The 116,484-nt window shown below is 42.7% G+C and overlaps 3 protein-coding genes and 1 non-coding gene across 11 annotated transcripts; 3 read left to right on the top strand and 1 right to left on the bottom strand.

The window, feature by feature from the left end:
* Positions 1 to 266: 266 nt before the first annotated feature.
* Positions 267 to 41,567, top strand: greb1l (GREB1 like retinoic acid receptor coactivator). Of its 3 annotated transcripts, none has more exons than XM_018676320.2 (34): positions 267 to 456; positions 18,527 to 18,638; positions 21,970 to 22,129; positions 22,589 to 22,762; positions 22,989 to 23,165; positions 23,371 to 23,547; positions 23,688 to 23,810; positions 24,984 to 25,106; positions 26,325 to 26,462; positions 26,552 to 26,677; positions 27,175 to 27,312; positions 27,839 to 28,024; positions 28,236 to 28,535; positions 28,662 to 28,790; positions 29,281 to 29,415; positions 29,980 to 30,180; positions 30,271 to 30,451; positions 31,084 to 31,273; positions 32,215 to 32,348; positions 32,556 to 32,898; positions 33,163 to 33,278; positions 33,592 to 33,824; positions 33,960 to 34,522; positions 34,760 to 34,865; positions 34,980 to 35,117; positions 35,262 to 35,401; positions 35,597 to 35,758; positions 35,945 to 36,149; positions 37,021 to 37,183; positions 37,340 to 37,567; positions 37,657 to 37,798; positions 37,917 to 38,117; positions 38,774 to 38,912; positions 39,030 to 41,567. In XM_018676320.2, exons 3-34 carry the CDS (start codon positions 21,973 to 21,975, stop codon positions 39,191 to 39,193), a joined length of 5,832 nt encoding a protein of 1,943 aa, XP_018531836.1. In that variant the 5' UTR covers positions 267 to 456; positions 18,527 to 18,638; positions 21,970 to 21,972; the 3' UTR covers positions 39,194 to 41,567. The 3 variants fall into 3 exon arrangements, with proteins under 3 accessions (XP_018531836.1, XP_018531835.1, XP_018531834.1); XM_018676319.2 differs by having other exon boundaries at positions 32,212 to 32,348; XM_018676318.2 differs by lacking the exon at positions 267 to 456 and adding an exon at positions 15,414 to 15,790 and having other exon boundaries at positions 32,212 to 32,348.
* Positions 41,568 to 43,889: 2,322 nt separating this feature from the next.
* abhd3 (abhydrolase domain containing 3, phospholipase) lies at positions 43,890 to 55,713 on the bottom strand. Its single transcript, XM_018676316.1, has 9 exons — positions 55,439 to 55,713; positions 54,120 to 54,283; positions 51,917 to 52,099; positions 50,534 to 50,579; positions 47,426 to 47,538; positions 47,030 to 47,203; positions 46,535 to 46,583; positions 46,271 to 46,436; positions 43,890 to 46,100 (listed from the first exon to the last, which is right to left on the bottom strand). Exons 1-9 carry the CDS (start codon positions 55,598 to 55,600, stop codon positions 45,919 to 45,921), a joined length of 1,239 nt encoding a protein of 412 aa, XP_018531832.1. The 5' UTR covers positions 55,601 to 55,713; the 3' UTR covers positions 43,890 to 45,918.
* Positions 48,515 to 48,587, top strand: trnar-ccu (transfer RNA arginine (anticodon CCU)). The gene has a single exon. It is a non-coding gene; the product is annotated as a tRNA-Arg (tRNA).
* Positions 55,714 to 57,493: 1,780 nt separating the features above from the next.
* mib1 (MIB E3 ubiquitin protein ligase 1) lies at positions 57,494 to 110,081 on the top strand. Of its 6 annotated transcripts, none has more exons than XM_018676313.2 (22): positions 57,494 to 58,398; positions 59,493 to 59,664; positions 62,375 to 62,504; positions 65,998 to 66,102; positions 67,158 to 67,224; positions 67,785 to 67,989; positions 68,502 to 68,685; positions 70,020 to 70,164; positions 70,287 to 70,420; positions 71,314 to 71,421; positions 71,617 to 71,814; positions 72,070 to 72,221; positions 99,227 to 99,359; positions 100,431 to 100,517; positions 101,038 to 101,196; positions 102,889 to 103,070; positions 103,644 to 103,833; positions 103,949 to 104,027; positions 104,160 to 104,246; positions 105,841 to 105,909; positions 106,662 to 106,762; positions 107,669 to 110,081. In XM_018676313.2, exons 1-22 carry the CDS (start codon positions 58,170 to 58,172, stop codon positions 107,807 to 107,809), a joined length of 3,057 nt encoding a protein of 1,018 aa, XP_018531829.1. In that variant the 5' UTR covers positions 57,494 to 58,169; the 3' UTR covers positions 107,810 to 110,081. The 6 variants fall into 6 exon arrangements, with proteins under 6 accessions (XP_018531829.1, XP_018531828.1, XP_018531826.1 ...); XM_018676312.2 differs by having other exon boundaries at positions 105,838 to 105,909; XM_018676310.2 differs by having other exon boundaries at positions 104,160 to 104,297; positions 105,838 to 105,909.
* The last annotated feature ends 6,403 nt before the right edge of the window (positions 110,082 to 116,484 follow it).

Below are 116,484 nucleotides of genomic sequence, written 5' to 3'. Positions count from 1 at the left end.
TTATCTGCTGTCCCATGAAACTGCGAGGAGGCCTAGTTGTCAGACCAGACGTTTTTAAAACAAAGAGGACAATACTATAAACTGGCTATAACGTCTGACTCTCTGTTCTCATTGCGGCACTTTTAAACTCCATTTTGTTTATTCGGCTTACCCGGTTCACTGCAGTTAGTTCACTGGCATAGCTAGTTTTGTTCTCGCCTGTGTGTTTTTGTCTTTCCTGAACCAAACGGTACGTACAGTAATTTCCTGACGTCACTTGGCGGCTCACTCAACGTGCACAGATCAGCTGTAGCGGAGCAGGGGAGCGACCAGAGCGGCAGCGGCAGCAGCGGCAGCGGAGGCATCGGCGGTGGTGTTGGTGTAGCGGGGTTTGGTGTAGCCGGGGACGCGAATTTTAACCCAGACACCCGATTCTACGTAGACATGGCCGTGTAACGCGTTACCGTGCGGATAAAGGTAGGCATGCACGGGCGGGGCGGGGCGGGGGGAGGTCTACGTTTCTGTACATTCACGTTCAACACCTGTTCAGTATATTACACGTCATATCAAAAAACATTCATTATTGGTTGGTAACGCTCTGCGGGTGATGGTCGCACCGCAGCCTGTAGCTCCGTCAGCGAGGCTAAAACAGATGCTTAAAGTTTGTTTCAGCGCAGCACAAGCTGGCTCTTAACTCCTTTCCTCTTTTTTTCTTACCTTTTATCTCAAATTGACGTTGACATTTTAAAAAATTGGCAATGTAAGCACGGCGCAAGGAAATTAGTAGGTAATTCATTCATAAATAGAAGTTATAAGTTTGTAAATCAGTTTTATATCTGTTTTTCTTATTGTGTTTGCTCCTTTACATTTTACACTAACAAGCCTTGCTTAATGTTGTGGCTGTCAGTGATGCTCGGCTGAAAATGTCTTTAATTAGTCCTTTAATTAACATGTTTTGCAGTGTGAATGTGTGCATATGAATGTGAGCCTTTCCTGTGGCAGAGAAAAAAAAACATCTGGTGATACTTCAATCCAGATGAGCAGTCAGTTCATTTATCTAATGGGTATTTAAGTAGTTGGGCATCAGGCTGTCCTGCCTTTTACACAATTATTTCATTCCTTAAAACGTCACTCCTGCTGATTTATCATGGTTAACAAAGTCATTTATCTGGAACTGGGCCATTAATTTACATGTTTGTCTGCTGAATACTGTTACAGTTGCCTAAGGCTCTGTGTTGAAACATGCTTCAGCAGCTTAGATAAAGTCATATCAGATAAGCTTGGCTGGGAGATGTCTTTGGTGGTTTGTCATTGTAATTACAGGCAAACCAGTCTGTCTTGACTTGAGTCTAATCTTGCCATTCCTCATGTTCGGTGTCACAAAGGTTGCATTGCTGGTGCCTCCACTACCCCGGACCTCCAAAATGCACATTACAAGATCCTGCAAGCTACAGCAGAGCAGAGATGTTAACTTTACCAGAATCAAGAATCAGAGATGCCCTTGTGATAAGGCAGCTTAATTTCCAGTCATGCTGCACTTTAATCTCTCTTCTTGTCCAGTCACTTATAATTTACATTTTCAGCTTTAAAATTTGCAGCTCCAGAATTTATACATGATTAAAAATACTGCTTAAGATCCTGATTGTTGCCATTGACTGTATTGTCGTTCTATCTGGCAGTAATGGCTGTAAAAAAGTAGGTATTCTACTAAAGACAAACATCCATTGAAGTCAGAGAGATAGTACAGTATCATGTGAGCACACACACTGTACTGAGCAGCTTGCAGAGGGAATTTGCTGGGTGGCCTGTCTTGCCCAGGACACGCGCAACCCTGTCACAGAGGGCAAGGGCTGGAGGGGTCAGGGGGGCTTTGAACGCTGACCATCTGGCCCTTGGGGGGCTGGTTTCCTCACTGGTCGCCTTTGTTCCTGAGCGAACAATTGGGACTTAATCTGGGGAGGAGATAAGTAAGTAAGTAAGGCCCCCGTGACACCACTCCTGCGCTCTGACAGGTTTCTCTCTTTAGCCTTGAAGTAGACGTCTCATTCTCCCATGGTGCTTTGGGGAAGCCCTTGAGGCTTAGTGCTGGTTTGCGTGACTGCAGCATCTTAACTTTTTTTTAACTTTACAAACAGGAGTGATACATTTGACCTGGAAATTCTGCAAATGAGTTTGATGTAGTTTTGAAAACTGAAAATTGTGCCTCAAATATTCAGACCGCCATTATTCCCCTTTTCACAACAAGTTTACTGTACGTTTCCAATATTCAAAATGTCAGGCTGTATGTCATTGATGAGTAATAAACACACGCAGACTCTACAAGTGTACCTTTAGCAATTGAAATGAACTAAAATGAGATATACTTAAAGTTAATCATGATTCCCATTCACCCTCCAAAGATGACCTATTTAAAATAATAACACATCCCTTTAGCTTGCTCAAAATACTGTTGTGTCAACCTTTTATCTTGTTATGATAATGGCTCCCTCTCTATTTTTTGCCCCAGCTCTCATTCACGGTTGTTTTATTGTGCAGAGGACCTGCTGTGAGGCAAAGAGGTTTTCCAAAAAATGCAGCATGACATTTCTTGCGTCAAAAGCTTGACCAACCTGTGGATAGATGAGTATTTCGCATCCATTTGTACATAAAGCAATTGTCACCAGGGTAACAGATTGGTTTATTTTCTCTCATTCTTCCCTCAGTATCATTTGGAGTGAGTCAGGGCTCCGCTTATGCTGTTTAGGCCGTGCGTTAGCTCAGTTGTCCACTCAATATTTCTCTCTGTATTTTCTGGGGGGAAAAACAAAAGATGCATGTACATTTGAAAGCTGATATTTTTCTAATTATTGCTCTCTGTTATGACAAGCCGGTGTGTGATGGGTCACTCAGATCTGTATGCAGTCATAACAAAATGGTGTACATGGCAATTGATTATCAATCCAGTCAGCAACGCAGAGGTTTCAGTTTCTGCTTTGGCCTCAGGCAGCTCCAGAAACATGTCATTTTTTTAATATTGATCTGCGAGGGCGAAATCTTTCACATGTAACACCCTCACAGATCATTCGCATTTTAGATCACAAAAACATCACCGGGGACCAGTCAGCAGCGCAGGCAGATGCTTCTCTTGATCCCTTTCAGAGGGGCTTTTCTGATCCTGATTGCAGATGGTGTGAGGGACAAAATCCAGACTAGAGAGATCAGCACTTTTGTTTCGCACTTTTTGACAGGGAACCAGAAAAACAGGTGGTCCTCAAAACAGCCGTCATTCATCAAACTGCTGAGGCAGGAGTCAGGACCCTCTTCAAAAATTTGCCTTATGCCCCATGTTTATGTTGAGATGGAGAGATGATGGCATCAATAAAACACACTCCGTGATCTGAGCATAGCTGATCAAATAAATAAAAACCAGTGGTTGAGAAAGTATTCAGATATTTTAAAATATAGCACCACAAAATATGTAAATATTCCCCATTACAAGTATAAGTCCTGTACTCAAATTCTTACTTAAGTAAAACTACATTATCAGCAAAATGTTCTTAACGTATCTAAGACAGTGTCTTCATAATGGAAAAGTAGCATTTTGATGTTGTACCTCGCAGGGGTGAAGCTGATTGTGACTGGTTTATATATTACTGGGTAGTTTCATCTGCAACATCAACACAACACATGCATCACATCGTTCTATATAAATCATATATTTTGTGTGTAAGATATTAATCAGTAAAGTAACTGTGTCAAGCTGTCAGATGAATGTAGAGCAGTAAAAAAAAACATTTCCCCATAAAATGATGTGGAGTATAAGAAGCATTAAATGGAAAAACTCAAGCTGTACTTCAGCATGGGACTTGAGTGAATGCACTTAGTTACATCCAACCACTGTTAGTAGACATATAAAGCTGGATTAAATCATATGTTTATGCCAGATACAAATAACTCACATAGAAATCATGGATTCATTTCAGTACTTTTTAAAACGATTCACAGAAACATCTTTATTGCCTTAACATTAAATCTGTCCAGTGTCAGTTAGAAGCATTCGATTAAGTGCTGTAGGCTGCTTAGAACCAGAATTGAATGGATGGAGTTAATTAAAACAGTGAGGTCATATCAGATTGTGTCATAATGCTCTTTCTCAGTTGAGCATTAGAACCAAAGTGCATATCAGTGCTGATCTGCAGAGCCAAATGTGTTCCGCATGGATGCTAGTAAACTTTTAACCTGTCCTCTTTATAGAGGGTCAGGAATGCCAGAGACACTGTGTTCACTGGTAGTATCTGAGTCTAAATAAAAGGGAGGGAAAGTATACACAGACCGTAATAGCACTGTCAAGGTTGGATGTTTTTCTTATTGTTGCAGGAAAACAGATCCAGCTGACTTAGTTTCTATTACTGAAAAGCAGAGGTTTAATAGTTTGCTGTAATCAAGCGTATATCTTAAGCCACCCATTCATCCCTGATCTGATTATTAGATTTATTTAATGTCTCGCTTCAAAGCATCAAAGTATCTTAGAAGGTGGTCGTCCTCTCTCCTGCCTGGCCTTGTAAGTGACCAAATCTCTCTTCAAAAATGCAGCATGAAAGAGGAGGGAGGGAAAGCAGATAAGGTCTGGAGAGGAGTAGGGGAGGCTGAGGAGGGGAAGAGATGGGAGAAGAGGTTAAAACAGATGTGGGAGTAATGAAGAGCGAGGTGAGGCAGCTGGATGCAGGCAGCAAGTGAGATTTTTTTTTTTTTTTTCAAATCCAGACCTCACACTTATAGCTGGCTGGTTCAAGACGATGCACATACATAAGGGTGGCGTGTTCACAGGGTGGAGAGAAAAGTGAGCCGAACCGTACGTACTGTATGAAGGTGTATAACACAGTCGACAATTGGATCATTAAAGCCAATCTAACAAAGGCCCGCACCCCTCCCCCGGCTGAAAGGAGATGTCAAAGGTCTGTGACCTCTTCCATTTATGTGCATTGATCCCTCCTGTGGGGGTGGGGCTTCTTCCTCAAAGCCCTCCACCATCAGCTGTTATATCTTAGTTTCACCTGCAGGAAGCAGAAACGATTATTTCATTTATTTGTCATCTTTCATTTTATCTATTTTATTTAATATTAGGTGTTTAAAATTAATTACAAATTAATTAATTTCAAAAGCTAACACATTTGCATCTAAGGTCCATTCAACCCCGTTCTTGTTGTATTTGCTGAGATGTTGCACATTTTCTAATCATCGTGATAACCCTGTGGAGTTACATCAGTACATTAATTAACTATTTAACTTCATTCTGGGACCAATCACTCTCGGTCAAATGTCTGACCATGAATTTGTGCTGTTGTTGGGTGTGAGCCTGCTTCATGCCTCAGTGTGTTTATGGCCTGCTCAGGAGTGAGAGGGGAATAGGAGAGGTAGTTCACATGACTTTTCTCTGAGCTAAAAAGTACCTCAGTCTCTCACACCCCTATATGCTATACGTAGGAGTACAGTCAGAAAGACTGGTCTGAACATCCTGCTCTTTGTTGCAAGGGGGGGATGGCTCCTTATGCTAATTGTGTGTGTGTGTGTGTGTGTGTGTGTGTGTGTGTGTGTGTGTGTGTGTCTGTCTGCGTGTGTGTACATTTATGTATGAGTGGAACATGACCCTAGTGGATGGCACTTCCTGTTATCCTGTTTGTTATCTCTGATTCTGACATGCAGGACAGGTTCTTATCTGTCACCGCTGGATCTCCTGGTTGACCAGCCGACTGACTCCATGAACCCAGTCCCTGGTTTATTTTAACCCTCTCTCTCTCTCTCTATATATATATATATATAACATTAATGATACTTTTTACTATTCCTACAACTCGCGATGGCACTCTTATAGAGCATCTAGTAAAAGCATCTAAATATAAAGCTAAAACAAACATAATATGTTAAAAGCTACAAATTGGTCCTTCCATTGCCCTCTTCTTCTCTGCAACCCCACGCCCAGATCAAAGTTGAAATAGCTCCCCGACAGAAATGGATGGAACTTATCTGAACGTGCCCCCAAGTCGTTCGTCAAGAAGCGTGTCCGCAGCAAAGTCAAAGGGTCACCATGAAACGCTTAGTTCATTTGTTTGTGTGTGTGGGTGCGGGGGAAGTGTTGGCATGTCAAGGTGAAGGAGGTCTTTTGTTCCTTGAGTTGAACTCTTTTCATTTCTGTCCGTAATAAACAAATGAGGTTAAAAAACCCACGACACCTGAGTGGCCTTGCATCTCGCATCACATCGCAAGAGGACTGTGGCATGAAGTGCTTGTCTCATGTCTACAGCGTTCCTCCCATTTTAGGCTCCATTACACCGACGTGAGCTCATGAGCAGCACGGTATGCATGCGGCCCTGTGGAGAGCACTTAGTAATAATATATCCTCATTCTTGCCATTGAAACCTGGAAAGCATCCAGCTGAGAATCCCTTCTTGCATAGCACTGTTATGGAACAGTGTGTTCTCACAGGGTGTTCCGCTGTATTCCCTCCCCTGTGCACAGATGCCAACTCCAGTGGAACAGTACCTGCAGCCAGAAATTACTGTTTGCAGCTTACGTGTTCTTTTTAAAGAGTACAGTGTGTGCTGTGTCACAGGCTAGATCATAATACAATACTCTTAAGGAAAGTTAAAGGTTTAAGGTTGAATTTCTTTGTTTTGGTCTTTGTAATAAGTGTCAGGTTGTTTTTATTAACATGGCAGTTAGACACAACTGTGATCATTTTCTACATTTATTATCTTACTATGATTGCTTTTTAACACCGTGCCACCTGCAACCGTGCCACTAAACATTTTCAGAGCTGCTCTGCTTTTCATTACAGTAGTTGATGATTACACAAGTCTATACACTCTTGAATCATTTTTTAGTCATGTAAACTGTGCCTTTTGATTGGTTATCCTTTATAAGACTGAAATAATGTAATAGCTTAATAACAGCTCTGAAAATCAAATATTTTTTAAGTCATTTATGAAAAAAAATTGATAGGTTTCAGCTATTTTTTAGCTCCTTCCAGCTTGAGGATACAGTGAGGATCTCTCTGTTATCTTTGGGTTTTGGCCAGATAGCAAAACAAAACAAGACATTTTTCACTACTTCCATACATCTCATAGACTAAAAGATTCACTGATTCATCATAACAATTGACAGATTAAAAGATAATCAACTAAAAAACATTTGTTGCAACTGTGTGTAGGTCATAAGGCAGTTTTTTAGCAGCTACAAAAAGTTTAAAGAAACATCCTGCAGTGTTGTGTTTTTGGTATTGTCGCTGTGAATGGCAGGACGTGTGATAACAACAGCTGGAAACACTCAGGCTTGTAGCCAGATTTCCACAGCAGCATCATTGCCTTTGCCCACATATATTGTCCCACACCTCCCTACCCACTCACACACTCACTCACAAATATACAAATACTGTCACAATCCAACCACTCACCCTCTCACTCACTCTCTCTCCCTCTCTCTTCAAATTGAAACACAAGGTCACTGTGTGTTGATGTTGCCAGGGTTTGTGGGGGAGAGGGCTGTCTGTAGCAGAAGGCCTTTCCATAGGCTGTCACAGCTTGTCCAAGGCTACGGTGACCAAGACCCAGCCCTCTGCTGCAAGGACTCAACGTTCCTCTGTGGCAGGGGAGGTCATTCTCTGTGTGTGTGTGTCTAACTCTTTCTTTTCATCCTCTCTACATGCACATTTCCAATTCGAGAACAACCAGAAAATACAGGCAGCAAATAGAGAGGCAGTCCCTGCCTTATAAAACGTTGTCTAGACAAAGAGGAGGAAAAAACTCAATAAATGAGTGACAAAGGGGGATGCCTCCATACAGGTGACAAGGCCTTCAAAGTGATCAGATCTCAACCTGACTGAATAGAGAGAGGTTTTGTATCAACATGTGAAAAAAACACCAAGTGAGTAGAGGAATGGTGTCCATTCTTTCAGAAGATTGCCAGAGACCTAATACCAAAATAACTTAAAATAATGCTAATTGACTGGCATTAAGTCAGTGCTCAGAGCATTGAAGCTGTTCTGGGGGCTGATGGTGGTCCAACACTTTGCTAAGACATTTAGTGTCAGATTTTCCTTTGATTTGTCACTTGTCTGTATGTTGCTATCTGCTTTGTCCAATGTTTTCTTGACTATAGCAAAACTTTTTTCTTTAACAAGAAAAAAAGCTAAATACTTGAGCACATATTTCTCTCTCTCTCTCTTCACGACGATAAATGCAGCAGTGACAAGTTAGGAATGCTTAAACTACACTTGGCTACGCTTGTAGTATGATAATCCACTTGGGCTGTGTTCTTGCTGTTTTTGTCTCCTTTTTGCACAACAAATGCTCCCTTAGTTACTGTGGAGAAAAACAAACAGCTGCCCTTAAAATTGTGAGTTTTTTTACAGACTAAACAAAGGAGATATAAAGTGCTCATTACTGAGTTTTAGAGATTCTTATAGGTGGGATTTATTACCTTTGGACAGAGCCAGTCCAACTGTTTCCCCATTTCCAGCCTTTTTGCTAAGCTAAGATAACTGACTGCTGACTATTGCCTTATATTGAAGGGATAGATATGCGAGTGGGATATATATTCTGATCTAATGTGTGTCAAATGAACTGTTCTTTTAAGTTGACCTTACTCATTTAAGTTGTAGAATAATTAGAATATTTTAGCTGCAATGGGTGTGACAGCAGAGTTGGGAGAAACTGTAACTGTGACACACAATGTGACACGTAGAAACCTCTTGAAATATATTATTTCAATATACATTTATAAATATTAAATGGCCCTTTTATCCATTAGCTCCACCTGTAGACTAAATTAGAAAACATGGAAGAAGAGAAAGAAGGAATGCATTTGAAATCAAAATATTTTTCACATCTTTTCATTCAAAATTTCTATCACTTTGCTCCTGAGTGCCTTATTTACCACCACTTTTTCCTGGCAGACCATATTGTCCAAAGCTCCCTGTCACATCTGCCAGTTGGTAAAGTATCAATCTCTCAGAGAGATCAGGGTAGGATGAAGTGGCACCAGGTCTGAATAGGTTTACTGTCACTTTTTCTCATCAGCAAGGTTTGTGTGTGGGGTCAAGCCCTCAACAAAGGATGGCCCCAGCTTCTATTGTCCCATTAAGACAAAAAGAGTCCTGCTGATGCCGTGGCTCTTGCTGCGGTAAGGAGGGCTGATGGGATTTAAGTGTGGGCCCTGTCACCGCGGGCAACCTGGTGCTTATTAATCGGGAGGGTGGGGGGTAATGGAGGAGATGCAGCAAGAGATTGAGAGGGCCCAACGGGGGTAGGGATGCAGCAGTGCCGCCTGGGGTCAGGAAGAGGGGCATGATGGATACAGCTGATCGCCCGCTAAGGAAGTTTAGAGGGAAAGGGGAGGAGGCTCCTTCGTCAGGACATTAAGAAGCCTCTTTGTCACGGTGTCACTCAAATAGATTCAAGGTGGCCGGGACTTTTTTTCAGGGAGGAAAAGAAAGGAGAAGTCCTATTGTGAAAGGTGGATCTCTCTCTGGACGCCTGATAAACACAACAGACCTCTTTCTTATGTCCTCTCCATGAGCACTCAGTACTTCTGCATGGCTAAATTAGGTTAGTGTGTCAGCGGTGTGAACTTTCCAGGGAGGAAGGAGTGGAGTGGATCGCCTGCCTTTTGTATCAGTGCCTTTCATCTGTATTCCATTATTTAGAAAAAACACTTAAAGCATCTAAAATATTTAGCAAAGTTCCTTAGACACAGACAATGGACGTCTTTATCTTCAACTTGCCTTCACCATTTAGAGTATGATGAGTAGAGCAGAGTAGGGTTACGACTACAGACTGCTTTCATTATCAATTAATGTACTCATTACTTTCTCAATTGATTAATTAATCATAAGTTGTCCCAAACCCAAACATGTTCAGTTTACTGTCATGTAAGACAAAGCAAAGCAGTGCATCCACAACAGTGGAGAGCTGGTTTTGTTTTGCATATATTCTTTTGAAAAGGCTTAAAAAATGAATTGATTATCAAAATAAAATTTATATCCATCAGTTAATCTCGTAATTTATAACAGCTGTAGAGCAGGTTATTACACCTAAAAGTACCAGAGGAGTATCAGAAACCATCAGATATCGAACTTTTGCATTAAAGCCTTAGTCACATTCATAAATATTTCAATTTTTTTTATTTGAATAATAATTCTGTTCATTGTACAGTATTTTTTATTTAAGAAAAGTTCATTTTCAACTACATACAAGCATACAAGTCAGCACATACAGAGAGTATAGTGTCCATAAATAAATGAAATAGTTCATTAATATTTGCTTGAGTTTAAATTGAGAGGAATTACAGTTTCCACAATTATTAGTCCTGAGTTTATTTGTTGTTACCATGTGATAAACACCCACACTTATGACACATGATGATACCTGAGCCAGTTCCATTCACTGATGAAGACCTTAAAATACACAAGGCTAATACAGAAAAAGACAATAAGTGCATCTTTAGTTGAGATTTTTTTGTCACACATACTGTATGTTTTGGTGTTGTTACCAAAACTCAGGTGTTTTGGCACCGATACTGAAAAAGGTCAAACAATAGTAAGTGAGGCTAACATTATTAAAGAGTTACGTAACACAGTGATCATCTCATCATTAGTTTCTCATCCCACCTCAGACCTGTGGTGTGGAGGCTCCTGGAAGCAGAAAACCTGACCCCTTTGCCAGCTTGTGTCATCTGATAAGAGCCAATGTTTTGATAGCGCCGGTCCTCTCAACATGATCCACGGCTCTCCTTTTACACCCCATAACAAATAGGGCTGTCTAAACAACACTTTATGACCAGAACAAGGCCTGGTCAACCATCATCAAAGATCTACTCTGGGATGAGCCATTAGGTGTGGACCAGATGTTAGAAGAAGCTGTTGTGATGGTGGAGGATCATTTTCAGGGTTAGAGTAAGATACAATAATCGACCTGCTAAATAAAGTGATTCATTTGTTTATAATAAGTTTTATTTTTTGTTTTAAATATTTTTTCATATCAGATCAGGGATGATTTTTGCATTTGCAGAATAAAAATATAAAAATGTAGAGACTCTTGTTGCTGCTCTAGTCTTGCTCCTCTTGCCCTTTACCATTGACCGTTGTTTGACCGCTATCGGTGACAGCTTTACTGTATGAAATAGAACTCACTGTTGTCTTATTCAATATGGCTTCCCTGAATAAGTCCATAAATGCATTAGGGTCCTGTGTCTCTCCCTGTTGTTCCGATTTGGGTGAACTGGTATTCAACCCGGCAGCGTTGTAAAATGCAGATTGGGTTGACTGACAGGCCTTCCGTTTTTATTACGCAGCCATGAACGCCATTGTAAACTGTCACTCGTCCTTCACTTCATCGGGGGGATAACAGCCGTGGGAGCAGATCTCTGTGAATGTGTGGTCACATTATGAAACGATGATGCTGTTTGAGCTTTGAAACTGTGGGTTGTGTGATTTATTTATGGTAGAGGCCCAAAGTAAAAACAATATTTTGCAGTTTCTTGACCTTTTCTTTAGTATAACATTCATTAACAATAACCATAATAACACACAACCTTTTGCTATCAGCCACGTCCAGTTGCATTGTTTTGATCAGTCATGTCAGAAACCGATGGGAAAGCATTGTTTTCTATACAGTTGTAACTTTTAGACTTTTCTGCCTTTAATGGAACTGGATGTCAAAACTGGTGGAGCCAATGAGATTAGACTGCTTCCATAGATCAATAAAAAGCTTTAGAAAATTACTTTAATGATTAATTGTCTCTTAAATCAGTTGCTGATCATTTTTATAGAAGAGAGAGCCACATTTTAGCTCTCAATTTAGAGCTACATTTTTTGAGCAATATGCTGAAATATTAGTCACTGTATTTGTCATTTTGTTGTAAACAAGTAGCTAACAGTGTCATTCAAGACTTGGCTAATTTAACAAGTTTAGTTTTTCATTTGTGCTGCATCAGTTATCTGTTCTGTAGGCCTTTGCCATTAAATGATGCCGGCCTTTGTCTGTGGCCGACATTTAGTTTAAGGTTAAATGCCTTGCCCTTAAACTCATCTGCTGGGCCAAAGTGTGTGGCAAGGTCACCACTCCAATCAACCTAGTGTTAACACAAAGGCTACTTGTCCCCTAATGGATTAGCCTCTACGCTCCCTCAGTGAGTCACTACACCCACCCTCCAGCCCCTCGCGGGCCTTCCCAGCCCCGCTGCCCTTTCACACGCACCCCCTGGCCCCTAATTTTGAAATGAGTTTTATAACTGGACAGTAAACTTCCAGTGGCTTAATGATGATGGCTTCTTCATCTGCCCAAATGCTCCTTTTGTCCGCCCCTCCTTAGGCCCTGGACCCTGCCCCCGTTCCCTCTGGTCACACCAGGCCTTAAACCCTGGTTCACCCCACTTTATAGTTCCACAGATAATCCCCTAGAACACACACACACACACACACACACACAAATACACACATATTTGCACGTGCATGCACACACACACACATACACACACCCTCAGGCTATTATCTCCACTGAGCCCTGCTCAGTCTCCTTCTCCCTCTCTTTCTCTCTGTTGCTGCCGACTTCAGCAATGGCATTCAGCTGGAATGTTTGACTTTGTTTGTGTGGCCTACTGGAAAGCCACGAATGACCTTAGCTCATCTGCTATCCTCACTAGCGCCGATTTGCACTTCAGGGCCCAGCAGGTAGTCCTGAGGAGGGCAGGGGGGGGGGCGGGGTCCTCGAAGAAGGTTGTGGGGCTTTTATAAGGAAATTAGAGCTGTGGACTGCCACCCGGATAGTAAACAACAGTGCGAGTCCTCACACCCTTGGCGTCGGGTTGCCCACATGAAGCGAGCAGAAAAAGGGACTCCTGTTGCGGGAATTTTCACATGGTGGCTGTTTCGTTTTCTTGTTTTGTTTTTTGACAGTTGAGCCGCGGGATTGTTTTCTTATTATAAGAGTCAGACGTGCTAATTAGCACCTCGACCATTGTACTTCCTCCCCACCTGATACTCATCTCTCATCTCCCAGTTTGTCAGTTGAACCTGATCTGTAGGTGACTTTTCATTTTGCCAGCAACATCAGAGCCTCAACCTGTCATGTTATGCAATATATGGAAGCCATCCATATGTGTTAGGTTAGATAGGTCAGTTAGGTCAGTTCATTAGTGTCGGAGCAGCAGCAGTTTAGGTAGATGATTCCTACCATAGCTCACTCCAAGCTGCTCCAAACAACAGTCATGTGTTCGGCAGCTGCTGAGTCAGCTAAGACAAAGCTGTGGCATTCCTCTGGGAATCCTAAAGGAGGAAGAACCCCCTCCCCTCTGAATTTGAGAGCACAAAATCTGGTCATGTGACGCATCTTTCCTCAGGTGGTGGTGGCAGAGGATACTTCCCCTTTGTCAAGGATTTTTAGCAGGAGCTCAATGCAGCGGTGAAGGATGGGCCTTGGGGGGGGGGCAAGCATTCAATCCACAGTCTTTTGTTTTTTTTTGCACAGTGTCTTTTGAGGCCAAAGAAAATGCTGGGTTTACTCATTATCCCCGCTTTAAATGGGCTATTTAAAACAGGCCATGTCAAAGTCAGGGGCTTAGGCATAAATCACACTGACAGCTCTTTTCCCCCAGTTGAACTTGTGGCTTGTATCAGATGGATCACACAGTAGAGATTTTACTTTTGTTACACCTGATAACTAACAGTTAATTTACAACATTTCCACTGCTTAAAATGTCAAATCTAATCTGATGCACTGCTGGAGACTTGCCCATACGTCCCGTGTGTGGTCTAAATTAGCAATAGCTGGACAAATTTCACAGTCAAACTCAAGCCCAATGTTTAGACAAATGTGGCTGATTGAGAGAAATGAGTGCATGAAAGCGCTGTAAGGACTAATGGGGGGCCCCGATTGGCTCGCGTGGTGGTTTACAGCAGCCATCACACTGACTGCGCCCTAATATAACCATTGGAAAGGAGGTGAGAAGAGCTGTACACGACTTGATTAAAACAACTGTTGACTGTGTCTGTGGTAATGAACTGGAACATCAGTCACACGGCCCAGTGAAGCAAGACACCTGGGCCTGTAAAAGGGAGATGTTGATAATGAGAGTATCTATGGCAACAGGAATAAAATAGCTGATACAAATGAGTTTATTACTTGTGCTTATTATTTTGTGTTTTAACTTAAATGTCACACAAAAACCAAATTAAATTAATTCTGCATTAGCATTTTTCTTATAAGACTTAATGATGCCAATCAACTTATCCTTTGGGAAATATTGGCAATAACGAGAGACTTGTGACCCTTTTATCAAGTAGATGTGAGTTTACTCAGACCTACTGTTGACCTGACAAATTCTTGCTGACTTTACTTGACATTAATTAGTTTGCAGAAGAACGGACACAGCAGGTTAAAGGTGCTGTGGGCTACAAGTCTGTTGTTTAGGGTTTGTTTAGGGTTAGGCCACAGTGAATGAAAAAGACACTGTATTAAAAACATGAAACTGCAGTCTAAATAATGTCCTGATAGTCTGCAGTTAGACTTGACAATCTGACAGCTGGTTGGGTTTCCCTTTCACTGCCAGGAAGTTGTCAAGTGTGTTTACAGTTTTTCAGCAAACCGGAATAGAAAAAAAAGGTTAAAAAATGATGTTTCGCAAAAGTAGTTGCTGAAAACTTTTTTGCTTAGTGGCAGAATCTATGAGGAAACTTGACTTAAGGGTAAAAGGTGATGTCCTACATTTCAGTGTAAACTTAGGTAAATCTGACTGTGTTTGTTTCCCAACCATGATGTGACGCATACCTAACTTCATGTACAGTACAGTTGGAGTTGAACTCTTATTTCCTCAAAACGAGTTCCCTCTTCTCTTGGCAACTTCATGATAAGGTACTAGCATTGATCACAGAGCTATAATGACATATAATCCCCAACATCTGCCAGCGCCTGTTGATTTGTGGTGCATTTCCGTTTATTTATTTTGACCAGATGAGCCGCTGGTATTTATAGCGGGAGTAAAACCCCAGTGTGGGGTCAATCCCGGGCAAGGCTACCAAGACAAAATGCTCAAGCTGACCTGAGACAGATTCTCCTGTCTCTGAATTGGCCCCCAATAAAAAAAAAAAAAAAAAAAAAAAAGTTGAATGTGGTGAGTGTGAGAGCGAAAGTTTAAAGATTTCCTCCCTTTTTTTCAAATACCTCCACACCATGCAGAATGGCCCCCACGGCAGATGTTTTGGCGTGCTGGGGGTCACGCGTGGCAGGGCGCCCTGGCTGCGTGGCAGCAGGGAGATGCGGGTCCAACACCCCCACCCCACCCTTCTTTGTTTTTCCCCCCACGGCTCTGCAGGCCTCCAAGAGCATCTGTCACCACGGGGGGTCAGCAGGGCTAAGATGAATGAGCCCCTGGTGGATTCCCTCCCTCCTTGGCAAATGGCACAGGACAGAGGAGGGCATGGGGGACTTGGGGGAGGGGTCTGTGTGTATGTGTGTGTGTGTTTGGTGTGTGTTTGTTTGAATGTGAGTGAGTGATAGAGAGAGAGAGCGAGGGCGAGAGAAAGAGAGAGAGAGAGGGAGGGTTTCTGCTGTACTGAGGGAAACAGTGAGATTCCCATTTCTCTCTATAGAGGGTCATGACAAAGGTGACTTGAGACCAGAGAAGAGTGAAACTCCATATGCTGCCTGGATATTGACAAATTCCAAAAGGATTTACTATCTCACATGGACTATATTTGAAAAAAGCTGCCTTCACATTTGGGATTTACTGCATTTGATTTGGATTTTTAGGGGTTCATCCACTGGTCGAGGAGTCATGGAAGGTACAGGAGATCTTTTTTTTTTTAAACCACTTCCTGTGTGTCACATGTGGGCCCAATGTAGCATTAATGAGATGGGCTTTTAGCACCTAATTTAGAGAACATGGAGAGATGTTTGTCTTTTTTTACCCTCATTTCTTATCCCCCCCTCCACAAACCATCCCCCTTTCTCTCATGTCTGACGGGCAGTGTCTTTTCACCGCAGCTTTTCTAATGTTAAGAGTGCGCTGAGCTCTTTCCCGCATTTCAGCCATTGGTATGGACTTTTACATGTGGAAGCATAACAATGAGGTGAAAACGACTGAGATATTTATCAGATTCCCATTAACATCTTATCTGCTGTTACGCCGCAGGCTGAACGCTGGTTTTAATTGAAGTAAATCCTGGATTAAGTCTTCTTTTTTTACTTACCTGTAGTGTCTTAATTAACCCATTTTAAACAAAAATCAAGTGCCAAGTTTAACTGTATGGATGGTATCAGCTGCCGAAAACATTTCTTTGGCTTTGACATGAAGCATCGGCTGGTTCAGAATGTGATCAAACCAGTAAGCATAGGAGGTAAATTTAATCCTACCTCTCTCCCCTCTGTTGTTAACACTAATGTTATTATGCAGCTGAAAGAGAAACAAAAGGGCTAGAGAGCACGAAAAGACAGAGCTACAAGTAAAGTAAGCTCAGTAGTATAGAGTTAAATTTCTGATTATTATTTTGAGTTAAATTCACAACATTTCACTTTACTCAAACCAAAATTGTGGCCATTTGCACTAAGCAAGCAATTTACAGAATATGAACATTCATGCAAGTTTTACTTCTTTACTTTTACGTGTGTCATTGTTAGTGAGTTAAACTGACTGTGAAATCTAGGCAATAATATCAATACAGACAGCACAGATGGCAGTAGACAAAAAAATATAGTTACAAAATTCATGGGACAATCTAAAAATAGATATTTCTTAACTGTGTTATCACAATCTGAGCAGTGCTGTCAATTTTCTGCCATCAAACCAAACTTTTAAATACATTTTTGCAGTATATATATCACATGTGGCCATACGATTGAATGGTTTACATAAGATGGGCGTGGGTGTCCATGCACATGTAGCTGCACTTGCATTACAGAGTTTATGTAAGAAGCATGTTTGTCTTTGAACCATGTCTGGCTTTGAGTAAAGGAACTAAAAGCAGCACGTCAGCCCTAAACACCTCAAACCCTTCAAATGTCATTACTGGAGAACCAGGACCTTATTAAGCGCCTCAGCCCGGGGCTCATGTTTGGTGTCTAGATTTACGGCTCCTTCGTCTTCATCTCACGAGCCATCTGCGTCTCCTTCTGTGTCGTCTACCCTACACAACTAGTCTGATAAGCATCAAAATATTTCAAGACTCTGCTCTCTGGGTAATTAGCAGAGTGTGAACCTCTGGTGGAGATTTGTATCTTTTGTGGGAACACCCAGTGGAAGGTAAAGCATGAACTTGTGTTATGATACTCAAGCTGGAACAGTATGTTTCATGAGATCAATTCTAGGTTGACTTCTGATATAATTAGTTTTCTATCTTAAATAAAACTTGCAGTAAGCAGTTCAGTTGTCCAGGAAGTTAAGCGCCACAGGTTTCTGTCTTGACTCATTGACGTTTTTAACTCTTTAGTTTGATTGGCTGGCTAATCATTGACAAAATAAGTTCCAGTCAGTAAATGCAAGTTGAACCAGCATTGTGTACACTTGCCATTTGGAGGACTTGGACCCCAGACCAGCCTCCCTCTTACAGAATAGCAGCACACAGTGAGAAGTGATGACTGGGTAGATTGTAACAGTGAGTGTTTCGAAGGGAACTTTGCTTCTGTTATATCAGAGACTGAGTAGCTAAACAATACTTTGTCAAAGGGTCAAAGTAACTGACAGAGAGTTGACTTTGTGTTTGTGCGTGTGTGTGTGTGTGTGTGTGTGTGTGTGTGGTGAGTGCAGCCACAAACTAAAACACCCAATTGTGTTTTTATGAAAATAGCCCCAGGGCCATGGTATCACATATCGCCTTTTAGCCTTGTAACAGTGAATACATATGTCATGGTCTGAGTCACTCTTAACGTTTGAGAGGCCATAAGTGCACCCATTCATTTTGTGAATGGGCATGTTCTTTGGACTATGGTGACCTGTAGTACCAGATTAACTGTAGCATACATGCTTCAGAAAACACTTCATGTTTTTTTACTTTCCATACTATGGTACATTCCCACCACAAAAATCTATATATTACTGAATCATCTAATCTACTTTCCTTGATACAAGTGAAAACTGAAACTTCTGATGGATGCAATTTTGTCATAAAACTAAAAAAAAAAGTCTATTCAGGACAAATTGTAATTTTCCTGAGATATACTTCAGCAATCTGCTTTAATCTGTTGGTTTCTTTTCAGGAAATGACTCGATGAGGCTGATTTCTAGAAAATTCTTAAAATATGAAAATGCAGTGGGAACACATACGTTTGATAGACTTGTTTTTTGGAAAAATAAGTACTGAAAACAAATTCAGACACTAAATGTTAAGATTAATGTTTTTTTAGATTTTAGCCATAAATTTGGTGCTTTTAATTTGAATTTTTTACCTGAACCTGTAATACTCAGACCCCAGTAAGCTACAGCATATCTTTTAGGGAGGAATGAAGTGTTTCATTTGTGTCTCACTGTATGATTGACAGTGACGGTCTGTGAGCTAATCAGAGATCTCCCTGCTCTCCCCCAGGTCTCGAAGCACTCGGTGAAATGTCTCTGCTGAAAGTTTCTGCAGAGTGGTGGTGACCCAGCATGTAGCAGAGGTGAACAAGTCCCTTCACGCCTGGGAACAATCTGACAACGTAAGTTACCTTGTTTTTTGTTGTTGTTTTTTTTTTTTTACATGCGCTGGTCGTGTGTTATCTGCTAAGCAACTCAGCTGTTACCTCAGCACGTCTGTGTTCTCATATTTTCTCTGTCTTGCTCCTCTCAAATCCACCGAGCGGAGATTAGTCTAGCCTGTTCTGACCCAGGGTTGTATTCATGCAATCTGTTGATGCCACCCACGAGGTGAGGAATGGCCTTGACTGACCATCTGACTGGCTGAGAGACAGTCCCCACTCGCTGACGTGAAAACCCCCCACCTTCCCGCCCGCTTTTCAGCCATTAGTCTTTGAACATTAAACTGCCTCTCCCCGGTCGAATCCACTCATGTTTGACCATCTATCAAGCAAGACTGCAAGCTGCTGACTCACCTGAAATAACCCCCCCTCCCACCCCTTTCTGCCACTACTACTGACCTTAGCAACCACCTCCATCCCACCCTAGAAACATCCGTTAAGTGACCTCTACCACAATCACGCTCTGTTTCAAGTTGTGCAGGTGATAAAAGGTCATTCTCTGTGTTCACCTCCGGCCTGTGCGAGGTTAATGACAAACCTGTCCTCAGAGGCTATAGGGTCAGCTGGCCAAAGAGCCCTCCGGAGCCTCCTTTGACTCCAACAATCAAACAGGCAACGGCAGCTTAATAAACGCCCTCGGGCTCATTTTCTTTTTCTTTTTTTTAACCCCCTCTGTCATTGTTTTCTCTATGCAGCCACCTTCTTCCATCAGTTAAGCGAGAAATACTGTAGCTTCTGTTAAGCTTCTTATCTCTTTGACAGCACAGTCAGGCACTGTTAATCTTGTCTTTTGTCTGTGTTGGTCAGATTCCTCCCCAGGAAGGTTGTTAGGTAAACACAGGGTCTGGAACCTGTCCAGGCGTGGGCAAAATGAGAGCTGGGAGAAAGAAAGGCAACTCCAGCTTGATTCCCACCCTGCCCATTATTGACAAAATAAAAAAGGTTTGGGGCAAAAGACACTGTTTATCTAGAAGATAATAGAAAATAACAGTACAACTAACATAGAGATGATTTAATTGTGGCAAAGTCTATTTCTTATCCTTAAACTGGATTTGTACAAACACCCACCTCCCTGTACCTGATTTACATAAATGAAGACGTGGTACTTTCACATTACAACTCAAAGACTTTGACTTTTTGAATTTTTTATTTTTTATTTTAGAGATTAGTTAATTGATCAACAGTTTAAAACCCTTTTCAAACATAAATCCCAAATATTGACTTGTTCCAGCTCTGAGGCTTTGCTCCTGCTTGACAGTAAAGTGAATGTTTTTTTGATTTTAGACTGTTGGTTGAGCAAAATAGTACATTTATAGACCCCAGCGTGGGATCTTGGACTGACATTTTTCACTACTTCCTGATATTTTATGGATAAAATGATTAATTTGAAGATTAACCCAACTAATTAACACATGCCTGAGTTTTCATTCAAACCTATGTTAAGTGTTTAATAGCTTCAATTAGCTCAGTTTTGTATACTGTGTTTTTATTTGGTAGAATAAGCTGCAGCTGTATCTTGCACTCAGCCCATCATTTACCTTTGCCCCAAAACAAAACCAATACTGTATTTAAAGGTTGTCTCAGTATTAACACATGCACATTTACAATCCAGGGCTAATGCTGTGTTGAGAAAACACAACAGCTGTGAAAAGCCAGACTGAGGGTAGTTCAGTCATTACCAAACTCTGCACTCAAGTTTAGGCCACTTATATAACTGAATGTAGTCAAAGCTAAAAAGTATTACAAAAGCTATGAGGGATTCATGTCAGGGCCTGAACGAGGAGTTTGAGCTTTACTCCGAACAGCTGAAGTCTGCAACCAGGCCTCCACTTGGCTGTTGAAGTGTTTGTGAACCACAACACCAGTCTGCGCCAGTCAAATGTAGTCCAAGGACAAACATCAGGATGAACTTATGTGTCACAAAAGCAGCCAAAACCTCCCTTTGTTTTCTTTATCAACTTTTCATCCCACACAGTTTGAACACTCTTGATGAATGGCTTGGTATTAAAAACAGATCGAGTGACATGTTTTGACAACCTTAAAAAAATGGGAGTTTGATTAGTGAGGGAGATGCTGTAATGAATGGACACAATGATGTAGTGTAGCCATTGGTCAGTATTTTTATTTTTTTTGAGTGCTTTCTGTCTGTCCTATTCCCTCTCTCTTTCTCTTGCTTTCTTCTTTGAGACCTCACGCTTTAACCCTCTGTCCAGCTGCCACCTGCCACCAGAGAGCCAGCCAACCCCACACGGGCCCACACGGCCGACCCCAGCAGATGTCCCGCAGTGGACGCTGGGGTGGAGGGGGCACAGGGGTGGGGGGCAGAGCAGGCAGAGTGACAGAAGGAGAAAGAGTCAAAAAAAGATTGGAAAAAGCCATTGGCCTTGGCCATTATGTTTGGGCTGACACAGAAATCATGTATGCGTGCATGTGTGTGTGTGTGTGTGTGTCACAATTATTTATTATGGAATAAGACAAAAGAGTACACACTAAAGGGCTGCAGCCGATGATTATTCTCTTTATTGATCGATCTGATCATTTTTCTTGATTATCTGTTTTGTTAAATGTCAGAAAATAGTGAAAAATGCCTTTTACAGTTTCCCAAAACACAAGGTGGTGCATTCAGGGTGCTTCTTTTGTCCAACCAGCAGCCCAAAACTCGTAAGATATTCAGCTGATTATCATAGATCAAAGCGAAGCATCAAATTTCAGAAGCTGAAACAAGCAAAGTTTTAGCATTTTATCAGCTCTGCACATTTGTAATGTTTATTAGACACCACAAGAAGGGTTTGGGTTTCTTTTTCTTTTTTCTTTTGGGTTAACATAGGACAGATTAGCATTTTGTGATCTACCAAAGCCATTTACAGTGTAAAACCTCTCCTCGCTGTGATTGTTGTTCCTTTTCATGAAGTATAAAACTGGATTATTTTAGAAGTACAGCACAGTCTGATGATGCAAAACACTTTAGTCTGGTGCTTCGACAGTTAAAGAATTAAATCTCACACTGAACTGTAAGACCATTCTTATGGAGGCATCTACGCTCAACGAATGCAGTAGAAATCGAATAGATAGTTTGCATCATGCAGCAGCTGATGTCTCATTTTAAATAACAACCTAACTGACCAACACACTTACCCTAACAAGGACACAGCCGTGCTGCTTTCCTTTGAAATACAAATGCATTTGTGTGAGACTCCAGTCTGTAGAGCTTGCCGCTCTTATGTAAGGAGCTAATCAATGAGTAGAGATGAACAGTGTCGTGACTGTGCATCTTTTCTCTTTTCTCCCACAGATAATGGGGAATTCATATGCTGGGCAGCTGAAGTCTGCTCGTTTTGAAGAGGTTCTTCACAACTCTATTGAGGCTTCGCTGCGCTCGAGCAGCGGAGACCCGCAGCCCATCTTCACACAGCTCTACCTAGAGCCAGAGCCGTATCCTGGTAACATGGAAGGTAGGATACCTCAAAGCCAAGAGCACAGCAGGTTTTAAATTGCATTTGGATTATAGGAAAGAACTCTCTTTTCTTTACAGAAGCTTTAAAACAGTTTAGTCTCAGGTTTACTAAAACTTAAAATGTCACCTTTTGTTGTCTGAAAGGCTGCAGTGACAGTAAATGATCGAAATTTGGTTTTCGTGAAATTTCCCGAAGTTGAGTCATGTTGTTTGCAGCAAATTTCAGTACTTCATTTTAAAGGTCTGTATTTCTTAATAACTTCCCAGAGGTTTACTGAAAAAAATGTATTTGGTACTAATGGTAAGCTCCACTAAACCCACATAAATAATAATAAAGTTGTTCAGTATGAAATTTACTAGATAATTGGTTGGAATTTCCAAAACTGTAAAAGATATTGCTCCCTATCACTGTAATCCAGCTCTAGTGAAAAATAATGTGATTTATACTCTCAATCAGACATCAAGCCAAAAGCTGACCTCCATGGTGGGGAGCCACCAGGCCACGAGCTCTCTAACGGCCACTCCTCCAACGATCTGGAGGAGCTGGACGACGATGACGACTCAGACAGCAGCAGCCCTCCACTTCCCTACCTACAGGCACCTGCACCAGACGGCTGCTGCACATTGGACGGTAACGCCCCCACTGCTACCCCACCTGCAGGCCTTCTTTGAGACTGTAAAACCTCAGCATGTATACAGTGAAAGACAAAAACTATTAAGCTTGTTGTTAAGATTTAATGATTATAAAAGATGTTGATGTTTTGTTTTTGTTTTTGTTTTTTTACATAATAGATGATCTGATAGCTAGACCAGTCTATTTCTTCAAATATCACATCTGCTTCTCCCTCCTCTCTCAGGGTTCTGTCAGGCCGGCAAGGACCTCCGCCTGGTCTCCATAGCAACAGAGCCCATCGAAGTCCCAGCAGGCTTCGAGCTGGTGGGTGCCAAGTCCCCCAGCATCCCCGAGCACATCCTGGTGTGTGCAGTGGACCGCCGCTTTTTGCCTGACGAGAATGGGAAAAATGCACTTTTAGGTCAGTCTGTCCCCCAGGTCTGAGATGAGAGTGATGGAGACAGCAGATATCTTTCATTTCTATCAGATAGCATCATTTTAAAGTTGCTGGTAGAGTGAATATATTTTGTTCTTAGCTTGTGCTGGTCATACAATGGACTGTGCTATAAATTTGTAAAAAAAAAAAAAATAATGCAATTATTTTGTTTTTATTATGTCACCTCCAGGTTTTTCAGGAAACTGTGTGGGCTGTGGTGAAAAGGGTTTCAGATACTTCACTGAGTTTTCAAACCACATCAACCTGAAGCTGTCCACACAGCCCAAGAAGCAGAAGCACTTAAAATACTACCTGGTGAAGAATTCTCAGGGTGCTCTGTGCAAAGGACCCCTCATCTGCTGGAAAGGTAAAAAAAAAAAAAAAATTTAATTCATGAACATTACACTTTTGCCCTGCAGTGCACCCATTTATTCTCTGGTGATGACCTTCCTGGATTTTACACACTGTATGTCATGATTTTTGTCGATCCTCTCCGTGCCTTCTCAGACTGTAAAACCCGTCAGTTCTCCAGCAACGCGTCAACCTCCAAACCCAGCTCATCCTCCTCTCACAGCAGCAAAGAAAATGGAGGCACCAGCGGACACAGCTCCTCTCCCTTTTCCCTCTCAGGTGAGACTGTGCACAACACTGACGCACCTAGTGACATTTAGCTATAAAGTTCAAGCTGACATGAAGTTACTAATATGTAAAAAAAAACAAAAAACACACACACACACACACACACACAATTTAAATAGTAAAAAAGAAAAATAACTCATACTCTCTGCATTCTCTCTCAAATGACAATCTATATATATATATATATATATATATCATACCAAAAACAGTGATTGCAGCTTTTGGTATATGCTGACAGGTTTATGTTGTTGCCATAGAGACAGGTTGTGGTGGCTAAGCCCTGAAATGTATGAGGTGAGCACGGTCTGATGCTTCTGCTGTGTGTGAATCAGGTGGACAGACAGGGGCCCTTGTTGGTTGGGTTTCATCCCATTCTGTTGCAGTTATACATATATTTTGGTATTTCAATGGAAATTTAACAGTACCAAATAACCTTTTACGTACATGTTCACTATGTGTATTACTATTATTATCAGTAGCAGTAATATTTTCAGACTAAAAGTAAAGTAGAGCAGTATAATTCTTTTACAGAAAACAACCTCTTTCTTTTATGTAAGAGGGCTTGCTGAGTGAAAGTTCAGCAGCAGAGTAATGTAATATAAGCCTGGGTCATTTGTTGAGGTGAAGTAATTGCTGAATGTCATATGCCTACAAGAAAGATTCTGCCTCTCTTCAAGGAGATGTTGTTCTCCTCTGACCTGTCACAACAAGAGCGCCTGTTCCCTCTTTGATTGAAAAAAGCTCCTGGGCTTATGGTATTGATTTGTTCTGAACCTGGAAGCTGCCTGTCAGCAGAGATCTCGTACATTAATGTGTTAGACAGCTGAGTCGCGGTGCTCGTCGCTGTTGCTGGTGAAGACTCTTGCCCAAAATCTCCTGACTGCGAATGATTAATGAAAAAGGAGAGTTATGGTCTGTTTGTATTGTGCAATGGACATTGGATACAAACACAGAGGTGTCTGTTAGCATTTGATATTTTGTTTGATACTAGCATGAAGTCCAAAGGTAACTATAGACCAATCAGAGGAATGGAGGGTGTTAAGGCTTTAGGTTTGAGATATTCATCCAGTCTCTGTAAAGGAAATACCAATCACCAGGCAGGGAGTGGGTAAGTGTTTTATATATATTTTTTTCACAACATCATATCTCTGTTTTCATATTTAGATTCTCCGCCGACCAGAACGACACAAGCATCCTCTGTCTTTTTCGGGAGTCAGGACCTCAGCAGAGACTGCAGTTTCCTCAAACCTCTGGCTTCCACACCTGGAAACAAGACTCTACCAATAGGTGAAGCTCTTTTTCAGCACACCTATAGCTTTTGCATGATTTGATCAGTGAACTATTGTTTATTGTCAATTTAATTTCATTCTGCATTATATTACATGATATAAAGAACAAACATAAGAACAGAAATTTTAGTCACGCTCCCACATTCTTTGTTGTATTCAGGCTTTGACACTGGTATTTGCAAGGCTTTAGATGCAGATAAGCCTTTGCCTTCATGTGAGTGACACTTCAGTGGCCTTGCCCTTTTGCTGAGAGGGGTTGCTTAGCTACAGGTTTTTTGTTTTTTGTTTTTTTTTTTTAAACGTGGTTCAGCATAAGGTGGAGTCATGGCTGACCATACAGCCAAGATTAACCTCTGCTATGGCCCGCTTAGATACACATACACACACAAACAAACAAACACACACATGTACACACACGTACACACAAACACATGGGTGTGTGTGTGCACTTATATTTACACAGCAATCAATACTGGAGGAAGGAATGCTGTAATGACTTTTTAAGGCCCTGCTATCTATTAGCCCCTTTACAAGGTTGTGTTGATATTGACAGACAAAGGCTACACATACCAATCAATGTTTTAGTGTATTGCATACACATTGAATATGAGATTGGAAAAAGTCAATTCACATTCATGTATAGAAAATCAATAAGCCACTGTTAGTACTGACTCATTTTTATGCATTGCTCTGTCAAACAGTTACAGTTGTGAGACTATTTTATGTGTACATTTTCTTAATGTATTTATTAATGTGTTAGCCACTACTATTTTTTAGCTACATTAGTGGCATGGCTCTGGGGAAGGCAATGATGGGATGTCGGTCGATCCATCACTTGACTAAAATATCTCAACAACCACTAGATAGATTACCATGAGTTTGCTTACAGACATTCATGGTCCCCAGAGCATGTACCCATGTAACCACTGTTTCTAATGAATTTTCCTCTAGCGCCACCACCAGGTCAAAATTTAATTTGTCCAAAACTTTGGTTTATGACTAAATTCTTGCAAAGCTAATGACATTCCCAGCCAGCAGCCTCAGCTGTACTTTGTGTGTAGTGCTAATTGCCAATTGTTGGCATTTTGTATTTGTTAGCATTTAGCTCAAAGCTATGTCCCATCTTTTAGTCATGATTGCCCAGACATTATATACATATACTGCAAATGGTTAAATGTGCAGTCTTAATTGTCTCTATAAACATGTGTGTTTCCAGTACCCACGGCTCTGAGGGTGAACGGGCCGACTAACGGTCTGGGTGTTGACGGGCGTCCTCCCTTGCTGAGCCCCTCCCAGGTTTCCTTAGGACCTCAGAGTCAGGGGTATCGCACAGCTGACTTAGGAGACAGTCCAGGTAAGCCCCTTCCTCATCCCTCTGAAACACACATTCATTACTCATTCATTATATTTTCTATTTTGACGTCGTTCTCTGTGTCTTCTCAGTATCTTCCGCCATGAACTCGGGCCCTCCAAAGAAGCGCCACCGGAGCTGGCATCCCACGTCGCTGGTGCCCATCCCACCAACAGCCGTCCCTGTTCCAGCCATCCGACCCATCGTTTGTTCCCCAGGTCAGTTCCTGAACCCCATCGGGATGGCTCTAATATGTTCTGCATGAGTCAGTGTGAGCAGGGTTGTAAATTATGTATCTTTTTTTAGCTAATTTCACTGTGTGCACATATGTGTGTGTGGTGTGTTTCTGAAGCATAGACTGTGTTGTTTATAACTCCACCCCCACCCCTCCACTCCGTCTGGTTTGGGGACGAGTATGTCACATCCCTGACGTTCTCTGGTTGTCAGGGATGATTCACCAAGCATCTCCATGGAGATAGAGACAGAGAGTTTGTAGCAGGACTGATTTTAAAAATTGCATGATTGAAGAAGATTTCTGTCACATCATGTAAAATGTGGTTATACTGTATACGCTACCATTATATCTAATAAATTGTCAGGCCTATTTTTTTTCTTAGTGCATCAGCCACAAATGCTAATGCAGTGTTTTCAGCAGCAGCTCAGCTGTACGTGACCAATCCTGATATTGACATGTCGTTCCTTTATTTCCCTCCAGGTTCTGTGTTAGGAGTCTCCCCTCCTCAGCCCCCGGTCGCTGGGGTCATTCAGCCCCAACCTGTCGCAGTCGGGGAGACGGTCATCGTCCCTGACAACCTGCTTAACTCTTCAGGTGTTCGCCCTGTCATCCTCATCGGTACGAGCTTCGTTTCAGTGATCTGCTCTGTCTTGACCCTGCAAATTAAGCGTCATCTGTCATTTTCAGAATACATTTTCAAAGCAAATTAAGCCACTTTTTATACACATGTCCCACATCATATCACTGTGATGTTTCAACCAAAAAGGTTAGTTCAACTCTATTTCAGGTAATGAAAAGGGAGACGGTGGAGCTGTGATGGGTCTATCCTGCAGTGTATCCCTACATTCAGCTTGTCACAGTCAGGCATACCTAACATTAAGAGCAGCATTAAAAGAAACTGTTTTATTTAAAACAAAACAAAAAAAAATTCTCCTTATAGTTTGACTTTTGACCTTTTCTATGGGATGGATTCCCACTGTATTTCCTATACAGCTTCATCACTCCTAAATGGAGACTAACAGCTGAACTGGTTATATTTGTATTTTTAAAAAGTGTCTTAAAAGAAGATTTTTACTGTAACTAGTTTTATATGTTATATGTTCTATATGTTTCAGTTTTGTCTAATGGGGACTTTTCTTTTCAGGGCATGGCACTTTACCTTATTTCTATGGGAATGTTGGGGATATAGTGGTGAGCCCCCTGCTGGTCAGCTGCTATAAGAGCAGCCAGCTGACAGAGAAAACCCTGGAGACTTTGGGCCTCAACAGAAATCAACTGCTGAGTGTGGAGACAATGATTTTGCTCACTTTGCAGTATCTAGCACGTTTAGGTAAGCAGCAAACACAATCTGTCACAAACAAATCTCTCTCTACTTCCTGAATTTTTGCATGTTAGCTGCTATCAGACAAACAGGGTAAAGGGGTGGATGACCGTGAGGTGCTGGTGTCTTATTTAAACACAGAAACTGAGGTGAACTGATGTGCATTTTTTCAGGAAATCAGTGCTTTGGGTTTTTATATTTCTTGTTTTTTTCCCTGCAGGCTCTGAGCAGATCCCACTGAGGGAGGAGCTGGAGCAGATTGTTTTGAAGGCCATGCTGTGCTGTCCTGGGGGTCCCGCCATCTCCCCGTCCCAGCTGCCCTGGTTGGCTCGGCTGGAAGCCAGCGTCTCCGGGGGCAGCGTTCAAGTCGTGGTCACCCATAACTCTTTGGGAGAGGGCATTTCTGAGTCACTACGTTCTCTTAGTGAGGGTCCTCACCACCAGCAGTGCCTGCCCACCTACGTGGTCATCATATGTGCCTCTAAAATGAGCAGCAACGAGTTCTGCGTGCTTGTCCTGGGTGAGTTTTGCAGCCTGGCTGCCCCCATTATAGGATTATTTAAGATCCATAGTTGCCTTATTATCTTGACTAAACTGTGCTCTGTTGGAATGTAGAATTTGCAATAATCAAATCTGTTGAACACAGGAAAGTACCAAGCACGGGCCTTAGCTGAGGGCATGCTGACAACTAACGAGTTTCTGAAGGAAATCAGCTACGAGCTCATCACAGGGAAAGTCAGCGTGTTGGCATCTCACTTCAAAACCACCTCACTAGGTGAGTTCTGCATCTATAACACATGTGCTCTTTGCTTTGCATGTTGTCTGATGAAGGAAATAAGGTGAATTACATTGAAAAAAATTAAAACCTGAAGTTGTCATTGTATGTTTTGATTTTATACTGTGAATCAATGTGTAAGAATATGGCATCATTATACCTCTTTAAAGTTGTAGATATTTAAATTACTGAGCAAATTATATGAGAGGTGCACTAGTATGACCAAGAATATCTGTAACTTCTTTACTGCATGATCACAAATCAATGATATTGATCTGTAAATTCAATGGATTATAGAGCTGCTGTGTTTGTAAATGTCTGAGTATTTTGTAGAGTAGTACAGAGATCAAACTAGAACACATACATGTGGAGTCACATGATCATGGTCGTGTGAATTTAAAATATATTAAAGGGAATATTTGGGTGCGGCTGTTAGCTTGTATCCCTGGCTCTGTGTCTTTGTGTGACTATGGTAACTGTTTGTTTTCAGGGGACAATCTGGACAAGCAGCTGGTGCGATACCAGCGGCGGAGGAAGGGACAGGTCATCCAGCCTTTTCAGGGAGATGTCACCGACCACATCCACTCCCAGGAGGCTGCCAGCATGTCACCGCCTTCAGAGAGAGGTTAGACCGCTCTCCACCGTACTCACTGTGCAAACTGAACTGCTTGGCTCATTAGCCAGTGGCAGTTTATTTCTTTTCTTTTTTTTACCGATTGAAACAATCAATATAAATTTGACATGTAATTACGTCACTCAATCCATATTTAGAGTTTTTCTGTAAATATATCTTAATGTGTGTGTGGAGAAAAAGTATGAGGCAAACACTAGGGAAAACATCAAGGAAACAAAATGGTGCTCAATATGTTGCTGACCACTTTAGTGATCACGCTAAAGTCCAGATTTTACTATCACCTGGTACATGTGGATCTAAATTCCAGACCAAACCCATAGTCCTGTTTCACTGTGGAAATTGACTGATTCTAGAGTAGATTTTAACTGTAACTGTGTAAGAGTCTCTCAGTCTGTAAACTACAATAATTTATTGCAATGTTTGTCATTGAGAGTCAAATTCTCCACATTTTAAATATCTGTATAACTTGAGGTAAATCTTATTTTGTTGTGCATTAAATTGACAACTGTATTAATGCTATAAACTTTATTTTTTCCCGTCTATCTTTTCCTGTAGGAGATCTCTTAAGTAAAGTATTCCAGATCTATCCTACCCAGCTGAGCGTGGCCCGCAGCCTTCTCTCTCAAGTCTGCTCCATTGCTGACTCAGGGACCCAGAACCTGGACTTGGGGCGCTTCTGTAAAGTGGACTTTCTTGTTTTGGTCCCGCCCTCTCACATTCTGGTACACCAGACAGCACAGCGCATCCGACAATCAGGTTTGTCTCAGCAACTGCAACTTCACAAATGAAGATTTGAGGATGAATTTTCTCATCATCGTTCTTCATTCCTTTGTTTTTTTTTTTCAGGAGTGCTCGTGGACCTGGGGATCGAAGATGCCTCCTCAGCCCACCAGAAATCGGACAAGTACGTGGTGCGTCTTGACGGAGACGTTCACGCCAAGATGGAGGCCTTCATGAGGAAAGTTAAACAGAACCCCTACACCCTGTTTGTCCTCATTCACGACAACTCCCACGTCGACCTCACGAGGTACGCAGGCTCCAGAAAACACAGGAAGTCACACTTGAAGATTGTGAGAACAGACCATGTTTTGCTCTGTTGATAATCTGAGTCTGTGTGAAAATATGAGTTGTTGGGGCTGCCAATGTAGCCTTGTCCTTTTTATGCTCTGATTAAAGTGCGAGGAGGAGAACAGCTGCAAACAAGTGAAAACAAATACAGAAAAATCTTTAACCTTGAATTTTGGGAAAATTTCAGCCATATCATTGATATTTCTTGTTTTTGTTTTTTATTCTTTTCCTGGAATTTGTGTTGATTCATTTTGACATTTGTGAGGGTATTTTTTCGTCTTTTCAAACATTCAAAGATATTGCTGCTCATGCCAAGATGTTCTGTTTATTCCAAGCAAACTGCTGTTTTCCCTGCCATAAAATAGGTCACTTCCTGTTTTTCATTGCATTTTTCTCGGGAATGACCTACAACACACTGGATAGTTAGAGGAGCAAATGCAAAAGCTTCCATGAACCATGTCCTCAATCGAGCTGTTATTTGTACAATATTATCAACAGCTGTGGTACCTAAAATATCCATTACAGCTTTCAAACACTTTGCCCCACTCTCTCTCTCTCTCTCTCTCTCTCCCTCCCCCTCTCCCTCTCCAGTGCTCTGTCCGGTTCTGTGTGCCACGGGGAGCTGCAGGGTCTGGCTGACCGGGTGGTGAACTGCCAGGAAGTCCTAGATGCCATGAACCTGTTGGTCCTGCAGGTCAGCTGCTTCCCGTACACGCTGCAGACCCGCCAGTCCCGTATCAGCATCCATAACGAAGTCCACTGGCCTTCCAACAAGAGTCTGGTAATTATTTTCTTTCTCTTTTTTTCAACTGTAAAGAGGTATGGTTGTAGTAAAAGTCATAAAGGGATATTTTGACATAAAATTACAATTTTATTGCGACAAACATGTAGAGGCTAGTTTGTAACTGTAGTGGTCTAGCTGCTCCACCTGGTGGATGTGAATGCATGTACATCAATAGGACAGGGGGGCTGGATCTGCACTATTGCTTGTCATCATAAATGAGATATTTTCATGGATATTTCTGCTCATAATCCATCTTTTGCACCATAACTGTATGGTGTTATTGAATCTTTAAAAAGACATTAGACATGGTTTTAATTCATTGTACATTAAATTGCAGTTCGTTTACATTAAATGCATACATTACATTGTCAACACTGATCATTATTGAAAATATTTTCAAATACACACATTTCATTTATACAGCCATTTCAGAGCAACAGAAGACTGTTTTTTATATGTTATTTATTATCATTATTACACCGACCAGACTTACAGTATCACTACAAAACACTGTGGTATTATACAATTCATAAATCTAAGGGGTCATGAGACAATCAGCAGAAAGAAGACTGCTGCACAGAATTAGGTTTATTTCTTCTAATCTTTGCTTTTTTTCTCTTGTAAATTACTGAAAAATACTAGTTCTCCTTCAAGCCTATAAATGACTCAAATAATTACTTTGACTTACTTACTTTTGTTGACCAGCTCATAACACGTAAACATATCCAGCTGTTGAAGATGGGCTGCAGGTTATCACTGCCAGTGTAATTTTAAAGGCTCACAAGCCAAAAATGTTTGCAAGCACTGATTTTGAGGGCAAATTATATTGATATTTTTTTAAAGTTAAAATTCTGGACAGTTAAGAAAATATGCCATGTTCTCACTGGATGCAGTACTTTACTGAGAGCACTCAGTCATGTATAATTTTCCTCCAGCAGGGGGAGCAGTCTCCCAATGATTTACTCTACTTTGGCCTGAGGGACTACAGCAGCTCCCTGCAGTGGGGCGTGGCCAGCCCTATCCTGCGTTGTGATGATGCATTTGAGAAGATGGTCCACACTCTGCTGGAAAGGTCAGTATGGGGTGAAATCAGTGCAACAGAGGGCTGTTGTCATCCAGCATTAAATCTTTTACGCAGTTTGTCTTTTGTCAAATAGCCCTGAGTGAAAACTTGAAGAGTTTCAATCATTGTCAGAAACTTAAATGTGTCAAAATTGTTGCTGTAACATAATCACCTGAAAAGCTCACAAAAAAAAAAAAATCCTTTTTGTCATCCCAGGCATCCACACCTACACAGCATGGTCATCCGCAGCTACCTGCTGATTCAGCAGTACACAGAGGCCATGATGGCCCTGACCTCTTCTCCGTCTCTGAGGGACCACATAACCCCGGAGACTCTGGCCATGGTGGAGGACCTGATCAACGCCCCGAGCAGAGAGGGCTCCCAGGGCCGGGGCCACATGCTGCTGGTCCGTGTCCCCTCCCTGCAGCTAGCCATGCTGGCCCGGGAACGACTGGAGGACGTGAGGGACAAGCTGGGCCTCCAGCTGTGCTTCGCTGTGCTGCTGGGGAGTCCTGCCTCTGAACTCAACCTGCCCAGGAACTTCACCAGTCGCCTCAGGGTGAGACCACACGAGTCATTTTTTAAGTGTGTTTTCTACTGAAATTTTAAATATTCATACAAAGCGACACCGGCTTACTCCAGATTTCGGGGTTTGAATGAAACTGGGTTTTAGCTTAAGATGAGGATTTTTTTTAAAATACTTAATTGTGTTAAATAATAATTTATCAGTGTCAGCTGAGCATTCATTATTGGCCTAGTTTGAAATGGCACATAATGTTTACTTGAACAGTAAACATTATGCAATAACTGTGTTTTCCCCAAGGCATGGCGAGGGTGCGAGAATGAAGACTGGGTGCCGCACACCTATGAGGATCTGGAGGGGCTGCCCTGCATCGTCATCCTCACAGGGAAAGACCCTCTTGGAGAGACTTTCCCCAGGTAGGCTCATGCTTCACAGTACCCTGCTACTCATAAAACACGACAGCATATCAGATTCTCTCACGGAGAATGTAGCACAATTCCCTTTAGCTCATCTATAATTGCTTTTGGTGTGCTGTTGCCTCGTCTTTTGTTTATCCAAGTGTTGTTTTACACGTCTACGTTCACACAGTGTTTGTTATCTTCTCCACAAGAAAGGTCCTGTTACTTTTTGTGCTGCACAGTGTGTCAGTCCTGTGTCATATATCGGCGTTGTGTTAATATCATTAAATTAAAGATCCATGACGTCTTCTTCACACTTGTGCTCTTCTAGGTCTCTGAAATACAGTGACCTGCGTCTGATAGACTCCAGCTACCTGACTCGTACAGCCCTGGAGCAAGAGGTGGGTCTGGCCTGCACCTACGTGTCCATGGGTGTTGTCCAGGAGCCCAAGAAGGCCGTGGCCCCACGGGAATCAGATGGAGAGAAAGCCACCACCAGCTTGAACGATGGAGACGAGCTGGAAAGACCTCAGAGCAACGGCAGCGCCGCAACCAGAGCTTCTGGTGCGTCCCTAATCTCAGTGATCTGTCAGGAAGTTGGACTCTAAGAGTCACTCCATTTTGAATTGTATTCAACTGGGAAATATGCTAGAGGGTTTTTTTTAAATATCTTTCACATTTTACTTTGTCTTGACTCAGGTTCTTTGGCAGAGAACGGAGTCAGCTCATCTGACGTTGCAGACTCTTTCCAGAAGCCCTCCACTTCCTCCTGCCCCCCTGACGGTGCCACCATGTCAGACGTGGGCACAGCGACAGGGTTCAAGCAAGAGTGCGATTCCCTGGGAAGCCAGTTCTCTGTCAACCCCTCCAAAACCTCCAAGGCCCCTCCCTCTCTTTACTCCAGTTCCTCCTCCTCCTCCCCCTCCCCGTCCTCCTCCTCCACCCAGAGGCCCAGCCAGTCCACACAGTGCGGCCGGGACCCCAAGCCCACCCGAGTGTCACCACGGACGGTCATTTTGTCTCGGGCGGCATACAACCTGCTGGCGGGGGAGTCGGGGAGCCAGCTGAGCTCCTTCTCCCTGCTGCCACACGCAGATGTGGCGTGGAGCAGCCCGCTGAGGCCCCTCATCACTCACAACCTGCAGGGGGCAGAGCAGAGCACATACTACCGCCAGTGGACCGTCGCCAGGCAGCATCACGCCGATTACGAGGCTCCACCTGTGCCACATCCACGACGCTTGTTACTCAGTGGACCCCCACAGGTAAAAAACACATACTACTCCACCTGCATCATGTCACTGATCAAATCATATAACCTCAAACATGAGAACGTCTAACAGAATAGATGTTAGAATATCTAACTATACTCATGAAAAACGAATGCTTTTATTTTGAAATAAAGCCCCTGATTTGCTACATATGGGCAGTTATAGGTAATTACTTGTGTATAGCTGAGTGTAAGTGTCATTGCAGTGTTAAAGGGATGATTTTTTGTCTAGGTGGGGAAAACGGGTGCCTACCTGCAGTTTCTCCGCATCCTGTTTCGAATGCTCATCAGACTGTTGGAGGTGGATGTGTATGATGAGGAAGAGGAAGAGGAGGAAGGTGAGGATCAGCAGGACTTCCTGTTTAATTTAATTTGGCATCACATGTTGATAAATATATCAGATGGTGGAAAACTAATGGAAATGGAAAGTAATGTTCTCATCCTATTTTCAGACACATCAGAGGTTACAACTCCAGTAAATAGCCAGTGGCCTGACATTGAGGAAATTCGAAAGCTGCCCTTTGACCCCTACCCCCGAGACCCTAAGTTCAACAAGGCCAGCCCTGTTTTCTCTGACAAGAGCTTAAAAGGTCAGCAGAAATACGCAAACATCAAACAGCAGCACTCTCACAGTTAAACATTTTAATCTGTCATTGCAAACACAACATGGATGTTGATTTAATCTGAACTTAAACACTCATGAACATGTTTGATTTTTATGTTTGTACCTGCAGATTTTAAGCAGGAAGGAGGGAGCCAAACACCAGCCAAACGAGAGACCAAGTCAATACGCCTGAGCAGGTTTGCCGCCCACAACGTCTTTCATCACTGTGAACAGTGTCACCACTACTGTGAAGCAGGCCCCGCCTCGCAGGTGAGTGCGGCATGCAGGCTTAAATGAAACATCAGCTTATAAATGTGTGTACGCATATATATCCTGACCTGTCAAAATACATTGACACTTGAAAGCTTTTTACTCTTTAGGGCTATATCTAATGCTGATCTCTCTGTGTTAATAATGCATATATATGTATATTTGTGTGTGTGTGTGTGTGTGTGTGTGTTGTAGTTGTCGGAGTGCACCTTTCATGCTTTCACCTTCTGCTCGTCCATGCTGGGGGAGGAGGTCCAGCTCCAGTTCGTCATTCCTAAATCCAAGGAGCAGCACTTTGTCTTCAGCCAGCAGGGCAGCCACCTGGAGAGCATGCGTCTGCCGCTGGTCTCCAGCAAGGTTAGTTTACCTCTGTATATACGAGTAAGCACACAGATGTTAAAGTGAGTAGGTAAGCATCTATGTAAAGAGAGGACTGGCTTGTACGTAAAATTCTAAACTGAGGCATCTATCAGAAGTGAATCCTCTGACTCATTCTCTGGCCCTTATCTCAGCTGAGTCACATTTATACTTTTGTGTCTCCAGGATCCTGACCTGTTGAAGAGTCCAATCTTCACCCCGACCACAGGACACCAAGAGCACGGCCTGCTCAACATTTTCCATGCCATGGAGGGCGCCACTCATCTGCACGTCCTTGTGGTTAAGCAATTTGAGCTGCCCCACTACAGGAAGTACTGGCCCAACCACATCCTGCTCGTGCTGCCGGCTATGTTCAACAACGCTGGAGTCGGTGAGCAACCTGCTGGCTTAACTGAACTGAGATCTGTGTAGAAATTCATGGGCTTCCTTCTACTACAAACAAACTTTTTGAAATTGTATAATTAAAGTAGAATAGATGTATGTCAACTTCCAGCACTGTGGATCAAACACAGTAAACTGGATCTTCCTTAATGTTTGACTCTTTTTTTAAAGGTGGACTTGAATAAAGTCACTCATAAAAACATTGCTCCACAGTGCTACTAGTGGTCAAAAACTCCACTGTGTACCTTTAAGCCTACGCCACCTTGCAGCTTATCGCTCTGCTGATAATGAGTGATTTATTACAGTGATCGTGCACAGTCATACATTTACAGTCAGTCACGTTTTACACTGTGTTTACAGTGGGCAAAAGGTTCAGTGTTGTCTTAACCAACTGGAGAGAGCAGTCACGTATGAAAACATCCATAGCGCCATAGTCTGATTTGTAAGTAAGCCAATCAGGTGTGTGGCCTGTCTGAAGTGGGTGGGACCGCTCTCAGATAGGCAGCAGCGGGGGATCACTTAGTTTATCTGACCTTTGTTCTTTGTCTCGCTGTGACCCTCAGTGTCAACATGGCCACATAAAATATATCTGGTCAGAATAGACCCAATACACTCTGTACTGTATCTTCAAACATTAATGCTCAGTACCTCACAGCTCTGACCTGCAGCCTTTTCTGAACTGATGTGAGTTCAACTTGTGACATTTGTAGTGCATGCACGCACTTTGCAAAACTAAGTTTCAGCTTTGAAATTTGTTTTGAGTGCTTATCACCTGCTGCAGTGCTGTGTTTTGGTCGAGATATAACCCTTTTGAGGATGTATCAATGAAAAGCTGACACGTGCACTCCTGTCTGTTTAAGGTGCCGCTCGCTTCATGATCAAAGAGCTGTCGTACCACAACCTGGAGCTGGAGAGGAACCGACTGGAGGAGCAAGGCGTCAAGAGGCAAGACGTGTGGCCTTTCATCGTCATGATGGACGACTCCTGCGTGCTGTGGAACGTCCACCAGCCGGCGGATGGCAGGTAGGAACTGTTTGTGATTTGTCAAATTTGCAGAAAGATGAGTTTAGTGTTCTAATTATTCCCGTCCTGTTAAAAAACTACAGAAAAGTTATGATCATGTTCCCCAAATATTTAATAAATGGCTAAAGTTCTCATGTTTGCATCTCTGTCTCTCAGTGAAACATCAGATGGAGGTTCAACCTTCACCAACGTGTCCCTGAAGACGGTGCTGCAGCATATGGAGGCCACACCGAAGATCTCCCTGTACGCCATGTGCGGCACTCGCAAGTGGAGCAGTAGCCTGGCTCGCAACCCTCCCAGCCAACGTTTCAGCAGGTGTCATCTCCACGACTTTGTCATGCTCAATGTGGACCTGACGCAGAACGTTCAGTATGACCTCAATCGGTAAGTTGGAATTGGATTATGTTAGTCGTGCGAATAAAGTAGCGACGTGCGCAGCGTCTTGATGTTTTCGGCGTTGGTGTTTTATGCAGGTACAGCTGTGAGGAGGTGGACTTTAATCTAAGGGTGAACAGCAGTGGGCTGCTGCTGTGTCGCTTCAACTACTTCAGCCTGATGAAGAAACACATTCCAGATGGGGGAAACAAAGACTTCCAGGTCAAGCCTAAACTCATGGTAGGTGTCATGTTCGTACAGCCTAGGTCCATCCCTCAGTGAGTTTTCAGACAATTTATTTCCCCTTCTAATAGTGTAAAACACAATCTAATGCTGAACTACTTTCCTCCCTCTCCAGGAAATAGAAAACCACGCGCCGATCAGCCCGTCCCAGTATGTTTGTGCCCCAGACAGCGAGCAGACCCTCCTAGATGCCCCGGCCCAGTTCCTGCTGGAAAGGTTCCTGCAGAGCTGCAGCCACAGACTGTTTCCAAAGGCTGTTCAAAACAGAAACAACCCAGTTCTGTCCATCGACAGCTACCTCAACATCAGCCCGGAGGTAAGAGCTCCCAGGAGGTTGCAGCTGAGAGCAAGAGAGACGACTATTAGCATCATCCCTTCAACTAAAAACCCACAGGAAAGACTTAACAGCCAGGCTATTGTGAAAAACCTCTTCTGGGTTAGAAGCCACGTGCTGGATTTCAAGGGAATCACTGAAGTGTTAACTGTTACAAAACAAAGTGAAACCTGCTGACTGAGTTTATTTCAAATGTCCTCATAAGCCCAAAGTTTGTTGAATTTTCTTAACCCACAGACAAGCATGTTGCATGATTTCACCATCTGTTTTTGTTTGAGGACATCCTGACCTGCATTCATGCACATGTGCAAACAATGAATGCCAACAATGCATATTTGTACTGTGCAGTTGTGCAGATTCGGTGCTAACAGGCCCGCACACTCTGCACAGCTTCATTATCTGCATACCTAGACACATTTATTGCGTTTGTGCTTTTTTCCCTGTAATGGAAATAAATCATAATGAGAAGTCGCACACAAACACACAACTTATACATTTGCTCGTAATGATGTCCCCAGCAGCTCCCCCACAGGGATTATTAAGGTTTCATAAGGATTGATTCATTAATTTGAACCTAAAATATATGCGCTTTGTGTTTCCTTTAGTAAAGGTTTATGTTGTTTTATCTTTTGTCACAGATTTCTGTGTGCTATATCAACTCTCGTCCACACTCCACCAACCTGAGCCATCAGGGCCTGGTGTTCAGCGGCCTGCTGCTTTACCTCTGTGACTCCTTTGTCGTCTCTGGACTCCTCAAGAAATTCCGTTTCCTCAAAGGTAACCTATTATGCGATCACAGCTAATGTTATTTTATCAATGAAGTGGCTCTAGTTAGGCCCGCTACACAGACATAGACGAGTATTGTAGTTTTGATCTCCACTTCCTGATCCACAGGCGCCACCCTCTGCGTGATCTGCCAGGACCGAAGTTCCCTGCGCCAGACCATCGTCCGGCTGGAGCTGGAGGACGAGTGGCAGTTCCGGCTCCGCGACGAGTTCCAGACAGCGAACTGCAGCGAGGACCGGCCCCTCTACTTTCTGACCGGCCGCCACGTTTGAACCCCATAACTGTCTCGGGTCAGCTGCTCCGCTGCAGAAGTACAATCAGAAACGAGGGGTCGATCTCATTTCAAAGCAGTCAGCGGTCCCACATTCCCATCCCTCTGGGAGGTCAGAGGGGATACGCTGGAGCACAAGAACCTGAAGTTGCTTGTAGCTGGGCCTGTCTCCACTTGAGCTTGTGTTCTACTGAAAAAGGCTTTGCTGTGGTGAAAAAGAAAAGCACAGCTGAAACTGAACTTTATTTGTTTTGTTGTTGTATTTGGCAAAAATGGACGCTCTCTGATCGATAATGTGACTATTTGAAGATTGTATGTGTACATGGACTGTGACTACGTGTTTTATCTCAGGGTTTTTAAAAAGGGGAGATCCAAGGGTTGTCGCTTAAAGGGGTAAAGCTTTTTCTCCCTGTTCACCATGTATTTTTGGCATTAACTTATGTTGGCACCAAAGATATCCTCAGCTGCACCTTGCCTTTCCCCCCTCCCCTTCGCTTTCCTCGCCCCTCGCTCTGTCTCTCAAAACTCCACAGCGCTCATCAGCTATAAAAACTCGGGTCGTTATGTCAAAGAAATATAAACACAGAAGTCTGCCTGCATTGGATTTCTATCGTCTTGAGTATCACATTCCACTGTAACACCAGTGGGATTCACAAACAATAAACGTCTGTTTGAGCCAGCACGTTTAAACTGCAAATGGAAACTCCTTTTCTCTTGTGCCTCTGAAATATTTATGTGGCATTGATAATCCTTCTGACAAGGAGCTGTGGTAGAGCGAGCTTGGCAGTAGTTTCCAAATGACTTTTGTGTGAATTCACCCAAAGAACACTGTAAGAAAAGTTGTGTCCTTTCACAAAAGCAGGACAGTAATGTTCTGTTACGGCTATGAAGCGGGTCTGTTCTCCAAAACAGACTTAGATGACTTGCCGCAGGGTTTTATTTTTACAACTCATCTGCTAATGTGTAATGCCAGTCACATGGTGCAACATGGAAAGTATATTCAAAATGACATGTATTTTTGCATTAAGGCGTTTACTGACTTAGATACTGGGTATTTTAAGCATAATCACATTAAGTCAGTAAATGCAACATCATAATATATTCACTGCCAAATATCCTGCTACTGACTGTGCCTAGCATTTCATCTCTTGTTGTAATGAGGCTGATTGTAGATTGATGATCTTGGCTATCATCCACATACCTTAAACTTGCCCCCCTCACCCCACCCCAAAACAAAGGGTAATCAAAGAAAAGGGGTACACACTGTCAAAAGCAACTGACCAGGTAAATATATATATATATATCTATATATATAGATATATATAGACATATATATATATATAGATATAGATATATATACTTGAAAGTGGAATGTTTTTTATATTTTTCTGCACAGGGTTGTCCAAAGAATATGCCTTAAGTGACATTTTCACACAGTCACTGCTCAAGTCACGCATTTTTCGGACCAATGAGAATGAAGAAACCATTTAACTGTGAGGAGAAGAAGTGTTCGTCTGAGTGAAGCAAGATGAAATAATTGGGATTCGGACTACTGTACTGTTTAAAGCTTTGTTTACATTATTAATATATTGTATCATCCCCTTAACCACTGAGGGTTACTGATGTTTTTTTTTAAAGTCTTGTGTAACTTTTGCCAGTATATTTTGGTCATAATGGCTTTACTGCATTTTATGTTATGTTGCAAAGGCAAGAAGAATCTACCTAGATGTGTCCTTAACCATATGTCTGTATCCCTTCCTGTTCTTGTGTTGGATTTTTATTGAAAATGAAAATCAGGTCCATGAGGGATTCTTATTTATTTGACAAGCATTTTGGACTGATAATCATATTGAAGTGTAATATTTGATTGCATGCTGAGCTCACCTGAACCAAGGGAGTGTGTCCTCTACAAAACCATCCAATGAAGGCTTTGCACAAGACCCAAACGAATGATTCTTAGATTTACTGAATGTCACTGAGGGGTAGGAAATGTGAACTTGCACTATACAAGTTGCCAGCAGAGGAAAAAAAATCCACATAAGCAAAACAATTAAATTAAGTTCCCCAATCCCCCAGAATTGCTCCAGTTATACGACTGGTGATCAAAGTTTTTTTTTTTTTTTTTTTTTTTGTCCAACTCCAATGGTCCATAGAATGTGTCTTTCTTTTTAATAATTTAACACTTAATATGCAACTTGCTCTCACAATCTTCACTGAAATGTGTTTGATAACCATGTACAGCCCATTGGTAGTCTTGGTGTCTGGGTGATCTACCTCATGTTTACATTGTGGTTGTGGGCTGTGAACATATGACATTAGAGCCATGTGATTGTTGTTGAAAATTTATGAATGTAATAAAATGACTGCTAAACTCATATGTGTGTTATTTTTTTATGCTTGAATCTTTCTGTGGTTTTCACCTGGAAATCTGCAAACAAAACATGTACACAACAGTACAATTACAGTACTCAGTACTCAGATGTTAATATACATTCAAACATCCAGGTATTCCATATTTAACACCAGGCTTTCACAAACTGAAGCTGTGTGTACAAAGATTATTCAAACTCACAGAAATGTATTTGAAATACCAGTGGAAATCTATGACCCATAATCCAAAGATACCAAATCTGGTCTTGAATTTTGGGGACATGATGCACAAGACATCCAGGATAATTCCGCTTGATCGAATAGTGCAACTACAAAACAAAAGTAATGATCAAATGAATCTAGAAAACTCCAGAAAACATGAGTATAGATTGTTTTCGAGGTCGGCCCACGTCCTCTGACATGGTGGATGGTTAAAGGAGTACTCCAGTGATTTAGAACAGATTTTAAAATGTACGGCCAGAAAGTGAAGCAGCAGACAAAGACATTATACAACTGTTTTCACAGGCCGAGTTGTGCTTCATGTGATTAGTAAAATGAACTTCATGTATATAATTGGTGGCGTGCCCCTTTTAACTCCAATTTTTGGCATTATTTTAGAGTCCCTCCCATGTATCTGCTCAGTACTTTATAGAGCGGCGCAAGTGCATTAATACAAAACTTAAGCAGTGTTGTTGAAATGCATCTGCAGCCCCCGTCTCCGGCCTGTGATTAATAATCCTCTCACTCTCTACTCTGCATGCAATCCCAGATCTTTTTTATTCTGCTAAAGAGTAAATCCCAGGCCCTTGCTCATTTCCTAAGCACCATCTGTCCTCTCCCCTCAACACCTCTGTGACCGTGCGGCGACCGAACATACACAACAACCCTTATCTCCATCAAGAGCAGAGATGGCTTCATAATAGATGCCCGGGATCTTCTCCGGCTTCATTGTTGAGGGCGCGGGGGGCATTGCCGGTCCGGGGACAGTCCTATTTCAGCTCCTGCACGAGGTAATATTAGAGCACACTTTCCATCAACCTACAGCCCCTGTGTGATATAACACAAGGCTATTTTCAGCCAGCTGCAGTCAGGGTAGGATAAGGAAGAGAGGGTAAAGAGGTTGGCATGCTGATTCTTCCACCTCATAATTGCTCTTTGGTTGTGACATATTGTGCACGAAGCTCAGGGGAGGTTTGTCTCTAAAGAAGCTCAATGTCCCAAAGTAATTCATTTGTCCAATACTTACAAAGAGGGCAAATGGTTAACTGACTGTTTTACTGACTACAATATGTACAGATCGGCCTTCTTTGGCTTCTCTTAATTGTGCTGTGATTTTACTTGTGGTGCACGGTTTTCTAGATTGATTTCATCATTTGATTTGTGCTTTTAGCTGAAATATCAGCAAATGCTTTGAAAGAAAAAGAGAAAACGTCTCCTGATAATTCCCTCTGACCGATTTTTTCCAGTTATTGAGTCCTCGGGCAATGTAGTGCTTAATCTTAAACTACTTTCAAACACACGATTAAACATATCACTGATAGTATTGTGAATCATTTTCTTTTACATCATCATTACACATAAAAGTTTGCTTACTGATCTATTAAATATTTCACTGCACATTCTCATATCAGCAACATTTCAGAACAGGATTCCTGCAACATAATATCAATTTTCATAGATGGTAACCAAGAGTAAATCATTCATCCCTCTTGGCAGTGTACTCTAATTACTCTCTGGCTTCCATAAACCATCTAGCTAAAACCAAAGCTCATCTGTCTGTGTGCTTATTGGGAGGGGGTGGGGGGTGGGGGTGGGGTGAAGGTAAGTGGAGTGCCGGGGGATTACAGTTTGCCTTTGGTGGATCACATCCACTACTGCGGCGATGCATATCCTATCAGCGGCTAAGCCTGTGAGTGTGGAGTGAGTCAATTCCAGGGACCAAAACTCAATACTGATGTGAGAGGAGAGGAGAGAGGGAGAGGGAGAGTGTGACCCTGCAGACACACCGGTCACGCAGTAAGCCAGCTCCAGTGGTGGACTGTCAAATGTCTTGCCTTTGGGGGGGGTGGGTGAGTTGGGAGCCTGTGACCAAGGGTAAGGTCCTACATGAGCTGAGCACCTCATGTGACTGACCGTGCAACCTGGACATTATCAGCATTTAGCCACAGATGTAAATTCCCAGAAAGAAAGAAAGAAAAAGAAAGAAGGAAAGAGAGAGAGAGAAAGAACTGCTGACAAAAGCCTGCAGTACACAGTCAGTCAAGCAATCCAATATACTCTATTGAGAAAATGCATTACAAGCAGAAGCACTGGAGACAGCAGACAAATGGACCTAGACTCTGTTTAATAATTTATTAAATACAGCATATTACACTCATGTTGATAATGTGCATATACTAGTACTTTTACTATAGAGACACTTCTTTAATTTAAAATCTTATTGCTGCACGTTAAACAGAATGTTTCTTTTTTATATTTTTTTATGTAGTATACAAAATGAAATGCAGCATCCTATGAAAAAAAAAAACACAAACATGTCCTTTGTGCTACAGATTACGAAGTGATGTTAAGGTTCAGGACATGATGACGCCGATGAGACACATGCTACTCAATGGACACTTGGCAGAACAAACAGACACCAAAATTCCACAGGAACAGGAAGTCAAAATCCCTCATGCAGTGCATTACTGAAAAAGCCTGGCCGCCAGTCAGGTCTGCCTCGTTTCATCGATGCCAACTCAAACACGGTAGCCAGCCGCTTGATCATTGTTGGCGAAACAAAAACAACAAAAACAAAGACTGACGGCCAGGTTCCATTAATGGTACTATGCATCTTATAAAGCAGCATCCACCACTTTGAACAGCCAACATACAGTATACGCTCTCTGTCTTTCTATGTGCATTACTCCATTCACATTACTGTATCTAGCACCCACAGACTTACTAACAGAATTAACCACCAACATCTTCACATAGAAAACCTCATGGAATTCACATACTCCTCTGTTCAGCCTTTGGGATATACTTTCATATATCGAATGAAATGAAGTGCGTTGCATTAAGGAATTAGAGGCATGATAGTTTCAACTAAAATAGTGCAATTTCACATTCCTTGTCATTAATGAATTATTCTCCATATTATACATTTGTAGAACTATTTGGTGTACGTAAAAAGGTAGAATGTGTGAAAATAAAAGTGCATGCAGAAGGTTAAGGAAAGAAATAGTTCCAATATTTTAGGAAATACACTTATACGCTTTCTTACCAAGAGTAAAAGTTAAATATGAAGTGGCTGGTCATCTGAGCTTAGCTTAGCATAAAGATGGAAGCGATTAAAAACAACTAGTGTGGCTCTGTCTGAAAAAACCTACCTACAAGCTCTGGCAGGAAGTTTTTTTACTTTTGGACAAAGCCAGACTAGCTGTTTCCCCCTGCTTCCTGCTTTATGCTAAGCTAAGCTAATGGACTTCAGCTGACAGACATGAAAGTTGTATCAATCTTCTCGTCTAACAAGCGTATTTCCCAAAATGTTGAACTATTCCTTTTAAAGAAAAGAAACTATTGTATGTCAACTGATAAGTAACATCAACCTTTAAATGTGTAAAATAAAACTGAAGGAGAATGATTGACAAAACAATATAATACAGGAAGGAAAGAAGTATGAGTAAATAAAGAAAATCCCTGAGGGCTAAAATCCTACTGATATATGTACTAAAGGACGCTTCATGAATAAAGATGATTGGATTCTCATGTGCAGTACTTGTGTTAACTTCAAAAGAAAATAATTGCACAAGGTAAACGAAGATTTTTTTTTTAGCTAGCTAATGCAACTAAACCAGATGGGCACAGATTCAGCTTTTCAACGGTGACATGAATAGCTATGCTTGTTTTGTTTTTTTTAATAAGCATACCATTGAGAGCATGATTACATACAATGACTTGTTAACTATGGAATAAATAAATGAATGCAACACATTCAATAAGATGTGCCCTTCAGATGAGAAAGAATCATTTCTTTTTTTTGCTTGTGGAGGAAGAATGGGACGGAAGGATGGAGGGCAAAGATAAAAGAAGGTCAATAGAAGGAAGGAAAAAGGCAGAATAGGATTAGGTAGAGAGGGAGGGAATGAACGACGGATGGAATGCAGAAAGGAGGGATGGAGGGCAAGGATGAAAGAGGGGAAAAAGGTCAAAGGAAGGGACGACGGAACGTAGGAATGAGTTAGAAATGGAAGGAATAAAGGATGGAATGCAGCGTGGGAAGATGGACGACAAAGATGAAAGAAAAAAAAGAAGAAAGGGAAAAGGACAGAGAGAGGAAGTAAAACTAGAGGAACACTTAATTAAGTTCTCTTATCAGGAGAGGTCTTGGAGTCGGCTGCCTTGCTCGATGACCGCCTTTGCAAACTGCTTAAAGACCCGGTCCATGTAAGTGCTCTGTCGAGGCCACAGACCCTCGAGGAAGCCAATATGGCCGCCGTGACAGGTAATAAGCAAGGCCAGGTTGGGATTCTGCTTCACTGCCTCCACTGGAATGGCTGCAAAGGAAACAAAAACACTGAGGTCCTTTTCTCCTACTTTAGGAATAGGACACATATTTGTATAATTTGCTTTGCATAAAATAAAGAAACTCTTTATAAGGAGGGCTTGATAGCGAGGTCTGGATTTTACAAGACGTCGTATTTTGTGGAACACGGCTAGGACTCACCATGAGACGGAGAGAAGACATCGTCAGCGGCGTTGAGACACAGCATTGGCACCTGTACAGATTTCAGCCTGTGGACAGGACTGGCATCACGGTAGTAGTCGTCATTGGTGGGATAACCAAACATTATGGAGGTGAACCTCTCGTCAAACTCTCGGATGGTCCTCGCCTGTAGGAGCCACCCCCCGAGTAATATGATTAACGTCTGGCCATCTCATTTAATTAGATTAGCATTTTCAGCCAAGTGTCACTGAAAATAATCCCCACCTTCATGACATGATCGATGTCGTAACACTTTTCAAGCACGGGCCTGTGTCTGGAGGGGAGATTAAAAATAAAACTGTCACCCGCTGCTGTTAGGTGAAATGATTTGCATTCGAAAATGTCCCTCAAAAATGCTGACAAGGTTGTAACAAGCTAATGAAACAACAATCAAGCTCAACTTTCAAAGTAGTACTATAACAAAGGCGTTACGGTGCATTTCTATAATGCCCATGTTAATACACAGATTGAAATATACTGAGAGTATCATAACCGTCTACATGTCACCAGGCTTTTTAAATTTGCTTTTTCACCAGCTAACAAATAGAAAATACGACAGCAGTCAAGAATTATTTCCTAAAACTGTAAAAATTAAACATTACATCAGCATGTAAAAAAATAAACACGTAAAACCCAGCTATTAAAGCTCATGCAGTGTTTAGCCTGCAGCACTAGCAGTGAGTTAGCGGCCGTGTTAATCCCGCTCTGGCCCCGGCTGACCTGTGCACAGAGGCTTGTAGGCAGCTGGTGAGGTAGGAGTTGAAGAGGAAACGGTCCAAGGGTTTTTCCAGCGAGGCGGTGCATTCAAATACGTCCCAGCCTGCTGAGAAGACTACAACACCCTTCAGGCAGGTTTCCCGGCCCTTGCGCCCCAAATAATTGGCCAGCATCATCCTGAGTGGGTGAGAGGAAAGGTGATCTATTTTGCCTCTCTTGCACTTCTGGTATTATTTGGCATAAACCAAATCACAGCCGATGTACAGTAGTAAATGTGAATGAGTTCCATGTCGTTTCAAGTACTATTTCTGTGTATTACTCATTACACCTTTAAGATTTGTTAGCATCATTGCTTGTACTAATCTGTCCAGTTAGAAGGTTAGTGAGTGGCTTCATTACCCTCCCATGGACACCCCAGCAGCCATGATTGGAGCAGCTTCATTGGTCCTCTGGATGTGCTCAATAACAGTCTCCAGATCCTCTGTGTTGGCTGCGCAGTAGGTCCTTGGGGTCTGAGTGGGATATGAAGACAATACAGTTACTCTTTTCCTCCTGTTTCTCTGTCTGGAAATACTTGGTGTAGGTGAGGGGTGGTGCCTGGGTAGACTGAAACATCATCAACACACCCACCTACTCGCTGTGAATTCTCCGGACAGTGACCAGCTCTATTCATGCATCGACTCAATTGGACATTACACAGACCTTGCACTAGAGTGCTGGCAGGATAATGTCTATGTAATGTTTGGTCCAGCTGATTCAGACATTTGTGATCTCACATAAAGCCCCTCTGGCTAATGACTAGGTAAGTTCAGGGCTGCAGTGCATGTGTGATAGCACTTATACAATAGCTAAAGACAAACACACACACATGGACACAAAGAGCTTACAGACTATTATGTAACAGACACAGTCTCTCTGGGCTACATGCAGACCTTTGTTATTTACAATGAGAGATAACAGCAAAGGAAGTGGATCTATACACTTTATCACTATTACACTGCACATGTACCATTCTCAGCTTATAGTATTTTGCCATCTTTAGAGAAGGTCAATTTTCATGATCTGCTGGTGCAAGTAAAACAAATCAATATGATACATAAGGAAAATCAAACTCGAACTGAGATGATTAGCGGACCAATCGATTACTTGATGAACAGCAAATAAAACAAACTATTTGATTATCAGTTCATCATTTTAAAGTCAAAAATGCTTAACATTAACTGGTTGTAGTTTTACAAATATGAATATTTGATGTCTGTCTTGGTCTTATGTATAAGCAGTATGTGGACCGAACAATTAGTCTGCAGTGTAGGTTGCAGTGGACATCACCAGGCATGGACTGAACTCTTTCACGGCTCTCTGATTTTACTTCAAACAAAGGCTGCCATCCCGGTCCATAGAAAATGAACATAAAAAGGATTATAGTGTCAGTGTTACCACCACTGAACACTGCCTTGTGTACAGTATATCCCCTGTGGCTCTCCAGCAGCCCCAGTGGCCTAATGGATAAGGCACTGGCCTCCTAAGCCAGGGATTGTGGGTTCGAGTCCCATCTGGGGTGTGTAGCAGAGTGGCGCAGCGGAAGCGTGCTGGGCCCATAACCCAGAGGTCGATGGATCGAAACCATCCTCTGCTAACTCAGCAGTTTTAAAAAGGAAACTGAGCATCTCATTTTGGACTGTTGGTCGGACAAGACATTTAAAGATGTCGCCTAAGGTTTCAGGAAACTCTAATAGGCATTTTTCACTTTTTTTTGACAGATTATTGCCTAAGAAATCAATTGATTAATCTGCAAACATCCAAACTACAAGATAAATATGTTTGGAAACAGATATGAAACATCAATTCACTATATCCCCCTTAAAATGCAAACGGGAATTATGCTATTGCTAATTTCTGTTATTATGTCTAAGCTGTGTCATAGGAGTGAAGCATCTCTCCATACCCTGGACTGTACAAGTGAGTCACTCTATAAATGTGTATTGGTGTAAACTTTATTTTTAACCTCCATTTTTTACAAGCCAAGAGACAGTGAAATCTTCCTCAAATGTGGCAAAGGTGCCACTTTCCATGTTATTACTGTTTATTCGGGTATTTCTAGCTGGGATAAGAACACTGTTTTTAAAGGAAAATCCCTTTCAGTTTGAAACCATTTGTCAGGCAGAGCAGGTCGCTTAGCATTATAAAACAAATCAGCTCTAAATTGAGGGAGCCCAAATTCTCAGGATGCTGCTGACTCTTCAAGGCTCTTCATTAAGATTCAAGCAGAAACTCAGGCAAAGTAAATTCCTGTTTTTCTACTCTCTTACAGGGACCTGCACAAGTGTTGGACTTTGCAGTAAAACAGGAGAACTTAAACAAAAAATAAAAATCCAATAGTTTGCGGGAATATTAGAGCAGACTTATGACCTCTGCACCGCAAAGCCACTCCACAGGAAAGCGTAATGTAATAGGCTTTTTACGAGATCAAGAAATAGGGCACTAGCACTTAGGACAGCTTTTGAGGCAGGGGGCATCTCTCACACAGCGGGTCATTCTAAAGCGCTGGCCTATTTAAACAATAGAGGATATTCACACTAACTGGACACAGAGAAAACACTCACAGGAGTGTAGAATTGGTAGATCATTTGCATAGAATATAATTCCCCACTGAAATGAGGGGGAAAATTCCCTTCTTACCACCACCTTGATACAGTGCCAAGGTTACAGTGTCCAGTGCTTTTTTTTTTTTTTTTTTTAAATCTGAGTACAGCTGAGCAAACTAAACTCTGGATATGACCTAGAATACAGGTTTAAATCACACAGAATGACACTGGACACGTTGCTTGAGTGTCACATTTATATATATATTTTTTTTTTTGCAGCTGAGACAGAATAAGACAAAGACAGCAGCAGGACACAGCTCAGCCAGTGATTCAGATTTACACCCACTAAGAGGAACATTAGATTGATTGTGGGCAATCCCTGCCTGCAATGAAACACCATTTGTGCTTCGGATGAGCTCTCTGTATGGTGGTGATGGTATGATTAGATCAGGGCGATACAGCCGTCCATAAAGAACGTGCCTCTGTTCTGCAGGCGCAGACGTGCAGACAGTGAAGGGGTAGACATAAAACACAGTGGGCATTCGCTAAGCGCTATCAGAGCTCTGGGCCCATTTTGTTGGCTAAATATACCCGGGTGTAAGAGGACAGATTAAGCCAGGTGTCAGAACAGCACGTGCTCGACGGGGTCATATTTCTGTGGATAGGCATTAAAATACAGTATCTGCCTGCAACTTAATCCCTGCTGTGCAACAACATTGTCTGTGCAGCGTCTGCTTAGACTCCCTGTGGGCTCGGCGACACGTGTGCAACAGACATGCTCTGGGCCGGCTGAAGGAAAGAAAAGGACAACTCCACTGGGAAGCTGTCGTACTGTCAAATGGGAAAAGCATCTGTCCTTAACAGTCCTTTTCATCCCTGTAAACATGTTGTCTTTCTCAATATGAACACGTTAGATTCTTACCAGCAGTGTTTCCCCAGAAACCCCTCTGTTGTTGAATACCACGCATCTGAAATACACAAAACATATACTCTTTTAAATTAGTACAGTCTCATAAATGACTCTTTTAATCACTTCATAACTGAAATAAGATGAAACAACAAGTCAGTGAATCAACTGTTTGATCAACAAAATATTAATCACAATATTTTTGGCAACTTATGTATCATTTAAAAACTTTTTATGTATAAATGGCAAAAAGAATCGCTTGTTTCAGCCTCTCAAATGTAGATTATCTCTTTTTTTTAATCATCTGTGACTGTGAACTAAATGTCTTTGAGTTTTGAGCTGTTGATCAGACAAAACAACACATATGAGGATGTCACCTTGGGCTCTGGGAACATGTGATCAGCATTTTTATTTGTTTTTTATTTTGAAAATAACTGTTAGTCACAACTCTAATCTGGTAGGCTTATGCTTGTTTTTCTCTTGTCGCTACAAGTTATCTATTTCTATGTTCAAAGGAACACAGTGGCCCAAATTACTTTAAACAAATGTGTCTTACTTAAAAAAAAAAACAGAAGTGAGAATATGATGAGATGTGCAGAGAGGCACAGCTGTGTGAGGACCATTCTGTTTGTGTTGTAGATGCAAAGGCATCAGCATCCCCTCCTCAGCCCACATCTCTCACAAGTCATCTATTATCTGGCCGAGTCAGACTCGCTGCTTCTATCTGTTTAACTCAGCAAGCAGGGTGGGGCTAGATTGAGCGAGAGGAGGGGGAAGGCAGAGGTGGTGGCAATGGTGGCGGGTGCTTAAACACACACTGCAGCATAGACTCGGAAGCTGGTCTGGGGCTAAGCTGCAAAGCTTGTACCAGGATAAGCTGTAATTCATTAAGCTACACAGACAGGGGTGAGGGGTGGAAGATGCTGAGTTTGCCTGCTCCCTTCCCATGCCTTCCCAAATCTGGGTGAAAGAATGAGTGCAGAGAATACAGAAAGGACCTATTGGACTGGGAGAAGAGTGTGTGTGTGTGTCTGCCTCCCTCTGCAACTCTTCAAGCTTGTGCTACGTTTGGCTATTTACAAAAGCAGCTCTTGACACAGAGCTGTCTACTTTATTTGTGCACTTCACCTGAAAAACCCCCAAGCCCCTCTCGCTCCTGCGTCCCTTACATAAAAGTTACAAAATCACCACAAAAAAGTGGATGTTGGGGCTTTAGGTTTAAGTCAATACAGCCATGACTGCGGAGGCATTTTGAGTTTGATTGGATAAGAAATCTGCATTCTAGATAAATGGTAAATTAGAACATACAGCACACAGAGCGTCAGTTCTGTGATTCAGTGCCCTGAATGCGTGCTCAGCGCTGGACCTCAGCCAGGGTATCCAGCCAAGACCACCCACCTATAGCCCAGATCCCGGCTCTGTTGGACCATGTGCAGGATGTAGGACTCTCGGCTGGTACCGGTCAGACCGGGGAGAAGGAGGACTGTGGGCCTGGTGGCGGGGTCGGGATGAGAGAGGCTGTCGTCGTTGTCAAACCAATCCAAAGAGATCTGTCCTCCATCTGCTGCCTTAATAAGCTCACTGCAGAGACGAGTGGGACACGCAGCTCAGCAACGTGGGTCTTTCTGAACATTACCTTCTGCCTGTGTCTCTATGTATTTGTCTCATTCAAATGGGTGCACACACTCAAGCACACACACAGGAAAATACTGACAAGAAGTACTAAAATCAATATTAGATTTGGGTTTAAATGCATATCTGCTCACTGAATGGCCATTAAAATGGACACAATACTCTAGTTCCATTCTCTACTAAATTAATACATTCTGTTCAGTTCTAGGTTAATTGTATCATTGTATCCATCACACACACACTGCCCAAGGGGAACTGGATATGTGAGTAGAACGCTCACTAACAGCTGCCTCATTTCCCTTGTGATTATCTTGTCAGTGTGCTTTGCAACGCACAGCAAGTTAAGATGAGGAGGAGGGCACTGCACCAGTGAGTTCTTATGGTCAATCAATTTCTGGGCTGTACAACCCTAGCCTGGCAGATGAGGTCATTCATTTCCAGTGCCAGCGCATCTTAAAACCTGCACTGCACACAAACACACGCAGCAGCAGTGCCGTGAGCCAACTTGGCCGGGGCCGGCAGTAAAGACATCAGCATGAAATTACAGAACCGCCATGAAATATGCACCTGGGGGCCTAGCCCTTTAAAGTCAGGGAGGGCCAATCCTGAGTGTCCAGCGCGCAAAGTGGGAGGGGACCTACTGCCAAGTCCTCCGCTTGGGACAATGAGTGAAATTTCACCCACGCAGCGTACGACAAATAGGACAGTTTTCACAGTGTCCGTCCTTGGGTCAACCTTGGGTAACTTCATTATGGGGGAGGGGGACGTCCTGTTGTCCCAGGAGGAAATGTGATAATAACTTTGGCGAATGTGACCATTGGTTTTACCACATTAGATAACAGAGTTGGAGTGGGATGGATGCAGTCGCTGTGCATTGTGGGAATATTTATATCCTTAAGTCAGGGAATAGTTGACAATCAAAGACATAGGCAGCAGTGTGAATGTCCTTGGGACAAAGAAATTACGTTGGGACTAATAATTTAACCAACGAATTGAAAACTGCCACAAAAACAACAACAAGAAACTCTTATGCATAATCAATAACCATGATCAAAGGGGCCAACTTTTGAAAAACATCTAAATCCCAATTAACAGATCAAGAACAAATTACCAATACTGAAAATAAACAGCAGAGTCTTAATTGATTTTAAATTTATTCATTTTAATTTTTATGTTAAGGTTGTGGTTTGGATTTTTATGTGAAGGGTGAACAGAGCAAAAACTACACATCACATAGTACGTGTACAATTTATACTGTATACATACACATACACCTAGCCGAAAAGCACAGGAAATTAGGGAATGTCCGTGCACACAAAACAAATTATGTGAGAATGTAATAAGAATAAATAAGTAGTAAATAGTAATAATGAAAAATAAGGCTCTTTTAATTGATTTTAATCTCCTTTATGTGCAGGGGGCAAGGAATGCAATGCCAATTAATCTTCAACAGAATGTACATTATCGAGCAGCAGGCAGGGCGGCCCAAGCCTGCGTCGTGGCACAAAAGGTCTCTTTCTTCTCTGAGCTTTTTGAGTCTTGCCTAAGAACAAAACTGGGATTTGTTTCCAGTTGTGAAACTGGAAAAGAGAGAAATCAGGAAACAAACAATGGCAGTTTCTCAGTGACCAAGCTAGTTTAAGAGGTTTCTTAATAAAGCTTTGCACAGCGGGCATGGAAAAAAAATGTTTTCCCTGGCAGTTAATTTCTCTGGTATGCCAGAACAAGACAGCTGTCGTATTAAATACAATTTTACTGTACTATGCCAAAGGTGAACTCCCTGACTTGCATACTTCACACTTATCTCTCACTGGATATGACCTCTTTGACTTAAACTGTTTTATGAGCTCAGATGCACTTTTGAACCAGGTGAAGCCCGTCTGCTGACGAAGAGAAGCATATTTTCAGTTTGGGATTAAAGAAACTTGTGTGATGGATAATCAGTACGTCAGTCATGGTGAGGACTTACTTTCTGTAAACCACCCCAGGTTTGGCTGTGACAAAGGGTCTCAGCAGAGTCTGGATGCGGCTCTCCCAGCACCAAAAGGTGGGGTAGTAGGTCTCTGACACCACCGGACATTGCTCCCTCAGAAACTGGTAGAACTTCTTACCCCCTGAGATGAGCTGTGGCTTCTGCAAAATACAAGCGGGTCAAGTGTGAATCAAAAAGTACCTTGGGGAATACTTACTGTGACATTATTAAATATGACAACAGATCCATTACCATTTTGCAGCTCTAAGCCATGTTTTGTTACATCTTATATGTAATACGTCTAAATATTACTTGTTGCATTATTCCTTCTAAACTTAAAATCAAGTCTACTGATGCATATATCTAAACATACAAAATAACACTTAACATTGAGGATATTAAATGGTTAAAATGTGAGCATCCAACTCTAATAGAAAGCAGGACTGAGAACAGTCTCCTAACCACAGAGTGTAAAGCACATGAGACAAACACAGCACATCTGCATCACTCTGCATTTTAGGCCTTTATTACACTTGGACAAACTGATAATAAACGCTTGACATGAATTAGTTTTGCATTATTAAAATGAGTACCCATCCGCACGTTGTATATATATTTAATAGTATATATTGGTTGCTTAATTTTTACTATTTGGTACTTATTTTTGTTTTAAGTCAGTCCATTGGAGAAGATGTTGGCCTTACTGGAAATGTAGCATGCAATTCATCTCACTGGAGTTTAAGCAGATTAACGTGTAGCATTTTAACTTATATTTTTGCTGTATTAATATCTTGTAAATGCTGGACTCAAACTCTTATTCAACAGGTACGGAGTAATTATGTAATATCAACATTTCAGGTCTCTCCTCGCCGTCCAATACATGACAGCAACTAACCAGCATCACATAAAACCGTCTACCGGCATTTCTAGCTAACGTACAGTAACGTTAGCCTAGCTTAGCCGATGCCGACGTCCAATTGGTGTAATATAGTTACATAAGCGCTGCACATGGATGTAGAAAATATTCATCTCAGGTGTAGATGCTGATTAAAATGCGAGTCCCTGTCGCCCGAGCTCCGTCCCACATGTGCAGGCGTGTAACGTTAGCCCGACCCGTTGGACAGATGCAACCGGATCGAAACCTCCATCAGCCAAATGTACCGGTCGACTATCATCATCACTCGCGTGGCTGTGATGATGCTCACACTGTGATAAAGCACGCGCACACATCTTGTTTTTTTTTTTTTTACTCAACGTAAAATGCATAAAGGAAGCCGCTCAGGTCACAAGAAATGTCTAATGTCAATGTTACTCACCTTCGCTACTGAAATCAAATAGTAGCAGGTGTACGCTGCGCTAAAGCCCAGCACCAGAGACAGTCCTACTCCCGAACCGAACAGTCCAACTTTCACTTGATTTTCCAGATAATATGACAGGTCCCTTGTCAAAATATTGAAACTAAAGTCCAGCGAGATCATTGCAAGGTCCCTGTTTTCTCCCCCGTACTGCAAGGACAGCGGCCAGCTCGGGTTGAAATTCAGCTGTGTCTGCCTGCGAGCCCACTGTGAAGGAGACAGTCAAGGGGACCTGATGTAGGGAGGGAGAGGGGGGGATATATAACCGTACCGGCGAGCGGTGGCGCTCTTTGACCAACTATCAGTGGAGCTGCGCAGAGTCGCCCCCTGCAGTCAACAGAGGTGATGCATGAGAGCCTGGTCCCCACAGTGCGTTCAGTAGGATATGCTGTAGCTCAGCCAAAAGATAAGTGAGTGGTAAATTAAAAAGGTATTTGAAAAGACAAGCATGAGAGTCACTGAACAACGTTAGCTTCTGAAAAAAAAGGTCATGGCTTTACTGCAGTGGTAGTTCACTCCACAGTAAAACTGCATTAACAACCAGGCAACCGTCCCAGAGGGCTACAGACCCACAGGGGGCTTCGGGCTTCACAGTGTGGCAATTAGTTTAGTGGTAATTTAATTAACTGCAATTTTGTTTACGGTATACTGTGTGCAGTGCACCACTAACGCACATTACAAACCGAAAGAATAGGAGCTTTAATGCTCCATTACTACTTTTTTTTTTTACAGTTCATATCGTGCTAAAATTGTACATTTCACCAAATAAAGTTCTACTAAATACCCACACAATGCACAGAGAATAATAATAATAATAAAAAAGAGAGTGGTTAATAATGGTCCACAGGGATTTTTTGCCATGGGGCCCTATAGTGGGTTATTGTGATGCTGGTCCACCAGAGGTTTATGTAATTTGATTTTAAAAGTGGTCTACCTTAGACATGTTCTAGTGTTTCAGATTAAAGCATGTGCAGTATCTGTATATGTCTAGAGTCTGGAGTGTGATATGACCTGAAAATCACTTAAATGGAGTAAACCTTTGCATTGTGAGGTCAAGGTTAATATAATGTTGTACATCTTAGGTTGATACTGATTACAAGTGGCCTTGTCCTCTGGACTATGGAGTCACTGGCTGTAAAGTAATAATGTGCTTCAAATCATTGTAACATCCTTAGAGTATTTGTTAATGTGCTCAGCAGTCATCATTCACTAATGCCTCTGTATCCTTAGATTTACCACTGCAAAAATTACAGACTTCAACTTAGCAAATAGTTAATTATGATCAATTAAGAAATAATAAAAACATATGAACTGATAATTCAATATGTAAATTAATAACTATAATCGACAAAAAAAAATTCCACTTACTAACACCAGCTGGTGGCCTTTAACACATTCATGCTACTGCGACTTATTCTGTCTGGGTTGGTCTCCCTCATTTAGTTAATGTCAGTTGCCATCAGCTGCAGTGTCACCACTATAAATCCAGTGTACAGTATACACTGGAGACAATACAGTATATCTAGAATGTATCCCTACACATAAGTATAAACACACTTACATGTACAGTATGTCTATATCTAGGTTACATTTTCCTTTCGACTTATAACTGTTGTTGAATATCTCTTTATTAATTAGTTAACCAATGCTGGTTTGTAAATGTACTTTCTATGCACTTTCTATGTAAATGATTTCTAGTTTTTTATTTTATTCCACAAAATCTACTGTGCTGTGGAATCTGGCTAAAACACGAGTTACTTAATCCTGTTTATTTAATTCGTTCATGTTTGTGGGTCTACTTGTCTGCAAATTATAACTTAATAATAATAATTTATAATGGGTGAGTTTAAATTACTTTGCTGATTGGAAAATCCCTCGCTAGAAAACGGCATATTCACAAATATGTTTCCGTACTTTGATGATATTTGTTTATTTGTTTTTCACCACCACAGTGAACTGGGAACGGTCTCAGATGCGCACGCGCATTATGGCCCGAACTTGTGCTTGTTTTCGAAGCCTCGCGTCTTCGGGCTTTGTCGTCTACCTCCGTGGCTAGTTGTTGCTCGTCTGAGGTCTGAGCGATGATTGACAATAATGGCGACGCGTTCATTCTGAGTTGACTCCAGGGAACCATCTCTGGCTGACAAAGGGAATATATTGGATGGATCGTCAGTGCCATACACAGCAACACTAAGGATCAACAATCAAAAAAAGGACTACATTTCCCTCAACGAGAAGGACTTGCTAGCCAGGAGAGGTTTATCTTGCTAGCATTGCGATAGCTAGCAACTCGGTTCGCTAGCTTGCTAAGTTGAAGAGGTGGTATTCTTGTGTGTGGAGTGGAGGAGAGGGACAGGGGGTTTGCTGAGTACTGAGATTTGTCTTAGCTGGCAATGTGGCTTTTTAATAGGCTTTTGTAGTAATTAGTTTCTTATTCTCAGAGGCAACACTGGCTCACAGTTAACGTTAGCTTGTGGGAGTAGTTTAGTAGTCCAGTAGCCTTCTTAGGTAGCTAACTTAGCTACTTAGCTAGCTGGCTAGCTTTGTGGATTGTTCCAGTCTCTTTCCTGTTAGGACTTGCTCCCACTTGGCGTCTGGAGACTGTCCACCAGCGCACCGATAGCTGGCTAGCAGAGACTGCTAGCTCGCTAACTTGTAAGATTTGCTGGGGCATTGCGAGACCTTTTTGTAAATGACCACCGGCAGGAATAACCGGGCGATGATGGAAGGAGTTGGAGCGAGAGTGGTCCGAGGACCCGACTGGAAGTGGGGGAAGCAGGATGGTGGAGAGGGACATGTTGGCACCGTCAGGAGTTTTGAAAGTCCAGAAGAGGTGGTTGTCGTCTGGGATAATGGGACCGCTGCTAACTACCGTTGCTCTGGAGCATACGATGTGAGGATATTAGACAGTGCACCAACAGGTAACCTAACATCAGCTGATTTTGTTTGTTTATCACTTTCAGATTTGTTTAAAACAAGCATCTTTCCGTGCACGAGTTACGTACAACACACAAGATACTGGTCCGGATTTTGTTGGCTTCATTTTGGGGGCTTCGGTGGGTATAGTGAGATTGATTAGAAAAACAGACAATGAGATATAACTGTTGGTGTAATTAAAAGATGACAGAAGTGATAGTAACCCTCTGCCATTTAAAATAATTGTTCTGTTAACTAAACTTTTAGTGTATAAAATTCTTGGAGGCCGTAGATAAGTTGTGACCGGTTCATTGTGTGTGATTAACCCAAACTATTTATTCTTGACTGTGTCAGTTTGCATAGGATCAAGATCAAGTATTTTTATACGTACTACCTGAACAGATATGTGTCCCAGACAGCTCTGTGTGCAATATATGCAAATAAGCTCTGTGAGACATAGAAGATATGCACGTTCAGAGTCAAGAATATGACAACATAACCCGTTTCTCCGAATTGCGTAGCCGGAGGAAAAACATTTTTCTTGCTCACATATAAGAATGTTAGTAGATTGTACTCCGTTTGTGTAATCATAAACAGAAATGTTTAAGAACTACTTGCTCAACCATCCTTTAGTTTGATCTCTCTCAGTGGTAGTAGCAGCTTTACAAGCCCATACAATTACACCTTTCAGAACCTTTCTCACTGACAGGCTTCGTTCACTTCTTTACATGTCCACTTGATGATGCAGGCATAAAATGAGGAGCAACTGAATTTGTGTTTCTGAACTATCCGTAGTATTTTGGAAAGGGAGCGAGTGGTCGTAAAGCCAGAGTTAGTCTTAAAGTGCTTACATGAACAGGTGTAGGATTTCCAGAGAATTAATATCACCCTCCCAAAAGATACAGAGAATATGAACAAGTTTACACACATAGATAGACATATACACAGAGTTCTGATTGCTTATAGATCAAGTGTAATCTTTTTGCACAGATTGTATACATATTGTTAATCACAAAATATTAAATAGTTACTCCAGTAGTTGTACAATCACACAATGCAACCCTGATTAATTAACTTTGACTGATACCCCCCACCCTAGGCATCAAGCATGATGGAACCATGTGTGACACCTGCCGTCAACAGCCCATCATTGGTATTCGCTGGAAATGTGCTGAGTGCACCAATTACGACCTCTGCACAACCTGTTACCATGGAGACAAGCATCACCTGAGACACCGGTTCTACAGGATCACCACCCCAGGCAGTGAGAGGTTAGTTAACCAGACAATGTTTGCTATTATCACGCTTCACCATACACTCACCAATGATGAAATAGATACATGGTAGCCAGGTAATCCATGTGCTTCACTGTGATTGGTCAGCCTACCCATTTACTCCCATAGTTTAGCTTTATGCTTCTTTATGTGTGTGTGTGACATTTGATAAGTCTTTTGTGCACCCTGCCTCTCAGGCAGACAGAATCTATCTCTCTGCTCCTAGCCTTCAGTTGCCAGGCAACAACTCAGCCTCGTTTTAACATCCAGTCAGACCTTTTTAAAATTTTTATTAATGCAGTGCTTCCCATTTATAGAATTTATTTGAGCAGAGTCCCACGATTTTTTGTTTTGTTTTTGTATTTATGTCTTCAGAGGGCTGCGTGACTATGAAACGTAAAGTGCAGCTTGTTTTAAAAAGTCTCTTTTGCAGCTGACGTTCACAGTTCAGAACGTAGACTCTGCAGAGAACACTGTAGTTGCATATGATAAACAGAGATAATGAAAACTTTTCAATATATGACCATGTAAGACAACTTCCTGTTGATCAGGTGTAGTAGGACCGAATGAAGTTCATAATTATACTATTAACACTTTTCCACGTACTGCTCAGTGTTTCCACTTCAGTCAGTTGCAGCAATTCCTTGTGCTTATTACAGCTTTATTTATTACTATTTGCCTGAAGCCACTCTGTCATTTAAAGGGCATTGTCACAACAGAAGTCCCATTGTTTTTTCTTTTGCTCTTTATTTGCTGGTGGAAGCTCACATAGATGTGTAAAAGTACTACTGAAGTTCAGCCCTTCCTACATGTAACCAACAGTAAATGCATTTCAGTGTGTAGGTGTTACTGGGAAGGCAGTGGTAGGTTTACTGTAAGTATGCAGTGTGTTTCTGGTTATTTGCAGAAGCTTGTACAGTTTGGGCAAGCTTCAAACAGGGGTATCAAGGGATCTGTACACTGCACAATTGAAACTGAATTTGTTAAACATAGGTGTATGTGATGTGTGTCTTCCCTCAGGTCTTATGGTAAAGAAATAACCCAGATTAAACTTAATTCCTCAGCAGTTATTCACAGATCATTTTATTTGCACAAGTCATCTCATTTTGTCTTTAAGCTATTACCAAACTTTCAAATTAAAGTAAAAAAACTTAAATAAATAAAAAAAAGACTTTCTCCCCCCTCACCACACCTGAAAGAATTTCGAGTGGAAATGATGTCTCAGGTGTGGTGTGTGGAAAGTGGAAACATTGCTACCAATTATTGCCTGTACAGACAAGATCGAGTCAAATTGTTGAAGGCAGCTTTAGTCTGTGCATTCAGAGATGCTGTACACACAGATAAGGTAGCTAAAGTTTTGTAGGAAAGTGGAGCAATTAAAACAACAATCACTTCTTTGATTTAAAGAAGTCAGTTCTATTATTTAGGCTATACATGCTCACTTAATTCCACAACTTGCATTTCATTGCGTTGTCCCGTAGACAGACAGTACTGTGATGACACTTCATCCATTTCAGGCCTATTTCACCCAAACACCATATTTTAGTAAATGAACACATGGCCCAACAGCTGGCAGCCTTTTCAACTGAGTACGACTTCATTTCCCCCGAGACAGACATTACATAATACACAATGGGTGCTGGAGGTCTCCCCAGCTTGCACCGCTCCGACAGTGTGGTGGGGTGTTTTGTTACACCACATTAGATTCTTTCACTAACTCCCGAAGAGGGAGTGGTTGGAAGCCACAAGCTGTTTGCGCTGGTTAGACCTAACACTGCCCAGCTGCCGCGTCTACCACCACAGCTCACATTGTTGTTCCATGGTTAGAGCTCAGCTGGATGTTTTATTTGCTATTACCTTTTTCATTAGTCAGGCTTGTCGCTATGATAGAGTTTAGACTGCAGCTCATAGCGTTACAGCCAACGACTGCTTAACCAGTTGCTTTTCATTTGTGATAATTGGTTAGCATGGATGGAACTTGGAAGGAACTGTCAGTAGGGTGTGAATAGCAGTGCTACTGTTACAAATTATTGTTATTCGTAATGTTACAACATGACACCTGCCACTCAATGACATACAATTGCTTTTAACTGCATTACACTGGCCTTCCAAAATTCATTTTGACCTTTTGGAAAGCTCACTTTTGTGCTCTGGCCACTGTGAAGTGGCGTGTTTGTGATCTCAAAGAACTGAAAAGAAAGGACAGTAATGAGTGTGTTGCTCGCACCTCTGACAAATGTTTTTAGTTTGATTTGTTTTCCTATCATCAAACATCACTTGCCCAATGCTGAGACAGTTCTAATGATTGTCAGGGACTGTGTGGTTCAGACAGCAGATTAGATGCTGGTAATTCCCAGTGCTCACAGTAAGATTTTTCATCTGTAGCTGTGTCTCATTTGCTGAAAGTAATTTACACCATGACTTCAGAGCAGCAGGCGCACAGGGGAAGGGCAGTTAGGGACACAAGGAAGCAGGAGGGAGGGGTGACAAGATGATTATTTTTAATTTGTTTAATTTAACAAATATTGTGGTGCAGGCACTGGCATCCTCCCTGCAATTGCTAGTAGTTGAAAAAACAATGAATTGATCCATGTAAACAGAGCCCCTGTAAACACCTGCTGTTGAGTACTTTGTCTGACACTGGCGTGTGAGTGATTAAAGTTTATGAAAATAATTGTCCTTGTGTTTCAACTTTTTATCTGAGCAGAGTACTGCTGGAGTCGCGTCGCAAGTCAAAGAAAATCACAGCCAGAGGGATCTTCACTGGTGGCCGGGTGGTGAGAGGAGTGGACTGGCAGTGGGAGGACCAGGATGGAGGCAACGGGAGAAGAGGAAAGGTAGGGTGGCAGCCAGAAAAGTGGAGCCTGTAACACCATTCCACTCGATTTATTTGCTCCTCATGCCCAAACCTGCAGTTGTGGCCTGGAGATATGTACAATACTGTGATGTCGAAATGCTCAGCAGCAAGCGCTGTCCTGTTCAACTATAATGGCAAGAAGATGTGGACTTAAATATGTGAATGGATAGTCTTTTTTTCCAAAATAATTCAAATAGTCCCAGTTACTTAGCCTTTAGGATACGAGGAATCCAGCTGTGTTAAGTCAAAGTGAATAGTGCTTGATGCAAAGATCAATTGTGCTAAGAAGAAAAAAAATGTCTCCCCAATAAATCCTATTTCCCAAGTGAGCTGTAAACATGCACATAGATTTCTAAATTTTGCTGAACGAACAACTCTGCTAAAAGGTGGCGGTTAAAAATACAGCCAAACTTGTCTCAACTTTATTTCTCCGCTGCACACTTAAGTGGATAATAAATCCCTGGAGGTAAGGCAGTCTTGGTGAGCCTGCCAGAGGCAATCAGAACCGTGTGTGCCACTGAAGGGAACATGACCACCCGTGAGGGTTGGGTATAAGTAAAACAAAAAACAAGGATCCATTGCCCTAAACAGTCTCAGGGAGGAAAAAACAAACTTGCATCCCAGGATATGATTTGATTTGAAATGTGCAGATGCCTCAACCAAAACAGGAAGGGGACTGCCTGACTCAACATGTTTGTAGTGTGGACATATAAAAGGCAAAAGAGTCCACCCCCATAAAACCCAATCAGGTGCACTGCACTATGATGTAGTTGACTTTAATATGCCCCTGAAATTATCAGGAAAATTTTTATAATTCTGGAAAATTATATGTATTTCTCTGTAATCCATTGTATTGTCAATTTAATAATTATATATCACTCAAATGTAGCTGGAATGGAGGTTTAAATAGTAATTAATTTAAAATGTATTCTTTCATAGTGGTTCACTCCAGCAAACACCTCAGCATAAAGTTCTAGTGTTGTTTTCTGTATGTGGAAAAAAGATGTAACAGCTATTGCAAATGATCACAAGGATTCCATATGTCAGGCCCAGCGTTTTGGAAAATTATCAAAATGCGATTACTAAATTTGTACAAAAGTGAGAAAAGGAACTAGTCCAACGTGTCACTGAAAAACCTTTATTCCTTCGTTTCATTCCTCTGATTTCCATTCATCTCTACTGAGGCTATAAACAGATTTCCTTGCTGCAGGTTATTCCAGGCTTAAATACATCATTAGAAAGTAATACATTGTCTGATGAGGTTGCATTTGTTTAGCACACTCTATTTAGATTTATACTGTAACTATGCTGTAAAGTGCTTGTATTTTGACTCTGGTCCAGACCCTTGAGTATTCAATTTAAGAGTCCCTCCAGGCAATTTAAGACTTCATTTTGCTGTGTTATTTAATGGCATATCTCATTACTGTTTTATGATGCTGTAAGCAATATGCTCTCCAGAAAACCACTATTACATGTCCTGCAGCTCAGATGTTCCGTTAGTTTAGCATGAATATTACCTCCTAAGGCCCATTAATCAATTACCTCTGGAAGGGGCCAGAAAATAATTTAACGATTTGATTTCTGTATTTACTTAAGGCACAGCTTTTAATTAAAGAATTCATTTACTCCACTACAGTTCTTCTCTTGACACTTTCTCAATGTTATGAAAGTGTTGCGCTGCTCGTGATGGAGAGGGAGTTGTCTAATGTGAAAATCCCAACCTTATCTTCCAAATTTGAATAGATTTTGCCGTCCCCCATTCATGGCTCATTGCTTATTTATGTCTTCAGCCTACAGTGCCCTTCAAAAGTTTTTAGAAAAAAAGCTGTGAGCTGGCTCTAACTACAGAAGTCAGGTATAACAGCATTAGTGAGAATGTAGCACAAGTAACTCCAGAAAAAGAAGAATTTTGAATTTTGTGTTTGTTTGGGTGGGGGTGGGGGGTTGAACAATTTAATGTACATGTCCAACCCATCATAAAAAGGCTAGGGAGAATAAAAACACAGAGGCTTCCTCAGCTTTCTCTCCTTGGATGAGTTAGGTATAGCTTTTTATTTACTTAAATGTGAAGGTTTTGTTTTTTGTATCTCTGGAGGAAGAAGTTTCATGACGTTATTCAATCATATCTGAGTTTCCATGACGACAGGAGCATTTTCTAAATTGTCTTCTAAAAGGGCTAGAGCAGTTGCAAATTTTGTAATAAATGAATAAATAGATAAATAAAAATGAATAAATAAATAAGGAAGCCCAGTCCTGTGTTGGCAAAAAATGGAGTGACTGGTGGTATATATGTTGGAGATAGTCTTCTAATTGGCATGATGATGAGGAGAAGATGCTCAGCAGCCTGACCTGAGCATATCGCAGAACTATTACTACAGTTTGTATTAACCCCTTTTATCTGAATTTTTTAATATTAGGAACTTCCTGAATACATCAAAGATGATGTTGCTGGCCAGTTTTGGATACCCCGATTCTTGTTAATTAGTCTCCAGGGTAAAAAACTGCATCTAATTCCCTTTCAGTAGGCAAGAAGAGGCCTCTGAAACCTTAATCAGAGAAAACTCTAGTACCATTTTTGGATAGAATATAATGTGTCAAAGGTTCCTTGTTCTGATAAGTAATGTCTCCCAAAGGCTCTGCTGTCTGCAGTCTGGCTAAACTTGGCTTGTCTGTGTCTTGTTCCTTGTCTTTTTTTTGCAAACAAACACAGTAATGGTTGCAGAAGTTTAATTAAAACATTCTTGGAGATTGCACAAGTATTCCCAATCGGTAGGGGAAAAAAGTAAAACAATAAAAGCTTTAGTATCGACTGTGAAAATGCAATGTGGGGAGAATTAAACTCTAGGTAACCCCAGGAGTCAAAACTTAATCAAATTTGTTCTTGATAAGTCCAACTCTTAATATTTCTTAGCATTTATGGTACAACATATAGAGCATATGACAATACAGTTTATAGATTTACTATACTAACTTGCCGCTGACTTTTGTTCTCTTCTGTTGCATGCACAATCCATCATCATGTTGGAAAAAACTGGAATAAAACCCAATGCTCTGGTTCCCTTTATGTGGCCAGAAGCTGACATTGGATGCTTCAGCTAGAACCCAAGTTCAACTTTTGTATTAGCAGACATCTCCTCATCTGGCCAGGCACCGAATGCTTACGTGACTCCAGGGTTGTTGTTCTGTAGTTCAACCTTCACTCCGACCTTCTATTTGAAGGCAGCCAGTGCAGGATAAAATATGATTTCCAACAGGGATCAATAAAGTATCAGATTTGCTATCATTATGAGGTTGAAAAATGAAATACGCGGAGAAAATGATCCCTTTCTGTTCAATATTTTATTTTCACATACAGTATGCCAAAAACCTTTTAGTTTCATGTAATGTAAATGTGATGTCAAGCTCAAAACATTATGCGGCATCCTTTTTTTGTGTGTTTTCCTCATCTCATCCCTCCTCCTCCTCCTCCACAGGTGACAGAGATCCAGGACTGGAGTGCAGCCAGCCCTCACAGCGCTGCCTACGTACTGTGGGACAATGGGGCCAAGAACCTGTACAGAGTTGGCTTTGAGGGAATGGTGAGCAAACTTCCAGTCTGACCCTCACGCTCAGTCACTCACTCGCACACACGCAGAGTCTCACAAAAGATCAGCTGTCAGGTGGCTTTTGTGTTTGACCGCGGGGCTGAGGCTCTTTCTTTTGCTGCCAGGCCTTTGTGAGAGCCACGCAGCCAGCATGAGTAAGGCGCCATTGTACAGGCAGCTGGAAGGGGAAGGTATCTGCATGATAAAGGCAATCTGCTCCTTTCTGTTTTTTTTAGGGGGAGAGAGTGAACATGGAGGTCAACTTTAGAGGAGGGGGATGTTGTCTTGGGGTTGTTGCGGGCGCAGCTACACACGCGTCTCAAATGAAAAGCGTCTTCCTTATTGGTGGAGACTGCCCTTGCCTTTTTATGAAAGAGGCCAATCGGGGTTCTTGGTTGCATAACAGATTTGTCCTTTGTTATTCTAATAGGTTGAAAGGAAGGTAGATGGCATATGCCTCTGGATTAAATAAATCATGGATTAGACCCCCCATCTTGACTGTTTTATTTTGGTTTTGTTTCTTATTAAGATAGTAGGCAAATCTCACAAACAAATGCAAAGAGATTCCTGCTTCTTGTGTTTTAAATGCAGCCTGAGAGGTCAACACCTTTTCCTTTTTGTAATGTCTGTTTTGTGTACAAAGCATTGTAAGATCAAATATGTTCTGCTGGCTGGATACAACAGGATAGACTCAAGTCATTTAATTTGTTGAGACTTGTTGTACGCAGGACTTTAGTTTTCCATCAGTTCAGCGGGACGTTTGCTCTGCCTCACGTTCATCTCTGCCCTCTAACTCTGCCACAGTGGCTGCACATCTGAGTCATCACAAATGATATGATGCTCTCTCTCTGTAGCAGTGTAGTGTTTCATTGTCCTGCCTTACCCTCAGGGCACTGATATTGTTGGTATTCTAGACCAACTACACTGTCGCTGCAGCTTCAAGTGTGTAAATCCTCAGTTTCATTATTCATGATCGCGCCCCTCCTCTAATGGAATCACCCCGGGTAATTATCTAACCCCTTCCTTTTTTTTTTTTCCTCCCCTCTCAGTCGGATCTGAAATGCGTCCAGGATGCCAAAGGAGGCTCGTTTTACAGAGACCACTGTCCTGTTTTAGGTAAGTAAGCCAGCGATCTGTGTCCACCGTCATTATTGCACCAATTCTCTCACCTACCGTTCTGGTGCAGTGAATTCAAGGGCATTAGGGGAGTTTCACTTGTAGTTGAGCTCAGCTGGCCACTAGATGGCAGCACTACCCAGTCACCTGGCTGCCTAAACCAGTTACAGGCTCAGGTCATGCAGTTACAGGATTCCAAGAATTCCAGGAATGAATTCTCCCTCTGGATTCAGCACTGCAGTGGAAGTGTCTCATTAGGTTTGACTGTGTCATTATTCATACATGGCAGCACTTTTAATGTGTAGTCCATGTAGTAATGTTTTATATGTGTTTTACCACCACATATACTTGAAAAGATTTGTAGTATCGTTTCTTTTTATAGACGTGAATACAGATGTGTGTATTTATCAAAATTGTATTTTCCTATTTGTCTCAATACATCACTTTAAGATCACTTGCAGACTCTTAAATCTTGATGTGCGTAAGTAGCACAGTTTTAAACACATTTGTACTAATGCAGTTTTATTACTAATAGACTTATCTTCACCTTTGTCCTCCAGGTGAGCAGAATGGCAATAGAAATCCTGGTGGTCTACAGATTGGAGACCTGGTCAACATTGACTTAGACCTAGAGATTGTCCAGTCCCTCCAACACGGCCACGGTGGGTGGACCGACGGCATGTTCGAGACCCTCACCACCACCGGCACAGTATGCGGCATCGATGAGGATCACGACATTGTGGTTCAGTACCCCAGCGGGAACAGGTGAGTCCGTAGGTGGGCAGGCTCACATTTATTGCCTCCCAGTGACTTGAGACCAATGAAATGGCTTCATCTCTTCAGCATAGTTTTCCATGCATCAAATTTTATATATCCCTTTTCACCTCAGCTCAGTCACAAGCCGCAACACACTTCTCAGTGCATCTTCACCATAAGATGTAATTATAGTTTGCAACACTTAAGAGGAGAGACTCTCTAAAATTTGTGGTCCATTTGTGGTAAAATATTTTCAGTCTGCAAATTTTCAGTCTGTTATTAGTATTCATAAAATGTTATCTCACCACAATGTCTGACATTTATCATAGTTGGATTTTAAAAACTGTGTTTTTATTCTACATTTTTTAAATCTTAACCCTGACCCAGTTAATCATAACATGCAAATCCTCAGATATTCTATATTACTGCTACAAATCTATACTTGGTCAAGTACCGCATTTTATAAATTGCGAGTCGATTAGTCTGTGTTGCTTTAATGCATTCATTCCCGTAATTCTCAGATGGACCTTCAATCCAGCGGTGCTGACAAAGGCCAACGTAGTGCGCAGCGGTGAAGTTGCAGCCGGGGCAGAGGGAGGCAGTTCCCAGTTCCTGGTGGGAGACCTGGTCCAGATTTGCTATGACATTGACCGCATCAAGCTGCTTCAGAGAGGACATGGAGAGTGGGCTGAGGCCATGCTGCCTGTAAGAGTTTGAAGTACATTCACGCTGATTTGTGCAAATGTAACCACAACGGGCTGTATTTATTTAAATGGCAGTTTGATCCTACATAAATGTATAAATTGTTCAGTAACCCTATGATTGATGTTCAAAAAATGTAGGTAGAATAATATTAGAAATGTGTTTATAGATTCTTTTCATTTATCAAGGTTGTATAATGTCAAATGAAACTAACCGCTGGACTGTAGCTGTAAAATTGTGAGTAACAAAACATCATCAAATCTAAACTGCACTCCAGTAGATAATTTCATTTAAACCTGCTGAGAGAAATCTGTTTAATGTTTGGTACCTGGAAATCTGAGAAAATCAGAACTGTTAATGTGCCAGGCTGTTTTTTTTAAATCAGAATTTTGACTTGGACTTCATCACAGGCACAACATTTGTATGCAGGAACCCTCTATAAATTAGGCTCAATTCATCTAACTGTCTGTGTAATTTTCTGTTGTTCCCCTCACTCTTGGCAGCGCCAGTCCCTCTCTCTGTAAAGAAATGTTGCCGTATTATTAACATGCAGAGACACATTTTCACTCCTCAAATCAGTCTCTGGCCATTTTGCTGCCAATTCTTTTTATTTCATTTATTTATCCTTTTTTTCTGTCTCAACAAGACGTTATTCTTCCCTTATTATGAAGTTTATTCATTGCTGCCCAGCACGCCTTAGGTTATGTAACGGCAGTCTACTCCAATATGCCACTTGTCCCTGCCAAACTGGCCCCCCTCAGCAGCTAATGAGCCTTAAAACCCTGAGATGGGTTGTAGCTTTGATCACTAACCACGGCTGTTTGCCGCCCGCTGCTGCTTCTACTGCAGCAGTCCCCGTTATTGATGGCATCCTCCAGGACAGCCCCAGACCCAGCTTGACAGACTCAAAGTGCCTCTTCCTCATACAGCCAGGGTCGTGATGATATGATTCAAAATTGGAAAGCATTTTTGCGCTGTCCTCTCTGTATTGCCTGTATAGATGAGGAATAGTCTAGCAAGTAGAAGGGTCTTTTTTCCTTTATATCCATCTTCTTTCCTGTGCAAGTGAATGCCCTCTGAATAATGAAAACACAGCTTTAATCTGTAATATTTTGTTTTTTTCTGTCAGCTTTTATTTTTGCAATGAGCTTTGTTTCTGCTCCGTGCAGGGCAATTTCTTTGTTGAGCTAGTATTTTCTCTTATCCTCCCACCTTTTTTTTTTGCTCTTTCTCACAATCTTTTCCCTCTGCCATTTACAGACACTGTTACACAAAACATAGCCCAAAGACAACAAGCCTCCATACACTAATGAGTTTGTCGCGACATTTATCAACAGACTTTAGGCAAGGTGGGGCGTGTGCAGCAGATCTACTCCGACAGTGACCTGAAGGTCGAGGTCTGTGGAACTTCTTGGACGTACAATCCTGCTGCTGTCACCAAGATCGCCCCCTCTGGCTCTGCTGTCAGCAACGCCTCTGGAGGTATGTATGAAAATACACTACTGACACAGAGAGTGTCATCTCAGTTCTCTGTCCTCACTGCTCCTGCTTTTCTGACACCTGCACGCAAACACTTTCTGATGTTTTCCCCTTGTTCGGGCCAGAGCGTCTGTCTCAGTTGCTGAAGAAACTGTTTGAGACACAAGAGTCTGGAGACATCAACGAGGAGCTGGTCAAGGCAGCAGCCAACGGTGACCTGGCCAAGGTGGAGGACATTCTTAAGAGACCAGATGTGGACGTAAGTGCCCCCTACGTTTTAGTATTGGTATTAGTATTTTAGTGCTGGATGTCTAGATGAGTTTTTGATAGGTAACAAATGATTTTGCCATTTGCCATTAAACACACACACAGAAGATCTGAGTACATTGATAAGTTGAGCTGGAATACCACTGGTTGTGCTCTGCTCTGCTCTTGGTATATTGAGGAGGCTGGGAGTCTCGTAGGAAAGGGTTCTGAGATCCTCCCACTCCTGCACCTCTCTCAATCTGAAAAGCATTAAGGCTGGGCCCAGAGGAGGCACCAAGGGCCATTGGTGTGCACTGCAGCACAGACCCAATTCACTCACAGAATCAAGTGGCGATCCACAAACTCCACACGGTCACAGACTGTGTTCTGACACATGCCATAGGCCACAGGGAAAACACCCGTTTGCCACGGGACAGAAGTCTGTGCCTTGTACAGGCTATAAGAACTGGTTACGCCAAGTCTGCAATACTGTCCTCACTCAGAGAGCAAGAGAGAGTGAATGAGTGTGTGTGTGTGTGTGTGTGTGTGTGTCAGTGGTGAAGGCTGGCCAGATGCCCTACTGCCTTTCAGTGGAATTATTTGCTTAAAGCTGAGCACACTGAGCCTGGCCAAGTGATCCGCCTGCCAGGACAAGAGATGTCTCGAGACTCCCAAAGGAGTGCACATTAATATTTATGCTCTGAGTTTTTGCAGTGCTGCAGTTGGTGATGAAACATGCACACGCAGCCGTGCATGCACATCCACATGTACAAACGCTTAAACACACCCTCGCCAATCTCTTAGCCCCTCAGGTGATCGGCTAATTCGGCAGACGCAGATCTAAACATGAAACATGACATCGGCACGCACACCATATTCTCACTCTGACTCTTGATGTGTTTGCAGGTGAACGGACAGTGTGCTGGACACACTGCTATGCAGGCAGCCAGTCAGAATGGTCACGTGGATGTCCTAAAACTGCTGCTTAAACACAATGTGGACTTGGAGGCTGAGGTTGGTATAATTAAAAAAAAGTATATATTTCTCCTTTCTTATGCATGGTCTTCCTAATCTTCCTAAAAATAAGAGATGCATGCAAGAGATACATGTGTCTCTTATTTTAGTGAATGTCGCACAATATGGCAAAAGGTGAAAATCCAGTCACAAACACAACACTGAGTCATTATGCGGGTGTGTTACTTTACTCAGGACAAAGATGGAGATCGGGCGGTGCACCACGCAGCCTTTGGTGATGAAGGCTCTGTCATTGAGGTGCTGCAGAGAGGCGGAGCTGACTTGAACGCAAGGAACAAGCGAAGGCAGACTCCGTTGCACATAGCTGTCAACAAAGGCCACCTGCAGGTGGTCAAAACCCTGCTGGACTTTGGCTGCCACCCCAGCCTCCAGGTATCTGCCACTACATCTTATTTACCTACAGAGAAATGCTTTGTGACACAAATTGGGACATTTCAGGACAGTAATACAGAAATAAGTATTCATAAAAGCACTGTCAAAGATGAGTCTCTTCAGTCTACATTGATTGTCAGTTTAGGCTTGACTGCTACTGTTTGTATAATATAGTAGTAGAGAAGTCATTTTAGGCAGGGATTGAATCACAGATAAGTCAGAGAGAAGTAAGTGACACAAGTTTTTTCCATCCAGGATTCAGAGGGTGACACACCCCTGCATGATGCCATAAGCAAGAAGAGAGACGACATGCTGTCAGTGCTGCTGGAAGCCGGTGCTGACGTCACCATCACCAACAATAACGGGTTCAACGCCTTGCATCACGCTGCCCTGCGAGGAAACCCCAGGTACGAGACACTTTACTTCCCGCTCGCTGCCACCAGCTGTCACACTTACTCAGCATCTACGAGGGACCAGCGCATGTTTAAGTGGAATCTGTGGAAACTGTGTCCTTGGGATCCCAATAAATGCCTCCTGAATGCTTTCAGTGAAGCCTTTACATTAGATACAGACATGCTGAATCATGAAATCTTGCCTTTAAAGCTGTGACCATTTCCATTATCCCTGCGCTAAATTCATAGATAATGAGTAAGCTGGGAAAAATAATTCTAATCTTGAATGATTCAGCATTGATGCAGAAAACACCTTATTTGGAATTCAGAAACTGAGTTGCACTGAGAATCTCACCACCCTGAATCAAAATCAAATTGGAGTTACTTAGAGATTCTCATCCATTATAATGAATAGGCACCAGACAAACTGTGCTAGGTTGCATATGTGGCAGTCATTCCATAAATATTTTCAGCACTCATCTTGGTTGGCTGATTTAGACTTGAATGTTTTAACTAATACATTCTTTGCTGTTGAATATTCACTGCTGCACAACTGAAACAGCTTTGACGTTAGAAAAAAGGGAATGTCAGAGTATTATTATATTTGTCAAAACTAGAACCACCAGGGTTTATATTCTGCTTCTTAACATCTAAAGGACAGAGGCTGTGGCAGAAGCACTAATCTGCTACTACTAATCCATTACTTAATCATCCTCAGTTGGAATGAAAGATGTGGGCTCACCACCTGCAGGTCTAAACTAGGAGACAGACTAAGTTCAGTCACTGACACAAACAGAAATAGAAAAAGCATTGCATTTCAGAATGTGTGTTTATTTCTTTAATAGTTGTAAAGATCAGTTTGCAGCCACTGGTTTTTATTGCATAGGCTAATGTGTTCTAAGAAGAATGTTCAGAACCTATAGATCAAACTGACAGATTAATCATTTTTTCAGCATTACCCAAATATGTTATGTAGAACATTAACGCAGCTTTGTGTGTCGCCTTTTCTTAAAATTCTCCTTTTGAACAAAAGTTTAAAACAGTTTCTTCCACTGATTCCACTTAAATTTAAAAGTAGTTTGAAGCTGTGAAAACTGAAATAGCTTTAATTCCACTACCTCACCGATCACATTTTATTCAGCTACAAGCTTTACTTTGGTGTCTCAATTTAGTTTGACAGTGATTGAAGTCTGACGCAGGCCTATAGGCTTCATCCATCTCCCCAACAGATGGTATGGTCTCAGACTGACATTAAACTACCTTTGAGGCCCTGAAAGCATCTGTCTTATGTTGCCTTTTTTTTATTAGTGTAGCTAATAGCCCTTGAAGTTCATTTGTTATTTCTTCTTACTGTTATGCTCGTCCGTTACTGTGTGTTGTGAGCGGAGGCTGGCCTGAAGCGGCAGGCCCGTGCTGCAGCAGCAGCAGCAGCAGCAGCAGCAGCAGCAGCACGCCTTGTCCTTGGCCATTGCTATTTCTGGCTGCAGCAGATTGCTGCTCCGCTCTTTGGCTGTTTTAGTCTTGTCTCTCAACCATGAGCATACTATAGATGGCATAGAGAGACGGCTGTCTGTATCAGGTTGATCATCTAGGGTCTCGTAAGGTGATGGACATTGACGTTACAGGGTCAGTGGTATAGACTGGAGCAATTTCTAGAAAAAAGTTAACAGCTGCTTTCCCTTGCCGAACGTTTTTTGGGTGTGTATGTGCATGTTTGCACATGAGCGTGGTTGTCCCGGGCTAAATGTCATTCCCCTTCACTGGCATTCATTCCCTTGGCATGAGGACAAATGGAATTGAGGTCAGAGGACTCTGGAACACCTGCCACCTGCCACAAGCCCGGCCAGACCCAGCCCTCCACCTCTGGCACACTGCAGAATAGATTGTTTAAAGCCGGGGCCTGTTTCCTGTGTGGTACACGGATCAAGTCATTTGCAGATTGACTTAGACATAAAAAATAACACACAGAAACACAAAATATTGCTTATCAAGGCTAAAATCAGCTGTCAATGGATAAATCTCCACTGAAATTTATTGGCAAATAGATTTAAGTAACAAACCGATTGTGGGTCATGATGATTGTATTTATAACAGTAATTATTTAGGGCAAATTACATAGCACTTTAAAGAAATATAATGCTTTACAAAAAGATAAAATCAGAAAGGATATATAACAGATGGGAATATGGTATAAAATGAACAAATGACGACAAAGTCTGTACAGCAACAAATGTGCAGAAAGACACAGAATATAAAATAACTAAAGTTACAATAAGATGCAAAACTAGTTTGTCTGATCCCCTTTGGCAGGTCGTTCCAGAGTTGATGATCCCTGAAATTTTGTAATTGAATCTAATTACACAGATGTAGGTCTATCTGATTAAAATCCATGTTAAATCTTTTTCAAATTATACCCATTAAATGACATAAATAAATAAAAATCACACTCAGAAAACACACACACTCAAAAAAAGCCATATGGTCAGCAGTCCCAGTCTGACTTTGTAGTCCGAGAGGGAAAAAAATATTACAAGGCTACTGTGTTGTCTTTTATTACACGGCTTTTAAACTTTAATGAATAATAGTGAATCTATTTAGGGAAGGTCACAAACTGGCAGAGTTTAAACAAAATTGTTTGCATTATAAATATTAAAATGCAATGGGTGTGTAATGTGTAAACCAGGATTCAGAATATAAAAGAGTGGGAAGCAGGTCCACTGTACGACTCATTGATTTAGGGGCGAAAAGTGCTGGAGTACAGTATTTTCTGTATCAGGGCCCCGTGTCGTGTTGTGTTGTGTGTGTGTCGCTTGCTTCAGTCCGTACTCTGTCCCCTTGCCTTCACAGAAACGAAGATATATGTCGCCTTCTCCAGTCTGCCCATTTACTTTTATTTCACGCTCGAGCTCCTGCAATATCGGGGAGACAGTCCACAAGTCCTAAAGCCCTCGAAAATCTCTCCCTAGGTTGAAGTGAAAGTACCTTGTCTGGTGTGTTTTTAGTGGAGAAGCAGTTGTTTCGATTGAGTGCTTAGAGAAATTCCCACCATAGAATCATATTTCTAAAAAAAGTACCCCTGATGACTGTCATGAGGAAGTGCTTGGAGTTAGAAACTAATCAGAAGCCCCTCAGATGAAGGATATGATATGAAGCCTCTCTGGTTAATGACTGATGTTACTATTGCTTACTGATAGTAACTTTAAGAATCAGGCTTGCTCTGTCTCGTGTTTAGATTGAGCACTAGCACAGAATGTTCTGGCATTCGGGGCTTAAACAAGTCTAATCTATAATTTCTCATCAACATTATAACAACACAACCTCCTGAAAAACACCAAAAAAATCCCCCCACTTTGTGTACTTCAATGCTTTCTCTTTGCAAGTGATGTAAGTTATCAACGTCAAGTGCTAGCTTTTGGGTTCCAGCAGAGAGTGCGTCCGAGTCCCCCGGTGTGTCTGTGTGTAATGTGTGTTATGTGCCTGGGTGTTTTAAGAGCGAGGTGGGGTCTTCCAGCGGTGGAGAGAAGATTGAGGAAGACACATAGGAAGAAGCCTGTGGGTGACAGATGAATCTTTCAACTCGGAGTCCCAAATACTGAGACAAATCAACTCTACCAACAGGGGTGCGGCAGGAACCAGGGAGTTTCACTATATTTCACCTCGTTCATTACTCACACACACACAGATCCACACCCACTACAGAGTGTAAAGGCATTCCCTCATAAATTAGACCTAGTTGTTAAGTTTTACAATTGCTAGTAAATTGAAAGTGGCTGGTATAACCAGCAGTAACGTGCTCTGGAAAGGATTTTCTCGGACATCCGTGCTGTGTGTTTTTCCTGTGTGTGTGTGTGTGTGTGTGTGTGTGTGTTTACCGCAGCCCTGGCCTGCAAGGAGAGCCTGGCTCGTCTCTGTGTCTTTCCCTCGGGCTGCTCGAAGCCAGTAGCTGCTACAATACTGTAAACAATACGATTAATAGCCCATGACTCATAAACGGGCTCCAAACAAGCCCTGCAGCAGCGGTCTATACCCTTTTACGTGTCACCTCCTTGTAATATTTGCCCTCCTCCCTCTCTCATAGAGCTCAGCTTTCTTTGTAATATGGCAACATACAGGCAAACCCTCATATGCTAATCGCCTCACCTGAGGAGACGGAGGGCTCAGCAAACGTTCACACTGTGCTCCGAAATGCAGAGAACTATTCCCAATATAATATCAGAATTAATAGGCAGCACCGTAATGGCAGTGCTGTAACAAGGAACACATTTAGATAGAAAATAGCATTGTGGATCCATAGAGATAAATCTGCAAAAAATGGGTCAAATGTTTGCATTTCTAGGTGCTTGCTGCTATATTCACATGTTCTTCATGGCTGCCATTGATTAAATTAGGAGTATTTCACCCTCTCTCTTGCTCATTTCAGACAAGGCTAATCAAGTCAGACTACCGTGATTGAGTAAGCTAGTGCTTCTTATATTATCCAAATAGATTTCATGGTTATTGGACCAATGTAAAACACTTTAAATTCAAAAGAAATGGAGAATACAAAGCAGTTTACAATGACTTCAATAGTCAAATTTCCATATGTTATACCCACATCCTCAGATTTATTTGAATAATTAGAGAAATTACAGCTCATGAATGGATTTTGGAACAGATAGTTCAGGAGCTGTGGTTGTGGTTATGTTGTGTGTTTTCTGGGTTTGAGAACAAGTCAATTTGGCATTGCATTAAGCGCCAAATTAGGAAGGCAAACGAAAAAGAGAGGATAGAGAAGGAGGGGAGGGTGGGAGACACAGTGTGAGGGGAGTTGGGTTTGATCTGCCTGCTTGTTCTGCAGTAACAACGAGCGAATGTGTGAGGCTGTAACTGTTTGCGAGTGTCTTCTCCTGTGATTTGTGCGTTCGGCTCCTGTCCTCCAGAGCATCTGGCTCTCATCTACCCCCAGCTTGTCCAACATCACTGCAGGAGTCTTCAGGGGAAGGAGGCCAAAGAGTTTGTATCTGTGTGTATTGTATGCTCTCTAAACAACTATTTCTTTTCCTTTCTTTGTTTCTTGCAGTCTTTTTGTCATATTTCTTTTTTAGAACCCTTTACGGTGCCATTTTACCCCTGCTGAGCCGCATTAGCTGTCTCTTTTATTTTTTTTCTTTCGCCTATTCCCACCCACAGTGTAATTGACTGTTAGCAGCCAGTGACAGTCAGTTTAGGAGGTGTCTTAGCGAGACAGCCGTACATTCTCACACAGACATGTGAGTGCTGTGTTTCTGAAATAGCGCTCGCTGCACGTCTACCCCCCCTGCTATTTTTGAAACAGCCATTGATAGTGTGGTCAGAATATCAATCCCACTTGAGGCAGAGAGGCAACACTCAGTTAGGAAAGGGGACCATACCAAAGTTTTGAAGCTGGGATTGGTTTCTTTATTAAATAAGACAGGTTTAGCATTGAACATGACAATCACTGAACACTCCAGATGTTGTTGGTAGAGGAAAGTCATAAGCCAGTCATCATCAAGAGGGGGGCCTGCTGTTGTTGCAGTGATTGTGTTGAAGGCATCTCAGCAAAAGGAGCTCCCGTAGTCATCAAAGCATAGCTACAGCTGGTTGAAGGGGACCAAATCCATTCAAGAGGTGATTTGGTTCCATTTTACCAGCTTTAGCAAAGCATTGTGGAATCACTGTTTCAGAGGCAGACATGGCAACTGCTGAGGTGGAGTGAACTGTCTCAGAGGTTGCACTGCAGCAAAGTTTTATCCAAAAAGAGCCAGAAGTGAGAAAAGGCCACGTCGCGTTCGAACCATCTTATTAAAATCTGAGATGTGGCTCATCGCGCCATGTCCACCCACTAGTTGAAATGGACAATGCTGTGTCTCTTTCCCTCCGCTGCTTTTCCTCTTGCCTGTTCACCTTCACCCACACCGTGTGACACACTACACCCCATTTACCACCACACAAATAACACACAGGTACAGTTGATCAACCTTACCTAACTTTCTCCTTTGCTGTCTCCCAGGCAGCCTATTTATCCTCTTCGCTATCTTTTTAAGTTTTATGCTTGCCCCCACCCCCCTTCTCAGAGAGTGAGAAAAATTGTTCCCTGAGAAAAGGATAATAATAATCTGTGGCAGTGCACTTGAGTCAAATGTCCTGGAGTCATGAAGCAATTACAGGCTCTGACAGATGGGCCCTGCTGCAAGCACGCTGCTCCTCCGGTCACCGAGACGGCCAACAGACAAATGCAGAGGCATAACCACATACACAAGCTCCCTCACTCACACTCCTACTGTAGCACTCTGGGGCGTCAAGTCACAACATTAATTTAAACCAGTCATTTAAGTCCTAGAGACTGATTTGTAGTGTAGAGGGTAGTGTTTGAACAGTGACTGAGGGCAGATTATTTTATGTCTCTTTCAGGACTCCACAGCAGTACACTATTGTAACATTTTCTACTGAAAATCCATCCCTGCGCTAATACAAAAATGATCACAGTAGCAGCCACATAAAGAACATTGTGATTATGTGTGTACCTAAGCTTATGGCAGTTGTAGTAAATCATAAGATCACTTAAGTATTTCTGCTATTACGGCAACATCAACCACCTTTCCTGTATTTTAGCCATGCACTGCACCGTTATAGCTTTTTCTCACTGCTGCAATATTTTTTTTATTTCTGCCACAAAACATTAAACTCCTGAATGACCTGTCCTGCCTCACAAAAAGTGTAGCTCTGTCTTTGTGTTAAGACACAGTTAAGTGACATTTATTTTGCCTTTTTTCAGCCCTCATTTCTTCCTAACTAATCATAATAAATGTTCCTTTGACACTATTTTGTAAGGGGAAATTTGAAACATAGTCAGCTGTTATAATTATTGACTTTTTCTGCCAAGCCACAAATGAGGTTCTCAGAGTAGCCAGCGACAGCTGAGGGATATACGGCACTGCTTGTAGACAGGATGGAGGTCAACATAGGGCTAGCTTGATATGGCACACCAGGCAGGTCTATTTGTAACATACACATGCACATTCATGCTTGCACACACTCACACACACACACACACACACACACACACACACACACACAGAGACAGTCTCTCAGTCGCTCAGAGTCAGGTGGCCAGGCTGCTCACCTCGTCTAAGGGCCATAACAGGGCAAAAGCAGGGGGGACGACAGGCACTGAGCATTTGATAATGTCAGCATCTGCTGTGTTTGTCACTCAGACAGCAGGTCATTGCTATTGAGGGCCTGGGAGAAACATGCAGTGCAAGCCGTTCGCTCCTACATGCCTCTTATGTCTTGACAGGAAAGAGAGCTGGACAGACAGAATATCATGCAGATGGGTCTCAATGGTGGAAAAAAACCCAGAAAGAACTGAAGCCTAAAAATGAAGCTTTATCTTGATGTTCCCCTCAAAAAAAGAAAAAAGGAAAAAAGACAAATTTAAAAAAAAAAGATTTTTAGATTTAGATTTTAGATCTGGACTAAGGTGACCTTTTCTTTGTTGTCTATTTTTTTTTTTTATTTGTGAATCATTATAAATTGATTTGATCCTATTTAACAGCTGTTAAAGAATCAGTAACTCATCAATTCAGTTTTGTGTAAATTGTAAATTTTAGCAGGACTTTTGTTTTATTCCTCATAGGCCTTGTTCAGAGAATTGACAATTTATAGGCTACACACAATTATTTTTTGTTTGCAGCTTAAATGTTTTTGATCATTGTCGATAGCCTCTGTTATAAAGAATGCAGATTTTACGTGTTGGTGTCACTGATGTCACCTCAGCTTAGACATTTCTTTTATTCAAAGGAAAATAGAGTAAGTCAGCCCCACTGCCTTTGCATTTTAATCAATTCAGAATGAAGTGTCTTGTATTTCAATAGAATAGAGCTGTCGTACTAGAGTGGCATGCACGCACTTTTTCATTGCTCCACTGCGGGAGAAATTTTGTAGGCATGGATACCTTCCAGCTTGCAGCCGCTAACAACATCCACTGTAATTTAGAAAAATAAATCTGAATTGATGAAGCTATAACTATATATATATGCAGGTACTGTATGTGTTCCAGTTTCACAGTATCATAGATCATCCTTACAAGGTTTATTGTAGTAATGTAATGAAATTAACATAACAAATGTATATTCTGTATTGTTAAGCCACTGATTAGCTAATATGTTGTTTAGAACTGTTAAAATGCACAGGCAGGTTATTTGCTAGTATTTAGAGTCTTATTTGTTCTATGTTTATTATTTCTTCCATGCGCTTTTTCAAGCTAGAATCAAAATGCAGTGAATACTTATATTTAGCAGAGCTGTAATTCTACATGAAAGGGGTTTAAAGAGAGGTAAACCTGTGCTAAAACTGGTGCAGGCCTTGCCTATGATCCAGGCACAGGCCAAAGAGAGGGTCAGAATAGGTGAAAGTGCTAGATATGAATAGCTTGCCATGCAAACTACTCCCCACCTCCCCCCGGCTTCATTTCTCTCTGTGTCTCTGTCCATATTCTGTTGCCTTTATTTGTTTGAAGCAGGCGACAATTGGAATCAGCTGACAGGCCAGAGTTGACCCTGATCCTGCATTGTCACTTTTTGATGGTCTAATCTGACTGCCATGCAGCCCAGCAAAGCATTTGGCAAGCATAGCAAACGTGAACAATGAGAGCAGGAATCAGGGGAAGGGAGGGGAGCACAGGGCAGCCGGGTTGATGCGGGGTGGGGGTGCGGATAAGGGCAGCGGCATAAAGGGAGGGCAGTCATAGTTAAACACACAAGATTGTTAAACACGGAAGCCATATGATACAGCAGTACGCTAGAGCCAGCTTGTGGCAGCAGCAGCAGCTTCAGTGCCTCATTCTGCCTACTCAGCAACTATTTCCTGCTCTTTCAGTTGCATGCTCAAAAAATGGAAAAAAAAAAAGAAGAAAAAAAAAGCCAGCAACAATGGCGGAGTTTTGGTCCACTTCACCTTGCTTTCTTTTTCCCTTGAGCCATGTGGAAGAACTGGAAAAGATTATGGTATTAATGGTCAGGAGCAGCTCCAGCATACCGCTCTCTGCCTGCTGAAGTTGGTGCTAAGTTGCCACTGGCTGAATTTCAAGGGCCGTAATGCAGTAAAATCACCCAATAATGAAAGGAGGCCCTGTTCGTATGGCGATGGCACAAGGCAACTGTTTTGCTCATAGCTGGTGTAGATGGCTAAAGTGCGATAAACTCACCACAAGCCCAAAACACGATTGCTGTCATTTTATGCTAACTCACGTAATTATCCAATAAACTGTTGGATTTAGTTGTTGTTGTTCAATTGTTGGCATATCTTGGATGAGAGGTTTTTATTGGCCAAGTCAGCCAGTTTGAGAAAGCAGTAAGTTCCCTATAGCGTTTATTGCTGCAGTGAGACTGCCCAGAGACAGTATAGCTAATGTATGAGCCTTACCACTCACATTCATGCTCTCTTTTCCCCTCTCCCTCTCTTTCTCCCTCCCTCTCCCCCTCTCTCTTTACTTTGCTTGCTATTTTCTCTCACACTGCGATCACAGCCATATTAACAATTTGCAAAACACAAACACATCCTCAGACAGCGCTGTCCAACATCATTTTTCCCAGAACGAGGACTCGCACCTCACCAAGAATACATACTTCTTTACATTCCATAGCTATCATATGTTCATATGGGTACATAAAGAAGTATGTGCACCAAGGAGGCAATCTTAGGTATGAAATTTTCTCACCTTTCGCCAAGGTCAGGAAGTTCTGAGAAGAACATTTTTCCTCACCGTTCTCTCTCCCAAGTATGGTAGTCTGCACCGTAAGGTGACTTTGAGTGTAAATTCAGTTCAACACTCAAGGCTTTCCTCTGGTTGCCATGTAAGGCTGAACAGCCAGTCCCCCCGCCCCTGAACATAGCAGAAGTTTTGCAGTCCATACCATAGTCGACTGTTACAGTGACCCCCGCTGTCCTCCAGACAACTGGGAGAGACCAGGAGGATCAAAGGGGAGGAATACAGCTCCCTTTTTTTTATACAGCAGTTAGAAGGTGGTCTTTTTCTCTTTCCAGGAAAAAATGTTGAGGAGGTAGATTAAGGAGTTGGACAAAAAAAAACAGCAGCAAAAAAGAGAAGAGTTTTCTCCTTGATAGAAAGTCCTTGGTGGAAGGTGCCTCTGTGTGCACCTCGTCTTGTGTGACAATCATTTGCCGTGTCCTGGAAGCAGAGGTGCACCTATAAGCTGAATGGCCCCCACTGACATACTAAACATTTTCGCTTCTCTCCTCCCACTTCTCGCTCAGTCTATCTCCCTCACTGCCATCTCGTTCTCTTATTTCACCCCCCCACCCCACCCCACCTTCTGTATCCTTTCTCCTTCCCCACCTCTCACTTCTACCAATATGTACCCCTCTCTTGCCTGTCTCTCTTGTGTCAGCGACGTCCCCAGTGGCTAGCTGGAGCAGTTGCTGATGTTTGAAAACGAGGGTGATCCAAGTGGAACAGGAAGCTATTGTGAGCAGGATTTGGGCTTTAGGCGCAGAGGCAGGCCATAGGTCACATGAAGGCGCTAATGCCCACTCAGCACTTGTGGATTGGTCCTGGTTATACCCCCCACCCACCACCATCACCACCACCCCTCTCTTTCTCTCTTTCCCTCTCTCTCTCTCTTTCTGCACCCTGTTCTCCCTCTCTTCCCACACTGTTTTTATGGTCAGCTTTTCTCACTTCCTCTTTACTCTGATCAAACCTCACCTGTCTGTGTTTACAGTGAAAGCAGCTGTTCTATTGCGGTGGGGGTAGAACAGATCAATAACCATTTGCATGGTAGCGAGAATTATTCAGCAAGCCTCTAATGAATCTTTGCCCCAGACCAACACATTCCACAAGTCCACACTGCCTCTAACCACGCTAAGCTAGCCGGCTGGCTGAATGCTGAGGCAATGGGTGTAAATCGAAAAATGGATTAAGGGAGACCAGCTTAGGTTTGAGTTTGGAAACTGGGTGGCAGAGAGCTGAATAAATGGGAAAAGTGGTGCAATGTTTTTGCAGTGGAAGGGTTTGGAATAGTAATGAGGGGAGGTTGAACTGGAGGTGACAGTTGTTCTCAGCACAAAGATAGGGTTGGGCAGGTGGATGAGCCCGGTCCTAAAGGTGTGACGTCCTGTTTAGGAAATGTCACAGCCACCCGAGAGGGTGAGCAAACAGGAGAGAGAGGGGGTGAAATTCCTTCCTACACACAGCGGGATGGAGGTTGGGGAACGTAAACCAGCGAATTAGCCCGGTGGTTGTTATGTCTGTTCTGGTTTGGGCGATAGCACTGCAGTACTGTGTGCCCTGCATGCCCTGCCTAGCCTATAGCAATCTGTTACAGAGAGAGAGAAGAAACTGGGTTACTACCCTAAATGCTGTGGGTTCAGCCAGTGACACACATCTACTCAGCCAACCATTGCTGCCCAATATCCCCTCCCACCCATCCTCACCTTCCTCACCCCCCACCTCCCCCCACCACCCACATCTGTGTTAATACACTTCTCACAGCTGTGTGCCGTCAATCCGCTTTTCCCCCCGTTCAGAACTCCCGACCTGCCCGCTGTTCATTATTCTGATGCTTCGTCATCCCTCTGGTCGCCACATTCCATCCTTCTGCCCCAATCAGCCAGCCTTGGGTTTAAAAGTGCGACGTGTCCTCAAACTTACCTCCCATCAATTAAGAATGGCAGTGACCTCCCCCGCCCCTCAAGTTTAATTGAAAAGTGGTCTGGTAAGACCAAGAAAGACAGAAAAAGATATTTTTGAAAAAAGACAAAAAATAACACATTAAAAGTCCCAATAGTTATAGTATCCTTAGTCATGGTGACAAAAACGTCTTGGAAGGTGTCGGATGCAGAGGGCGAACTGTGCATAAGGGAACGTCTCTCCACACCAGTGCAGGTCTGAGTTAACGAGTCCGTCATTAGATAGCGGCAGGGCTGCAACCATGAAGCCTAATGAGCCAAAGAGCTCTGCTGCTGCAGCATGTCCGGCCAGTGCCAGGAACACGAGAGAGAGAGAGAGAGAGAGAGAGAGAGAGAGAGAGAGAGAGGGAGAGAGAAAGAGAGAAAGAGAAAGAGGAGAGGGAAAGAGAGCAAGACAAGAGAGGGAGGGAGGGAGAAAGAACAAGATGAGAGAGATAGAGTGGAGAGTGCAAAAAACAGGGCTAAAATCCATGTGGACCATAGCAACTCCCCTGCCTCCCTTTTCCCTGTTCCTCCTCCTCCTGCATCCTCTTCCTCTCCATACTTTTGTCTTTTTTATAAAGCCTTTATTTCTTCCCTTCTTCTAAGACAAGAGGAACAAGAGGAAAAAAAAAGCCCAAAGGTGCTCTCTGGTTAAGTTCTGTCCCAGCGCTGCTGCTGCTGCAGAACAGTACATTCCACTCCCCCTTTCGACTACGCGACTCACAGGCAAACCATGCGGTTAATAACTGATCGCATCCGAAGAGGAGAGAGGGAAGAGACAGGACAGGAGACGTCAGGGCCCGTCAGTGGTAAACTCCGTCCGAAAGCGAAGGAAGAGCATATATTACCTGTCAGATCAGTTTCTTATCTGAGCTGCTCCTCCTTCTCTTCCCCTCCTCTCCTCCTCTTCCCGTAGTGAAGAGAGCCATAATGACCTAGAGAGCGCTCCAGCTGCTGCAGCCATCGTGTGTGCCGGGTGCACGCCTGACTCGCTGAATCAGCTTCTATGATTGGGGGGAGGAGGGGTGGTGGCGGGCGGGTTGAGTGCCAGAGTCAGAGAGGGAGGGAGGGAGGGTGTGGGGGGGAGAGAGAGAGAGAGAAAGGAGAGAAAGCGGGCATGCATACAGACACACACACACATGCGCACACATTCCCACACATTCCCACACAAACAGAAGTCATACCTTTAGAAGAGGAAGACGTAGAGCTGACATGAAGAGCTGCCATTTGGAAAAAAAAAAAAAAAAAAAGAGGGAGGGGGGGCAGAGAGAGAAGAGGGAGAGAGAAGGAGGGGTAAAAAAAATTCTGCAGCACTCTCCTCTCCATCATGTGCATTCTGAGGGAGAGAGCTGGGAGGATGCCCTGGTCGGTGGAGGAGGCAGAAAGTATACCAACCGTCCTCCCACCCTGCCTTTTTCTTATTCCATCGACACACACGCAGCCCCAGAGCTTTATCCTGCTCCTAAAATGCGCTTTTATTATTCAGTGGAACTTTATACAGCAGCTTAGAAGATGGAGTTTACTGAATGTTTGAGAGCAGAATTGTGATAGAGGTATTTAAAAAAGAGGTATCTGTGCCTCTGCGGTAGAAGACAGCTGTACTTTTAATAGTCCCCCGCGATCCATGCAGATTTGATTACCATTGTCAGGGGCTAGAGATGAAGGAGATTGCAATATCTTTTTGGTATTTTGGGGGTTTAGGAGGGTTCTTTTTTTGCACTTCTAAGTCTTCAATATGCAGCTTATGCATTCTTGAAAGTGCGCTACAAGGGTCACCTTTTTTGCAAGGAGGAGATCAAGCCGAGATGCTGCTGCAGTTGGGAGGGCAGGGAGCACAGGAAGAACACAGTGGCAGCAAATTAGGGAACAAGAGGCCAACTCGGCCGGCGGCTTCCTACCCCACAGCGTGAGGGGCTAAGCTAAACGGTTAGCACTTTGTGGGAAGCCAAGCATGTGAAACATGCCTAGGCCCCTGTTGCCGGGGCTGCTCCTGTGTCTTGTCTCACCACCTCCCTGACCATATTTAGTCAAGCAGTGCAAAAAATAGTTCCCGCTCCGCTCCACTCCACTCCTCTCCTTGCCTCACCCCCCACCCCACAATCCCCTCTTCCATACCCCCCTTCCTCCCTCCTCCCCTCTCTCAGCAACTGTTGGCTACAGGCTCCGGGAAGCCTCCCCTACGGCTCCCTGCCTATCGATTCCACCGGCCTGGAAGGAGAGAGGAGCGTTAGGCCAGCTAGCCCCTGCTACCATTTGCTGCGCTATTTTTAGTAGCTCCAAATAAAGTGGTCTCTCGTGCTTCCACTTGTATATTCTTGTTTCTCCCCACCACCACCACCACCTCCCCTGCTTTACATCCTTCACCACCAACTCCACCGCCTCCTCTGATACCACCCCCTCACTCTATGTGTCCTTTTGACCCCACCCCCCCGCGCCCCCCTCACCAGTCTCTATCATTCTTCTTTTTAAATAGACCTGGAACACGCTGCTTATGGTAGAGCTTCCGTCTGCTCACCTCTATACTTAGAATAACTGCATATTCGAGAAATGGAGGAGAGAGTAAGGCTGAATGTGTAGCACAGAGAAGCGTGGAGGGTGTTAGACAGCAGGAAATATTATTGTGTTTTCCCATTTATTTATTTATTTATACTGCTTCTGGCAATGCAGGGAGACAAGTGGCAGCCTCACCTCTGAGGCACTGAAAAGTTTGGGCTGCTTTCTCTCCTTTTTGAGCTCTCATTAATTTTCAAGTGTCTTTTTCAAGCTTTCCCGAGGCGCGGCCACTGAAGAATCTGTTTAATTAGTTGGTCTCATCATGGGGCACATCTATACTGTACGGAAGCAACGTCCTCTGTGCCCTCCTCTCTTTTTTTTCACTCTCTCCTCTTCTCTCCTCTTATACCTCAATGACAGCACACAAGTCCTCTTACTTACCCCACCTGCATTTTAAAACTGCAGAATGCCCCAGGATGTGTAAGCCTATGGTTTCGCGCACCAAATATGCTCTTTAAGTTAATCACACGAAAACCAGACTGTGGCATTTCACTTGTAAAGAATGAGACTGTGAAAACTCACAAACACCCTGAATACACCGTGAACATTTATCAAAGTGTATTTTCACAAGCCAGAAAAATGTCATGCAGTTCTCTGGTCTCTTGATTTGATAAGCCTTTTAAGAAGCTCACAGTCATTCTGCCCTCACTCACAGTTATTTCGCAAGCCTTCATGGTGGAGATAATTCTGCATAGATTTAAGTGTGCAATTTAATTAATGTATTGTCACTGCAATTTATAGCTTTTCGATTACATTATCTTTACGGCTGTTACAAGAATTGACCATTTGCGAGATAAAATGGATTCCCAGCTAATGTGTCTGCTCAAAACTTGACCTTACACGGCCAATCAAAGTGCAGAATTGCAGCTGCGTAAATGGCAACTGTAAATGTCCACCTGTTATTGCACTGCAGCCTCTACATTTGCGCACCGCTTAAAATTGGACTAGGGGTAATTTTCCAGACAGCCTTTTCATGCGCTGTGTATAAGTTTACACGCGCAGTAAATGCACTCACTGGACGTGCACGTTTGAACTTGGGTGTGTGTTAAACTCCCTACTCAGTTGGTTAAGGTTTCTGTGGTCTATAACTATCTCCATACAGGATGCCCTTGTGTGTTTTGTGTATCCCCTCTGCGGGTCTCCACCCTCACTGTTCCAGCCACCCAACCCACCAGTTTAATCTCAATTACAACCCCGACATCCCATCTGCCCCTGAAACTCGGCAGCATGGCTTACATCTTCCCTCCATGATGAATAGCATGGGGGCTGAATGTTTAGCTGAGCAGTTAATCGATCAATAAGAAAAGGGTCTACTAATGGATGTGCTTTGTTTCACTAAATGAAGGGGTGGAACGGGTGTTTCTTTCCATGAGTACCGCTTAAGACATATTGCCATTCAAATTAAATAAATAAATAAAACAGATTGTTGTTAAATCAGGCATCTGCATGTTTTTATGATGCTTTATATTGCTCTGCAGTGCAGGTGGAAACAAATGCAACATTAATCAGCTGATTACAAGTTATTTGTAGAAACTTAGAAGAAGACTTTATTTTGAAGATGCAAAGCTTTTTTCCCCCTGTTGTTATTTAGGAATTGTGGATGGATGTCATTAGGATTTTTGACACTGATTAACAGAAAAAGGGCAAATAAAATAGTCTCTGTAATTTGATGTAACTGATTGCTGGAGTATTCACCCTCCACATATATTTCTGATTCTCCTGTTAAGTCATCAGCAGTGACGCTGGTTCTTTGTAGAAGTTTTAGAAAATGTGGAGAAAATGGAGATCACCGGGTCTGTATGGAGGGGCCCACTGCTGGCTATTCAACCTGTTAATGCTGTGTTTGGTAAACGTCAAACACTGCACACTGGCAAAAACACATAGTCCCCACCACCCCCGCCATGAAGCATGATGGTGACCACATTATGCTGTGACGATGATAGTCTGCAGCAGGCCCTGGAAAGCTTGTGATCAAACATTTCTGGCAAGACTTTAAAATGGCTTGTTACTCACGGATCCTATGCAACATAACAGAGCTCTGACAGTTCAGAAAAGAATAATGTCCATGCAGACTTGCTCACTAAGAATTGAAGCTATAATTGCCGTCAGAGGTGTCTCTACTAAATATTGACTTGAGAAGGTTGAATACGATCAGTTATTTTGTTTTTTATTTGTTCTTAATTAAGGCAAATTTGTAGTGATTTGTGTTCACTTTGATGATAACATGTCTTTTTTTGTTTTAGCAATTTCAATAAGCCTGATCACTTTCACCACGATTCAAAGTTGTAAATGTATAATACATGGAAAAAAATCTTTTCAGACACATTCTATATTCTTCGGTCTTTCTTTCTCATTAGGCAGCCCTAATGAGAGCTCATCCCTCTGATTTTACTAAAATGAGAGGTAGGTCTCCTTTTGGATTGAAAAGTTGTGTTCAGGGAATTCTTGTTAGCTTCAGATGGTGATGACGTCCCTGTTTTTTTTTTTACTTTGAGCCTCAAGCCCGCTGGTGAAGTCTTGGTCGGTCTTTCAACTAGTCTTAATTCCTTCCTTTCTGTGTGCCTGCCCACCAGTCAACATCATAGAGGGATTAGAGCTACTTCTAATGAGTCCAGTTTGTCCTTTTTTTTTTTTTTTTTTTTGAGAAAATCTGCATGCTCCTCCTCCATCAGTCTGGCTCTTCCTTGTGCTTACTTTATCTCTCTCATCAGTTCTTTTCCTCTTCCTCCCCCACCCCCACCCCCCTCCACACTCTCCTGTCCCTCGCCACCCCACCCCCCTCCCTCCCTCATCCCTTTACACAGTGCATCATTTGAAGAGGTGAGGCTGTTGAGCACTTGGAGGAATAAAAGTGATTTATGAATGGGCCAGCCTACCTGGGTGCTGGAGGGGGAAGCCAGTGGCAGTCAGGCTCTCTGATCCAGCAGCCCATTGTTCCCTCCAGCCTCACTGCAGGGGAAGCTCCTCTGCCTCTCCTGCCTCTGATCTTTTACCGTGCCTTACTGGCGCCGCATGTTACCATTAAGTGACTCACAAACTGCACAAATACCTGTGCACTGCAGGGGCGCGTATGCGTACCAGACCATTTTCTCACAGGCACACACACATACACACCCACAGTATACTGCTTACAGTCTGTTTATTTATATGCAGTCGGCCACTGAAGTGAATGCCTGCGTCCTCATGCACAGGTTATATTGTTATGCTTAACCTGAAATAGGCTTTCATGATTGAAAGTTTGAATTTTCCCAGATTTTAGAAGTTAACTGAGGTGAGAACAGCCAGATGCACCAGCCAACAACTTATCAATAAAATAAAGAAAGGTGACAGGAAAGGTGTTGTAGCTGCTCAAGACGGTGTACAAGTTCCTCCTTGTCACCATATGTTCGTATTTAGTTATGCACACATTCACACAATACGCGATTCTAGAATATAATGGTTTAATAAAGTAAAAATGAAGAATGATGTCACTTAGGCATAGAGATTTGGTTACTAGTTTCTGTGTGTTTAGCTGCCGTGTGTCTGATCTGGACATGTTTGCAGAGTAATATATGATAATTGCTGATGGCAGGATGGTTGACACAATAAACGTGGTCAGAGGAAAGGGTATACACAGGTGCTCTGCTGTAATTCATTAAAAGATAAGTGATCGCAGAGATATGTCAGAGTAACCTTTGGAATCCAGATGAACTCCACTTGAGTGAGTTTGTGTAGCCCGCAGTGGGAGGTAATATCCCTTGTAATACTGGACAGTTATTATAACATACTCTGTGTAGTCTGGAGAGATTGACCCCTCTGATTTAATTTTTGTAATTACATATGGCTTCTTAGTATTATCTGTTGGTATTCTCTTCATTTGTTCAATTAGACTCTGCATTGTGTTGCTGTAGCTTATTCTAGTTAAATTACTCACTGACGAGAACACACATTAAAGACGTAGTGCAGTGACAGGTTCATTCAGCAAGCCAGGGTACCAGTTTGCTGCAGCGTGTGCTGTGACTTAATTGAAAAGTCCCCCCAATCCTAGAATCCCTCCCAGTGTCCACCTCTCTATGAGCTGGGACCAGTCCAACAGATCAGCCAGAGGACAAGCTGATACAAGCCCCAATCCCCCTGTGGCCAATCAGAACGCCCACACTTCTTCCTAGGGCTGGGCCAACAGTGGCTCTGAGCCAATAGATAAGCTCAGCCATGCTGTAATGCTCTGTCTGTCCTGTGGCATGCTGAAACATTGAGTCCTGGCTGCTATGTTGCCATAGCACATGTTGGGAGAGGGCGGGGTGGGGGCAGCAGAGGGAGGCAAGGATGGATGGATAGAGGGGAAAGAGAAGGGAATGAGGGATCGAGGGATGGATGGATGGAAGGAGCGAAAGGGAGGGAGGGTGCATCCCTTACTGAAGGGACTCAAGGACATAAAGAGCTTTTGGGAAAGTGACTATAGCATGCAAAGAGAAAAGCTTGCATTGTGAAGCCACCATAAGCCATGTTGGTATGTTTTTTGCCCACTTGCCAAACCTAGAAAGAGCAGGATTTATTTGTGGCACTTTAAGTGCCTCAGCAATGCAGGTAATAAATATGACAGAGCAAGGTGATGTACTTCCACAGCACAGCTGTCAGGCATCTTTAATATTTTCTCCCCCCATTTAAAAACAAATGTAGTTTATCTATTTACTTGATATATTGGAATAAGTAATAGAATTTATTTGGGCTTTAGATGGTACTTTAACATCAGTGATGGCACTTCGGTTTGTGTTTTTTATGAAACATGCTGCACATTTCTTAGCTGAGTAAGCGCATGTAAAACATCGTTATAAACCATGTGGTATACTGAATATGGTTTCTCTCAATACAAAACTTAAGAGAATGTGTCACTGCCTTTTTTAACCTGTTGGTTACTCAGTGTGTTTTAATGTTCTTTTTATTTTTTGTATATTTTCTTGCTTTCTATCTCATATACCTAATATGAGTATGAATGTTGTCCTGGGTTTTAGTCAGGGATGTCCCAGTCGTGCTTTTGTGATCACAATCCCCATGCTTTGATATTGAGTATGTGTACAGTCAGTCAGATGCTATACTTTTAAATTAGATTTTAGAGCAAGCAATCTCAAGGGAAAAATCGCAAATTGATCAGGCTTTACATATCAAGCAGTTGACTTCATTTTTAATACAGTGACAAAATAATTTAAGGAATACCTGGTCACACATCACATCGGTCAGCGGTTTTGAATTAGTAAAAACAACAGTGCAGAGATCCTTTTGAACAATATCAAAATGCAATAGACCAGGGGAGCTTCAGACTAAAGTGTGAACCCATGCTTATTGTCCCATGTCCAGCCATATACAATTTTTGTCACCGGAAGGGGTATTAGTAACCTTAATGCACTCTAAGGGACATATTCAGGCCGATGTTCACATCTAAACCAAGCTAAGCTGTTGAATAATGCAGGCCATGTTACCCTGGTAACCTGTGCGGACACCCAAGTCAATGGCTCCCATGTAAATGCGTTATGACAGGTCAGAGAGGATAAGGATTTGTGTTTGTTTGTGTCTTTTGGTGTGCTCATGCATGACTGTGTGTGGATTCTTGCGTACAAACATGCAAAGAATACTGAGGAAAATTGGCAATGGCGAAGCACTCGCTTTCTGGGGGGAAAAAAAGCATTATATTAATGGGGGTTAGGCAGAGCAGCTCACATACAAAACAGTAGGAGAAAAACCTTCATTGCGCAATCTGTAGAATCATGGATCTGTGTGGAATACGTTCAGGTTTCTATGGAGCCTTATCAGTGCAATATACAGTACACTCATACAAGCTCCATTCCCCCACCATTAACAAGTTGTCTGTTAGACATTTTCTCTTCTGCTCTGGGGCATATGGCCTGTTGTCTCAGTGCTTAGAGGAGGCAGTGGCTGATACAAGGCCCTTTGATCCCCATTATTTCCCACTGCAAACAATGGATTTTAATTACCAAATCGCTTGTTCAGCCTCAGCTTCTTCCTCTGCATATGTGCCTAGAAGTGTAACTGCCAAAGCAGTCAGACTCATCAGCTGCAATACGGCAGCTTGTTTGTGTCACTTTGGATCTGGTCTGCCAATTACTGTGCTAGAGAATTTGATGATGTGTTATCTTCTGTTTTTTTTTCTCACTGCATTTAAGGGGCTATACTGTTACTGCAGGCTTTCTGTGTACGTACAGGGACCATTGCAGGTTACAACATACAGAGATGGAACGTTTAAGGGGGAGTGAGGGGGTTAGTGTAATGCATTTGTGGGGGCAGAAAGGTGGGAGGCAGGCCAGAGGAGCAAGGGTTGATTTAAAGTGGTAGATCTGCCGTGAGACTGTAGATCACGGGAGCCTCTCAGACTGTCTGCCTATATGGTGACAGTGTGGCAGGCTGCTGAGTGGCTGTCGATCGAAGGACCTTCAGAGTGGCTGAATTCTCCACCGCTCTGCAAAGTCCAGAGTCAATCCCTCGGTTCTATTTACCGCTCTGTACCTCTGTGTGGAAACACCTGCAGTTAATTTCACCAGGCAGGAGTAAGTTTAGAGTTGTGCTCCAAAGAAACTGTGAAAAGAACTTTGCAGTCACAAAATGGCCAGCTTCTCAACCCCAATAAAAGAGTCATTGTCAGTCAGATATGAGACACTGGCATCACAGATAAGGGGTCATTTAGATGCTGTTAGGTGGATGAGCTTATGTCTAAAAACCTGAGAGGCAACCACTGACGAAGAGACTCCAGAAATGTCTGAAGTCAAATTTGCTGCAGCTTGTAACTTTGCTACAGGAGTTGCTTCATGGGACTATGACGTAACTGCACAGACTATTGATTAACAGTATCTCTGCACTGTAGAAAAACACAGATGGAGCATACGTGATGTTACCCATAGGCTTCTTAAGTGATGTACTGAAGCCCGCATTCGGGCTTGTTGCCCCCATCTTAACAGTTGCCAGGGCCGTAAAATCAAAATATCAGCAAAAGCTACAATTTACTTTTAACTGCAGCATATTAATGAGCTCCGATACCAATGAGCATACTCATCAATATAAAAATAGTACATATACATACAATAACCCGAACAGCATTAGTGATATATTTCTGTGTCAGAGAGCGTAGGTGTACGTATTGACCACTAAGTTTCATTTTCATGAATTTAATTTAGGCGCTGCAGACAGAGAAGTGCTGTATTTGTTGCAGGTCGTATGAGGGGGCACTGATCTGTATCATCTACCGGCTGTTGGTAGAAAAGGGAGTGAGCAGGGTGAAGGGGTCAGAGATGATTTTCTTTGCTCTGTTAGCAGCTTGTTTGAGGTGCAATGACTGTAATAATAGGAAAGAGAGGCCAGTGAGTTTGGACGCTCCGGTGACAGCCAAGTCACTCGAGTCTGTTTGTATCTCTGGCTGACAAGCGATTTGAGCTACCATTTTCATTGTCAGTGCTTTGTATTGTATACTTTGTCTTATGTCAAGTCAACCGTTCAAAAATGCTAAAATTACCAAATCCTGCCATTTGATTTTTGTCCCTTTCAAGTTGGTTATTTGCACATTGTCAAAGTGTATTCACTCCGTTAAGTCGGCTTCTTGTGAGTCATGTTCATACAGCGGGTTTTTCTTTTTTCCCAGCCGTTTCCCAGATTTGCATTTGTAATAGACTGAAAACTAATGTAGAACCTATTACCTTACAATCCAGGTCTATCCAAGCCTGCACGAAAAGTGATGTTCAATAATTACCTGGTTGTTTTATAGGTAATGATGCTACTGAAAAAATATTCTATAGAGTACGCATGATTTAGGTGTCTCTTTACTCTAATATAATCTGCATGTCCTTGCTTCATTTCTCATTTCTTCTTCATTTCTTGCTTTTTGGGTAAAAGGATGTATATTACTGCTATTATGGCTGGTGCTGAAATGAGAATGAGACTTTTTCAAGGTACTGAGGAGAATAAAGTGCAAAGGAAGAGTAGCATGGGAAAATAATTGGGTCATCTTGAACCAATGGGACATTAACGCGCCATTGGGCTTCTCTGACTGTCTTGCTGCCTCCTTCTTCATAAATTGCTACGAATCAGGACACCCCATAATACCAGGTGATTTAAGGCTAATTAAAGCTAAGCCTTTATAGGCTCCCACCTACTTCCCAAATGGACAGACAACTGTACCATAGATGTTTGAGAATGCACCTGGCATCTCCTAAACAACCTTCAAGGCAGCAGCAATAGCTATAGTGATAACCAAAACATCATAGAAATGCACCCCTTTCCCGTCTTCCCCTTCCCGGTTTATGCAAATAGTCCTTAATAAAAGCATGCTCACTCAGGGGCCTCAGGTACAGGCAAGCAGGGGAAGGTCACATTGTAGGGGAAAATTATTCTCTTCACGGCATGGTAATGAAAGCCTTTTTTATCGAGCAGTGCCAGTGAGGTTCTTGTCCTCAGCTCTCTGCTGCACTGCTGGCCCCGGACGCTACCTGTGTTTATTTACTCTGTCCACAGCAGGACAGCCAGTAGCCGAGGGACCGGTCCCGACGGAAGTGAACTGGTAACTAATTGCTTCTAGGGGTGGAGTGATGGCCAGGATGAATTTTAAGGGATCTGAACTCCAACCAGTTACATTTGCATGGGAATAACAGGCTGCTTTAATTAATTTTCTAGTGTCTGTTGTGAAGTTGTGCCTGCTTCATGTTTGTAAACACGCATATATCTGAAAAAAAAAATGCTATACGAGAGCCAACATTCCCATTCAGAGCAGCATGTTTTCACATCAGTGAAATCCTAAACAGTTTTATAACTCTAACCCTCGCAGCTGCCATTGAGTTAGGGACTCTGTGCCTTCCAGACCTCTCACACATGATGAAGAGCACCTCCCTGCCCTGAGTGGAAAGGTGTGAAGGGGGAAGGGGGGGCTTCCAGCTGGAGTTAGTGTGTTGCATTTATGAATGATTTGTTGGGAACAGGGTTCACTATTTCAAGGGACCTCAAAATATCGATCCTGTCCCAGATGAGCTGACACCTCATGTATCGTCTGAAGTCGTATCATCTGGAAATGCTGCTCCAATAAGGATTCTACATCAGGGAAGAAAATAACACCAGTTTTTGGGAAAGGATATACAGACAAACCTCATGTGACCAACTGAGTTTTCGAAGCCAGTAAGATCAGGCAACTAAAAACATTTTTCACAAACAAATTTCAACTAAAGGCCCATTTACTAGCTTTTCTCCAAAGGCTTACTGATCATTTTCATGGTCAGTTCTATAAAGGTTTTTATTTTCCCAAGGCAGGTGGCACCTTTTGGCGACTAATTTCCAATGCAGAATCCGGATCTCCTCTCTTGAGCTTGAAGCCTTAGTTAATGGCTGACGGTATGCCAAACACGTCTCCTACATCAGAGTAACCATATGTTTGTGTGCAGCCATTAATCTCAGGCTGGATGTTGACTGTTCCCGTTTTGCCCTGTCCTACCCGAGTTATTGTCCCCCGACTCTCACTTCCTGTTGTAATAACGGCTACTGACCACCACACAGATGGCTGTCAGCCAGGCGAGGGCAGCAGAAGGGCCCTGTCGACCCCTGCACACACACAGTGGCAGCAGCGCGCACACACACTATTAGTTCACTTTTCTTACATGCAATGACAAACGCCAACACACACAGAGCTGAGGGCATCAGAAAGCGTCCTGGTCAATGACAAATTGCAGCCCAAGACAACAGGCTCCCGGTGTAGCTCTCCTGAGGGACTCTTGAGATCTCTCACAGGGTGACCCAGTTCCATCATGTCTCCCCTTCTCCCTCTCTCCTCTACCGTTCTCCCTCCTCAGCTGCACATCCTCCTGCTTTCACAGAAACCATTGCATTGGTTTTTAAGTTCAGCTGTCATAAGGAAATCCTCTCTACACTCTAAATATGATTCCTTCTCATAGCAGATTTTCAGTTGTCCAAATGTTAACTCCCAGGTCAAGTTGGTGCCTTCTGCTCAGTGAAAGGTCTGCAGCCTGAGCTGGCCAGACTCACTCTCCTCTTCCATCTCCCTCCCACTCAACATCCTACCTCAAGAGGCAATACACAGTTTCTCTCATACCCCCCTCAGTGACTGCTAACATCACTTACCCAAGAGATAAAAAAAAAACATCTAGGATTTATTTCTTGGTTCTTAATTCACTCTCTTTTTTCTGCCTTTACAGCAAATAGCTTAACTGCAATGCAGCAGTGCCAGTATGGGGCATTAATATTAATGTCCGCCCATTTTGCCCAGCGTGGCAGGGAGCCTGTCAATCTAGACTTCTATTGGAGGGGCTCCCTACACCAGCAAACACCTGCCCAGCACTCAAGTGTCAGGGTCTGACACTAGAAGGCGCCAGTCTGCTCCTTTAGTGTGGGAGGCATGCATTCATTGGCCAGTTGTTCTACATATAGGAGATATTTCCAGCCAATCCAGATTGCACAAATGTTATGTATTGCACCAATAGGAGGAAGAAAATGGGCACAAAAAGAACAAAGGCTTCATGTGGGACAAATGCCCTTGATTCTGTTGATAGAAAAAAAACCTGCATTCCTGTATCACCTATCAGTCTTTCTAGAAAGAAAGCTAAAATAGTGTTACATTTAACCACTGGGAATAAGTTTTATGTTATAGCTTCAGGCAAGAAGCTGATGTGGCAAGGTCTTTTCTTGAATAATTTGCTTGTTTAAGTCTCAACTCCTGCCCAGTGGGAGCACCATGGATGAAATTACTCAAAAGTCCCCCATGAGATGGTAAATCTACAATACGCAAGCAAATAGTTCTTTGTAACAAAGGCGACATATTATGAATGTGAGATTAGGCAGAATGGGTGCGGTTGCTATCACATTTAAGCAGCGCTCCTCTGCATTAAGTGGTTGAAGATGGCTGCAAGCAATGCAGGTGTGTGTGTGCGTAAGCCTCTGTGCAATGAGAGGTAGAGAGAGAGAGCGAGGGAGCCTGGGATCAGTGTGCTGCGCTGTTCATCACTGCAGCAGTACACCAGCCCAGGATCTCTGTCCGTACAGAGGTGCTGACTGCCTGCCCCCCTGCCTCTCTGCCCCTCTCTCTCTGCTTTCCTCAAGAGGGTGTGCTGATGATGCTCTCTTTCATTACTCCAGAAGGAGGGGAGACGAGCTGTAGGTTTAGCAAAAACCTGCAGGGAACCAGCCATCCTGATTGCCTTCAGTCTGAAAGCTTGCCAGCGTGTTGGTTTGCATTGGTTTGCTTTCTTTTCTCTGTCTTACTAGTCACCCGTTTTCATTGATTATGCAGTCTGTGGCCTTCCTGTCCTGTGCTCGAGCCCATTTCCTCCCTGTACCGTTATAGACTCTATTTACCTTACTATTGTGTACGTAAATACTCCAATGCATGCATGGGGGCTGTTCAGCCATATCAAAATCAGAGTAAAATCTGCTGCCTCCTTTTGTCGCAGTTCAAAGATATGCCCTGCGTGATTATTCAGGGTTAATCAAGGTCAGAAATGTTCCCTCCAGCGTTGCTGCTTTAATGCTTATTGAAAGTACATTGTGTACCTAACTACAGACGACATACAAGAACAGTCCAGGGATACAGTTTGGGCTTTTAAGTGTCTTGTTTCACATTCTGTAGTATTTGCAAAAATTGACGAGTTGTTTGCTGCCTTTACTTCTCATCAGATATGCTTCGGCGATGCTCTGCTCATACACTAAAATAGGGATGAGTCTCATTTCAGTACTCTCATGTACCTTATGCCTGGGTTCATGCCCATGAGCTAAAGCAAGAAGAGTGCAAGGAGAAATAGGAGTTGGGGCAAAGAGATAATGGATGAGTTCAAACGTTCAACTAAAGCTGCCATTCAGAGAAACCTATTTGACTTAGTAAGAAGAAGGGTATTAACTCACATGTATTTCATTCCAATTACAGTCAAATCTACCTCTTCTGGAGATTTTCTTTTTTCCCAGCAGGCTTTTTTTGTTATCTTTGTATTTAATAAGGATTAGAAATATGTGTGTGGCTCCCTTTAACCAGTAAAACTGAAGTCTCTTTTCTTCAATGACACTGTGGGGGAGTGACAGTCATCCCCACTGTGACACTGTGACTCCCTTTCAGCCTTCCTCTTGTACAATTGCCTTTGCAGCCACATCTTTCCTTGGCACACATCCTCTAAATGACCTTCAATGGCACAGAACTGACTCTCTCTTTTTGCCACACCAGGCCACTTGTGTTAAACAGCACTGTTTAAACAATGGATTTTTTTCCCTCCTTCCCACCCTGTGTGTTTCTTCCCCAGGAGGAGACCTGAGTGAATGCAGCTAAATCTCGTGTAATTACCATTTTGCTTCCCAATGATAGGCGCTTTTGCGCATCATCAAGGGAAAAGTGGCTTCCCTTTTTAACCGAAGAGATGGTTAGGGGGACGGGTACTCTAAAATAACACGCAGCACTTGTACCGCTCAAAGCCTGATGTAAATAACACTCTGCTTGGGAAAGCTACTCCTCCCTAAGTTGATTTAGTATTCTTGTCCCCATGTGTGAAAATGGGATATGCTCTGCTGTAAAAAGGGGAAAAAATGTATGGAAATATGCTGTGTATCAGCAGTACAGACACTGTGATGTGTTTACTTCCAACAGCTTGTGTCTGACCCCCACGCTTTCATACAGCGCATGAAACATTCATTCACGGATATATGAATTTTGGAATCACAAAGGGTCTGCTTTTCATCAGTTTAACTGCACTGTCTTGACTCTTTTTAGGGTTTTTCCTTATGTTTCTCTCTTCTGCTTTCTCCTCTCTGTGCAGTGCCATGCGTGTGCTGCTATCCAAACTGCCGAGGCCTTGGATCGTGGACGAGAAGAAGGACGACGGTTACACCGCACTGCACCTGGCTGCCCTCAACAACCATGTGGAGGTGGCTGAGCTGCTGGTGCACCAGGTAACAACACACCACAGCGCTTGCAGACATACAAATAGCTGATTTCAATGCATGCTTAAGCACTCAGTCTGACAATAAAAGCATGTTATTCTTGCTCTATAAGAACAATGATTAGCCCCAAAGCATAGCTGCATCAGCTTAGCCTGCACTCCTGGCTTTTCCTGACCACAGACCATTAAGAGCAGCTTCCACTGCACTCCCTGCAGCCAGCAAGCTGTAGAACCAGTAGAAGCTGCTATAACTGCTTTTTTTTTTTATTGAATCCATACGGTTCACAGGGCCTCCAGGGGTAATCTTTAGTGCTACTGGGCCCTCGTGTCCTCCTCCTCTTGCAATCATAGGTGTGTGCTCTTTTTTCCCTTCTGAGATTGCAGGTTTAACTCCCCAAAGACTAACACATGCAGGAGTTTTTACGGCAAAAGTCACCTGACCACGCAGGAACTGGGTTAATTAGGATATGGTGCAAGGCAGCAACGTTGCTGCAGCATTCCAACGCATGAACGTTCGCTGTGCAAGCTACCTTTCAGCGGGGACGGCCCTTTTTCCCAAGTCCCTGCAATGGGCTGGTTCGCAGTGATGGCTCAGCTTTCTATTCAGAAATTGCACCACACTACAAGGTGCACTGCAGATTCCCTGCCAGCCAGCCAGCCAGTCAGTCAGTCTTATTACTTGGGGATTTCACACACTGCCTGATCACAATGCTTATCTTCCCTTCCACATCTCCTCAGCTGAGGTATTCGCAATTGGAAATGACAATCACATGCAGTGTTATTGTGGGATGCGTTTTTTTCCAGCCCCCTAGGTGATACTTTGTTGGTCGGCAGGGTTGAAGGAAGGAAGGTTCTTTGTGGCACATAAAGCCAGAGAGGTTGTTACAGTCTTTTATATGTTAAACATTTTTTAAAATTAATTTAATTAGCTCTTTGTTTTCTGTTTATATTTGTCAATATTTATCACTTGTCTCACACCTCTATGCACACGTGTGACACATTATGGTTGGTTGTTAATATATGCACAAATCCCCATATGTTAATTGTGTGTGTTTGCTTCTGTCTTGTTTCCACCTCCCAGGGCAACGCCAGCTTAGACATCCAGAATGTCAACCAGCAGACGGCCTTACACCTGGCAGTGGAGCGCCAGCACACCCAGATAGTCCGGGTTAGTGGGGCCCCTTCTTTCTCATCCTCCTTTTTTCTCGTTTGTCTTCCTCATTTTCCCTGTCACACGTCGCCCTCAAACTGAAGATCCTGGCTCTAGTTTTCTCTCTTATCAGTCCCTCATTGTGGACCATCCACAAGAGGGAGTAGAAGAACATCAGTGCAGGCCCCGCATTTAATTTACATGGTTGGATGTCCTGCAGTTAAATGAGGTCCTGTCTCAGATGCTGTGTAGGGCGAAATGCTTTCCGAGGCTGTGTCTCGGTTAGAGTCATTTGGTGTAGTATTGGATTGAGATTGCCACGTTGCCATCTTGTGGACTCAAGAAAAAATGCACTCTATAATCGGGGAATACAATACTGAGGCAGTTCATTGTAAGCAGCAACCTTATAAACCAGCACTGTGGCAAAACTGATTGCATTGTAGCATAAAATTAAATTAGTTTTATGATGGTTCCTAGAAATTCAGTTTGAATGCCTGCTCATTTAACTCTTTTTATGTTTATATGTTTCTTCCAACAGCTGTTGGTGCGGGCAGAGGCCAAGCTCGACGTGCAGGACAAGGACGGGGACACACCACTTCACGAGGCACTGCGTCACCACACACTGTCCCAATTGCGACAACTCCAAGATATGCAGGATGTCAGCAAAGTGGAGCCCTGGGAACCCTCTAAGAACACAGTAAGGCATCACAGCATCAGGGTGTCACATACATAAAAATGAAACCGCTCTGTGAATGCTGACTACAGCACAGCACGTTAAAAGAATTGTGACTGGCTACCTGCCGTTACTTATGGCTCTTTAAAACATTACTCTTTCCATCCGCATTTTATACCTGCTTTTTCCTGAGAAGGGATTCTCGAGTCTTAGCCAGCAAAACCCCACAGAACACTAGGAAAGACTGGATGCCGCTCTATTGCAGGGCTGATGCACAAACCAAGAGACAGTTTATACTGGTATACAGAAACCCTGTGTTTGACACAGAATACTGAACCTGTTGCAACTTGTTGCAACATTTTCACTCAAGATTTTATTATGTTTTTGAGATTGAAGAACAGAAATAATGGTTGAGAGAGCACAGTGGTTCTAGTAATCCTATATTAGCTGGGATCCGACAGTGTTGAGTGAGACTCCTTCTGACTGACCGCAAACATGGGTTTTTACTTTTTAGACATTTTGCAAACATAAAGAGAACACACAAACTACACAGTAGGAGAAATACTGTTTTTGAAAGCATTAGGCCCAGTGCGCACTCACCTTCATCACTATAATGCTTTTCCTCTGCAACACCACCAGTGATTAGAGAGGAGTATAATCCTGTCGTGGCTTTCAGCATCTATGATTATTGGATATTTTGGCAGCGCTCTGCAGGACTTGTATATGCACCAGTATGATGATGAGTAGGTGGTTCGCTGCCCAGTGTGTGAAAAATGATGACAGATCACACCTAGACAGGAAGCTCAGTGCTCCTCAGTCCCCACCGTCACCCGCATCACTGGACAGCCTGGTCTGCACCGGCCCATCATTCAGACAGCGGCAGTCCCCGACGCGAGCAGGGGAGCAGTCGACCCCACTCGCCCCACCACCTCTTGACCAGCCAGAATGAGTTGGTCCCTCTGTAGAGGCCCGGCATGTCAGACCTGAACCATCCCCATGTTAACACCACATCTCACTAATCCCTGCAGGGTTGTGCTTAAGGCTGGAGTGCACGGCCGCAGCAACAGTCTTGCCTTACCTGTCACCCTCCGTCTCCCTCCCACTTCTTTCTCCTCCTCCGCCACCTCCTCTCTTCTATACCCCCCCCTCTTGCCCTCCCTGGCTCCCCAGCGGAGGAGCGGAACAGACAGACAGCGGGGCCTAATTGAGATATGTGCAGCTGGGTCAGTCTCCCATAGCCCTCCTCCCTCCTTCCGAGATGAGAATTGAATTAGTCGGCCCGATGGCTCCATCAGCAGAGATGTAAAAGCTACTGGTTGAAGACAATCAGACATGGAAGGCCCAAATTGCTAGTGAGAGAGAGAGAGAGAGAGAGAGAGAGGCTTTGAGTTGGGGTAGACCGAGGGAGGCGATGAGCTGGAGGAGGGAGAGAGATGGGACGGTTAATGGGATTTTGGGTGGGGGGTGAGGAGGGTTACGCTGCCTGACAGCCATCTTAAGGCATGTCTTTGATTGGCTAATTAGCAGTGATGTGATAGTACTTTGACATGGTTCATCTGAACTTAACTCTGCAGCCATCTGAATAAAATTAAAATCAGGCCTCCTTGTTCTTCTTACTCTTCTCTCCCTGCGTTAATGGTTTGAAAGCTGGTGTGTCAAAAGCCTGATGCGTCTCTGACTTTATCTGTTTTTGTGTGTCCGTCTGGCTCTCCGCAGTTAATCATGGGCTTGGGCACCCAGGGGGCAGAGAAGAAGAGCGCGGCATCCATCGCCTGCTTCCTGGCGGCTAACGGAGCGGACCTGACCATTCGTAACAAGAAGGGCCAGTCCCCTCTGGACCTGTGTCCCGACCCCAGCCTCTGCAAGGCTCTGGCCAAATGTCACAAAGAAAAGAGCAGGTAAACATCCCTTAAATGAATAGTTTGACATTTTGGGGAAATACACTTCGTAGCTTTCTTGCCGAGAGTTGGAGGAAGATCAATACCCCTTTCTCGACGGTAAATATGAAGCTACAGCAGCCAGTAGAGGGTTAGCCTAGCTAGAACAAAACCCACTTACACTCCTAAAGCTCAATAATTAACCTCTTTTTTATGTGGATTCATGAGAGCTTGTGGTTTTTTTTCCTATGGATTAAACAAACAAATTCAAACTGCACTTAACCATTCATCAAAGTGGCATTACAGTGCTTCTAAAAGGCCTTTAGACAAGGAGAAGAGATGAACTTACAAGACTGTGTTTGGTGCTTTTATGCATGCTCATACACCCACAGCTGCTGTAAAAACACCAGAAAGAGAAGACGGAAGAAAGCACCTTCTCAGGAAAATCATGAGACGCTTGTATTGATTTTGTTTGCTCAGAATGTTTCATGTAGGGCTCTGTTTCCCTTTCTTGCCTTTTTCCTCCACCTTCTCCTCATTTTCTTTGTTCTCTGCCGCTCTCACGCACCGCGGTTTTATTCTCGACACTTCCAGCGGCCAGGTGGGCACCCGCAGCCCGTCTCTGAACAGCAACATCGAGTCGCTGGAGGAGTGTATGGTGTGCTCAGACATGAAGAGAGACACTCTGTTCGGGCCCTGCGGACACATCGCCACCTGCTCCCTCTGCTCGCCACGCGTCAAGAAGTGTCTCATCTGTAAGGATCAGGTCCAGTCGAGAACCAAGGTATCAGAGACGTTACTGCTACTGTCTGTCCTGCACAGAAATAGATGGATGACAAAGGAATGTATACACGCTTTTATTACTCTCTTTTTCTGTGTTTCATTTTGTCCCTCAACAGATCGAGGAGTGCGTAGTCTGCTCTGATAAAAAGGCAGCCGTGTTGTTCCAGCCCTGTGGCCACATGTGCGCTTGTGAGAGTAAGTCACACACATTTCAACATCACAACCTTTCCTTTGGCAGCTGCTGCTCATATCTGTGTAAGTTACTTCACTGTATTTAGACTAGACTTTGCATTCAGCTCTGACCAGTGTGTGTTTTGTCTCTGGCAGACTGTGCCAGCCTCATGAAGAAGTGCGTACAGTGCCGGGCTGTGGTGGAACGCCGCACCCCCTTCGTTCTTTGCTGTGGAGGGAAAGGTATGGAGGATGATGCCGCTGATGATGATGATGATGATGATGATGACCTTAGTGAGTGAATCTTCCACACGTTCCCTTTTAATCACCCCCTTTTCTTTTTGTTTAGTTTCCTTTCCTTCTTTTCTTATTTCTCCACTTTTAAAAAAATATATCTTCTTTAGCCCTTTTTTTTTACCTTTTACTTTGTTACTGCCTTGCTTATGCATTTTATTTCTAAGTTTGCATCACTGATATGTTGTTTTACTGTCTGTTTTTCATCCTAGTAGTCAGATTTAATGTTTAAAAACATTTGAATCAGTCAATCTTACTTTCCAAACTGTCTGCCACTACTAGATCTGGCATGTGTTAATCATTGCATCCATTTTGATCATGTCATTTGTTCTAGCTTCTATTTAGATATTGGCTGTAGTGGACAGTGGCCTCACTAATGCTTAGCTGCCTAGTCTGAAATTCGCCACATAGATCTTCCAGAGAGAAAGGATTTTGTGTTTCAAATCATACTTCTTTTTTTCTTTACTAATGAGATCTCTGAAGCCATTACTAGATTGAGTTTTGCTGACCCAGCCTGAATAATATAATACCGTTGAAGAGTATAAAGAAGACCTGATTACCTTATTCGTGTTTCTGCGGCCTCTAAAAGTTTGACTAATCATATTCACATAAAATGGATGAACTTATTTGTAGACATATGCTAAACGACCTGTAGCCTTAATGATATATGCATATTAATGCCCACATGAATGTGTAAGAGGACTGAATTATAATTCCTCCCTTTTGGTGAGTTTCTACACAATATGGACACAGAACAGACCTGAATGTCATTAGTTTTACCCAGAATACAACTTGTCACATATGTGGATGCAACTGTCCAGTAAATCATGATATAATTTAACGTGTAAATGTATTTATTTTTCTTTGCATTCACAATCCATCTTCTTGTCTCCAATTGATATCCTTATTTTAGTGGCGTATCACTAGTGGTTACTTCTATCGTGTTTTCCACATTTTTATGTTGAGTTAAAAGGGAAACTGTTGTAAGTTCACTAACTTCCTGTTTTACCCCTGTATTAATTACTTCACATTTCTCCCACGTGTCGGTTTGTCGGCATACAAATCTTTACACGCGGTCTTGACCGCACGTGCGACAGCTAACGCAGACCCCATACACTCATGCAAGGGGCAGCATCCCGGTAGCACTGACTTGTCAGTGTCTGTTACGAAAGCAAAACTAGTGCAGACAATGCATCTGTCACTTTGATTATTGTAACCCACTACTTCTCTAGTTTGGTACTTTATTTAATAATGTACCTCTAACCCAGTGAGCACAGGTGTTAGACTCATGCTTAAGCGTTGGCTGATGGCAGAAAGATAAAGAACCACTTGCCACTATGCATTTTAACTATCAATTCTACATAGAAGTGACTATTTCCCTTTCTTTCCCTGATCGCTGTTTCAAACCTGCTAGCTTCCTCTTTAAATTTTTTCTCTGAACCTCTCTTAGAGGCTGTAGTAAGTAGTTTTTGGTCCTCAGACCAACTGTTGAGCTGGTGAGGACGGCTCCTGCTATAACAATGTGACTGGTTATTCCCAGCAGGGAGCTCTAACACTATGGCAGGGGGATCGCAGGATCTTCTCCAGCCCAACAATCTGGCACTAAGTTGGTGTAAGTATACCTCCATGATCCCCTACCTTATCAGAGCCTTGTTTTTAAAAGAGCCCCCCCCCCCACACAGTGCTGCCCTGGCCCCCTTCATCCCCTCCCCATGAAACCCCACCCTCCTCCCTCTCTCTTTTCAGTGATACACACACACACCCTAAACTTGTAGATGATGATCCCTACGCCAAGAATCACACTGGTCATCACTGTTTCTGGCAGATGTTTTCCCAGTCTGGAATGGAGTCCCCAACAGGGCCTCAGCCCAGCTAATTCTTGTTGAGCGCTCAAATGCTATATCGAGGCACTGCACATGCATCCAGTGGATCATACAATGCCAAAAACACTGCATGATGTTTTGTCCTTTGCCAGTTTATATAATCCAGATAATTACAAAGTATGCATTCCTGAAATCAAGTCATTTAAATGTGAGTGCTGTGCCAACACAGACTGCTAGAGCCCAAGTTTGATCTGCCAAATATAATAAAATTCTGAGTGCATGTGTTTGTGATCTTTGCTTGTTTACAGAGCTCATGTTTTAAATATAATGGAGGTCCCAGCTTGTTTCAGAATGGTAATGTTGGTGTGGCTGCATTTCTTTTTTTACTGCCAATATAGTTTTATCATTACAAGGAGGTGAAGTTTGATGTGGCCGCCGGTGCAAACTGTTAATTTGTTTAGTCCCTAGGCTGGTTACTGAGTTGTTGGATTTTTTTTTTCCTCTCAACTTGTCTTTGTGTCGATCTGTTGTGTTCAAACAGCCAGCGGAAACATCCCAGCCCTGCAGAGAGACAAGGACAACACTAACGTCAACGCCGATGTACAGAAGCTACAGCAGCAACTCCAAGACATCAAGGAACAGGTAAGGATGGAGGCCAGCAGCTAAGAATCAACTCCTGAGGTTGCGATGAATTGGAAAATTATTATCTGTATAGTGCGTAACATTTTGAACAGCCTGTTTGCTCACATGTGGTGGGTGTGTCAGGGGTGAAAAACAAAACATACAAGGTGAATATCCAGCAGAACAGTAACATATACACTATAGGGTTTCCAAACAGCCATGAATGCACCTTGAACATTATGCACCAGGAAACATTATATATATAAACTGTTAATGTGATCTGAGATTAAAAACTTCGACTACCACTATTAATACATATTTTACTATTAGTATTAGTATCAACAGTAGCATTGTATAGTGAAAAGTGCCCATCATAAGTTTCCACTTTGCTTGTTTTTTTATCCAAGCCCAAAGACATTTAGTTTACAGTGAAAATAAAACAGATAAAAGCACCAAATCCTCACATTTGAAATGGTGGGACCAGTAAATCTGTGGCATTGATTTCTTGGTAAGTACCTTGATAAACAATCATAAAATTTGTTGCAGGTTATTTTGTGGTTTATAAACAAATTAATTAAACCCGTATGACTTTGTGAGCTCCTATAGTAGCAGCTAATACCAACAGGATCTTCAGTGCAGCTCCAGTTCTTTTAAGAGGAATAGTTTAACCTTAATAAAACTGAACTGGACACACCCTTACTTTACGTGGACACAAAGCAGGTGTGGTTCATGAGCTGCCAAGGAAGAATAAAACTGAACTGAGCTGGGAGCTGCTGCTGTAAAATGTTATGAGATCAAACAGACATCTGCGTCATAAAGTTATCGAGTCTGTCTCAGCTGAGTTGACAGAGTGACTTTATCTCAACAAAACATCAACTGTGATTGTGTTTTGTTTTGTTTTTTTTTTCTTCTCCACCCATCCTGCAGACCATGTGTCCGGTGTGTCTGGACCGTCTGAAGAACATGATCTTCATGTGCGGCCACGGCACCTGCCAGCTGTGCGGGGACCGAATGAGCGAGTGCCCCATCTGCCGCAAGGCCATCGAGCGCCGCATCCTCCTCTACTAGATCCCCCATCTACCCATCACACACACACACCCTCCCCCTCCACCCCTGCAGACTCACGCTTCTCTTAAAAGTTCCCAACGACCACGCCCGCCAAAAACGCCACGACCGCACCAGCTGCTGCTGACGCCGATGTCCGACCATCCTCGCGGCGCCCGAGTCAGCCGGCCAAGGGCGTCCTCAAATGTCTTATTCTACATGACAAATGCTTTCTTAATGGTCTGACTGTGTTCACGTGGAATTTCTGTTACAAAACAAGGAAAAAAAAACATGAGTTGACTCTTATCAGGTCTGCTGTCGTGTCGCCATGTTTCCTAAAAGCAACTGGAAAGATGTTTGTTTCATGGACGTCACCCTGTTTTTTTCTTTTTTTCCTCATTGTGTCACTCTTTTCCTCTCTTTCTTAGCATCCTCTCCTCTTCCCCTTAATATGTGAAACTTCTTTTCTCTCTTTGAGTCTGTGGTGGCACCTTCAGACCTCACCTGTCTGTGGATATGAACTTAAGGGGTCAGTCCCGTGTCTGGACTTCACCCCTGGAACAGCTCTCAGTTATGGAGGAGGTGAGGTCGGTCCGTTACCTTTTCGATGTAAAGTTCTCATGCATCTGTCGCCGTCAACGCCAGCTGCAAATCAAGTTTTATTGTATTTGTAAATCTTTATGCAAGTGTATTGGTATCGGAAGCTCCTAACGTGGATTTTAAGTACTTACATTTTCATTACAGTATGGCAAGTTTGTTACACATTACATGTTTGCACCATTTAAAGGTTCAGTGCACATTTTTTTTAGCTTAATGTCTCTGTGCAGTTTGGCTGTCGTGGCGTGCCATACGCTGACTGTGATCACGGTCGAAAGAGCAGATGTTGGCAGTTTTGCACTACAAAAAGCTGAGTCAGGGTAAAAACTTTTTTTTTTTTTTCTCCACGCTTAAACTTCAGAGGTCCGCTTCAGCTCGGTGTGATGAAACACAGATAGAGTAGTCTCGACTGCCAGGTAGCACGGCCACGCCTGTACTTTGTTTACCAAGCTGTACCAAGAACGACGGCCCGGGAGTTGCGACACCCTTTTTTTCTTTTTTTTTTGGCTGCAGATTCGAGAGCCTGCTGTGTAGGGATTCAAGGATTCAAGACAAACACAAACACACACACACTTAACTCAGCTTCTGTCCAGTGATCAGCCCCCCCCCCCCGTACCTGTTTGCTGTACACACAAAACCCTCACGATGCAAACATTTCTGTAGCAAAAGTCTCCTGTCACAACTGTTTTAAGACTTGGTGGTATTGTCTGACAAAAAAAAAAGTACAATTCAATGAGCATTGCTAATTTACCATTGATGACTGTGTGCCATTTGCTTCCAAAAAAATCTACTGGTTAAATAACTTGTATGGGGATAAGGTGCTCTTTATCTTGTATTACTTTCTTCTTTTTTATTTAAGTGTATTTCCTTTTCTCAAAATCAACATTTATTGAGCTAGAGAGTACAATCTATTAGAACACTAAGATGAAAATGTAGAATAAATTATTTTGTATTGCTGCCCAAAAAATAGGATTTATAGGTATCACTGCCTTCCTAATATGTAGCCTCAAAATCTCTCAAAACATTCTGCTTTGATATTAATGTTGAGATACGTTTGTGATGTTTATTTTCTTGTTTGTTTGTTTGCTTTTTGTTGGCTGTAGCTTTCTAGATAGAAAGATAGAAGCATTTTCTCCTCTGAAATAGGTCTCTGTAAGCCTAACATTGTTTGTGTGAAATGGAAAAAAAAGACATTTTGTTGTCAAAAGTGTCAAGTATCTTTTCACCAGTGTTTTATTTGGGAGGAAAGCTAATGATTTATTTTTTTTTAAGACAGAACTTGCCTTACCTCTTTTAAAAGGCAGTTGCCCATGTGGAGACTCGGCAAGGTGGCTAGCTTGCTCCGCTATGTGGGAATTTGCAACCGCATACAAGCATTTTATTTTTTGTTCTCTTTTTAAGACTGAAAGCAACTTTTTTTTTGAGTACAGTTTCAATTCTTTTCACTGTTCATGATAACACTTTAAGCTAGACGCACTAATTCGCTTTATGGTAGTGTTGTTATGAAAAAGCCTATTTTGTACTTTATTTTCAATACCTGTAATTGTCCTGTTGGAAAATGTATCGGTAGTATTTTCTTTGGCATGAATGTTTGACATATGCAGTACGACATGTATCATGAAAACCGTTCAGTCTGTATTGCTAATAAGTGCTTTTAAAACAACCATATAGATGAAATAAAGTTCTAAATGAACCATGGGACATTAGAAGTGCTGTTTGTTTTTCTAACTTTTACTGAATTGTTCATTAGGCTCTGTTTTGTTTTGTTTTTCCAGTCGAGCTCAAGATGTAGTTAGCTTCTTTATAAGCAGAAAATTAGCATTTTGTTGCTTTTCTCCTGCTGTGCAGCGTCTGCCTTCACAGAGGAGACAGGGTGGCAGAGATGGGAGGTGTGGGGGTAATTGAAAATGCTAACACCTAATAATGACTCAGCGCCAGCGTGTGATAGGTCAGCTATGCAAATCAGAGAGAGGAGAGAAGAGCAAGAGTAAAGCAAAACCATGCAGGATGAGAAAGATGAGAGAGGCCTGAAACTGAGAGTGATGCATCTTCTCCAATGAGTGGTGTGACAGAGGGGGGACATCTCGCACAGCATCTCCCCACCTCTTAAGAAATTATGACCAAAGGCCATTTATGTTCTAGCTCATTGACTGGTCCATTCATAACCTGGGCGTCTTTGGGCCCAGCTCGCGTGCAACGGCAGTATGCAGCTGCTCATAGCAAGACATTCATCATGCTGTCATCCTCTCGCTTCGTCAACGCTCACCGACTGTTGGGGGAGACTCTTGACACATTTTTATACCCTCTCAAATCTCTGTGACTTAGCACCGGGCCTAGACAGTTGCTGTATAGTCTGGTGTCATGTCAGTGGTGCTTTGCCATTTTATACTCTAGTACCTGCACTGTCAGACAGTGAGTGAATGGCAGTTGCTGTAGCTGACCACTTTGTCACCATTTTCTGATATATTCTGTATGGCCATAAGTATGTGGACACCCCAGGCATTTGGATATGTTTTGTTTTAAAGCTGCTTTTTATGGTTTGGGGTTTGAGTGTTTCAGGAAAATCCTAATTTTCAGAATCAAGCAACTTAAGACAGATATAGAATAAATTTGCAACAAGATACAGATGCTTAAAGTATATAGCTACTACATACAAGAGCTGGACAACAAATTATCTGTATACCTGTCAAAGCCTTAGTTGATATTTAAGACAGTATTGCACTTTGAGGACAGTTGTTTCCTGCTTCTGTGGAAGAACTTGACCTTGCAGGGCGCTGACCTCAACCCTACACAACCCCTTTAACCAGACCCCAGCCTCACTAAGGCTCTCGTTGCTGAATGAGAGCAAATCCCTGCTGCCAGGTTCCTGAATCTTGTGGAGGCTGTGCCTAGCAGCAGATTAATGTCAAAGCCTCTGGAAGGAGACATTCAACAATCACACGGGTGTAATGTCAGAATCATAAAACCATGATAGCAGACCATTACGATACTGTGCAAACTGAATAAAGACATTCAGAGGTGAATGTCAGGACCGGGCAGCTCGTCCATCATCCCTGACTGACTGCAGGCCTGCGCCGCCACGCTGACTGACTATCAGGGGGTGCCGGAGACGACGCTATCTCCCACCCCCTCCCCCCCTGGCTGCGGTCCGGTCCTGGGGAGCATCCCCAAACTGCCACGCCTGCCAAGTTTCAGCCGCTTGGAAGGCTGCAGAGTCTGCTGACTGGACTGCAGGGGTTGTTAACTCCCACACCGGGGGGTCAGCTAATCCCCCACCCCTCTCTCTTTCTCCCTCTCTCGGCTGAGTGTGAGTGATGGTGGCCTGGCGCTCGCAGGCTTGACTGAGCAGCAGATAGAGATGAATTGGACCCCCCCCCCGCTCCACCTCCCGGATAGGAGCAAGCCATGATCAGGAAAATGCCTCTGACCCTGCTTCAAGTCTCAGGCTGTGATCACTGAGCAGGGTCAGTGACATCCATCTGCCGGTGGAGTCAGCGATACCGCAGGGGAGGAAGCCCCCCCACCCGCTCCCACCACCCTGACCCTCCCCCTCAGGCTTTGCCCTTGGCGCTAGTTCTGAAGTTATGACCTGACAGAAATGAATATATTCTCCTCACATTTACTGTCAAGTGGCTGCCGCTGTGATAGCAGGGCTTTGACATGCAGGTTTCAAAGCACATCACAAGGTGGCAGTACATCCAATGACTAAATACTGTAGGGCCTCTCCTGTCACACAGGCGCCTACATTTGTGGCGCAGAGGACAAATCAAGAAAATTTACAATATGACGCTCACTTGTGCGTTCTATTTTTGGCACGACAGGTAGTCACAGACGCCATCACTCACCCAGAGCTTATCCTGTAGTTGTTCTGGGGTAATGCTTTCTCACTTTGAAACACAGTTGTTAATCTTGGCCTTGGCTGCCTGGAAGAAATACAACTGTTTAAATTTACTACTACGTCTTGATACAGAACTTGAACTTAACATGTTGGGATCCCAGGTGTGCTTTGTTCTCGCTAGAGGCTGCACAGAGGACATTTTGTTAAACTGTCAGACTAAAACTAAACCTCAGATCAGGACGTGAAGATTATTCAGGGTCTCGGCATCAAGCTATGAAAACAAAAAGTTTACTTAATGTGTATAAAATGCATTTTCCTGAACTGCGTGTATTGATTTACGAGGCCCCGGTGGGAAATGAATTGTGGGTTTGAAATACTTTCACACTGCCGTCTGCAACATATTTCTTATTACACTAGATTATTAGAAATTTTTGGACTTTAGATTCTCACTGTCCAAAAAAAAAAAAAAAAAAAAAATGGAGCTGTGGAAATCAATTCTTCCCTGGATTCAGTCAGACCACACAGATAAAGAAAAAGGGAGGAATATTTCTTCTCATCTATTGGCCACTCGGGTCTTTCCTGCCATGTTGGAGGAATTGATCGCTGACTGTCTGAAGGTCCTCTCTCTCCTTGTCTTTCTCTCTCATGTCATCCAGTTCAGAAGTCTGCTTGAATTTATTGTCTCAGTTTATGGCCGCAGCCTGAGCAAAGTGCATCGTGGTTGTTTGGGCAGACTCTTGGAGGGCCAGAGAAGAAGGGAGTGAGGGCCTGAGGATTTTTGTGTTTGTCACATTTTGGGACCAATAACTGTGAACGTTTGTCAAAACATTTTCAGCACAGTTATACTCAGCAGAAGCTTGACTCTCTTCCATGTGTTTGTGTGTGTGTTTGTATGGGTGGGTGGTGGGTGTACCTGAAGGCAGCAGCCCCACCTCCCACAGTAAAGCCATAAACTCAGCTATCCTCTCTCACAGATCTCTCCTCAAAACATATAGGCGCCTGACACACTGATTGCTTTATTGATATTGATCAGGGCAAAGTGTCAAACCACTCGTCCATCTCGCTCTCAGTGGTGGGTAATTGTTATTTATGCATGTAGAGGGAGAAGGTTAACACAAACAGCACCTTAATGAAACTACAGTGAAGAAGTGAATCAGGCTCCTTTAAAGCAACACGTCACCCGAATGTATTTTTTTCTGATGTCCTCTACTTTTTTCATATATATTGTATTGAAATCTAATATCTTTTTAAACATTTTCTAATTATATTCCTAATTACATTGTGTTCTGTACCAACATGAAATCATGTGAATGTGGTACCACAACAGGAGGGTGATTGCAGGTTGAGTCACATTCAGTCCTCCTTACGCAATACTAACAGTTGCAATTTTTTTTTTGCAATTTTTTTTGGCATCACTTATTTTGATGGTTAATTTACCTTCTGGTTTGTGAGACTCGGGGGCCGTGAGTTAATTTAATTATATAAATATAAGAATCTTTCAACGTCTGCAAGCCAAATTGTTTGCGGCTTTTGACCTATTAGTCGTATCCCTCTCAGTGCTGTCCTTATCATCCCGGCATGATTGGAGGCTGGAGCCTGCGAGCCACATTTACAGTGCAAATGTTATCGTTCCAATGACACTTTAAACAGTCTTTATCAATATATAGTCATTCAAGGTTTATGAGCTTTGATAAAATGCCACTAGCCAAGCAGGGTCATTGCAACGCGTGGCTACGAGGCGAGATTTTTAGATTATAATTACTGTTATTTTCCGTTGGACATGGTGGAACTTTAAATGCTCACCATGTAAAATAAACACCTGGTGCATTGAGAGAGGACACAGTGGCCTGACTTGGACCGAAGTGTAAAAGATATTGATTTTCTCCTCAGGAAGAGCAGTATAAGGGCAAACTACAGAGTGAGCCTGGCAGAACCTTATCATCCTATTATCTTTAAAACAGTGGGTTATCATAATTGCTTACTTAATAATTCTATAAAACGGTGGAGGTGCAACCTTTGCCTGGGCAGTAAACTCTCAAGTGCTTTTGATGCTGAGATTGAAACAATTCCTGACGGGGGGGCTTAGAAACACTGCGACCTATTAATTTTACAGGGCAGATTACAAACACTAACACGCCAATGATTTCCAGTCAAGTAAAAATACTTTGTGATTAAACACACAAAGCAAAACTTGTGAAGTATTTTCACATTTCAGGTGGATATCTATGAAAATAAAACACAAATCACTACCACTGCTACATAACAGCCACTGGTAAATTCTTCAAATAATTAACCAATAGCAGTACTAGAGCTCTCTTTAGATGTGATTAGTTTCACACCACTACAAGTATGCAGAACAATGAGGTAGACATACTTAATCAACAAGTGCAAACTTCATCACATTCATCACACTCAACTAAGCAAACAAGGAGGTGTTGATGACTCTGTCCTCTTACATAGTGACAAGTAAGGATTTTTAGATTTTAAATTACTTTTGGGATCAGTACTGAAGCCACATGTGAGAGTTCAACAGTTTGTAATCCTTGTAAACTCAGATAGAGACAACAAGGAAACTCCCTGAGCCAGAGTTTACTGAATTCCCCAGAGCGATCGTTTTTTGTTTCTTCCAGTTTCTTTCCATTACTGGTAAAAAAAAAAAAAAAAAAAGGAGGGGGGTTCTGTGGAGACAGCAAATGCCAGACACGTTGTATAACAAAACAAGTGTACATCTGACAGGTGCTCGCCTCCACTGAGCAGGCAGTAACCTTGAAGGGAGTAGACAGGAGTGTAGCAGCCCTATCTGAGCTCAGAGGGAAATACTGACTGCAAAGGCCTTTTTTTGTTCCAAGAGAAAAATCAATATTCCAGAGTCCATCACACGGGCAGGCATTTTGGTGGGTTTTTTTTTTCTTCTTCTTCTCCGTTCCAGGTGGGTTCCAACTATGTGAAACAGGCTCAGAGTAACCCCCTGGAAAAAATAGTTAATGGCTAACTTCTTTATCTTTGGTTTACAGCCAAGGGTTGTACCTCCAAATCAATACATGATACACAAATATCCCAGAGCTCCATGTTCTAGACAGAGAGCGATGACGAGGGCTTGAGAGTTAGCCTGCTTCACACCACCTGGCAGAGAGACAGAGGGTTTTTTTTTGTTTTGTTTTGTTTTTTTTTATAAAAAAGCCAGAAACTTCTGGTTGAGTCAATGTAGAAAAAGTGAGGCTAGAATATGTAGCAGTGTCTCTGTAGAAAGCAAGAGGCAAGACTGTATCAACATCAACAGTTCAGGTTGTACCTGGCTAAACTGACTGGGAAACACATGTTAAAAGAGTAGTTTGACATTCTGGGAAAAATATTCACTTTCTTGCTGAGTGATTGTTACCACTCTCACCTCTGTACAGTGAATATGAGCCTACAGTGAGCAGCTAGTTAGCTTAGCATAGACCTAAAAACTGGAGACTGTGTGGCAGCCAAAAAATAAACAAATAAACTCTTAATTGTCAAATTAGTCCATGTAGGTGGAGCTCTGCTGCTAGCTTAACAAAAAAGAAGCTAAAATTAGAGGATGTGGAAAAAAACAAATATCTTGGGAAAATAAAATAAGTTTAATACCACTCTCACATCTGTACAGTAAATAAACCAAAGCTAGCAGCCAGTTAGCATAGCTTATTTTGTGTTTACTTAACACTGAGTGGAAAGAACAGGCAGCTCTTATGTTATTGGAGGCATTAAACTAGCTTCTTCTGTTGTTCTAAATTTGTAGCAGTTTGTTAACAAAAAAAATTACACAAACTGTGTATGGCAACATTTATGTTAGCCGAAACAGTTTCCTAATTAACAGGGTTTTTTTTTCTTTGTGTCTCAATCAGGAAGAGCTAAGAGATGAAAATTTTGATTCTCATGGAATATTTTCAACCTGCACTGGAAGAGAAACACCCTGTTAATATTCCTGAAGGTCTCAGCATGCAGCCTGGGAATGCAGCATCTGGAGCTTGATAGCGCATGTGTACTTTTTTTGGTAGTATTATTCCAAACCCCTTGGATGGAGGGCCGAAACCAGCTATGTGTTTACAGTGAAGACTAACAAGCTTGAAGTTTTCTCTCTTCTCTGAGTCAATGCTGGAGAAGATAGTTGATATCTGTCACTGTCTGGTTCGCCATCCCTGCAGACCTTGTAGCGAATCAACAGGGCAGCTCCCAGACAGATAAAATGCCACATCAGAGTATCACAGGCCTAAAACAGGTCCCAGGTCCCAACCAGTGTTAT

Source organism: Lates calcarifer, linkage group LG4 (assembly GCF_001640805.2).
Source record: "Lates calcarifer isolate ASB-BC8 linkage group LG4, TLL_Latcal_v3, whole genome shotgun sequence".
Classification (NCBI taxonomy): Eukaryota; Metazoa; Chordata; class Actinopteri; family Centropomidae; genus Lates; species Lates calcarifer.
The sequence above is the reverse complement of the archived record's forward strand: the minus strand, read 5'-3'. Positions and strand labels throughout refer to the sequence as shown.

Bases quoted from the DNA above. Each gene is read 5' to 3' on its own strand.
- greb1l (XM_018676319.2), top strand. From the start codon at position 21,973: ATGGGGAATTCATATGCTGGGCAGCTGAAGTCTGCTCGTTTTGAAGAG. The intron at 23,548-23,687 runs GTAAAAAAAAAA...GTGCCTTCTCAG, and splicing joins ACCCCTCATCTGCTGGAAAG to ACTGTAAAACCCGTCAGTTC. The intron at 35,118-35,261 runs GTCAGCAGAAAT...TTGTACCTGCAG, and splicing joins CTCTGACAAGAGCTTAAAAG to ATTTTAAGCAGGAAGGAGGG.
- abhd3 (XM_018676316.1), bottom strand. From the start codon at position 55,600: ATGATCTCGCTGGACTTTAGTTTCAATATTTTGACAAGGGACCTGTCA. The intron at 52,100-54,119 runs GTAAGTCCTCAC...TCGTCTCTGCAG, and splicing joins CCTGGGGTGGTTTACAGAAA to TGAGCTTATTAAGGCAGCAG. The intron at 46,584-47,029 runs GTCAGCCGGGGC...TCTCCCCTCCAG, and splicing joins CTACAAGCCTCTGTGCACAG to ACACAGGCCCGTGCTTGAAA.
- mib1 (XM_018676310.2), top strand. From the start codon at position 58,170: ATGACCACCGGCAGGAATAACCGGGCGATGATGGAAGGAGTTGGAGCG. The intron at 68,686-70,019 runs GTAAGAGTTTGA...ATTTATCAACAG, and splicing joins GGGCTGAGGCCATGCTGCCT to ACTTTAGGCAAGGTGGGGCG. The intron at 105,910-106,661 runs GTAAGTATACCT...GTGTTCAAACAG, and splicing joins CAATCTGGCACTAAGTTGGT to CCAGCGGAAACATCCCAGCC.